The 141,544-nt window shown below is 38.0% G+C and overlaps 13 protein-coding genes and 1 pseudogene across 19 annotated transcripts in view; 10 read left to right on the forward strand and 4 right to left on the reverse strand.

The window, feature by feature from the left end:
• Positions 1-25,283: 25,283 nt before the first annotated feature.
• On the forward strand, positions 25,284-30,382 carry LOC131778750 (polycystin-1-like protein 2). Its single transcript, XM_066165391.1, has 5 exons — positions 25,284-25,880; positions 25,999-26,235; positions 26,363-27,736; positions 28,183-28,348; positions 28,827-30,382. Exons 1-5 carry the CDS (start codon positions 25,284-25,286, stop codon positions 30,380-30,382), a joined length of 3,930 nt encoding a protein of 1,309 aa, XP_066021488.1.
• Positions 30,383-32,082: 1,700 nt separating this feature from the next.
• LOC131778719 (uncharacterized) lies at positions 32,083-59,806 on the forward strand. Of its 2 annotated transcripts, XM_066166132.1 has the most exons (11): positions 32,084-32,262; positions 39,106-39,230; positions 39,744-39,782; positions 42,092-42,199; positions 42,958-42,978; positions 43,446-43,682; positions 44,621-44,764; positions 45,838-45,964; positions 46,382-46,517; positions 48,005-48,076; positions 48,638-48,708. In XM_066166132.1, the coding sequence occupies exons 2-10, from the start codon at positions 39,119-39,121 to the stop codon at positions 48,074-48,076; spliced, it is 996 nt and encodes a 331-aa protein (XP_066022229.1). In that variant the 5' UTR covers positions 32,084-32,262; positions 39,106-39,118; the 3' UTR covers positions 48,638-48,708. The 2 variants fall into 2 exon arrangements, with proteins under 2 accessions (XP_066022230.1, XP_066022229.1); XM_066166133.1 differs by lacking the exons at positions 48,005-48,076; positions 48,638-48,708 and adding an exon at positions 59,709-59,806 and having other exon boundaries at positions 32,083-32,262.
• On the forward strand, positions 53,095-57,498 carry LOC131778718 (collagen alpha-1(XXI) chain-like). Its single transcript, XM_059095155.2, has 6 exons — positions 53,095-53,159; positions 53,562-53,637; positions 54,534-55,112; positions 55,862-56,071; positions 56,300-56,419; positions 57,102-57,498. The coding sequence occupies exons 2-6, from the start codon at positions 53,571-53,573 to the stop codon at positions 57,317-57,319; spliced, it is 1,194 nt and encodes a 397-aa protein (XP_058951138.2). The 5' UTR covers positions 53,095-53,159; positions 53,562-53,570; the 3' UTR covers positions 57,320-57,498.
• A 6,678-nt stretch (positions 59,807-66,484) lies between the features above and the next one.
• LOC131778813 (collagen alpha-1(XXI) chain-like) lies at positions 66,485-71,018 on the forward strand. Its single transcript, XM_059095275.2, has 6 exons — positions 66,485-66,525; positions 66,929-67,004; positions 67,921-68,499; positions 69,249-69,458; positions 69,687-69,806; positions 70,471-71,018. The coding sequence occupies exons 2-6, from the start codon at positions 66,938-66,940 to the stop codon at positions 70,680-70,682; spliced, it is 1,188 nt and encodes a 395-aa protein (XP_058951258.2). The 5' UTR covers positions 66,485-66,525; positions 66,929-66,937; the 3' UTR covers positions 70,683-71,018.
• Positions 71,019-72,814: 1,796 nt separating this feature from the next.
• LOC131778715 (tolloid-like protein 1) lies at positions 72,815-86,226 on the forward strand. 5 transcript variants are annotated; one of them, XM_059095149.2, is made up of 10 exons: positions 72,815-72,989; positions 73,343-73,455; positions 79,152-79,221; positions 80,369-80,542; positions 81,101-81,292; positions 82,238-82,429; positions 82,542-82,739; positions 83,505-83,714; positions 84,542-84,652; positions 85,342-86,226. In XM_059095149.2, the coding sequence occupies exons 3-10, from the start codon at positions 79,164-79,166 to the stop codon at positions 85,554-85,556; spliced, it is 1,350 nt and encodes a 449-aa protein (XP_058951132.2). In that variant the 5' UTR covers positions 72,815-72,989; positions 73,343-73,455; positions 79,152-79,163; the 3' UTR covers positions 85,557-86,226. The 5 variants fall into 5 exon arrangements, with proteins under 5 accessions (XP_058951132.2, XP_058951131.2, XP_058951130.2 ...); XM_059095148.2 differs by lacking the exon at positions 72,815-72,989 and adding an exon at positions 73,237-73,274; XM_059095147.2 differs by lacking the exon at positions 72,815-72,989 and having other exon boundaries at positions 73,242-73,455.
• Positions 86,227-87,131: 905 nt separating this feature from the next.
• LOC131778720 (kelch domain-containing protein 10-like) lies at positions 87,132-91,577 on the reverse strand. Its single transcript, XM_059095157.2, has 2 exons — positions 90,690-91,577; positions 87,132-89,453 (listed from the first exon to the last, which is right to left on the reverse strand). The coding sequence occupies exons 1-2, from the start codon at positions 91,557-91,559 to the stop codon at positions 89,196-89,198; spliced, it is 1,128 nt and encodes a 375-aa protein (XP_058951140.1). The 5' UTR covers positions 91,560-91,577; the 3' UTR covers positions 87,132-89,195.
• A 187-nt stretch (positions 91,578-91,764) lies between these two features.
• LOC131778721 (dynein axonemal assembly factor 5) lies at positions 91,765-106,035 on the forward strand. Its single transcript, XM_059095158.2, has 20 exons — positions 91,765-91,876; positions 93,325-93,536; positions 94,036-94,270; positions 95,091-95,225; positions 95,903-96,051; positions 96,649-96,745; positions 96,903-96,990; positions 97,143-97,255; positions 97,960-98,082; positions 98,585-98,764; positions 99,580-99,771; positions 100,420-100,518; positions 100,990-101,150; positions 101,482-101,613; positions 101,888-101,999; positions 102,352-102,448; positions 102,744-102,846; positions 103,673-103,775; positions 104,781-104,878; positions 105,739-106,035. Exons 1-20 carry the CDS (start codon positions 91,811-91,813, stop codon positions 105,779-105,781), a joined length of 2,538 nt encoding a protein of 845 aa, XP_058951141.2. The 5' UTR covers positions 91,765-91,810; the 3' UTR covers positions 105,782-106,035.
• A 198-nt stretch (positions 106,036-106,233) lies between these two features.
• LOC131778751 (peptidyl-prolyl cis-trans isomerase-like 3) lies at positions 106,234-110,586 on the reverse strand. Its single transcript, XM_059095199.2, has 7 exons — positions 110,501-110,586; positions 109,196-109,270; positions 109,060-109,112; positions 108,852-108,892; positions 108,486-108,553; positions 107,483-107,601; positions 106,234-106,703 (listed from the first exon to the last, which is right to left on the reverse strand). Exons 1-7 carry the CDS (start codon positions 110,501-110,503, stop codon positions 106,568-106,570), a joined length of 495 nt encoding a protein of 164 aa, XP_058951182.2. The 5' UTR covers positions 110,504-110,586; the 3' UTR covers positions 106,234-106,567.
• On the forward strand, positions 110,577-120,262 carry LOC131778780 (guanine nucleotide-binding protein-like 1). The gene is given in 24 exon segments (XM_059095227.2): positions 110,577-110,798; positions 110,973-111,144; positions 111,761-111,807; positions 111,810-111,847; positions 112,214-112,259; positions 112,912-113,063; positions 113,314-113,334; positions 113,336-113,386; positions 114,023-114,074; positions 114,077-114,099; positions 115,072-115,204; positions 115,344-115,436; positions 115,868-115,906; positions 115,909-115,962; positions 116,461-116,526; positions 116,711-116,738; positions 116,740-116,761; positions 117,306-117,369; positions 117,372-117,430; positions 118,011-118,197; positions 118,319-118,381; positions 118,795-118,872; positions 119,610-119,791; positions 119,794-120,262. Coding segments are annotated over 24 exon segments (1,812 nt in total). The 5' UTR covers positions 110,577-110,713; the 3' UTR covers positions 119,851-120,262.
• A 2,005-nt stretch (positions 120,263-122,267) lies between these two features.
• Positions 122,268-124,447, forward strand: LOC136280382 (caspase-3-like; annotated as a pseudogene).
• Positions 124,448-125,388: 941 nt separating this feature from the next.
• On the reverse strand, positions 125,389-129,905 carry LOC136280457 (ciliary microtubule inner protein 2B-like). The gene is given in 5 exon segments (XM_066165648.1): positions 125,389-125,769; positions 126,199-126,496; positions 126,498-126,739; positions 129,396-129,625; positions 129,766-129,905. Coding segments are annotated over 5 exon segments (903 nt in total). The 5' UTR covers positions 129,822-129,905; the 3' UTR covers positions 125,389-125,692.
• Positions 129,906-130,554: 649 nt separating this feature from the next.
• The window catches only part of LOC131778800 (uncharacterized), a 41,345-nt gene continuing 30,355 nt past the window's right edge, over positions 130,555-141,544 (forward strand). The window contains exon 1 of the mRNA XM_066164768.1: positions 130,555-130,773. Coding sequence (XP_066020865.1) covers positions 130,683-130,773 — 91 coding nt within the window. The 5' untranslated portion in view covers positions 130,555-130,682. The remainder of the gene's footprint in view (positions 130,774-141,544) is intronic.
• LOC131778734 (ciliary microtubule inner protein 2B-like) lies at positions 132,803-137,342 on the forward strand. Its single transcript, XM_059095181.2, has 4 exons — positions 132,803-132,944; positions 133,085-133,314; positions 135,946-136,485; positions 136,917-137,342. Exons 1-4 carry the CDS (start codon positions 132,889-132,891, stop codon positions 136,991-136,993), a joined length of 903 nt encoding a protein of 300 aa, XP_058951164.1. The 5' UTR covers positions 132,803-132,888; the 3' UTR covers positions 136,994-137,342.
• Positions 138,177-140,413, reverse strand: LOC131778781 (caspase-3). Of its 2 annotated transcripts, none has more exons than XM_059095229.2 (4): positions 140,206-140,413; positions 139,828-139,872; positions 139,133-139,450; positions 138,177-138,814 (listed from the first exon to the last, which is right to left on the reverse strand). In XM_059095229.2, the coding sequence occupies exons 3-4, from the start codon at positions 139,398-139,400 to the stop codon at positions 138,237-138,239; spliced, it is 846 nt and encodes a 281-aa protein (XP_058951212.2). In that variant the 5' UTR covers positions 139,401-139,450; positions 139,828-139,872; positions 140,206-140,413; the 3' UTR covers positions 138,177-138,236. The 2 variants fall into 2 exon arrangements, with proteins under 2 accessions (XP_058951212.2, XP_058951211.2); XM_059095228.2 differs by having other exon boundaries at positions 139,828-140,046.

Below are 141,544 nucleotides of genomic sequence, written 5' to 3' on the forward strand. Positions count from 1 at the left end.
GTGAATTCCGAGGATATTTCTTCTTTTATTGTATTATTACTATTACAATTCCTTACTCGCTAACGTGGCAAGTCAGCAAATAAATTAATTTAGAATTTAACAAGATGTATAATTTCTTTTCGGTGGTAAAAGGAAATAAAAGTCTTTGGTAAATCATTTAAATATATGAATAAATGTTAACAAACAAGCTTGTAAATGTTGTTAATTTATTAAGAAAATAGTCGCGTGTAAATTCTTTGGCCAAACTAATGTTTTGACAATAAGAAATGCATTCATATTATAAATTTGTGGGCATTCGAAGGAACTAACAATAACAACGTAAAAAAGCAGAATAAACGATCAAGTGATTATAAAAATAGTCAATGAGAATGTTTATAGTAACTAATGTTTTGTCGTTAAGAAAGACAAAAGTGATGTCAAAAACTTTTTAAACAACAAAGTTCAAAAACAGGGCTATGGCTGAATTAGCTGCAATTAATTGGGAAAATATTTGTGATTCAAATCTTTGTAATTGAAAGTATTTTGTCAGAAAAATTATTTCTTTTCAGTAGAACGATATTAAACAATTCTGAAATCTCCTGGACAGAATTCTAATAACGACAGTTTAGTATAGGTAACAACATGATTTTGAGTGCAATTTGGTTTAAATAACCACGAGTAAAATTTCTAAGACAACAAAATTGCACGGGCCCGCAGGGCGAGCGCAATTTGTAGTCTGAAAATTTTGTAAATGCTTATTTACACCAAATTGCACGAGGAATCATGTTGTTACTTGTTAATAATTTGCATAAAAACGCATCACAGAAAGTCTAAATCAATCAGACGCGCGTATTTTTTTCATAAACACTATTAACAATATAATGGCTATTTTATTGATAAGGCTTCAGTTCTTTGAAATTTGCTGAACGTCAGTTATTTGCATGAGAGTTTGTTGCTTGCCTGTTCAGCTTCCAACAACGTTTTAGCAGGTAGATCAAAGGACTCTTTTAAGGTTTCAAGGTTTAATAGGGTCTCCTTTATTTGGGTTTCTTCTGCTTTGTCAAGGTTCAAAGTCATTCCACCTATAGTGGAAAGTTTTGCAACATGTTGTTGTTTATAATCACTAAGTGCTGCTCTTTAGGATTGTTTTCATCTGCGATTGAGGTTCACTGATTAGGGCAGTTGGTTAGTTTTTGCATCATGCTGCACTGCTGATTGAAGCATGTGGCTATTTTACCATTTGCTGAGATGAAAACTTTCCTCTTGCAGGACCAGCAGGCAATTTTTTTATTTGTGAGTGAACTCCCGCAACAGTAGCTTGCACACACCTCCCTAAGACTTTGACATACCATTTTCGACAACACTACTACTATATTGAAAAAAAATTGTAATTTAACCTACCAACAGCAGCTTTACACGAAGCTCGGGCCTGCACGGACCTTGTGGAGATCCAAACAGATTGGTATGGGCAATGCCGTATGCGGTAAGCGTACGTGTGGCGCAAATGTATTTAAAAAAAAGTGTATTTAAGCGATGGTGAATAAAGATTTAATTTCTAAAAGATTGGAAGAAAAACGGAAGAGCTAACGAGTTATCATTCATACGCTGGAGTTGCCTTATTTATAACAGATGTTACGATCCATTACAGACAAAGCAGGGCGTATGACCTCACCCACCCTGACTAGGGTTAATTTCAAATTTCAAAATGCTGCCATTGGGCAGGATCGTCATGCTGGTTCGAAACCTGAGGTATTAAAAATATCGCCCTGAATATAATGATCTAATGAGCTATTTTTGTTTCTGACTGATTAGCAAATGCTCCATTCATTTGAAAACACGATTGTGAATATTCATAATAGATGAATAGCAGTAATAGCAGTAGTGTTTGTGGAGCTCTGAAGAGAGTAAGGCGTCTTCGACCACTCGAAAAAGGTTGAATGTCGCATGGCAAATGACAGGGAAAGATGCTCTTAGCCTTATTAACTCTTGTTATTTCCTCAACATCGTCTGCAGTGCAACTGCGACTACAAGAGAGTTTGAATAGCGAGGCTAGTGATGGAGAAGGAGAAGGAAGCCGCTTTGAGTCCGAAGTTTTGTGCTCAGAAGCAGGGAATTGTACATGTCTTTTTGAAAAGTTTCATGTGACAGTGAAGTGCACCTCAGTAGGCGACAAACTTGATGAAATTGCATCAGATCTTCCACAAACGACAACGCACTTGTAAGTAGCGAAGACGTACAGAAATCTTTAATTTCCCTTTCCATGTACATATCCTGGACACGAAAATCTCTTGGAAATATATGTAAATACATACATTCATTAATCGTTACTTCATTTACCATATTAGGGCGATGAAACGTGTGAAACATTAGGCACAGAAACGATCCGCGCGATCTTTGACTTCTTTTTGATTTTAAGATATGAGTTTTTCAGCAACCAACTCAAAGTCCCACAAGAATTCTTTTGGTCGTTAAGAACACTTAAATGGTTTCTTTTGTGTTGTTTTCTTCTCTCACGCACGCCTTGTGTGATGATTACGATGCTCAGATAAGCCCGTCCGAAGTTTCTAGAAGCTAGAAGAAAAGAAATTAAATAATAGTGGAATAATGAATTCCTTATTTGATGGTTTAACGTGTTATACGAGCAGACATTTTGCTCATTGCTCGCAAAATATCCATGCGTTTATATATGTTAAACCATCGGATAAGGTTTCCAGTTCAAAAAAGAAACCAAATGAATTAGAGCATCATGATGAATTGTCCTTATGATCATGTGGATTGCGTAAGTGGTTGTCCATCAAAGTTGTTGTGAAAGCATCTGACAGGTTAATCATCCCATGTTTATACTGTTCGACAAAGCCATTTCGTGCTGACCCTCATCCTTTCCCGCTACTCATTACAATTCTTTTCCTTTGTGTCTTTGTTACTTTTGATTTAACAGAATTCTAAGGAACACTGGAATATCCAACCTGCTATCTCTGACAGTTCTCAGTAACTTTAAAGATCTGAGATTATTGTAAGTGAAATTTCTAATTTGATTAAAATTCACCACATGGTGAAATACTGTTAATGGTGACGCCATCTACGCGTCTGTTCTCCAATATAGGCAAAAGCCAATCAAAATGTGTGTACAATTCATGCTTATTATTCGGAGATTGTAATGGTTATGATTAATAGGGAACATAGCTTTGTGTCGTCCAATTCTATCTGTAATCGAATTGGACTTCACTCGGTCCTATTACCATTATTAAAACTACTGTCCTCAAAAGTAAACGGTCAAGTGCTCCTGTCTATACTGGTAAACCCTTAGCACAAGTTTCGAACAATATTAGCTTCATTTTAAACCGATAGGTTTAATGGCTTGTTTACGAGTAGGTGCCTGATCAATTGACTACAAATTATAATTTCATAGCGACTTTCCTAGCTAGAGTCTAGTGATACTATCCAATAAACAATTCGATTCTTCTCAAACCAGGGATCTTCGAAACAATCTCATCACTACCCCAGGCAGTGTTCATGTGGAACGTGTCCTCGGGCAGCTATCTAAAGTGTAAGTTTGACTTTGTGATGAAAACATTTGCTATAAAAAAAAGTTTCATATAAGTTAAGCTTATTTCTAAAAGAAGGATGTACCATCCAGACTCTGTTTGTCAAAGTTAACTCAGCTTCAAGTCATGCACAGAAGAATGGAAAAATACGGCACAAAGTTGAGTTCACCTAGCTTGTTTTCACACTATATACTCCCTTAGTCCTAGCATTTTTTCTTGTGCAAGAAATTTGCATATTTACTTAGGCAGCGAGGCCTGGGTTTAAATTTTGGCCTTCTTTTTTTTATCCCTCGGTCAGTCACAAATCGCCGTCTGGGCTCTAAAGCGCATGCGTCAAGTCCCAATCAGACATGCGCTTGCGTAGAGTGGGGTTGCCGAGCGCGTGGTAAGCTTTTACAGAAGTTGTTGTCGTGAAAAGTTGGCACGGATTCCATAATATCTAGGGTGATGAATTCACATACAAACATACGCACCGTTTGCGTTAGAGCCACATTAAAAGACGTTGAACATTTTCGGAACGAGTCGGTCTGCAAGCCTTAAAAACATCAATTAACGAGCGAACATTTATGAGTGAACCCATCGAGAATCATTTTATCACAAATGAGCCATCAAATCTTAATCTTGATTAAGAGCATCTTGAGAGGCGCCATCCTATATTTAGACGTGATCGATCGTGAACCAAGTATTATCCCATTAAGAACTCTAGAACGTCTGAACAACAAGAGCAGAAAGGTTAGGGAATTTGTTCACAATTGTATGTGTTCGAGTACACCCCAGTCTTCACAAATGCACTTTTATATTAAGGTTAGGAAACATAAGCTTAAGTTTAAATCCTCTGAGTCACTTCGTAAAAGTATATTAAAGTCAAAATCTCGAACTAAACGATATTGCTCATTGTTTTCTTGTAACAGAGTTCTGTATCTTTACAAGAATCAAACCCACATAACGAATTATTTTAAATTTAAACTGAGCACAGGTAGAGAAAAGAACCCTGGCCCTCGCCCAATGTTTGTTAATCCCAACAAAACAATAGCAACACCATATAGCCAAGGTAATAAATTGATAGTTGGACAAATTAAAATGCGGGACAACAATGTGTAATGAGTGCGTGCTCTTTGATTTATAATAACAAGCAAGGAATTAGGTCTGCGAAAGACATCATTTAAAAAATGAATATTGGAAGTCAATTGTATTCAACAGTGTTTCAATTAGCGAGACAGTCCTATTCCAAGCGGACAGAATTACCTAAAAAGTTAAATGTGCTTGATACTGACTATCAACTAGAATACAGTAAAAGCTACACCGTTACCGTACATTAAGAGACCTCAATAGAGGGACAGCTGTACTGCACCTCCTTACAAAGAGCCTTGAATCACTATTATCTCAAAACTACACCAATTTTATATCAAATGTGGGATGTATCGGTGTTTCTGTCTATCTTAATGTTGATATAGGGTTCAAAATATGTGATTTTGATGCAAAAGATACATACAGTAGAGGCCATTCTCAAGGTACATGTGTGCTTCTTTTCAGAGTTTATATAAAGATGACATACTTGAGATGAATGGAGTACACATTAATGCAGTTCAAATTAGCATAGTACTTCCTCAGAACTAGGCACATGAGATCGTAAATTTCAATCTAAGTTGAGTTGTAGCCATCTAATCTCTCTGCGACTCTATAATGAAATCGTGTAGTTATTGGAATTCAAACACTTTACCTACTATTGTAGTAAATAGCAAAAGACTGTGTGGCAATTTATGTTTAATTGGGTGTATATCATTATCTGATTTACACAAAACTTGATGTTGATGTTTGTGGAGCTGAAGTACGTTTTAATTTTTTCAGTGGCACCGAGGAAGGACTATTTTGTGATTCATTTCAGAGCAAATCAGTTCCCAAAAATGCTACAATAAATAACAATGAATGCACAAAGTTTTTGATGTGGCTTCCCTGTTATTGTATTAGTTGTATCAATAAACCCACAGAGAAGTCACAGTATATACTGACACTTAAAGTTGTTTTAGATATTAAATTATGAAATAATTCAAATAGTACGCGCGCTCTGATTGGCCATAAAACCATTTTACATGAGCGTATGTAAACACGGTTTTCGTTCCTCATTCATTAGTTATTTTATAAAAGAAATGTAAAATGGTTTCCGTGTTTACATGGCCTGATGTAAACACTTGGGAGGTTGGAAACCACTCCGCATATTTGAGATGAATGGAGTCGTGGTTTCCTATGCTTATCTCGTGTTCTCCCAACCTCCCGCGTGTTTACATCAGGCTATGTAAACACGGAAACCATTTTACATTTCTTCATAAGATTTTGGTAAGTCGTATTCACAAATTAGATGTTTACAGATGTAATATCTATTGATGATAAAACCTTGGCACAGAAATAACTCTTTCTTGAGAACTTTGCTGTAACATATAACACTGACACTTTTCTTGTTTTACATATTAACATATATAACTTTGATACGTTGTATTCACTAATGAGATGTTTGGAGATGTATAATATCTATTAACAATTTTAAATATGTTGTGTTTTCAATGATGATTGCAGGTGAAATACAGGAGTTTCAAATTATAAAGTGCAAACTTATAACTTGTTTTTAAAATTACTATCTGCTCGCATACCATAACTTTCATTCACAAGATCATTACCATAGGAAATGGAATAAGAGGCTATTGCGCATATGACGATCTGGTTGGCGGGCCATGGTGTTTTTATCAGGAGGGAATACATGCTCACGAAAAAATATTTGAAAAAATCTTTTGCAAAATTAACATAGAATGTCCATCTAAACATTAAAGGTCCTTGTGAGGATCAATGTCTTGTATAGCGAGATGGAGGCAGTAGCAATATCACAATTCAAGAGTTTGCTTCAACATTAAATTCAACAAAGTAGGAAACTTCCAACAAGCATTTTTTTGGGCCAATTTTCTGAGCGCGAGGAACGCAAGCGGCACAAGCCAAGCTCGTCCCCTCACGTGAATCCCTCACGCTCGCCTCACTCACTTGGGAAGAACGAAGATAGACTGGGACGTATATGTTGCTATGGAGACCTTGACTCATTTCACGTTCTTCAAGTAATAAGCTGTTAGCTCTTTTCCATCCATCGTAATAGGTAGTTTAAGAAACCACTGAGCAAAATGTTTAATGACAGAATGATGGTTGTGCGCAAACGTTATCAGTTAATCTTTACAAATTTATTTGCGTCCTCTGCAAAACAACAACGTGAAATGACCAAAATTTGCGTTTTCTGAACAAGGACGGCTAATTTTTTAAATTCCTTTTTCTAATTTAATGCTGTGTTCCCATATTCAGTTTCAAAATAGTTTTGACAGTGATAACCAAACTAAATGACTTTAGAGTATTACGGGATTCGTAGGTAAAATACAAGTTCACTTCTTTCTTTTATGAGAACAAAGCACATAGTATTTTGCTTTTTAGCTGAACGCTTTCTTCCTTCATATTGAAAATCATTTTTAGTTTGACATCAGCATTGCTGCTGCTGCTATGACCATAAATTGTAGTAGGCAAAGTTTGAAAGAATCCATTTTTCGAATTGAAATTCACTGGACCGCTTTTAGAGAGAAATATGATAAAAAATAGTGCACGCCTAGAGCCGAAATCGATGAGATTTATTATTTTCGGAGGCTATTCAAGAGAAAATTTTACTGATAGGCTTTGCTTTGAGAAGACCACTTTTCGGTTGCATGACGAGTCAGGGTAAAACGACCCAGGGTTATGGCTTTCGCGGTGGGTGGAAAGAGTGTTTTTTTAATTTAGTCAAAAGTAGTAAATAAAATGGACAGTTTTTGGCCTGGAATCTTTTTAACATGTAAGCAGGCTCTATGAATGATTCTGTTCATAGCATAGCTTATATCTTGCTTCCTTTCGATTTACTTGAGAACGCCATAATCTCTACAGTTTATTAGACAATAACCCTCTAGAGTGTGACTGTGGAATTACTCCATCCCTCTGGGCCGCATTGGTGACTGGCACTTGTTCACAACCACCTCATCTGAGAGGAGTTGAAGTAAGCACACTCTACGCTGAGGATTTTAAATGCGGTTAGTCAGATGTTTATTACCTATAGATTGATTTCTTACCATTGAGGATATTGCATAGGAACCATACCAAACTACCCACGCTTGTATTGTTGTTTGTTTCGTAGTGTATGGTCATATAGCCTCCAGTATTCGTATGGATTGCGATTTTTCGACTGCATAGCACTTTCTTCAGGCATTAGGTTCAACCGGTTACTTATCAACTTATGGAGAATTATGCTGGGCAAAGTTTGGCTGGCAATATGCAGTTGTCAAGTCGTGATCCACAAGAAGCCAAAAGATAATAGTTCATTACAATTGTATTCACCACGATGAGCAACCACAACTTATAACCATAAAGTGAAAAAGATTTTGTAAATCGCCTTCCCGAGCGGAATTTTCTTCATTTGTCTTCTAATTTTCCTTCTCAAAACCAGTTTAACTTATTTCATCATGTCTCAATTTTTACCCAGCTAAAAGCTGCGTGAGACTTTTCTCTCATGGAAGACGCTCGACAGGTTTTTACAATATCCACAAACCTGATGTCGCCCCACTTCCCAAAAGCCAGAGCTATATTCGGGTGTGGTGTGAGATGGATGGACCTGATGGCGGATGGATTTTGATTCAACATCGCAACAATGATGCCTTTAACTTTTATAGGAATTGGGTTTCTTACGAGACCGGCTTTGGGAATCCTAGCTTTGGGTATTGGCTTGGAAATATGAACATGCATTCAGTTACGTTGAAAAGAAAGTATATTCTGAGAATTGGACTCCCGGGCGTTCTTGATGTGTATGCCGAGTACGACAATTTTCGGGTGTTGAGTCCCTCTACTGGCTATATCCTCAGACTTGGAAAGTATCGGAAGGGCTTGGGAGACATACTCTCTGACGCTAACAACTCCGCGTTCTCCACGTGGGATCGCGATAATGACAAGGTCCCGAGGGCGTGCGCATGGTTAACTAGAGGAGCTTGGTGGTATGGAAAAACTTGCAATTTAGATGATTTGAACTCCATGCTGAATTTCGCGAGGACGAAGATAAAAGCTAAGGAAGTTCTGGAAGGTAAAGTTCTTTAATGTGCTACTGTTTCTACTTCCTTCTGCTTTACCAAAGCGTTTCAGTTACAGAAATGCTAATAGCGTTATTATGAATAACACTTGCTTACTTTCAGATAAAAGCTCGAAGGAAGGTCTCAAGGGGAACACCGTTAGCCGCAAAACGGCCAAAATATATCCCTCAGACATAAAAATCGACAAATTTTAACCTTAAGTAGTAAGAATGTTAGCCTTAAAATTTCATTGTCAAAACATAGACTGTTTCCTCTACATCATACTCCACTACATGAAGTAGTGTGCTACGTGAGTCCACTACGATTCTTATCGTTCCGCAATCTATTTGTTTATGTATTTATTTCATCCCGGAATTACCCTGATAATTAAACGACCTGCCATTAAGGCACGCGTTTTAGAATTATTAACTTTAACATTTGTTTTTATCGCAACGGAAGGGAAATGAACCATTAGCCGAAATATGGCCAAAAATTTAATCGTTAGCCGCAAAAGGGATCACCTCATTGAGACCTTGAAGATCCCGGTCGCTCGGGCTCAACTTCTGTTTTTGTGTCCAGGCGACCAGAACTTTACAGACGAGGCACATAAACATTATCTTCAATGAGTCAATTGATATTGTTTCAAACACATGCTCACTGTGACAAGAAATCCCTCAAAACAACAGAACGTTTGATTTATTATGGTCCCCAGTAAACATTAAATTCTTAGATTAACAGAACAGAAAAAACATCTTAATTTAATTTTAAAGCTCAGGGTTGTCCTTTCAGGTGCTTGAAAGTAATCTGTTATCAATAAGAGCCCTGAGCACAAGGTTGCGTAAAAATTAATGTTCAGTAGGAAAAATATCATCATTCCTTTCTTTCTAAACCCTTTATGTATAGACTCCGAATGTAGGCACATTAGGCCGTGAAGATTTCGACATGCCCTGCTCTAGATGTGATCGAAACAAGCATTTTTCTGACCCCCTTTAATTTTTCTACAGATTCATCTGTATTTCTTATATTTCCTATGAATCGTAACCGTTTATCTCACGATGTAGTCACTTCCGATGTAGATCGAAACATTTCGCCTTCGTACTGCTGGCCTCCTCTGGGCGATGAGGTCGACTGAATACGCGTCACCGTATGAACCGTTCTGCTCTGTTGGGAATTGGCTGTTACTCGACAGCTTTGAATCACCCATTTCAAAGATGCGTTCATTTAAACAGCACTAAGATCGTACTTTTTACGGCCGAAAGACGTTATCGGCCGGCTAAACAAGATGCCTTGGTTTATGGGATCCCCGAGAGTGTGACAAGTGTTGCCAGAGTGAAAACCTATGAAGGAGGGAATTAAGGAGCATGACAGAGATAGACGATTGCCAGAGGAACAGATCTTTACCTTTTCTGAGCACGCCCTCATTACCAGACCCCGCCTGCCTTAGAACTATGTTGAGTTTCTTTTTCGATCGTGATCCCCATTGTAACCAACAATGGGTAAAACAGGCGATCCATCTAAGAATTCTCTTTGACAACATCAGAAAGGACAAGGGAATAGAAATCCCGAAACCATGGACGGCGAGGACCAAAAAAACATAGCAGGAGGGCCATGCTAAAGGAACTCATCTTTGAAATGTGTTCGTCATAGCTGTTGAATATCTGATCAAGCTAAGCATGAAATAGAAAATGATAAGAATGAGAATGATACTGCTTTTATCGGCATCCTTTTCCAATGAAAATACTATAGAATAGTCTTTTCGATGCTACGGAATGAATGTGCCACCAGTAAAAATACAAACGACGGGTAAAAACATTCAGTGGTAACACACGCTTTTCTCCTTAGAAAAAACTTACCTAGGCGAAGTGAACCTGTCAAGCAGGTTTTTTCTCTAAGTGCAAAATAAACAACTGTCCGAACGGCCATATAATAAGTCTCGAAAAGTTTCTGAAACATTATAAAAAGTGTATTATTGCAGACCCTCTCGCTCCATGATGGGCCGAGGAGAACATGTATCAAACCATGATACCCTGTAAGTAAGTAGTTTAAAGAAAAATATTTTGTTTACACTTCACTGTAAAACGTTTTGTTCGTGACATTTTCAGCTTCCATCACGATTGTATAGCGTTTTCTTGATGCAAAATCCCGCCTGTTTTCTCTTTCTCTTTTCCCGCCGGATTTTCAATGACTGCTTGACTCCTTTAGTTTTCCTCCGATATAAACATGCAAATAGCAAATCGCTGAACATGAACAAAGTCGATATGAAAATTTGTTGGGGTTACCAGAAAATCGCGTGGCACCATGAGCTATTAATGAAGTGCAAAGAAAAATGACCTAAAAATATTTCTTTATTCAGAATAGTGCTAAAATTTACCATTCAGAAGCAGAAAAACGAACGAATTTCTCGCATTTACGGGACCCGGGTAATAGATCCACCATGTTGGAATCTTTGTTTACAAGACTTCACGGTCATTGAATCGCGTAGCGTTATGTTAAAAATTCTAGAATAATTTAAAGACAAAATCTGCGATCGAACGACACTTTTAGGACATATTAACACTTAAAATAATACGTATATACCGATCCAAATAATAGCCCAAATGTCGCAAAGCCTCGGTTGAAGCTTCATATTCCAGCCATAGACCTTTCGCTTTTGAGAATCGCATTTTTACTCCAAAGCTAATTCCGTCGCTTCTAAGTCTTAAAGTCTTGATGGAGCGGAATTATGGCGTAACAACTTATTATGGACTTCTGCGTCATGAACTCACGCAATGGAAGTAAAAGGTTAAAATTTTGCGCCTTGTATCGATGTACTCAGTCATTTTCACACTCCTACAAGATCGATGATCTCCTCAGCCCATCATGGAAAGAGAAAAGGTTTGCAAACATACAACTTTAAAAGAATTTACGACGCTTTTTTGACTCTGCATCTCACACAACAACAACAAACGGATCGAGGCCGCGCGAAACAACACGTCCCTTGGGGGACCTGGTACAGGGTTCGTCAATCCCAGCGTTCATTCAGACCTCAGTTTTAGCAAGTCGCGTATTGTCTCTATCCCCATGTTGATTGTGCTCTATCTACTACAGCTGAAAAATAGCAGAGCTACCCCACACCGACAGAAAAAATTAAAATAACAACCAGTCACGGTTACCTTAAAACAAGTAAGTGATAGCTTTTTTAAAATATCCATCCTAGATAGTTGTGATTCCAAAAACGTGCTGGACAGAATTGAATGTGGATGGCCAAACATCACAAAAGAGCAATGTTTAGCACGTGATTGTTGCTATGATGACGTTGGTAACAGAATCAAATGCTTTGTAAAGCCTCATCTTGGTGAGTACGCATTGTGCGATACCTGATAGTTACATTTAAAAACGCTTTGAGTTAAAATAGTTTGAATAAGCTCTTACTCAAATATTTCATCTGTTTTGTTGAGGTAGCCCCACGAAACAATGCAAAACTTAACGGAAAGTTTGCATGCCTCTATTTTAGAATCATTGCGGGCGCAGGTGTGAAAATGGTACCGCGGTTGCTGTTAATGAAACACAACATTTCCCCATTCCTTTCTTAAAGTCGAATGACTCTGCTGCATTACATTTTTTTGAGAGCTGGTCACAATAAAGAAATTTGTAAAAGTGGTCAGAATCAGTGACATTTACTTCTAAGCTGTGAGGATTATTTATAGATAGCCTTCCTTAAAACTTTTCAAATCCTTTCCCTCCTACAAGTATTTCATGAGAGAATTGGCTGCTTCTATGTTGAAAATGGACGGATGTTGAAACACCACGAGCCTTCGTTAGAAATTGTCAAGACCTGTAGCTCTGTAGCGTGGTCACATGGTCTTAAGTATTTCGCTGTGCGTAATGGCAGTGAATGCCTTGGTGATAAGTATCTGCACTCTCTGTTACCTCAACCTATTGCTGCGAGAGGATGTCTTGGAGGTCGTGGAGGACAAAACGTGTATGATGTTTATCGCTTTACCAGTAAGGAAGCCTTTCTACTTTAAACTATGCTATTAAACCTTTGCCCATTTTCATCATTGTAATAAATAGAAGTTCTTTCCACAAAATATTTTACCTATACAATTGACGACTCACCCATCTATCCATTCAATCATCCGTTCGCTCGCCCATCAACCAACCTTTCAATCGCTGTTAGTTTTTCAATCTCTTTTATTCACGTTTTCTCGTGTACTTGTTTTAAAGTGACAACACACAAATTGTCGTTGGGATCAAGCAAATCATTGGCTTCATTAGTTGCACGTAATAGTCATCTTAAACAAATTGTGTTTATTATATTTATCTCCTTAGTGTTTCGATTGATAGAAATGTCGTTCAAGACACCAAAACATAAATAACGTTTTGAAAAAAAAGAATGGCGAGAACAAAAAAGCATTCAGTTTATGAAATTTAACATGTTTTCCTGTCTGCTTCAGTATTTGTTTCCAGACCAACTGGACTCAGAGCAAGTAACGTAACGCAAAGAGGTGTCCGCGTGGATTGGAATCCAGTCCCCGAAAAATTTATCGTCGGTTACAGAGTTCTTGTACAACATACCCCTCTCAATGAGACCCTTCCTTGGAACAAGAACTCTGCAATCGTCGAAGGTCTTTCTAGCAGCACCAGATATATCATAAGTGTAAAACCAGTTCATGGCTTATCAGATGAAGAGCATCCTGCAGAAAATTCAGCAAGTATCATCGTAACCACCAAGCGAGAGCCAGGTACAAAATAATATTTACAGTCAGTCTCACATTGAGCTCCAAAAATCTATATAAAGTAAAAATGAACAAAAGAAACATCATATTTCATGACATGAAATAAATTTTTTAAATTCCCTAGTGCTAATTTTGGAATTTTATATGGAGGCTAAGAAAACTACTTCGCCCACGAGATTTCCCGAGGATCGTATTTTTACCGCTGAAAAACGATATCCCTCCGTCGCTAAGGCCATCAACTGTGATTCTGAGTAATGGTTTTGAAGATTTGAATGTCTCAAGAAGTCTCATTACGTTCATTGTATTTTAATACGCACCTCATAACGTAATGCAAACGTAACTAAACGTTACCAAAACAAAACTTATTCCCCTTTGCTCTGAGATTTCTCTTACTTACTTGTAACCTTGCCCAGCGTTGAGTCTTTATTCCTTTAAGCCTGTTTGGGGTCATTAAGGGTAAGTCAGGCCTCGTTTGAAACTCTAATTATGAAACGTACCAGGCTTTATCTCTACTTAAAAATCAAAACGCTGGAAAGGATTCTTAAAATACTTAGAACAAAGTCATCTTGAAGAAGAAAGTTTCTCTAAACCTATTGTTTTTCCTTTCAGCTCCATCTCGAGCTCCTGACATCGTAATCGCACAGAAGGCAAACTCAACAAGTCTGGTAGTAAAATGGAGTCACCTGCCAGAGGAATATTTTCGAGGGCTACCCACTGGTTATTCTATAACGTATTTCGCAGCTAATTCAGAGAATGATGTTAATTTTGTTGATGTAACTTTCGCGTCGAATAGTACCATACTTTCAAACTTAACTGCTTACACCATGTATGTAATTAATGTATCAGCGGTGAGCCCTGGAGGAAAAGGACCTGCAAACACGGTTAAGGTCCGTACACAAGCAGAAGGTAACATATACGTAGAAATAGTAGGATTACATTTATCTTCCGATGCTTCTTCTAATACTTCCTATTACGAGAAAAGAACCTCTTCCCTACAATAAATAACTTGGTTGTTCTGGTCATGCTCTCCCATGCTATGATTTAAAAAAAGAGCAGAAAAACACACACCTCTACCTTCACGAATTTGGTCTCACTGGTTTGTAGCTACCTCTCAAATTTTTGTGGCAGCGGGGAATTTTGAAACGTTGAGGAGGGGGGAGGGTTTAAGGGTATACCCCTACTTAGATTTGTCAAAATGCTCGAATAATCGACTAGCGGTTCGGGTTTTCACCGACTCAAACTGGGTACGAAACAACTAAATTTGAGTAAGAAATCGATAACTGTTTGCCGGGACTTCTAATGATAGCCACTAAATGTTTGGGCGGGTGCACATCTACCAGCGGGTTGGGAACGAAACGACTGAATACCAAACGAACAGCATTTCACTCAATTAGAAACGAACAATGCTAGCTTTTAGTGTCGTTACTCAACCAAATTTAAAATCTGACTATCTGATCGTTTCCTGTGCAGTCAAAGTCTCCCTGGTGTTGTCGGAAACTTTGTTGCCTATTTAAATTCTGTAAGTCTGTTCTTATAAGTAGTTGTTCCTTTAGGCGATATAACTCGGGATTTCGGGCGACTTGACTCAAAATTTTGGGTGAATTTCTCTGATTTCGGGCGACATAACTTTCGGGCGACTAGAGCAATTACCATATAAGCCTTGTGGCCAGCTGCCAGAGTAATTTTTTCAAGGACAACCTCCTTAGTTTCAACATCGTTTATTATCCTATTATTCAATTCTGGTGTTATGAATGTAAACTACTCAACAAATACCACAACACTGACCAACCTGACTGCTTATACTATGTATGTCATTGACATGTCAGCGATAATCTTTGGAGGAATAGGACCAGAGAACACAGCGAAGGCTCGAACGAGCAGCAGATTTCTATCAAGTGCGATCTATCTTTACCAAACTTTGCGATAAAAAGTTTTTACAGATCTTTCCGTAAAGTGGGTGTTGGTGAGAGTGTGTAGATTTGTTATTTGCGACCAAACTTATTATTTTATCTTCGTTTAGCTCCATCAAAAGCCCCTGAGTTGGTGGTCGTACACAACACTAGTTCTACGAGTCTGGTAGTAAAATGGAGGAACTTGAAAGAGAAACATTTTCAAGGACAACGCATTGGTTACCAAATCGTTTACTATCCAGCTGATGCAGAGAGTGAACGTAATTTTCTAAATGTAAACTACACGACCGATACCATAACACTGATCAACCTGACCGTTTATACCATGTATGCCATTAATGTGTCAGCGGTGAGCTCTGGAGGAATAGGACCTGTAAACACAGCAAAGGCACGTACAGATGCAACAGGTACGGTGGTGTTTTTCAAACGTCATTCACTCAGCTCACATTGTTAAGATTTTTTGCCGAAGGTTTGAATACGAGGAGAAAAGAAAGCAAAAACACCCCACATTTAGGATAAAAAAGCAAGACAGTGTCTCGACTATGGACGATCCATTATATTGACTGTAAAGCCTGCATTTTTTTAACATTATATCTGACAGTTTTTCTAAGTCAGATTATTTTCGCTCCACTAGTTCCATCTCTAGCTCCTGACTTTATAGCTGCTCACAACAAAAACTCTACGAGTCTGATTGTAAAATGGAGTCAGCTACCAGGAGAATGTTTCCAGGGAGAACCTATTGGTTACAATATAACTTATTACGCAGTTGATTTCAAGAGTGATAAACTTTTTGTTACTGCGAACTACATTCTAAATAGTACAGTGCTCCCCAACCTGACATTATTTACCATGTATATCATAAGTGTGTCAGCGGTAAGCTCTGGTGGAATAGGACCTGCAAACACAATAAAGGCGGGTGGTAAGCGAGTCCCGGAATCACTTTAACCGTATGATATGTCTCCTGTAACCAACAAACTATTATTATAGAAAGAAGAAACGGATAAGCTCCCCTGATTACTTTGGAAAGCCCCAGACATCAAGGCAAACTGATTATTCTCTAAAAACCCTGATGCGGATTCAGTGCTCTTCATTTTTTAAACATTATATTTTTTATTTTTTTTTAATTATATTAGTCAGTGGTGATCTTAATGATATCACATGGTTAAGATCTTAGGTTGTGGGTTTCCCCTTATTCTGTGTTGTTAGTTTTCATGACCAAAGTGATCGCCATGTGATGTTTGTTTGATCCTTTTTTTGACGATACACTTATATTCTCTCGTTTTGAGTACTTAATAAATACTTAACAACATTCATCAGTCCAAATTCTCATATTTTCAGCTCCATCCCGAGCACCTGACTCGGTAATCACTGACAAATACAATTCCTCGAGTCTGATAGTAAAATGGAGTCACGTGCTGAAAGAGGATTTTCATGGACCGCCCATTGGATACATTATCACTTATTGTCCGGTTGATTTAGAGAGTGATATCAAGTTTGTGAGAGTGAACTACACGACCATTACCATAACACTGACCAACCTGACTGTTTATACCATGTATGTCATTAATGTGACAGCGGTAAGCTCTGAAGGAATAGGGCCTGCAAACACAATACAGGCCCGAACTGGCGCAGAAGGTACGGGAGGTTTATCATTTCTACGATACTCCTTTGGTGGAAAAGGCCAATCATAGTGTAGACTCTATGATAAGCATAAAAAACGCGAAAGTATTTCGTCAGAGCATGGGAAAGCATTAGCAAACAATGCCTATTCGTTATATAAGCTTTTTTGCGATCAGTGGTCGAACCCGTGAATTCGCTGAAGGCGCCATGCTTTCTCCTTAATTACAGTGGATGTCGACGAACATTAGCTGCACGTGGTGACTAATAGAAATTGGAGGGAAAATTCCTCATGAAAAAAAGAAAAGAATCGAGGGGGAAATTTTTCAGTCTTGAGGCATTTGTTTGCTGACATCGTTAACGTGTACAATAGGACTATAAAGCACGCTCGCACTCGAAATATCATGCAAATGAAATTTCAAATCTTCATATGCATACCTATCATGCCTCGACTCTTATCGTTCTTCATGAACGCCTCCCAGATGACAAGGATTTGGCCATCAAATGTATAATTAAAATTAAGATTTCAAATGCTATCATTTTTAGGAAGTTCTTCCTGCGACCTACTGACCCTTGGTGAGCATATGATGGTCGTATTGGGTGATTCATTTTCTCTAATGTAAGATATTATATATAATATGCCTTTGATATTACTATTTCACCAGCTCCGTTTCTCGCTCCTGACTTGATAACAGCTTGCGCCACAAGTCCCACAAGTCTGGCGGTGAAATGGAGTCACTTGGCAGAGGAACAATTTCATGGAAAGGAAATCGGTTATAATATCTCATACCACTCAGTTAAATTGGGGAGTGATAAAAATTTTGTGACTGTAAACTACACGAAAAATACCACAACACTGGTCAACCTGACAGTTTACACGATGTATGTCATTTATGTGTCAGCGATAAGCTCTGGAGGAATAGGACCTGCAAACTCAGTTAAAGCTCAAACAGGAGCAGAAGGTATGGATGGGCTATCTGGTGATTCATCCATTTATTTCTAACGATAGAATTAAATTTGCCGTTTCATATCGTTTACCAGATCCCACGTTGGCTCCTGACCGAATAACCGCTTACAACACGAGCTCCACAAGTCTAAGAGTAAAATGGAGTCACTTAGCAGAAGAACATTTTCAAGGAGAACCAATTGGTTACAATATAATTTACTACCCAGAAGACTTAGATGGCAATATTGGTGTTGTGAGAGTAAACTTCACGACAAATAAAACAACACTGACTAACCTGACTGTTTATACCATGTATGTCATTAACGTGTCAGCGGTGAGCTCTGGAGGAATAGGACCAGCAAACGCAATAAAAGCCCAAACAGACGCAGAAGGTACCGTAGTGTCGATGATACTTCAATGAGCCAAAAAATGTTGGTTTCTTTTTTTTTTTAGTAGACAGTGGAAGGGAAATGTCTCATATCTAAATTTCCAGGGTTTAAGGTTTACCGATATTTAAGATAACAACGTTTATAATGTATAATGGTGAGGGTAGCTATCACTTCAGACTGTTCTAAGTTTTGAGACAAATTTGACTATCGTCGTAGTTTTATTTTTAATCATTGTCAATCTCCCTCAGCTCCTTTTAAGGTCCCTGACTCGGTCATCGCTTGCAACTACAGTTCAACGAGTCTGGTAGTAAAATGGCGTCACCTACTAATGGAAGAATTTCAAGGAAAACCCATTGGTTACAAAATCAATTATTACCCAGTTAACTCAGCGAATGACGTTATTTCTTTGAGTGTAAACTATACGGCAAATACCACAACACTGACTAACCTGACAGTTTATAACATGTATGTCATTAATGTATCAGCGGTAAGCTCTGGAGGAATAGGACCTGTAAACACAGCAAAGGCTCGAACAGGCGCAGAAGGTAGGAAGGTTTCTTTAAAACAATCATCCAAATATGATTCAGCGATCAGTAATCCATTGGTGATCGAGAGAATTTCGATCGGTGCTTTCTTCTAACATTTTCAGTTGCGTAAGTTCTTAATTTGCCTAGTTTGTTAGAAGACTCGCACGTAAGACATAACGCGTTTGGGAAAGGAAAAACTTGTATGCAACTGATTCCTAAATAGAGCCTCATAGTAATTTTTTCATTTTGTGCTGCATTCTCAAGTTTTGGTTAAAAGTTCTCAACTGATGTTGGTGTTGTCGTTTCTGCAAGTGAACTTAGAAAGATTTTCAATTTTTCAGTTCCCTCTATCGCACCTAGTTCAGTCTTGGTTACTGCAAAGAGTTCCAAAAGTTTGCATATTTCCTGGACCACTGTTACTCAAGAATACCGCCGTGGAAAGATCCACATGCACAAGATTTATGTTAGTCTGGCTACTCAGCCGAGTAACTACATCAATACATATTTCGCGTTCAATCCAGTCGAATACAACATTAGTGACCTTCGTGGTTACACATTGTACGTCATTCGTGTTTCGGCGGTGAATGAGGCTGGAGAGGGACCGAAAAGTAGAGCTGTTACAGCAAGAACTCTAGAAGACGGTGAGCTTATTCATATAGGTCGGAAATAGGTATATTTTTGCAGATCTATTAGTTACTTAGTAATACCCATGTGCATTGTTTCCCTTTCTGTAGTGCCCAGTGTACCCCCGATGAATTTAAGTTTGGTTCATAGCGACTCTTGGTCCATTGTCGTAGAATGGAAACCAGTCCCTGTGGGATATGAGAATGGTGTAATCAAAGGATACAGGCTCGTATACAGTGTAAAGGATTCCGGGAATTCTGTGTCTATGGCTGATGAATCAATTTATTCCGAGAATACTGCTGTTCTCTCTGGATTGGACTTTGACACTTGGTACTCAATCAGAGTGGCTGCTTTCACAAGGGTTGGTTCTGGAAATTTCTCTGAGTCAATCGAAGTGAGAACAAAAACGTGTAAGTAAAGCTCCATCATGTCCTTTAGCGAGACCAAAAATTAACTGTCGATCACATGGTCTAAAAGGATGGTTTTTCTCCTGTCAACTCAAGTAGATATGCTGAAAGGGGACAGGTGATAAAATCCAGAAGGGTTGGGTGGCTTGCCACAGAAAAGACACAGCTAGCTCACCTCTGTTTATGCATTCATTAATTGACTTCTTTATCTTATCCTATATATCTATCGTTTTTTTTTATCCGCCAACCTCATCTTTAATGTTCTTTAATTTTTAAGTTGACCCATGTGAAGGTGTAATTTGCTCAAATGGAGGGACATGTATACTGACGTCTGAATCCTACAGAAATACGAGTAAGCCTTGTGTCTGCAAAAAACAGTTTGTCGGAAGATTCTGTGATACCTATCTTGCTGGTAAGGATATAAAAACAACTTTCCGATTCTGAACTTAGCATCGTCAAGATCATTGTTTCTTCAAAGCGCCAGAATCTAAGACTTTTCAATATTTGTTCCCCAGAGCGTTCATGTCGAAGTCCGACTGTTAAGCTGCTAAGTTTGTCACCAAATGTAACGTCCTCATTAACTGTGCGTCGAGCCAATCCCCTTGTAATCTCTTCAGAGGTCATTCTTGATTGCGAGCTTTCCTCCGAAACAGTATTTAACTGGAATGTGTACGATCTGCATTCGCAATCACGTGAACACCCAGTTCTCTCAAAATATGGTGGATCTTCAGAATTTCTCATAAGACGTGGCAAGTTACTAATGGGTATCTATCTAGTGCGGTTGACCGTAAAAATGGCGGGAACGCAAGTGTTTGGTTTCAGTGAGGGTTACATTCGAGTAATTGAAAGTCCATTAGTTGCGCATATAGCCGGAGGAACGAAAGTGGAGAGAGGGTTTAATAAAACTCTGGTGTTCAATGCCTCCTTGTCACGTGACCCCGATTCCTTCCATCCTCCTCACGGTAAGTTGACTACTTTGCTTTTCTTAATTTTACCGGGACAGCGGCAATCTTACCCATTCTAAAATTTACGCTTATCATAAACAGAGCCCCCACAGATTATGGAAAAATATCTTGCCAACAGACGATTTGTAGTCTACGATCGGGTTACGTTCCTTCTTTTCCTTTGTTGAGTCTTTTTCTTTCTCTCAGTTCCATTTCGTAGGGTTTCTTTTCCCCTGCTAGTAAATTTTCTAGTTTGATGCTGTTTATTCTTTATTTTCAAACGGAAGTAAGTGAAAAATTTGGGTGAGTAGCCTCTAGAAAGAGTTGTCTCAAGACCATAGACGTCTTCACACACTGCGACCTTTCTCATCTCATCGAACATGAGATTTGGTTGATGATTAATGCTAAATAGTTTGGCTCTCCTACACTGCATTTTATTTTAGGTCTTCGATTTGCATGGATATGCAGAGGTTCTTCACAAAAATTTTCCGACGATTTACTTGAAATTCCTGTGGCCCTGCCAAGTCCTTTAGCTGCCAATCTCGACCGTGGAGGATGTTACGGAACTGGAGCGGGCAACATAGGCGGCAATGATTCTATCGTTAGTATCGACAGTGGGTATATGACAGAGAATAATTCGTATTTCATAACAGTTGTGGTCGAGAAGCATCCGAGAAAAGCGTATTTCACACAGGAAGTGGTTATTTCTCCTGGTGATCCTCCAGAAGTCGAAATAAGGTACCATGATAGAACACATAAAAAAAACAGGATTAACAAAGTTTCTTTTTTCGATGATTTAAGGGGGCTCTTAGCCTACGGGATAGATTTTGTATACTTTAAAGAAAAATGAACAGTACCAAAGTCGGTTTTGAGCTACAGGTGCATAAACCTCAAGGTACATCTAATATTATCTATTGGTCCTGTAGTAAACTCATTTGTCAAAAACTGATCACAACCTTTAGAGAAATGATTTGACATTTTTTTGGACAGCAAATGCTTACTAGCATTTGCAACACTTAAAATGCAAAATTTGTAACTGATGGCTTTTCTTGCGGGCCGAGTATTGTATTTTGCCCCGCGCAAATGAAGACTTATAAATTACTACAAACACAGAAAAACATGCCGGCCCGAAATCATGGACAGAACGTGAAAGAGCTATACATTTTCTTAAGTAGATTAACTCAAAACATGCCCGTAGCAAAATATTTAAAAATTGGTAAATTTTACAAGATATATCTTTGTTCTGTGTCCTTTTAAATGAATTCATTTTTTTGTATCCAAGATGTGTAGATAACTGTGACTCAAAAGCGAATCCTTCTCGTCGTTTAGCGCTTGAGCGACTGTGTGAAAAGGTCGACTGCGAAAGAGGCCTCTCCTACCAATGGACTCTCTTTGAGGCAGTAGTAGCGAATGAGTCTAAATGGATTCAGGTCAGTGATTTACAAGAAAAAATTCGTACACGATTGAACTCGCCGAGAATCGTCATAAAGCCTGGGGTGCTGAGATTTAATAAGATTTACAAATTCGTACTGACTGCTAAACGCCGCGAAGGGCATCCGGGTTACTCAGAGTACCAGTTCGCAACTTATGGCTCCCCCACGCAGGGAAAATGTGACGTCACCCCTTTGTCTGGAAGAACGCTGGAGACCACCTTCATTTTCGAGTGCAGTGGTTGGAAAGATCCAGATCGTCCCTTGCAGTATTCCTTCATTTATTTCACTGATGACGATTTTCCCAATGTTGTACACAAAGGGATGGAAAGCAGAAAGAAGACAAAGCTTCCCGCTGGAAAAAAGATAAATAACTTTACAATCGACTTTCGTGTACGAGTGGCTGACATGTTCGGAGCCTTCACTGAAGTGAGGACTCCTGTTCAGGTATGAAAGGGGAGCATTTAGACAAAGTTATATAGGGCCGCTTTATTCGGAAGGAAGGAAAGTTTGAAGGTTACTTTTCTATATCAATGAATGGTGAGAATAGCGTATGATATCTTGCAGTAGTGGTAAATTGAGACGTGTAAATTCTGACCAATGCTCAGTACCCCTTTACGAAATGTGTGGCCGCCTTCTTAGCTAGAATTTTCGGAAAGACACGCTTGTAGAAAGCACTCATGACGGCTCCTGCCCCTGTCCATCTCGGAATCAACTGTAGTGCGGGTTTCCTCGGTGATCCCGTAAGGTATGAACAAAAATTCATCAAAAACGTGCCACTTCTGCCAATTTCTTTTGACGATTCTTCATTGAAATTATTCTCTTTTGCTTTGCCTCTTATCTAATATCAGGTACTACAGCATCAGATAAACGCGGTCAAGCTGTTAGAACGCGCTGTTCAGTTGACAACTGGAAACCAGAGTCAGTTGAATAAATTACTTCAGTCAGGTGACGTGTCACAGGCTGTTCAGCTGGCCAAAGCGGCCATTATGGCTGTCGATGATGATAAGAGAATTCCTAAGGATAAGCTCAAAGAATCGAGAAAAGCGGTGAGTGCACAACAAATAAAATCAAATTGCTCACTCTCAGCATTCTCCACTGCTCGGGAGGGGGAAAGGTTCTCCGTCTTATATGAACAGCGTTGGTCCTTAATACGTTGATTAGGATGGTATTATCTCTTTATCACATATTTAATTTTTCACTGAGAAAAAACTTGCAAAATTGCACTATTAAAATAATTAGGAGAGAATAATAGTTTTTCATTAGCAGTTTATAGTTTATAGTTAAAGAGGATATTTACATGGAATTATAATTCTGAGTTGTAGATGCTGACCATGACTAGCCTTTCTTGAAAACAGGTTGTATTTATGGACGTCATTTTTTTACAGGTGAAATCAAGCATTGTGAAGCAGTTGTCTGCTGTACAAGTGGAGACTGTGGAAAGAATACAGCAGACATCAAATGTTATAGCCGAGGCCGTCTCGATTGTCAACGAAGTTACCGTAGAGACACAGGTATATGTAGCTTACTGAATTTTTGTAAATAAACATTTGCAGTTATAAACCTCCTTAGTTTGAAGGGAAAGGCCAACGAGCTTTGTAGTCAATCTTTTCCGATCCATCACCTTTGAAGAAAAAAGGGTAAAGTCTAATTTGTATTTTCTCCTCGAATGACACTTTGTGACGCCTGAATGCACGCTGATAAGTTGATAAACTTTCAGATAGCAGCAGCAGATGCCCTTCAGTCGATGACTAAAGTTTTGAAAGAGGAGTCTTCCGCAGATAAAAGCTACGAAGAGCTTCTGGACGGTGCCAAGAGTCTTGCCGCTGGGCTCGGTAGCATGCTCAAGGTGTTTTCTTACAGGGCTAGAGAGTACGAGGCACGCAACACTCACCAGTCAGATTCTGAAAATGTACACCGTCAACGAAGAAGCATTCGTTCTCTAGACCCTGCTGTCCAACCAAGTTCAAAGCGAGATTCTGCAGCTGAGCTGCAACAAGCGAAGAACGAGGTACAACAACGTGACGTTTCTTATGGTTTCCTCCATATCTTGAGGAGCAATGAGGTCCCGCTTGCTGAAAAAAAGCGGGAAGTCGTGACATCGTGAATTTTTGTTAGGGTTTGAGGAGGTTGATGCTAAACCGAATTAATGCTCTCGTTCCTTGCAATCAGCTTAGAACCGATTTAGCGGAACTTTATCCACCAATCGGTCTATTCATAAAGTGAGAGCTATCTCTTAGGTTAAATCACTTCCTAAATTGTATCACCATTTCTTATTTAATGTCCATGATAATTAGTCTTGTTAATCCAACTTGGTTTCAGCCATAGGCTTAGCCTCGTCTGGTTTCCATTAAGACTTATAACTTTAACTTGCAGTCAAAAGCTCGAGCTCTGGACCTTTTAAAGTCGCTGGACGATGTCGGAAGTACGATCTTGTCCCGAACCCTTGTCGGAGAGAAACCAAGAAAGCTTTCATCCCGTTGGGTGTTTCTGCTTGTATTTCGAGAGGAACCTTACTTTTTTTCAGGGTCAATTTTGTCTAACCAAGGCTACAGCTTCGCGCTTCCTTCAGATTTAAACCTGTTTGGCAATAGTACACGGTTTTTGGATAGCCAGGTATGGAATTGACGTCAACTGTTCCGCTTCTGATCAGTTTTCTGAATGTCGCAATCAGTCAGTTTCTTGACCTGCTTCACGCTCAACATACTATGAATTAATGCCAAACACAAACTGAATTAATGCATAATTGTGTTTAGGAAAGAATCAACAAAAGCCGGCTCCTTATTATGTTCATTAATTAACGTTATAATAAACACAATGTTTACCTTACGTTGTTGTACCATTGGAAGATCATAGTGAACTTAATGCCTATTAATACCTCATTAGCCTTACATTTCACATGCAATTTCCATTAATTTTAAGATGTCTTGAGTGGGCTCGTCTGCCTAAAGAAGAGCTCGGGAAGTCTACTGTAGGTGGAGAAGATAAATAAGCAGGGCGTCATTTCCTAATTGCGTTTGTATTTCAGATGATTACAACGAATTTTGTATCTTACTCTTGGCACCCTTCAGCGGCGAGATTGACAACTGGAATTTCCAGTCTTGAGCTAAAGAACAGCTCTGGGCATCTTCTGAATATGTCAGAACTGACAACGCCGATGATTATCAAACTGCGCAATAATCAACACTTAATTAACACTTCTCGATCACACTCCATTGGTGCCCGTAAGACTGTGTTCCACAAGATAAATGTCACCCATCTGGGGATAGCTCTGATACTGAAGATTCGTCCTGATGAAAACAAAACAGAATTGTTTGTGACTCTTAGGTTTGGAAAGCGACCCTCTGCTAATAACAGCGATATAAACGCAACCGTCCCTAACTTCTCATCCTGCGCTCAGACGCCATCTGGTTCCTATGTCAACTGCTCAAGTGATCCATTCGAGGTGTTTGTAAACAGTAAGGTCATCAAAAAGACAGGTGTTTACTTCATTGGAATACAATTTAACTCAAAGAGTTTCTCTAGGAAGAGGCGGTGCTCGGGGCAAGGACGGTCCAAACGCACATGTGTGCAATATAAGGAAGTCCCTGCAGCAGATGATACTAAAACAGGGCAATCCCCCAATGACCCTCAATTCAGTAAAGGTAATGAAAATTACACCATACAAGTGATGCCAGCTGCTTGTCTCTATTGGAATAATGCAATTTCTGAGTGGACATATGATGGATGTGAGGTATGTGAACCTTTTTGATCAGCGTCAATATAATCTAACCATTCACTTAAGAAAATCAAGTGCAGACCTAACTTCATATATAAAATCTCTCATTGACGATAGCGTGCATGATTAACAGGTGGCTGAAACTACAACCATGGACATGATTCACTGCCACTGCAACCATTTGACTGCATTTGGAGGTGAATTGTTTGTGGCACCAAACCCCATCGATTTTGACAAAGTATTCATTGAATTACAACACATCCCAGAGACTGGAAACGTAGCTGTTATAATAACAGTGAGCTGTGTGTTCGGACTTTACTTAATGCTTATACTGTGGGTTCGAAAGGCTGACCAGAAGGATGCTTTGAAGGTCAGTTAAATTCTAAGGAGAAGATGATGGCGTTATTCTACAAATGTTTTCTGTTGATTTTGATCCTATTAAAATGAAAACATGTCTATTATTATCATATTTGCGTTTACTTTTTCGTCTATTGCAGATCGGTGATAAACCATTTTTGGGATCTTTATCACCCTGGTGTTGTCGATACGAGATTGAAATATCCACAGGCATTTGGTCTAACTCTGGAACCAGTGCTAAGGTGTACCTAGTGCTTGAGGGCGAGCTGGGATCCAGTCGGCCTTATCATTTAAAGAGGGGTTCCTTCATTCCATTTGCAAGGGGAAGCTTAACGTGTTTCACTCTCTCCATTCCGAATAATGTTGGCCCCTTACGGAGAGTGCGCGTGTGGCATGACAACTCTGGTGAAAGCCCCTCTTGGTACCTAAACACAATCAAGATTTATGACGCGTTCAGTCAGGAGCTTAAGAATTTTACTTGCCACAAGTGGTTGGCTGTTGAGAAGGCCGATGGACTAATAGATCGCACTCTTGCTGCTGATTCAACTGCCGGGAAGCGAAAGAATTTCTGGGAATCCTGCCGGAATACGGTGGCCGAAAAACTCGGTGATGGGCATCTGTGGTTTTCTATCGCAACCAGACCACCAAGTAGACTCTTCACTCGCGTGCAGCGCTTGTCGTGCTGCCTGTCACTTCTGTTGACTACAATGTTGGCCAGTGCCATGTTTTATCAGTTTGTTCCTGGGCACGCTCAGCAACAGCGCACATTTAGGTTGGGCCCTCTGGTCCTAAATTTGCGACAACTAATTATTGCAATGGAGAGCATTGTTGTAGTTTTTCCTGCAAATTTGATAATAGTAGGAATCTTCAGTCACGTGGCGACCAATGTCGACACACCAGGGCAACGTCAACAAAGATACAAGGTCAGAGAAAGGTTTAGCATCCACAAGGTCACCGAGAAACATCGATACCAAAGAGGTCATCGGATGACCTTACCGTATTGCTTTGTTTACTTGGCCTGGTTCCTTTGTTTCATCTCTTCAGCTGCATCAGCAACTTTTATTATTCTATATAGTTTACAATGGGGTAAAGAAACAAGCGAGGAATGGCTCATCTCCATTGTTATGTCCTTGTTTGTGGAGATATTTGTTACTGAACCTGTAAAGATTGTCGTCGTGGCTTCATTTTTGTCGTACTTTTGTCAGTCGGATGCTAATGAACTTGCTCAAACACCCAAGAAAGTCGTTCATTTTGATGAAGTTACCTTTGCTGACGGCCAAAAGGACGATGAAAACGACGAAAAAATTGCCTTACCAAAGCCCTTGAGCAAGAAAGAATTGCACCGTGCGAGGATCTATCGAATGCGAGAGCTGCGTATGTACAAGGCTGCACAGAAGATAGTCTGCTATTTTCTATACCTTTTGATACTGATGATCATTTGTTATGGAGGCCGGAGTCAGTACAGTTATTCTTTGAAATTATCACTAATGCAAACATTTGGAGAGGTAATTGAGGTATGTTCAACCCTTAACCCCCAAGAGTAACGAGCCATCTTCTTTCTCCTTACAAAATTACCTCTGATTTCCATAATCAGGTCACGGGAATAAAGGAAATGATCATCAAGTAAAGGGGCTCATGATAGTTAAACAAAGTCTCCTTGTCAGTACCTTAGGAAATGTATAGGGAACAGTATGGAGAATATGGCAACTGGTGTTATGATGTAAAGAGCTAAGGCTCCAATCATTCACCTATCCTACTACTGGCAACTTGCTTACTTGGCAACTTGCTTGCTATGGTAAAAATTGAGTCCCTGTCAACTCACATCGTCTTTGCCTGACCACTGGGGAGGGTAAGAGTTTCTGATAACTGATATAAACGTGCTCTTAATATATTGATTTCCTCGCATTTCCAGTAATCTCAGTAAATTCTGATTTTCTTTTACCTTGCATTTCTCCGTTAGATCTCTTCTCAAGGGAACTTATGGCAGTGGCTTCAAGACGTTCTATTTCCAGGAATTTACCAGGATGGAAAGGACTTGTCGTTTTCAAATTCAACTACTTTCACTGGAGACGGTGATGCAGTCCTTGTTGGGATGCCCCGCCTCAGACAGCTAAGAGTGAAAAAAGGTGCGAACATTTATATTTAACAGATATAAGTGGTAGTAAACATGAACAAAATGCTTTTACGAAATAGCCAACTCTGTCGAGCATAAATGAATAAGAGGCGTACGTTTCTAAAGAAACTGTGGTGCTGGTCGTTAAGGGGTATGACAAGATGATTTAGTTCATCGACTGAGTTGATAGTGTAAATTGGCCACCCAAGAGAACATCAAATTAATATAAATTGAGTTTAAATTTTCTTTTTACCGAAAAGAGTTTGTTAAGCTGATGTTTGGAGCGTCAGCCTTTTTGGCCAGAGCGAAAGGGTCTGACAAAGGGCTCAGTAACACTCGAAACGTACGCTTTAGAAACTCTTTGCGATGAGTGTTTCCTTTTGATTGAGTTTTTCCTTTTTCAACATTTGGCTGAGCAAACCAAAGTTTTTTTAAGGTTTATAAAATACTGTGCACCGTTTAAGATTTAATTTTTAATTTTCACCTTTTAGATTCATGTCAAGTCGTTAAGGAAGCGAAATCTATTTTCAACTCTTGCATCGGGTCATACTCACCAGAGGCTGAAGATAAAACGGAGTTATATCGGCCAAGATGGCTTCCACTTTCATCGTCACAGAATACCTCAGCTGAAACATTGAACAAGGTCTGCCCCAGGCCCTGGCGTTACTCTACAGCAGAGCAAACCGAAAGCCTTCCTTTCTGGGGAAGACTTTATCCTCTCTACAGTCAGGGTGGTTACCTAGCAGAACTGGGTTACGACAAAAAGTCTGCCACGAGAGTCATTTCTGAGCTGAACATCTTTAACTGGTTTGACAAGTACACTAGTATTGTATTGATTGAATTTGCAATTTTCAACCCTCATGTCAGTCTGTTCAGTGCAGTTTGGATCCCGGTAGAGTTCTCACCATCTGGCTATGTGGCTTCTGGTCATATGATTCACCCCCTTCTCGTGTACAACGTTGGAGCTGGCTATAGTGTCGCTCATCTTGTTTTTCAGATATTGTTCATGTTGTTTATTGTTTACTTTTTCTTCAAAGAAACCAAAGAGATGATTCAACAACCAAAACACTACTTCTGCCGATTTCTGAATTGGATTGAACTGGCTCAGATCTTTGCAGCAATTTCCTTTGCAGTCGTTCATATATTTAAAGAGGTAGAACTCTCTGTTAACACGACTAAACTTCATGAAAATGTCTTCCAGTTTATAAGCTTTGACAGAGCAGTTTTACTCGATGATATGGAGACAGCATTCTTGGCTTTATTAATGTTTTTCAACACTTTGAAGTTGCTGTATTTGCTCAGATTTAATAGTCATGTTAAACGTTTGTCTGATGTCACGAAGGCGTCTTTCCTGGAACTCGTAAACTGCTCAATAGGATTCTACGTCTTCATGTTCGCCTTTACTCATTTTGGATTCATTCAATTTGGAAGGGAGGTGGAGGAGTATTCCTCGCTCTCTAGTGCTTTCCAGTCCCTTCTCATCCAGGGAGTTTTAAGCGTCAGGACTGAATATCTTCAAGACTGTCATGATGTCATAGGTCCTCTTTTCTTCATAAGTTTCAACATGTGTCTGCAAGTAATATGGGTTAACATCTTTATCGCCATTCTTATTTATGATTACCGAACCGCTACGCAGTTCTCCAAAGGACGATTTAGCCTCGGGAGGTTTATGATAAGGAAAACCAAGGAGACTCTGCTTTGCATAGGAGATGGGAAATCGTCTCATAAGGGACTGGACAGCAACAGGAAGAAAAGGGTGCACTGGAAAAACGAAAACAACAACAAGGACATCTGTAACAGCAAAAGAACCCACGGCAAGTCCCAGAATGCTTTTTCAAAAGAGTTAGACCGGTGTATCACCCTGATGAGTGTTAAGTTCAATGACCTCTACATTGACGAGTTTATTGAAGACATTGAGGATATCGAATTATTGAACCTGTGGGCGGACGCTTGTGCGCGTAGAAGGAATATACCTGAGAAAAGGAGGGCTGGTACCCAATCAGACGAAGTTGTGCAAGCAAAGAAAATAAAGAGTCGAGCACCTTAATTGGAGATCCTCTGAATGAATAGATACATGATGAGAATGTACTGTGGTTTGATAACTGAAAAGCGTGACGCAGCAAGTTATCTAATGAATTTAAATGTAATTGACTTTAAAAGAACGAGTTCTTCGGAACCAGGGTTGTGAAGCAAGCACCAAATAAATTAGATTGTGTGAAACATGACTGGGTGTTTTTTAATCTCTTGACGTACTATTAGTTCGCAGGTTCAAGCGAGGAGGAAGTTTTATGAGTTCTTAACAGCAGCGAAATAATTCTAAGGATTATCATTTAAAGTTATGAATGAGCGCAAATCGAACTTTCACAATCAAAAATCATCCATCACGGGGGAGAGGAGACACTCCTGTGCTTTTGCGAAACAGAAAGCTACACTTTTGGGGCTTCAATTCTCACGGGTAAAAGCCGGACAGATCATCACCCCATCACCGTTCTTAAAGGCCTTCACTAAAAGGAAAGAAAAATTCCCAATTCAATTTCTATTCAAGTTCTATTTTAACCTGATCAAGGAACGATCTAAGTTTTGTGAAAGTTTTGTGTGATAAGGTTGGACGTATTGCCGCTCATTTTTGTTGCTCCGCCGCCTTAATTTATTTCAACCACGTTTCGAAGGCTGGACCATTAACTTTTTATAGATAGACTATGCTCAGGCTGACATTTATTATCCTCACGTCTTTGCATGGCATGAAAAGAGACGAAGGATTGTGTGGCCGTTTAAAGTTAATTTAAAGTTAATTTAACATGTAATAATTCCATACATTTAAAAGCAAGTCTGTTGTGGTTTTCTGAAGTATAATTATTACCACTAAAGTGCCGTATCTTTGCTTTACAACCGCCCGACTTTTTTAGCTCCTTATAAATAATTCCTTTGAGTCATGATGGTTTGATCAAGTATGATTTTCTTTACCCTACTCCTCATATATTTTCAGTCGCTCAAAACTCCATAACGCTCACTCCATAAAATCGGATTTAGTAATTCAGCCATTTTTTTCTTCACTTTGGTTCATATGTGACTCTGATCTGCCTTTAAGTCCCATTTTTGTTCGTTAGCCTTTATAAAGAGATTAAAAACTATTGTATTGCACTTGAAATCGCTATTGCCACTTAACCGATAATCTGTTAGGTTATTTACCTGAATCAACTATTGTAAGATATTCAGTTCGTCCGTTCGAGTTCTCTGACGAAACTCAGGCTTCTAAGGTACGCTTTTCCAGCTTATGTTTTTATCGTCTTGACCAAAAAATGTCATCATAATGAACACAAACTGCTCGCCGCCAAACATCTCACATTATAACTTCATCAAAGAACCAATAACCAATCAAATGTTGTTCTCAAAATAGTCGCACCGCAGGAACGCACATTAAAAATTAGAATTTAAAAAATGATCATTGGAATAGGGCTATGTAAGTGGGATACAGTCTCTGAGTTTATAATCGCTTGCCATGACTTAATTCCATCTCTTTATCCCATTTAGGGCTTTTGTGGGTTTTATTGAGACATGCGCCAAAACACAATAATTCACGAGACCTTTAAGAGTTGTAAAGGCGATTCACAATGTGGGCTAATTTTCATATTTTCGTTGTTGGTATGTTGACATAAGTTTTAATTCAATTCTTGTTAAAAAGTGAATCGATGAAAGAACTGTCAAGAACATCCGCCTTCCCAGAGTAACCCCCATGTAACTGGATCATGTCCAAGTCGTTTCATTTTCACAGTTCCTGCCTAAACGTTCACGACATTTTTCAGCCGTCTTGAAAGGCGCTCCAATCATCCCGGGATAAAACAAAAATCAAACAAGAACAGGAAAAACCTCAGCACTTATTTGCAACTTCATGCTCTGGCTCTTTATAGACTAGAAAAAGATCAGTAGGTAAGTTCACTGATTAGGTAAGTTCACTGATTAGGTTGACATGTTTTTCATCCTTTTTGCTGACTGATTGATAGCCAAATTTGAAATAGTAAATACTGTTGTGGAAATCAGAATACTATGTGTGAAGGTTGGAAGTATACAGTTTCGCAAACTCCCCTCTAAACTCACCTTCATTCGATCGTGAATTGTAAATATCAGTAATTCTTAGCCTTTAAGAATGTAGAGTGAATCATGTTGTCTCAAAACATACGCATTTCCGTTCGTTAATCGAAGGATCAAGTGCCGAAGCACGGGCGTCTTGCACTCTAGTTCACATAAAGGGAGTTTTTCTTCTGTAACTTGGTCACAAATCATTACATCTGGACTAAACGACCATAATAATTTCACTTAAGACTTGATCGGCGTAACAGTCGAATGTGTAGGTTATGTATATTCTTAAGAATTAAAGACACGTGCACTCTGAAGATGAAAAGTGTGGCGACATTATCAGGCCACCAAATACTGTTGTGTGACAGTCACACATCTTTCTTAAGAGTGACAAGTTTCAGGAGGATGCGTCTGTCTTTACTCACTACTCTTGGTTCTTTTCTCATTCTCCGCGAATACGAGGCAAATTTAAGTTTTTGTTAAAACTACCCCGAAATAAGTTATAAAATATACCAATATACCTCTCTCCTTTCGTGAGGTCTAATATGAAATCGTCACCGCTTAATGGTCACGAAATATTACAAAATTAGCTTTAAATCGCTAGGAAATAACTAATTTAAGATTTTTCTGTTATACAGATATATAGATATATTTATGTACTTGTATCTATTTCCCGTTTTCATACTTGTTAACGAAATAAATAGACAAATTACGACGTCTGAGATATACCTCCTTAAAAGAGATACGCCGTTATGAATTGCGGTGATTTCGCCAACGAGTGATTTCGCCAACGTCACGTTCGCCAACGTCTTTGTTCGCTTCGCCAACGCGATGAGTCGCTTGGCCAACCTCCTACTGGTCAATTCGCCAACGCCAAATATCTAGTAATAACTTAGTAATAGCTTAGTAAAAAGGGTGCTTACTGATGCTTTGGATGTAATGCTGATACTTGGGTCAGAACAATTTTAAGTTAATGCTAGTTTCACTTGGCTGACTTCCAAACAATTTGCATATTTTTGACAGATCCAGAAAAAGCCAAAAAAAAAGTGTGAGCACTAACATCGCGGTAATTTAAAACTGTTGAATAACAAACTCCGATGGCCTCCAAATGTGTTCCAAAAATGTATAACTCAAAATTTTACTTGAAAAATGCGTTACGATGTGAATTAACGAGTTAACATTTTTCAGAAACAATCAGAGTTTGTTTTCCAGCCTTCAAAACGAGTCAGAAATAAAATATAACAAGTATAATATCAACAACATTTTAATTACAATACGTACTTTTATAAATATTTACAAGTGCAAAATATTTTAGTGGAAAACCTATTTACAAAACCTTCTGATTCACAAAATATTTTCAATGCAAAACTTATTTACAAAACCTTCTGATTCAAAAAAAATTTTTAGTCAAAACCTATTTACAAAACCTTCTGATTCACAAAATATTTTCAATGCAAAACTTATTTACAAAACCTTCTGATTCAAAAAAAATTTCTAGTCAAAACCTATTTACAAAACCTTCTGATTCACAAAATATTTTCAATGCAAAACTTATTTACAAAACCTTCTGATTCAAAAAAATGCTTTAGTCAAAACCTATTTACAAAACCTTCTGATTCTCAGCTTACTTCACGCTAGTTCAGTTCGTTCATGATCAGTTAGAGCGCGCTGGTCCATTCAAACGCGAGCACGTCCTGAGTAGTTGAGCAGCGGTTTTCTCGTTGTTCTCATACTTCTCCCAACTTGCGAATAGTTTGCCTGAATGTTTCTTGTTGTACGTCGTTGAATTCGTTTCAGTTTGTTGTCAGAGACCAGCCTAATTATAATAGCTGTGAGTTTTGCCTCCCGATCAAGTAACTCAATTAAAAGGTATAAGGGCAAGCCGCATTGTCCTCCAGCTCTGCGATTGAGGGCGTTATGCCAGCCTTCCAGGTCGTTATTTGTGCGGACGGGCTCCTTGTACACGCACCGGTTTCTTGGGGTGAATACTTCACTCTCAATCCACTGTCGTCGGATTTACTGGACAAGTCTCCCCAGCTGGTCAGTTTGGGCCTGCTCCTCGAGTAGGTCGAACATCGGTTGGATTTCCGGATACGGGAGGAACGGGAGGGCCATTAGCTTCCTGATGTACTTGTAAACGGAATCGTCGTCCATGTACGCCCTTTGGAGGCCAAGCTCTTTTACCTTAAAGTAAAAAATGGTAAAAAAGGTGTAAATAAAGTACAGTAAAAACCCGCGACCCGCATTTTAGACGATAATGGATTTAAAGTAAGTTCATTTTAAGTAAGTTCACTGTCAGATGATATAAGAAACTAAATAACATTGGTCACGGTTCAGCTTTGGTCAGTGTAATGAGTTTTTTTTTACTTTTAGGGGATGTCTTCTGTTAGGTGTAAGATAAGCAACAACAGTTGTATAAAAGAGAAATTAGATCCTCCATCAACTTATAATCCTGGCCCAGGTCTCTACTTTTTAGAGTATCAGAGTATATATAAGTAAATATAACTTACCGGTGTTACACATTCGATGGTTCCAGCGAAAACATCCATCGCACTGAACCGCTTGCTGCCGAGGCTGTACCAGTTCGTGACAAACAATACAGTTTAAAATCTGCGCAGTAGCCATCCTGATATTAATAGTATTCCGAGATAAAGATATCCGAGATAATTCGTTATGAGTCGTAGAGTGTCGTAATCGTATGATTGAAATGAACATTCTTCGCATGCCAGTGTGTTTTATACACTTCGAAGGATCGAAATATCATACCAATTAGTTTCAAGCAATTGGATTGGTTTATTTAGAACAATAGGGTAAAATTAACAAGTTTTAACACAATGAGTTTACGCGTCTATTCATATGCGCTGGAGTTATAGAATTAGTAGTAGTAGTAGTAGTCTACAATGTATTTATATAAATCTCTGTTCTAGAAGTCTCAAAGGTAATTATATAAATCTCTGTTATCGACAAATAAACCTTATAGAAGAACTTAAGGAAAAGGTTGCACACACGCGACTTTATTGCTCTAAGTTAAGTTCAGCAACATACAGCGCCGGTGACGCGTGGCGTGCATTTATGTGGGCCCACTGTGTTTTAAGTTGCGTGTACAAGAGAAGGAAACTAAGTCCGAACAAAATAACGGAAGGAAACTAAGTTCGAACGGGGAAATCAAGTCAGCTCAGTCAAGTAAACAACACACAGAAGCAAGAAGAAGTAATGGTAAATTTTTATTTAGAGTAAACTAATACATTGGCGAAGTGACCAGTAGGACGTTGGCCAAGCGACACATCGCGTTGGCCAAGCGACCAAAGACGTTGGCGAACGTGACGTTGGCGAAATCACTCGTTGGCGAAATCACCAGATACCGCCGTTATCGTGGGAGATGGAAATTGTTTTTACCGAGCTGTTGCTCTTTTGAAGGATGAAGACAGCGATGAAAAATATGTGGAAATTTCTAGATCAAGTGAAAGTTTGTTGGAAAAAAATTTAAAGGTTTTAAGCTGACACTTTCCTCCACGAACTTCTTAGAGGATCTTGTCAGGAAAAGCAATTTCACGGGACTCCGGCAGAAACTATGGACATATATTCAGATATGCATCGCTCCTTTTGCAACACGTTTGTACCTCATGACTTATCGTCGCAGAAGAAAGGGCTCAGTTTGAGCCGATTATCAGCGCTGGTTCGTTCTCATTGATCACAACAAAAAAAGCAATGTAGGTGTTTGATCCCTTTAATGTATCACGATAATAATTAATGCTCAAGCACACCGTTTGAATCTCCAGCTGCCTCGAGGTAGCTGTTGTAGCGCTCTTTTGTGTTAGCAAGCCAAGAAGAAAGCTAGAAGTTGACTAAACTCACGTCAAAGCTGGAAAGGCTTTGTTGAGTTATTTCTTGGCGATTTATAGCTCACATTTGTAAATTTTAAGACCATTATGGAGAAATGTTAATCGGTAGATTTGTAATAATACTAGGAATAGGATGGAGTCCAATTCGCTCTGTAATCATACGAGTGACTAACAAAATTGGACGACCGCGAAGCAGGAGTCCAATTTGTTAATCACGAGTATGATTACAGACAGAATTGGACGACAAAAAGTCCTGTTACCAATTAATCATAACTGTTTCGATTTCCGAAAACAACAAATACATTTAGGTCTAATATCTCCGGTAGCGACAATGTCTAAAGTAAAAAAATTTCTCCATCTTGGAAATTCCTCAATTTTTTTTAGGATAAGTAGTTGTTACTATGGTTATTTTGTTTGATTCTGTGATTGGTGGATTTGGCTTAGTGGACTTGGTATGATTGACTACTTCAACTGTTCGATTACAGGTGTCCGATTACGGCCAACTGTCCGATTACAGCTGTATAGAACGATTAGTAAAAAATAAAGCAGTTAATGCACCAATCACATTTAAGGAAATTATAATGAATATGATTATGCTACATGTTTCATGATTGTTTAGTAAAAACTTACGCTTCCCTTGTTTCAACATCACCCAAATCCATTTCTAACAAAACAGTGGTGAAAAAGTGCTAATTTCTATCCAAAATCGTCTTTTTGAGACGTCGAAACAACCTTTCGCCATACGTTCCTTTCTAGCGAGTTGCAATGTTTGCCCCGTGGCGATCCCAGAAATCTTTGCGCAAACACAAGGATTCAATCCCTGGAAACTTATTCATTAGCTAATCTGATCCGACGATGTTAACGACCATTTAGGTGCCGGCCCGCGGAGGTGCTTCAGTAAAATAATTTTTCTCATTTTTGAAAGAGAAGAAGAGAGGAAATTTTAAAGGAAAGCTGCTTTAACCCTTTACACCCTCACATCAGTAAAGATATTCTCTATACTGTTCCCCATACATTCCTTAAGGTGCTGACAAGGAGAATTCGTGTAACAATCAAGAGCTTCTTTTGCTGCTGATAATTTTCTTTATTCTCCTGACCTTACTGAATGATTCATCAGTGATATTGTAAGGAGAAATTAGATGATAGTCACTCTTGGGGGCTCAGGGGTTAATTCCTGGATGTGAATCCTCCTGGTTATAGGTGCTCCTGCTAGTGAAGATATCCATCTGTTCTAAGCAGAGGAAAAAATACCTTCCAGGGAAAGACTCACTTGTAGGTAAACACCCGGGCTGAAAACGGTTTTCTTTTATAAATACGTCCCGTTATCCCCATCTCTTCTTGTTATTGTACAATCCCATTTTAGAACCTGAGTCTGAGCATGTGGTCAGGTACCATGGAAAGTAAAATACTTCATCAGCGAGAATGTGGTAGTATTGTATCGCAATGAAATAAATTACGTTTAGCCAGCAGCTTGTTTGAAAACGTTTGCTCTTTTCTCAACTTACTAATCTCTCTAATACAAGGCTTCCCTTAGGATATAGACCCATGTACAGACCTCTTTACGACTTCATACAAGCCCCAGTTAAAAACTGGTATTTTACGGTGCTCCAACGAAACTCGTTGTATTCAGCCGTTGCTTAAACGGATATTTTTTTTTTTCAAAAGAAAAACTCCAAAAGATTCTATTTGGATTTCTTTGCCTTAAGTAATTTTTATACACTGGCGCGACTACTATGTCAGAATATTGATTAAGTTTGTTGGTATAATCATAAGTATTGTATCGCAATGAAATAAATTACGTTTAGCCAGCAGCTTGTTTGAAAACGTTTGCCCTTTTCTCAACTTACGAACCTCTCTAATACAAGGCTTCCCTTAGGTTATAGACCCATGTACAGACCTCTTTACGACTTCATACAAGCCCCAGTTAAAAACTGGTATTTTACGGTGCTCCAACGAAACTCGTTGTATTCAGCCGTTGCTTAAACGGATATTTTTTTTTTCAAAAGAAAAACTCCAAAAGATTCTATTTGGATTTCTTTGCCTTAAGTTATTTTTATACACTGGCGCGACTACTATGTCAGAATATTGATTAAGTTTGTTGGTATAATCATTAGCTGCCAAGTTGCATACATACAAAGCCAAACTCTATTTTTTCAGTTGCCCCAGAGAAATGACCACTAATGTTATGCAAGTGTCTATCTTAAATTGCTTAAAAAAGAGAATTCGGAAAATTCAATAAAGGTGAAAGAAATTATGAAAACAACTTCCAATCATCAGTTTTACGTATCTCACTTTTTAAGAACAATGGTTTTTGTGGATAATATTGTTTGTTTTGCTTTAGATCATCATAGGTGTAAAGTACGTTTTTCTTTAATTTTCTTGAAACACATAAATTGTATTTAAAATCACAATGTTCAACTTTTGCTAAAACGGGCTCAATTGATAAGAGGCGAATTTTTTTTTTCGGAAACCATCGGATAAGACAATCTGCTTGTAAAGCAAACATCTTCAATACACCAAAATCGATTTGCGCAAATTGGTTCTTCACAACCCATTGTTATTTCTCTCAGGTGAACAATTACCCTATCGCATACTGTCATTTTTGCACAAAAAGACTTTTAGAGGCTTGTTGGAGTACATGTAAACAAACCTAACGCTGAAAAAACCTTCTTGTCTTCAACAAACATGAAAATCCATTAAGATTCGTTTCATTTTCTTTTGGAATCTGCAGTGAATGGCTCGATCTCTTGCGTCACGCAGGTGATGCAAACACACTTGCGCCTGGCGTTTCTCGGTCTTTTGAAAAAATAATTCGTTCTGAGGCTGACATCAAACATTCATTTTCTTTTTTCAGTCTGGCTGGCAGAATGGCAATTCGCTGGCTTGCTGTTCTGTGCGCTTGGGCGCTTATAGCGCAATTTACTCTTTCATTGCCCGAGGAAGAATACCCTGAAGAATTTGAACTCGATGAACCCGAGGGTAAGAAGTAGATTTTTTACCTTAAAATGATGCCTTCGAATCTCTTCAAACGATTTGCAAATAAACTGAATGAACGAAGGAACTCTGCAATTGTACACCTATATCAGTCACAAACTGACTAGAGGGCAATTAATGTTTTGTAACATAAGTACCTCTCTTGCAACTCCATACTGTGCTTCAGAAAAGTTGTTGAGTCAACTGAGTTTGGTAGGAGGTTGAGTAGATGAAACCAACTGGTTTGTGAGATGAAAAATATTGGTTTTTTTTTTCTGGGATATCCCAGAAGATACGCTGGCTTTTACTTTTACGTTAGTGTTTTACTCAGATGATCTACATTAAGAGCCTGAAAATCAAGGAAACTCAACCTTGATCTGATACAAGATCAACCCACCTCCAGGCACTTAAAATTGAAGGTTTCGAATTATTCAATGACAAAAGGCAAAAAATGTGTTATACTGTTACTCTGTCTTAATCTAACAACTATATTTTTCTATACTTTTCTTCGTGAAACAGCTCCAGAAGAAGAAGTTAAGACCAGGCAAAGGAGACAAAGTAAGAAAATTAACCAGCTTCCCTCCTTTCATAGAGCTATCTATCTGACCTATTTACCCGAAAGTCAGCCTCTTATACCTAAGCTACAACACTATGGGTTTCACTAATTGGTATTTTCTCATAAATTTCGCTTTTAACTTTGAACAAAGTGGAATGAAAGGATCTCTAATCTTACAATTCTCGAATTCATCACGAAATATTGTCCAATTTTGGGCGCATTCAGAGTCATTGCAGCTGAGTACATAGAAACGCGAGGATCTTGATCGACGAATAAAATCCCTAAAAGGGTTTATTCTAACTTCGTACACCCTATTTTGCGAAAGTAATCATAGAGTGCATAACTTCTTTAGGTGGTAAGCTTGTAATGGGTTGGTTTTTTTCTCAGAGGGCACGGTAACGAATCCTGCTGTCTGATTGGTTCTTAGTGAGGTCCGGATTTTCTATTGCTATCCGCGGTCGGGTGCGGGAACGCTGTCGTGAGTTGCCTAGTAGATCCCTAGCTTCGTTGCCATTTTTCATAAATTTATTTCGTTTTAGCGTCTAGGTAATTTTTCGAGCAAAGCATGTTTTTAGCAAATCAAGTCAATTTTTAATTTATTAGTCCTCTCTTTTCTCTCTCTCTCTCTTTCAAATTATCTTAGTTGCCAGCCAAAAATTGGTTTCGAAATAAATCTTTGTAGAAAATGTGTTTTTAAATGGGTTGACACGCGACCTAAAAACCGTTAGTAATTAACTTTTAATCCTTCACAAAAAGTAACTCAGTCAAAACGTGAGGAATTTGTTTACAATTGAATTGATCGATGGAACTTTCATTTGTTTAATGCCTGAATTCACGCAGACGGTTTTTTCGTTGTAAAACGGTGAGCGAAGTTTTCAGTTCTGCTATAAATACGCTTTAGGTCGGTCTTTGTAAGTCGGTTCAATTTGGACATTTTTATAGTAAATTTCACAACAGAAACCGAAGGAATTCGACGAGAAAAAGCCGCATTCAATCCCCTTGGGTCTAGTTAAAGTGTCTCATTTGACTTAAATTTTTCGGTGGAAGAAAGACCAGATTTGCACACGCCATTGTAGCAAACGAACGGTCAAACTCCCATAACTTAAAAACATAGAATCAAATTTAAGAGGTATTCTTTGTTGAAAGTGAATAATACTTTCCGTATGATCATTGACTTTTGTTGAAGAAAAAAATTGTCGTTTGTGGAGTTTGTTTTCCAAACCAGTACCGTTGTTTTTTCAAAAGTGTACATGCGCTCTTTTTTTCTTACGCGCTCTATAATTGACAGGTGTCAGATCAAGACAGCTACTCGTAAATTACATTCATTTTATGGAAGATCTTGCCGTAATTACAGCCCTAAATCATTAAGTTTTAGAAAAAAAAAGTAAAAAGTGTTATTCTCCAGCCTAGATCGGTTCGTATTGGGAAACACTGTGCCCGAGGTCTTGAGTACTGGTACCGACGGTACTCAAGACCTCGGGCACAGTTGTTCCCAAAATGGACCTCTAGGATGGTGAATAACATAATATTACATATATCCCTCCCTTAAATCTCCTGCTGCAGCCCTATTTCACGGTAGTGGACTTATTTTACTCAGTGTTACTCTCCACGGCCACATTTTACATTTTGATTTTATAAAATTTGTTTCCTTTTAGTGCTAGCTTTTTTTTTGGGTGTGATTGCACAATTGTCTCGCAAGGACGTAGTTTACTTCTTTCAGAGTCGACCATTTCGATCTGAATTAAACGAGGAGCCCATAAAAACATTCTTAAACGCTTTAACCCCCAGAAGTGAGGTGAAGTTCTCCCAAAACTTTTCAGTTTGAGGCCTTTATCTTGATACAACACCAACTTATCGTTATTGATTTACAGGGAAAATTATAAAGGGGAGAGTTGCAAACACGTTCCTGGCAATTAATGGTGGAGGGTTAACGGGATTTGAACCGTTGTATGTTCTATATAATAAACTGCGTCGCCATACTTTTATGTTGCGAATATAAACTACCATATGACGGAAAAGACCTTGAAAACATTTCATTACCTCCATCTTTCGGTTTAAATGAAGAATTTTTGGGAAAGGTCTTACTCGACGTTTTTTTGAAATTTGTCTGGACAGCTAGTATGTCGCCAACTGCGTATCATCCCTTTTTGTGACTGACTACAATGTTCTTCGACTCCTCTGACATTCACATACGCATTCTATTTTCAGCTTAAAAGTACAGTAAAATACATATATTTCTACGCTCTTTCCAGCTTGCTTCTGTGTAATGGTTAAAAAAATGGGTAGAATAAAGTTGCTTTCCATTTATTAGGTGCCTGCGAGGACCAACTTAATTACTGCTCTCAATGGCCAGACAAATACTGTCAAGACTACAGAGATTACATGAAAAAGAACTGTCCAAAAAAATGCGGATATTGTAGTGAGTATATTCATTTATCGTGAATAAATGTTTCCAAAGTGTTGCTAAACTTCGAGCATTCCCCACCTTCCTTGCGTAATCCTTGGATGAATCAATTTGAATTGGTGGAAAAAAATAAATTTGCGTTTCCCGACTCGTTTCGCAGAAGGTAGTTCATAACGCATGAAGTCACCTCGCTCCCTTGCTGAGTAACCTCGCCCAAAGGGAAGTCGTGTCGACCACAAGTGTGATCATGTACATCACATAACATTTTATCAAGATACCAAACGACAACACAGCACCACGTGAAAGCCTGTGATTTTTGTCATACTATTACCAACGCGTATAGACTGACTGTATGAGTGGAGAGAGACTCCAAGAAAAAGTCACTTCTCTCACCTCGCCCCTCTTAAGTAGTAGTTATAATGAAAAAAGGATTGTTTGCAATTTAATAGCTTTTGGATATGATTGGGCATCATTAAGCTTTTCAGCTGTTTTACTAAAGTCATTTCTAAACTAAACTGTGTATCTACGAAAAATTTTTTCAGTTTTTTTTCTCCTTTTACCTAATGTGTGTAATGCTAAACTTTAGAATCAAGAAAAATATAAATAAAAGGGGTCTTCTCAGACTTTTTAATTGCAAATGTCATTTAATGTTGATTCAAGCTTTCAAATTACCTAACTATAGTTTTTTTTTTGATGGCAATCCCTTACAACCCATTAGTTGAAGGCTGTTAATTAACTAATTTAGGTTTACTCTCATTATTTCACTTGAACAGGTGGCCCAACTAAACCTCCAGGTAACTGAATCTCACTTTACAGAATTTTCTTTGTTTGTTACTTGTCTTAAATCAGAGGCGAGTTCGTAGTAACTGAATCCAAAGTTCTCAGAAAAAAATATTCCAAGACAAAGCCATGCAGCAATGAAATAGCGCTATATTTCATAAGCATATTGACCAGTCAGAGAGCTGGACAGTGCAGCTTTCCGGTACAAACAGACTTTTTTTTTTAAAGAAACAAACAGCGCAAATGAAAACTTTTATACATCCGTTGATTCTCCTTGATCTCATATTCATCCCTAAACGTATCTTTAAAACTCAGAATTAAAATTTTGGTTTTCACCAACGCAACTAATTTTAACGAGAGGAAAACTAGAGTGTTATGGAAGAGCTCGTTAACTTTTGTCATTTTTTGGGCTATTACTGCATGCTTCAAGTTGTGCTTTAAGTTAGACAGATATTTGATATTTAGCATTTCTTTTTCACAGTTTGTGAAGACAAAAGTCAATATTGTTCAGGCTGGAAAAGTAGCGGGTTTTGTGATCAATCAAGCCAGTGGCATAACTACATGAAGAACAACTGCGGAAAGACGTGTGGCTTTTGCGGAGGAGGAGGAGGAGGAGGAGGAGGAGGCGGCGGTGGTGGCGGCGGCGGCGGTGGCGGCGGCGGCGGTGGCGGCGGCGGTGGTGGCGGCGGTGGAGGAGGAGGCGGTTCGGTTTGTAGTGGTTTGTATAAAAGTCGTCATTACCAGTCTCCTAAACACAGTTCCTTCATTAGAATTTATTTCCGTTTTTCCTGTTTATTTTAAGTTATGGTGAACTGCCAAAAGGCTTTATTTGGTGAGGTGTAGCTCGTGGCAGCTACGGTATTACCACAGAGATTAACCTTTGACTTTCCGTGCGTAACATTTGTCCAACAGGTTCGATTGTATGGCGTATTCAATTAGAAACACCACACCTTGTTTAGTTTCAAGTTTTCTTTAAAACCGTTTCCATTTCCTGGACGTTAAATTCATATGTAGTTCACGGCCTATAACTCTTTAAGATTTTATATTCTGTAGAACATGTTATTTTTCTTACATTGGGTTATGCGAGGAACTCATGGTAAAGTTTACCTATGCATAAGAAAATCAAATTCTATAATTTTCTTTTGAATCCGAGAAGGATACGATCAGTCCCATTCTCATTATCTGCCAACTGCTTATTGTAAATCCATCAACCTGCGCAGCTCACTAAGAATAAACCTTCACTCAACAGTTACTAAGCTTTAGTGGCCAAATTTTCCTCACTCGATGGTGCAGGAGGCTACAACTTTCCTCTGAATTTGCCTGGAAAATCCTATTACAACATAGAAACGAACAAAACAAAACGAACCAAAACTGAGCAGTTGCTTTCAAGCTTTGCTATTAGCATTTTTAAATTGCAGCTTGGACGAGGGTCCTTTGCTATTGTATTCAGAATACTTAACTGAAACGATTGGATGAGAAAAGAACTCGAACCATTCTTAATTACTCTGGTGTGCCTGCTCAGCCACTTGCGTTCCTTTCCCATCCCTCCTATCACCAGTAAAAAAGTCATCCTGTAAGCTTTTTGCACTCGCAGCTGATACTGTGCAGCTGTTTGCTTCAGTATCAAGTGACCAAATTCCCTGTCTTCTTTCGCAGTGAGCAATGCCAGTGATAAAGTGAAAAAATGTACTTTTGATGATAGTATGTGTGACTGGCATAATGTTCCGTTTGACGACGACATGGATTTTGTCATCAAAAGCAGCATCTCTGGTGGACCGAGCTCTGGAGCTGGGGGGAGTGGTAAGTGGTTACCAGAAAGATGATCTCAGTACGAATTTGTCTTGTCAGGCGTTTCCATCAAAATTATAAAAAAAAATAACTATCAACGGTTTAGTTTTAAGTTTTTACGTATAAGTTATTTTCCTTCGACGTTTTGTTGTCACTGAATTAGTAATCTCTTCAGAAAATACAACTTTTCAATAAAACCTGGCTCTAGAAGCAGCAAAACCCCACAAGGTCCCCCTATGTTATTTGTTTTTCCCGCAAAAAGTGATTGCGACTTCTCTTAAACATTGCATAAGACATTTTTGTCACTGGTTTTGCTGCTGTATTATTGGAACTTTTAACTATACGTCCCATAACCTTTTCATCTTGTTTTAAATTTTTTCGCGCTTTTTAATGAAATGGTAACAGGTCCTCGTATTATCCAATACTATGAACGTCCTCTGTATCATTTTATCCCTCGGTTAGTATACGTGCGCTGTGATTGGTCGATCTAGCGGGCCGTATATCACTGTACGGCTCGCTAAATTCGAAAGTTTGTTTGAATTGAACTCTTCCCCTTCCCCCATTTAAACTCAGAGATATAATAAATATCTTGCTAACTTCCTTTTCTTGTTCCGCCCTGTAAGTTACGGAACCCCGTTTTTTCCCGCTCGGAAAGGCTTCGCGCTCAGGCAATAAATCCGTGCGGAAAAACTCGGTCTGTAACTTACAGTACGGACCTTGAACTCAAACAGTAAGTGGTTTTTATAAAATCGAATTTTCGCCTCACCGTCCCGTCCCTCCATTGTGTTGTGTTATCAAACCATAATTTACATTACTAATTTACACCAACGGCGAAAACTAGTAACAGCGAGAGTCAAGCATTGGTAGTAGCTCAAACGATAACGAAATCCTTGAAAAGAATAACCCCATTGGAACATTGGAATTTTCTACGGTTTGTCGTTTTAAATCTGATCCGTCAAAATAAGATTTGAATAGAATTAAAATGAAAAAGAGAAGGCGGATTTCAAAGAGATGACTAGTTATTATCATTTTATTATCCAAGGTGAGAAACTTGTAGCAACGCTGTAAAATAATTCGCCTTTCAGGGAAATTTCTCGTGACTGAGACAAGTAATGGCAAGGCGCAACTTCTGATCCCGTTTGAGTTGGTCCTCGGCAGTCACAACGCAGATCACGGCACGATGTGTATCAGGTTTAACTATTACATCACTAGGTTAGTCGCGACTAATGAGTCAATTCAATTTCCTTTTCACAATAAGAATTTCTCAAAAGCTTGAAAAAAAAACAAACAAACAAACAACAACGTTCAAGATGGTAGCTGTCAGGTTTACCCACTATCTGAAGTCATACGCATACGCCCCACCGGAAGAATGCCTTCCCAATAGTTTCTTCTTCCGCTGACTACACCTTCCCATCATCCTCTCCTCTTGCTGTCTGCCACCTACTCCGTTATTAACCCATCCTATCTCTTGTATTATTTACTAGGCCAAGAACTTTCGATTAAGGGCAACTTTTTCTAAACCGCACTTTCCCCTTAAATATGCTGTTTATCATAGATGCCCCATTTTGGACACATTGGCAATTACATAATGATCTTTTAAGGCTGTGTATCTTATCTATTCCACCACAGGGGGTCACTGACGTTGTATAAGATCGAGAATAGAAAGGGTTCAAGAAAGACAGCTCTAGCAACTATTAGTAATCAAGGAAATCAAGGCGTGTGGAAATGCGAGAAAGTCAGAGTAGAAGTCAGTGTGCATCGACAGGTGAGTCCCACGAGAACCAGTACCAGTTGAATCTTCTACCTCTCTATTGTCAACATTTTGAACAACGCTCACACATTATTGGTAGCTCCGTTATTCTGACCCATTTCCCTTTTTACTTGAATACGCTAGCTGATAGGCAGTGAACAGAAACCGCTATTTTGTGCTTGTCTAACTAAGCTTACTGGTCTGTCTACCGTCTTACCCACCCATCTACATACCCTACCCTTTCTTGCGGACGCTATCTAACAAACCACCTTCAGAGCGCCCCCCTTTACTTACCCACCTACAATTAGCCTTGGAAAGCTCTACTACTTTTTGAATTTTTTATTTCCTTTCTCCCCCAATTTAGTGTTTCCTCAAAATGGTCATTAATTGGCTAATTCTTGCAACATTGTTTGGGGAGGGGACTTTTTCATAATATCGAGATGAATTATAAGACTTATGCTTATTATGTTGATTGAAGGGGAGAGGAGGGGTGTTAACTTCTTTTGCCAATCATTGGACCTACTTACCTATCCACCAATCTTACATCGTCCATATATACTTACATACCGACCCACTAATTTCATTCCTTCCTACGAAACTGCACAACTTATCAAACTTGAAGAGGCCTGCCAATGAAGTTCATTTGCTCATGTTTGATGTGAATTTTTTAAACTGCAGTTTGTGTGATACAGCAATTTTCAGTTGAGTGTCGAAAATAGTCCGACATTGCCTACGTTTTGCTTTACTTCGCTCTGTGCCTGGTCCAGAAAACTCGCGACACCCTACCAACTGATCAGATGCAAAACTAATATCAATAACTACTCGTTTTCATGCGCAGGCAGTTTTCTTGCTTCTATTTTGGCTGTTGCGATCACTTTGGTTTTGGTTTTACGAAATTATTACTACAACTGTACTATAAATAATGGTAGTAGGAACGAGTGGAGTCCAATTCGGTCTGTGATCATACGAGTAATTTACAAAATCGGACGACTGCGAAGCGGGGGTCCGATTTGTTAATCACGAGTGTGATTACAGACAGAATTGGACGACACGAAGTCCTGTTACCAATTAATCAAAACTGTGACAAAATTTGAGAAAGAAACTAGACATCGGTTGTACATTTTCATTAAAAAAATCAACAGTTGGTCGGCGAAATTTGAGACAACAGCGCGTGCAAATGACGCGTTCTGTCCACTTGAACAGGCACGACGCGTTAACTTTCCCTTTAACTGTCCATTTGACACTGTCTAATGATATGCATGAAGCGTACACTGTCCTATTAGTGCTCAAATCGGGCTGGTGATAACCAATCACGTTCGAGAATTTTGCTATGGTTTTGATTAATATTATGAATAAAATATTGTGGTCATACAAAAAACACAATTTACCACGATTCCCATCACTACCTTAGTTACCTAATAATTTAGCGAGTTCTCACTTATTTATCAGCTAATCTACCTGTAAGAAACTCACTTACTAACCCTTTTTCTATTATTTATCAGCTGTTGTTTGAGGCAAATGCCTCTGGCCAAGTGATTGCCATTGATGATATCAGTTTCGCCGATAGCTGCTAGGTAAGAGCTCACTTCGGTAAAATATTAAGATATTTACGTGGACTTTTGATTTGTAAGTCTTAACAAGGGTCACATAAAGGAGCCTGGTTGGAATCATAGCTTCCCTCTTTTGTTGTGCGCTGTCTTGTCGCATCTAATGTGAAGTGCTTTTGAACCGACTGCTAAAAGAGTGGATCTTCACCATCAAGTTCCGCCTAACAGGCTAACGTTTAAATCGGAGGCGTCATCCCACCGGAGGCAGTTATGTGAGGGTCTCAATGGGCTTATCCGATCGCCGTAAAACGGCCAAAAAAATTAGCCGTTAAGCGTAAAAAATCGGCAAATTTTAACCGGTAGTTGTAAAAAAGATAACAGTCAAAAATCTTGCGGTGGCAACGATGGAATTGAATTAAACGTTCAAGCCGTAAATTCGACAAGATTTTAACCGTTAGTCGTAAAAGCCATCACCCCATTGAGACCTCTTGTGAATCATGGGGCACCACAAACAATTTTCTCATGGAATGAAATTATATTGGTGCACTCCCTCACTCTGGGCTAACCCTTTTCTTGTTCTTCCCACAGAAACAAATACGAGACAACTACAAGCAAGAAGTACTTTAGATTGGTGAATGAAAATAAAGTACTGTAAAAATGAGTGACTGTGAATTTCTTATGCAGCCGGACACAATGTGCTGCTTATATTCCCACGTACTTAACATCCTAAAGCTGACGTTTCAAGCTTAGGCCTTCGGGAGAGCGAATTCCCCCAATTCTTCTATTCACTGTGACGAAGGGCTAGAGCCCAAAACGTCAGCTTTAGGTGGCCAATTTACATTATCAACGCAGTTTATGAAATCAAATTCTCTCGTAATACCTCCAACCGATATAGCAACACAGTTTCTTTAGAAACTTACCCCCTTAATTCATGTGTCGTATAGTTTACCAAATTGGTAACTCGTATATGTACGGCAAAACATCTTTCTCTTTCAATGAAATTATAATTGATGCCATGGACATAAAAATTTCTTATTCTTACAAAAACGTTTGACTGTGCGAGGTTGCTAAGTCTCTTTGAAACTCTGGCCTCTATGTCCACGAGCGCGTGTATAAAACTAACTACTTGATTAATTTTGATGCACTTTAAATGACAGAAAAAAAAAATGAATTCGATTATTCACCTGCCATGATTCACTCTAGCTACTTTTGAATGTTGCTGTAGGAAACTGCGATTCACGATTTTCCATGGTTGCGGTAGATATCGTTTTTCGATTGTGATCGTCGATAGAGATTGACCTACTAACGTCGTCAATGCCGCGCTGCTTTTATTCACCAAAGGGAATCAAAAGTGAGTGAGTCAAAAGAAAGAGATTCGTTAGCTGGAAACCAGCTAACAAGTTCTCACAATTTCTTAAACCTTAAATTCCCAAGAGTGACCAAGAAAGAATTTCTCCTTACAATATCAATACAAGTTCAAGCAGACAAGTGATGAGAATACAGAAAATACAAGTATTTAATAGGGAATTATTTGCTGGTCCAATACCAAACTCCCCAAAGTAACATCATAAGGATTGTATGGCAGACAGTAAGGAGAATTACAGAGAGATCGTGGAAGTGAAAGGGTCAAAGAAAGGACGCTGCTCTTTACTTCACCAAAATACAAATCCGATACCTTTGACGCTGCTCACAAGGTTTTTAAAGGAGTGTTAATTTTAGGCGTATACAGGGCCCCTCTGGACAACAACCTCGTAACTAAGTGGGTCACCCTGTTTTGAATAACGTTCACTTTCACTTTTTAATTTGTTTCTAAATCTATTGCATCAAAATCAACGATGAGCTTCGCTTGTATATGGTCGAACCACAACTGAGACTTACAACAACGTTTCATCTTTGTACCATAATGTAATTGTCAGCACTGACATAGTCCTTGTGAGGGCAAGCTGTCAAATGAAGGCGCCTTTGAAGTTCTGGCTATGTCATTAGAGCCAAACACCAATCTGTAACAAACCCAATGGATAGAAAATGTAATAATACTAGAAAATGAAATGATAGTGGAATGATAATCTCTTATTCGATTGTTTACCGTACGATACGAGGGAACATTTAACTTATTGCTCAGTCCCATATTTCCGCGCCCCTACGGAGCTCGGAAAAATGCAATAAAAATATCGGCGCGCTAAATAAGCTGTATTTATTTCGTTATCCAAGTTCTGAAATATAATTCATATAGAAAATAAGAGAATTATTAGTATCAATTTGAATTCATGTAAATTCATCAAAATTATCCGGTCATCCGTGTGGTGAAAGGAATGTTACCGAACACCAGATGTCAGTTTTCACCATCAGCCGTTTTTAAATTAAAGAAGCATTACCCGTCTGAACGAACTTCGGCAAACATTTGAGGTTCGTCTAGTTATGTGTGTCTAGTATAAAGACAGGCACAAAACGCGTAATATATCGAATCGAACTGAATTATACTAGGTGGTGTGTGCGCTGAACGACGCAGCACCAAAGATAGTTCGTCCTGGGCGCATAATACGTCTCTGAGTGTAATGACGGACAACAGACAAAGAACGTTTGAACATGAGTTAGGGTGACGGTTTCATGCAATTTGGTTCTATGTGGATAAGGTCTTTCATTTCACTCTGTATAAATTCAAACGTATTTCGAGACACCCTAAACCTTTCTTAACCGCCGCCTGGTTAGCTCAGGTAATAGAGAGCCGGACTGTCGTGCAAATGATCTTAGGCTCAGGCTAAGGCTAGAGAAGAAAAAAAAGTTTCTTTCACACAGGGTACCCGATACTGCTCTTAGTTGAGTGTTATTTATCCTAGTGAGTCCTCGCCAACCATCCTTAAAAAGCCAAGTTAATCGTTTTTAATCAACAGATGCTGAGCTTGGGAAATAAAAGTGTTTAAATGAAAAAATGTCAATGTTTTTCTATGCGAATGATCCTTTCATGTTCCCCTTAATGTTGGTACAACCTTTGGACCAAAGAAGATTATAATTCATCACGTTCTATAAATAAATAAGTTTTGGAGGTGCAATTAATATTTTCAAGCAAATGTTGGGGTTTTATCCCGGGATTTGATGTGAGAGCTTTCATACCCCAGAGATTAAGCAGAAGCCCAGAATACTTTGAATTCGTGAATAAAGTTTTGAACCTAATAATCTGTGAAAGTTTGAAAGAAACAGGTGGGATGACATCCTACACGGCTTATACAATTATGAACTCATTGAATTTGAAAGTAGTTTGAGTCAGAGAGAAGAAAAAAAAATCCTCCGGTTATATTCGGTCAAAAACAGAATACTACTTTCTTTCCATTATTTTAATAGCTTGTGATGAAATCTCTTTACTTGCATGGTCATTGGCCGGGTTAAATTAGATCTTAATAGCAGGTGCCGTCCTTAATTGTGTAAAATTTCGGCGTTTTCATGACGGACAGAAGACGATCTTTCAAGCGATAATACTTTTCATGAGTCTGTCGATGTTATTTGATGACAATTTTGCGCTTTTAATATGCATTATATTGAAAGTATCAACGATGCAGCTGTCGACGGTAATTTTTCGAGTAATGAGAACTCTCACGAATGTGGGAAAGAAATAGGGATTGAAGTTTTGCACATTTTGTGTTAAATATTCTTTCCAGAAATTTTTTTCGGACTTAATGCTTTGATTGAACTAGTATGGCCCGAGCAAGTTGGCGACTTTCGGGGATAAACGTTTTGCTACAAAGATGGACGGAATTTCAGTTTTATCGCCCAGATATCTGTTAGGCGAAAACTAACGCGATTATCAAGAAATAATTTTCTCTTTAAAGCTTTCAAATCCTTCAGTCTTCCTCCATTTTTAGCAAAGTTATCTTTTACATCGGAGTGTACATTACCATAATTTCCAAGAATTCAAGACTCTGTGCCAACTTTGTAGGAAAAAAAAAGTCATCAACGCTAAAGCAAATTAACGCAAATTACCACTTTAGCGATGCTACCTGTGTCCCTTCGTTGACATATCTAAATGCCTTCTTTTATTGACATAGTTTTAAATGAAACGACAAGACATTTGATTCAAACGGAACAGCCTTAAAAGCCACACCGTTCAAATTATATCATCAATTTACGTACTATCAATTTATCCAAATCTGCTCCAACTGTTATTTTTTTTCCTTGTTATAAATTTCGATTTTTTTCTTTTCTTCCGGAACTTCTTCAGAATTAGCCCTTTTGCCACAGTCTTGTCAGAATTGATATGTTATTGAATTTTAATCGAATTGCACAAGTCGGTTATTTAAGTTTGTACCTCTCTCTTTTTCAGTAGTCGTGCTCGTGAAGCTTGTTCCATTTAAACTGATTCACTTGTCAATCTGGACTCCTGCAAAATGGCTCACTTACATAATTATAGGGCGACATTTGCATTCTTTTCAGTTGTATCTTTGATATCTATAAGTGGATTCAAACAACAGGAACAGCAACACGCAGCCATCTAATTCTTGTTCCAGTCTAGAAGAAATTTCGACATTCCAACAACAATTCAGCCAGGAATGTCGAAAAAACTTTTACATATAGTTTCGTTTCGAAAGCACAGTTTTGTAACCATGGCCAAGCAAATATTTTCATACCCAGATAGAAAGAGCATACATTAGCCTAACATCAGTCGAAAGCATAAAATGAAACCAAGCTTGCGAAATAGCCTTGGTGTGCCGACTGTGGAAGAAATTTGATATCAATGGTATCTTAGCAACAGGTGTTCTGCATGTGAATTTAGGATAGATGGATATTTTTCCATCAAAGAATATCAATGTAGATGAGATGACAGTGTCTTAACAACCAGCCCGATGGCCTCAAAAACTTCCCTTTACCACTGATTAGTAGAAGTAACTGTAAGACAACGCGGTAGCCTTTTTCCTGATTTCATCTAATTTATCTCTATGATCAGGATGATTATCCTGGAGCCTACACGCCCCGTGACCTGCTGAGTGCAAAGAGTGCAAGAAGTTGAATTAAACCATTAGCGTGTTATTGCTTTAAGTCCCAAGTGTTTAAAAGAAATGCATCTTACGGTCAAAATTCAAAGGCTGAGGTAACAATCAGACCAGAGAGGAAGACAAGGGTGAGAAAATACTTTCGTCCGATTATTTATTTCAATGTTATCTGCTGTAGGTTGCCTTCCATTCTGTGAAAAATAATAACATTTAAGAATTTTTTCATGCTAACAGGCTGACAGTTTCGTGGAATATCGAGATTTAAATGCACGCAGTAAGTTTTTAGAACACGAGAGAGTTAGATTTTCCCGAGGCAAATCGTTTTCCGTCGAAAGAGCTAGCGTAAGTGACAGCGCCAGAAATTTCAACTCGATGAAATCCCAAAGCTAATTTTGTAGAGGATGAAAATAGATTTTTGGGTAACCTTCTGTATTATTGTAGGACTCACAAATCGATCTGCTGAAGCTCAACCTTCGTCGACTGATATATATTTTATTGTTTTTCTTTTTTCTTTCAAATCTTATTTCCAGAACTTGAATATGGCTATGACGACCTGGATTGTTCTGTTTCTTTCGCTGTCAGCTTTGGTGCAGAAAAGCTTCGAAGGTAACAAATAATGCCGGAAAATTGGCTAATGTGAATGTTTATGGTTGTTTTCAGATAAAATTATAAGGTGGCCTAACTCCGATAAACTTATGAAAAATATCATTTGGAAAGGAAAACCGTTACTCCTTAGTATTTTTGAGCCCCTCAAGTGTGGCTCTGAGTGGAAATAATTTTGATAAGCCCGCTCGCTTGATCAGAAATGATAAAATGCCTTCGTATATCCTGATAACTGAGGAACGGGGGGAGGTAGTGAGATCATGTTCATAATGGAAAGTTCAGTTTTTATGCCTCACCGTAAAGTGAAAACCCTCAGAAGGTATCACCGGTAAGACCATTGCTCTGACTATCTCTGCCAATAAGAAAATTCCGTATTGTGACCGGCGAGCCCATCAGCAAATTCCTCTAATATGTCAGTTCCTGGTTGTAGTACGCTGTAGTACGAGCAGTGGTAATAGTATTCTGTAATAGATTTCTTTTTTTAAGTTCTTTATTCACAAAGAAGAGCTTCAAATCTCTCCATTTGATCTTGAATTAAAGTGTGCAGTCACATGTAGTTTAAAATAGAGAACGTTGTTCATTTTTACTTGTGATAACTCGTCGAAGTGTAACCTCGAAATGTAACCGCGTTAATGTTTGAGTGTTTTCCCTAGGCAAGATAATCGCACGAACAAGTTTTTTGCAGCTATTCTCGGCTAGAAGATGTAACTGTGTTTTTGGAATGGAAATTACCATCCCGAAATCAGTAAACCTACCTGTAAAGTCCTGGAAGAATATTCATGCATTTTATTCTTTTGAATAGCGAAACCGACAGCGATCTGGAATTATGTTGAAACAGTCAAAATAATAACAAGCATGACCAAGCAATGGTACTTACTATGACTAGCATCCTTTTTCAGAACAAAGCATATGCACTAGTGAAACAGATGTAGTGTTCATCGTGGATTCCTCGGCAAGCATTCATATTGACAATTTCAATAATCAAATAAAGGACTTTGTGAAGAGGTCAGCAGCGGAATTCGGCGTTGCACCGGGCAAGAGTCGCGCAGCAGTTATACTATTCAGTGCGAATGCTGAAGCCAAGATAAAATTTGGTGACGCCCCAACCCTGAAAAGCTTTCAGGCAAAAGTGGACGACTTGGTGCACCAGGAAGGTGATGCTACACGAATCGACAAAGCCCTGAAATTGGCAAAGGATCTATTTATTCCCGAGTCGAAAGAAAGAAAGGGCGTAAAGAAGGTTGCACTCCTTCTTACTGATGGGAAACAAACAAACGATCCGGGGACAGACCTAGAAGAAGCATCTAAGCCTTTACACGACGCAAAGGTTGTTACGATAGCCGTTGGTATTGGTGACAGCGTGGAAGAAACTGAACTGAAGAAGATAGCTAAGAGCGAGAACGATGTGGTAATAACTAAGAACTATACAGACCTGCAAAATAAACTTCTGAGCATAATCAGCATCGCCTGTGATGAGGGTAAGTCCTTCATATATTAACTCTTTAAATTCACAAGTGATCAATCAGGAAATTTTCTCATAAAATCAGAACACTGTTTGACAAACATGTAGTAAGAATAAAGACAATGTTCAAAAGGGGAATATGAATTCTCAACGGTTATTGCTTGAGGGAAATTTTATACATATTGAAATGGAATTTATGAGAGTGTCACAAACACAATTTCTATAGTCAAAACACTTTCCAAAAATTTAAACAAAACGATGTGAGCTATTTCATATTTTCCTACAATTTCGATGATCCTTTAGCCCGAAGAAGGTGAAATTCGAGACGCCCTAACAACTTACCATTCTGGGCATGCCAAAGCATTTATTTGTTAAATGCCTGATCGATCTAAAATTTGAAACGCGGGAAAGATGATCATAATGATATTCCAAACCCTGACTATTTCATGCATTCGCTTTATATTGAAAGATATGTGATAAGGCAGTATCGAATGTTTCTTGTTCTTGGAATCTATTTTTATGCAGTTCAAGAAAAAATTTTAGATAAACGGACAGAGCTCTATATATAGACTACAAAATTATACGGGAAAATACTTATGTTTTACCACGATTTTTCCCTGACGTGCCTCTGAAATTCATAATAAATTCTCAATCTTAAAACAACAATCTATGAAAGAAAAGAGATTAAGGAAAATCCAGAGAGGATGGCAGATCATTGATGCAAAAATGTTGGAGATGTTGCATCATTGTTTGACCTCTTCGTAGGTAACTGTGCTTGCTTCAGCGGCTCATCATATATTACCGTTGAAAACTACGAGGATGAAAAGGCCCGAGAACAAGACGACATCCACTTTGAATTTAAGAGCTCCAAGCCGTTTGGAACAATCATGTTCGTTCAGGGTACCTATAGCGACCATATTTACGTGGGATATAATCATAACGACGAGCTGACGTACCGTGTGGACCTCGGAAAAGGTAAGGAGATTTTGTAACCGAGATGTAATTGACCGAACTTGTAATGTATGAGATTAAATAAACATTAAAGATATATTTGCATGCGATCCACTCTCAGCACATCGTTCTTAGAGCAACTCAGAAAAAGAAATAAGAAGAAAATGTATCGATTTTAAGGAGCTTGAAAATAGATGCTTCAGCATTAAATTTTAAAAACTGGTTGACGTAGTCACTGTGATTTGTTTCCAGGGGAGAGAGAAATAATGGCAAAGGGCGTGAAGCTGAACGACAACAAATGGCACACATTTCGACTTGTGCGAGTTGGACGTTCGTTCGCCATAACCATCGACAATGCAAGTAAACCACAAGGTATAAGAGATACAGTTCGTGTTGTGAGGTCTACAATCAAGACTAAGATGTTAACTAGTCTACAAGTTCTAAAAAATAACATCAAGCGTAAGCCCGTTTGACGCTTCGTTTTCATTTCTCAATGATGCATAGATTCGAAAGGTCTCCACGCATCAAGATTATTTATCCTATTGTCTGGACAGAAATCAGTTACTGTGATTTATTCAAACTTTTTGAATAAACTTCTTCGTTGGAGAAGCGATTAAGAATAAACAACTGTCTCGAAAAGATCGTGTTAGTCTATATTTCTACCTTTGGTCAGCAAACTGATCAGCGTCCATTGTATTCGTGTCGTATATGTAAATTGTTCATAAATACATTGGAACATTAACGACACGTATCTCAAGAGCTGATCGTCGTAACCCAGCATTTGGCGCAGGTGTTAATTATGTAATGATACATTTCACTTTCAAATTTGATCTATTTGAATTAATTGTGTTTGTAATCTTTCAATTTTTGTAATGCGTTTTATATATGAGTCTCGGGATCAGATATATAAGATAAATGACTGAATAATCAATCAAGGGATTTCCACGTAGTAAGAGATTGTATAGTACTCAACCCATTTTAAATAGATCGGTAAAAACAAACTTCCGCCTCATTTGACTCTTTTCCTTATTATTATTAATATATTTTTTTTCAGCTATTGGAGAAGTTCCCGGAGACTTCGACCGTCTCGATATAACAAAATCAAAGGGTTATTTCCTAGGCGCGCCGAATTTTCCAAATTTTATTGGCTGCATTCGGGATCTCAAGGTTGATGGAGAAGCAATAATCGCAAATGCTGTGGGGGGAGCAAGCGGCTACTCAGTTACAAACAGGGATGAAATGAAATTATGCACCGAAAGTGACCAAGAGTAAGACTAAGCACTGCCACAAGGCAATTGATTTTAAAGTAAACTGAGAATATGTAATTGTAATTGTAAATGTAGCCGAAAGACAAGTGATCCAGCAGGAAATTTGTGGCAATTGTGCATGATTCTTTGCAACGAAAGCAATGTAATAAAAGCTACTGATCTATGCTATGATTTGATTATTGTAAATAATTCATTTAACATGATCAAGACTACAAGTATACGCCAAATTGGCTTATGATATTGGCTCAGCGGTTTTTTTTTTCTTGAGTCGTGAGCAAGGTATCAACGTGGCGGTACTTGGTATGCATGAGTGGCACTAAACTATTTCTAAATCTTAGGTAGTTGTAACTTACTTGATAACGTAAAATTGGCCTCCGTAAAGCATATGAGTTTCCAAGCTTTGAAACTATGCACTAAATTACCTTGTTATACTCTCCCACCGACGCAGCACCACAGTTTCTTTAGAAAATTGCCCTCTTTATTTATTTTTAAATCTTGTTATGAAAACTCTTCACTTGCAACCATTTACACGACTTATTTCTTAAAAGAGAAGCGAGAATTTTCTCACTGGGACAAGGTTAAGAGGCCTCGGAGAGCCTCCCCTCCCCCCTTTCTCCCCTCCCCCTCCCCTCCCTCTGTCCCAAGCACGGCCCAGAATATCTCATACTCTTCTATCAGTTCAGCTGTTTTGGTTCCCATATCCTCTTCAATTAACCTTTAATAGTTTTTTTTTTCAGTGAATTGCGTGATGTATGAAAACTGTCCGGATGTTTTATGTTTTCCTTTTGACAATTTTTTTTCTAATCCTAAAGTAGAAGCTACAAATCAGCGTTCTATAGAACTCATGAAAAATAGAACAAGACTTACATTTTTCTAAAGGGATCGACTGATATAAAAGATTAAAATTTGCTGTACAGAAGAATGATTGATTTTTTTCCATAAGTGTCAAGGGATATTTAAAAAATTGGACAAATAAACTAGTTTAGCAAACAAAGATAAAACATTCAACACATTTCGATTTCCTTGCTGTTCATGTTCAGGATTTTTTTTTCATTATTATCATATTTCTTCTTTTTTGTTAAGTTTTATTGTGCTTTGTTTCGGATCATTTTTTAATTTAATTTCAATTTAATTTTTCACCGGATATTTGTATATAGCAGCCAAGGGATAAGCATAGACGTCAAATCTGTAGAACATCTCAGAGAAAAACACCGATAACTTTTGTTGTTTTGAAACGCTACAAAAATCACTTACACACTTTATTTATTTTTTGTTCTCTACGGATTCCTAACTACCTCCTGCTGAGGAGTCAAATTGGAATCCATTACATTAGGTCAAATGCATTTAGCTCGGTGATTAAAAATGTAAGAAAAACATAAGCGGAGCGGAGCTCAGAGGAGCAGAATTACAAGAGATATGGGAACTGAAATTCATCGAGTAGCTATCACAAGAGGTATCCAATAAAATTAAAATTGTTGGTATCTTTCGTTAATTATCAGTTAGATCCCAGTTATTGCTGTTCAGCAATTTTGATTTTGTAATTCCGTTTACAGAGGATGAATATTTATCAGCTTATATTTCACTGACATTCCAACCCGAAATCAATATTCCTCTATTGACAGCCTAGGGCTCATGTCACATAAGTTTTCAGTTGAGTGTCGAAAATAGTCCGACATTGCCTACGTTTTGCTTTACTTCGCTCTGTGCTTCGTCCAGAAAACTCGATCAGATGCAAAACTAATATCAATAACTACTTTTTTTCATGCGCTGGCAGTTTTGGCCGTTGCGATCACTTTGGTTTTGGTTTTACGAAATTATTACTACAACTGTACTATTAACAATGGTAGTAGGAACGAGTGGAGTCCAATTCGGTCTGTGATCATACGAGTGATTCACAAAATCGGACGACTGCGAAGCGGGGGTCCGATTTGTTAATCACGAGTGTGATTACAGGCAGAATTGGACGACACGAATTCCTGTTACCAATTAATCAAAACTATGACAAAATTTGAGAAAGAAACTAGGCATCGGTTGTACATTTTCATAAAAAACTTGATCAACAGTTAATCGGCGAAATGTGAGACAACAGCGCGTGCAAATGACGTGTTCTGTCCACTTGAACAGGCATGACGCGTTAAGTTTCCCTTTAACTGTCCATTTGACACTGTCTAATGATATGCATGACGCGTACACTGTCCTATTAGTGCTCAAATCGAGCTGGTGATAACCAATCATGTTCGAGAATTTTGTTATGGTTTTGATTAATATTATGAATAAAATATTGTGGTCATACAAAAAACACAATTTACTACGACTTTCATCACTACCTTAGTTACCTAATGATTTAGCGAGTTCTCACTTATTTTATTTAGCCTTTTTCTATTATTTATCAGCTGTTGTTTGAGGCAAATGCCTCTGGCCAAGTGATTGCCATTGATGATATCAGTTTCACCAATAGCTGCTAGGTAAGAGCTCACTTCGGTATAATATTGAGATATTTACGTGGACTTTTGATTCGTAAGTCTTAACAAGGGTCACATAAAGGAGCCTGGTTGGAATCATAGCTTTTCTCTTCTGTTGTGCACTGTCTTGTTGCATCAAATGTGAAGACGTTTTAGTCTTCTCGGATGAGGAGGAGAAACTGGATCTACTCATTACTGGTAAGCTGAAGACGTTAAAGAATCCGCACACTTTTCATAAAGAGTAGGGAACGTAGCTCCCTGGCCTGGCAGGCGTTTTGGTCTGGCCCTGACTTTGAAATTGGGGGTAACTGCAATATAATCCTTCAGAAATTGTTAACTGCTCTATGCAGTCTGGCAAAAGAGTTGTAAAGTGCCATAAGCTAATGGATATGGCGCTATAGAAATCCGCAATTAATTAACTACTTAATTCCTTTTAACAGTTTCAGTTCACAACTCATTGGGACCTCGCTTGTGTCCGTTGCTTTATTTTCGCGATTGCTCACATAAGAGCAGGTTCTGAATCTTAAATTTGGAACTCTATCTATCTAAGAAATGAACTATATTGAAAAATGTATATATAAAAACTCTTCTTCTTCTTTACTTTTACGAGAGAACAATTTTATAATAGTGGATCATTACAAACAACAATGACCACTCGTGATTGGCCTTTTCCACCAAGTTTTGCTTGATTAAAACACTATCAACGTTGGAATGATTAGATGCTGGACTTTTCTTGTTTCAGGTAATTTAGTGTTAACAACTGGGTTGAAAACGTAAATTAGCCACCGTAAAGGGTAAAAAAGCTGACGTTTCGAGCGTTAGCCCTTCGTCAGAGCGATTAGAGGAATTGTGGGTTGTGTGTGGATTTATATGTAGGAAGTGGAGCTACGCCATTGGTGGGAATGTGGTGACGAGAAAACAGGAATAAATTAGTTGAATGAAAAGCGCTCGTTGATTCCGTGGGGATTAAGGGTGCCGATTTGGAATACAAATTTTTGTTCTAGTGTTTTACGGCTTTCCGAACTGCCTAGATGTAAGGAAAGGCCGCAAACTGCCATATGCTGTTTAGAATGATAAGGAAGATTAAAGTGTCTAGCGACTGGTTTGGATGCGTCCTTGTCATTTCTTTCCACATCGCGAAGGTGTTCTCGGAATCGGTCACCCAGTCGTCTTCCTGTTTCGCCGATGTATAACTTATTGCAATAAGTGCAAGTTATGCAGTAAATAACATTGGCGGAGGTACACGTAAAGTGATCAATGATCTTAATGGATCTTTTGGGTCCCGATATTTTCTCTACGTTATGAATGAAAGGACAAGTTTTGCATCGTGAGCGAGCGCATTTAAAAGTTCCAGATTGGTCACAGGTTTGAAATGAACTCCTGACTAAAAAGTTGCCTATGTTTTTGTCGCGTTTGAATGAAATAAGTGGGGGTTGCGAAAAGATAGTGCCAGTCTCTGAATCGTTTTGGAGTAATTAAAAATTTTTAAGAATGATAGATTTAACTGCGTGGTTGTGAGGGTGAAATGTAAGAGTAAATGGAATGCGGTCAGTGTTCTCCTTCTCGGCCGTTTGTAGTGCTGCCTGTCGATCGATTAGTTAGGCACGGTGGTAGCCCGCTTGAACGACAGAAACAGGATAGCCGCGTTTATCGAAAAACTGGCACATTGCCTCTGATTTTTCGGAAAAATCAGAGTCGTCACTACATAAACGACGAAGTCTGAGAAACTGTGAAAAAGGTATGGAGTTCTTGACGTGTGATGGATGTGAGGATGAATACAACAAGTAACTATGTGAATCTGTAGGTTTGTAGTAAACACTAGTACATAAGCCGTTGCCTTCAATTGAAATTTTGATGTCTAGAAAAGCCAAAGAAGTGTCGGAAATTTGCCAGGTATATTTAAGAGCCGGATGAAAGGAATTGACGGCGGTTATAAATTGAGTGAGCTCCTCCTTGGTAGAGGAGGTAGCGCCGATGCAATCGTCAATGTAGCGGCCGTAGAGTTGAGGTTTTGGGCCGTGGTATTGGCTAAAAAATTGGTGTTCGATAAAACTTACAAAAAGATTGGCGTAGCCGAGTCCCATTTTAGTACCCATGGCCACGCCATTAGTTTGTTACCACCGAATGAAAAACAATTGAGTGTGAGTACTAGTTCGGCCAGACGGAGCAGTGTTTCAGAGCTAGGTTCTTTAACAGTGCGTAGATCAAAAAAATGTTTGAGGGCCCGGAGACCTTCGTCATTGGGAATGACAGTGTAAAGAGATGTTATATCCATGGTGAAAATAAGTTTGTTTTGGTCGAGGAAATTAAAGTCACGAAAAATTTCAAGTGCGTGTTGGCTGTCCTTAATGTAAGACGGTAGAGTTTTGACGATAGGTGCCATAATTTTGTCTAAATAGCTGGAAATAAGTTCAGTGGGACAACTGCAGGCAGAAACGATGGGTCGACCTGGGTTGTTAGGTTTGTGGATTTTAGGTAAAAAGTAAATACATGAAGTTCTAGGAGTAGTAATGATGAGATTTTTAGCAGTGGCCGGCAATTCTTGTTTAGCTATAAGATCGTTAATCGTATTTTTGACAATGTTTTGGTTAATTACAGTGAGGTCTTTGTCGACTTTGGCATAAAAGGAGGTGTCAGAAAGTTGCCGCAAAGCTTCTTTTTGATAGAGGTCGGCCCGTCAAACAACAACTGCGCCGCCTTTGTCGGCCACCTTAATGACAATGTCTTAGCGTTTTTTTAGACTTTTTAGTGCCGACCACTCTTCCGAAGAAAGATTGGAAAATTTGGTGTTACGATTGAATTTAAGTTTGTTGATATCGTGGCGACATTTTTTGAGGAAAAAATCTAAAGATGAGAACTGGCCCTCTGGGGGAGATTGCTTGTTTCATCTTTAGGATGAGAACTTTAATGATTATAATTTTATAATGATTATAGATTTAAAAAAGATTACTTTGAAGCAAGAGGGATGAGTTTCTAAGTTTCTTTCACACAGGGTACCGGATACTAGTCTTAGTTGAGTGTTATTTATCCTAGTGAGTCCTCGCCAACCATCCTTAAAAAGCCAAGTTAATCGTTTTTAATCAACAGATGCTGAGCTTGGGAAATAAAAGTGTTTAAATGAAAAAATTTCAATGTTTTTCTTTGCGAATGATCCTTTCATGTTCCCCTTAAGGTTGGTACAACCTTTGGACCAAAGAAGATTATAATCCATCACGTTCTATGAATAAATAATTTTCGGAGGTGCAATTAATATTTTCAAGCAAATGTTGGGGTTTTATCCCGTGATTTGATGTGAGAGCTTTCATACCCCAGAGATTAAGCAGAAGCCCAGAATACTTTGAATTCGTGAATAAAGTTTTGAACCTAATAATCTGTGAAAGTTTGAAAGAAACAGGTGGGATGACATCCTACACGGCTTATACAATTTGTACACAATGGTCGCGGCCTACGGCACAGGCGGGCCGAAGTTGGGATTACTTACTTATAATGTTTCAAGACGAGTACCCTGGCGACTTTGCTAGTTTAATCAATCTTATTCCAGAAAGAAAACCACGAATTGCAGAGGATCAGAAGAAAAAGCATCGTGTTATCGTGAGATTTGTTTCATACATTAACCAAAATGCAACCGTGGGATACTTTTTCCGTTTGAATATGAAATATGAATATGAAAGTAGTTTGAGTCAGAAAGAAGAAAAAAAATCCTCCGATTATATTCGGTCAAAAACAGAATACTACTTTCTTTCCATTATTTTAATAGCTAGTGATGAAATCTCTTTACTTGCATGGCCATTGGCCGGGTTAAATTAGATCTTAATAGCAGGTGCCGTCCTTAATTGTGTAAAATTTCGGCGTTTTCATGACGGACAGAAGACGATCTTTCAAGCGATAATACTTTTCATGAGTCCGTCGATGTTATTTGTAACTATTTTGCGCTTTTAATATGCATTATATTGAAAGTATCAACGATGCAGCTGTCGACGGTAATTTTTCGAGTAATGAGAACTCTCACGAATGTGGGAAAGAAATAGGGATTGGAGTTTTGCACATTTTGTGTTAAATATTCTTTCCAGAAATTTTTTTCGGACTTAATGCTTTGATTGAACTAGTATGGCCCGAGCAAGTTGGCGACTTTCGGGGATAAACGTTTTGCTACAACGATGGACGGAATTTCAGTTTTATTGCCCAGATATCTGTTAGACGAAAACTAACGCGATTATCAAGAAATAATTTTCTCTTTAAAGCTTTCAAATTCTTCAGTCTTCCTCCCTTTTTAACTCGTGAATTGCGCGCATGCGCAAGAGCGAGTTATAGATACGATGTGGGGAATGGCATTCGCTCGCTCGCTCGCTCGATTGGTCGATTCCTGTAAACTTTTTTTTAGATTTAAGGCTTTTGAGTGCATTTGATAGTTTTTGGCGAGCAATAAACAGACGAAATGGCGACCTTTGTTGCTAAGAATAGTGGTGGGGTGAAAAAAAAAGCCAATAATAAACTTAAAAGAGTTTTTTTTTTGGTTTTAGTTTCAACAAGCGGCGCCAGCGACTGGCAGGCATGCAAGGATTCACACTGAAATAACAGAACAATCTTCGTTTTTTCATAAAATTGTAATTTACAATCCTTGGACTTGAAAACAATCTGAAGATTCATTGAAAATATCACTTACTGCGAAGTGCTCGGAGTTTACAGATGTTCAAAAGCTTTTTCTGTCACAGCGTGAGATTGAGGACAAAATTGATCATTACGTTTCGTCGCGTGTGTTTTTCCTGTGTGAAGCAACAGAAGATGCCGGCGACTGACGAAATAACAAGTTGACACGAAAATCAAATAACACCTAAACAAACAATTTTAGCTACCGATTTTCAGTGAATTTTTAAAGAACAATTTTCTTTTTTAGTTTCAAGACAATTTGAAGATTCAACATACATACAACGTACTAAAATGCGAAAGTTACACACCACAAAATTGATAAATAGGCCTGAAATGAAATTTGATCTTGTTATTGATTATACGTTGCCTAGCACGTGACTTAAATCTACCCAGGCTGAGATCCAAAATGACGGTGGCAGGCTTGGCTTAGTTATATCACTCAAAACTCGTTCCCGTTTGTCTCATTTGATAAAGGGGGAATCGTTAATGTTTTCATTAAGACAGTATTGCCTTGATTTTCTAATATTTACAACGAAAGACAGTAAATTTCACTTTTCACCCACATTTACTTCCAACCTTTTCTTTTGAACCAGAAACAAAAATGATAGACGTTTAAAACACATGACATCAACCACCCTTGTCAAATGCAATAGCATGATCATTTCAATTGTAATGCCTTCTTATCCCAACGTTACTTTGTTTCTTTGCTACATTAGCGAACACTGAACTACTGCTCGTACTCTAGATATGACAATCAACCACAAAATTCCGTAAACCAGATAACATTAAACATAATCTAAAAAATCATGTGTCAATTCACGAGTTTGCTCACAGAGCACTTTGATTAGCAAAGTTATCTTTTACATTGGAGTGCACATTTCCATAATTTCCAAGAATTCAAGACTTTGTGCCAACTTTGTAGGAAAAAAAGGTCATCAACGCTAAAGCAAATTAACGCAAATTACCATTTTAGCGATGCTACCTGTGTCCCTTCGTTGACATATCTAAATGCCTCCTTTTATTGACATAGTTTTAAATGAAACGACAAGACATTTGATTCAAACGGAACAGCCTTAAAAGCCACACCGTTCAAATTATATCATCAATTTACGTACTATCAATTTATCCAAATCTGCTCCAACTGTTATTTTTTTTCCTTGTTATAAATTTCGATTTTTTTCTTTTCTTCCGGAACTTCTTCAGAATTAGCCCTTTTGCCACAGTCTTGTCAGAGTTGATATGTTGTTGAATTTTGATCGAATTGCACAAGTCGGTTATTTAAGTTTGTACCTCTCTCTTTTTCAGTAGTCGTGCTCGTGAAGCTTGTTCCATTTGAACTGATTCACTTGTCAATCTGGACTCCTGCAAAATGGCTCACTTACATAATTACAGGGCGACATTTTGATTCTTTTCAGTTTTATCTTTGATGTCTATCAGTGGATTCACGCAACGGGAGCAAACGACACGCAGCCATCTAATTCTTGTTCCAGTCTAAAAGAAATTTCGACATTCCAACAACAAGTAAGCCGGGAATGTCGAAAAAACTTTTACATATAGTTTCGTTTCGAAAGCACAGTTTTGTAGCCATGGCCAAGCCAATGTTTTCATAGCCTGACAGAAAGAGCATACATTAGCCTAACATCAGTCGACAGCATGAAATGAAACTAAGCTTGCGAAATAGCCTTGATGTGTCGACTGTGGAAGAAATTTGATATCAGTGGTATCTTAGCAACAGGTGTTCTGCATGTGGATTTAGGATAGATGGATATTTTTTCATCAAAGAATATTAATATAGATGAGATGAGAGTGTCTTAACAACCAGCCCGATGGCCTCAAAAACTTCCTTTTACCACTGATTAGTAGAAATAACTGTAAGACAACGCGGTAGCCTTCTTCGTGATTTCATCTAATTTATCTTTATGATTAGGATGATTATCCTGAAGCCTACGCGCCCTGAGACCTGCTGAGTGCAAAGAGTGCAAGAAGTTGAATTAAACCATTAGCGTGTTATTGCTTTAAGTCCCAAGTGTTTAAAAGAAATGCATCTTACGGTCAAAATTCAAAGGTTGAGGTAACAATCAGACCAGAGAGGAAGACAAGGGTGAGGAAATACTTTCGTCTGGTTATTTATTTCAATGCTATCTGCTGTAGGTTGCCTTCCATTCTGTGAAAAATGATAGCATTTAAGAAGTTTTTCATGTTAACAGGCTGACAGTTTCGTGGAATATCGAGATTTAAATGCACGCAGTAAGTTTTTAGAACACGAGAGATTTAGATTGTCCTGAGGCAAAATCGCTTTCCGACGAAAGAGCTAGCGTAAGTGACAGCGCCAGAAATTTCAACTCGATGAAATCCCAAAGCTAATTTTCTAGAGGATGAAAATAGGTTTTTGGGTAACCTTCTGTATTATTGAACGACTCACAGATCGATCTACTGAAGCTCAACCTTCGTCGACTGATACATATTTTATTGTTTTTCTTTTTTCTTTCAAATCTTATTTCCAGAACTTGAATATGGCTATGACGACCTGGATTGTTCTGTTTCTTTCGCTGTCAGCTTTGGTGCAGAAAAGCTTCGAAGGTAACAAGATAACGCACAGAGAATTAGTTAATGTGAATGTTTATTAGCGGGTGTTTTCAGATAAAATCATAAGGTGGCCTAACTCCGATAAACTTATGAAAAATATCATTTGGAAAGTAAAACCGTTACTCCTTAGTATTTTTGAGCCCCTCAAGTGTGGCTCTGTGTGGAAATAATTTTGATAAGCCCGCTCGCTTGATCAGAAATGATAAAATGCCTTCGTATATCCTGATAACTGAGGAACGGGGGGAGGTAGTGAGATCATGTTCATAATGGAAAGTTCAGTTTTTATGCCTCACCGTAAAGTGAAAACCCTCAGAAGGTATCACCGGTAATACCATTGCTCTGACTATCTCTGCCAATAAGAAAATTCCGTATTGTGACCGGCGAGCCCATCAGCAAATTCCTCTAATATGTCAGTTCCTGGTTGTAGTACGCTGTAGTACGAGCAGTGGTAATAGTATTCTGTAATAGATTTCTTCTTTTAAGTTCTTTAGTCACAAAGAAGAGCTTCAAATCTCTCCATTTGATCTTGAATTAAAGCGTGCAGTCACATGTAGTTTAAAATAGAGAACGTTGTTCATTTTTACTTGTGATAACTCGTCGAAGTGTAACTTCGAAGTGTAACCGCGTTAATGTGGAAGTGTTTTCCCTAGGCAAGATAATCGCACGAACAAGTTTTTTGCAGTTATTCTCGGCTAGAAATGTAACTGTGTTTTTGGAATGGAAATTACCATCCCGAAATCAGTAAACCTACCTGTAAAGTCCTATGACAAGACACTCTGGAAGAATATTCATGCATTTTATTCTTTTGAATAGCGAAACCGACAGCGATCTAGAATTATGTTGAAACAGTCAAAATAATAACAAGCATGACCAAGCAATGGTACTTACTATGACTAGCATCCTTTTTCAGAACAAAGCATATGTACTAGTGAAACAGATGTAGTGTTCATCGTGGATTCCTCGGCAAGCATTCATATTGACAATTTCAATAATCAAATAAAGGACTTTGTGAAGAGGTCAGCAGCGGAATTCGGCGTTGCACCGGGCAAGAGTCGCGCAGCAGTTATACTATTCAGTGCGGATGCTGAAGTCAAGATAAAATTTGGTGACGCCCCAACCCTGAAAAGCTTTCAGGCAAAAGTGGACGACTTGGTGCACCAGGAAGGTGGTGCTACACGAATCGACAAAGCCCTGAAATTGGCAAAGGATCTGTTTATTCCCGAGCCGAAAGAGAGAAAGGGCGTAAAGAAGGTTGCACTCCTTCTTACTGATGGGAAACAAACAAAGGATTCGAGGAAAGACCTAGAAGAAGCATCTAAGCCTTTACACGACGCAAAGGTTGTTACGTTAGCCGTTGGTATTGGCGACAGCGTGGACGAAACTGAACTGAAGAAGATAGCTAAGAGCGAGAACGATGTGGTAATAACTAAGAACTATACAGACCTGCAAAATAAACTTCTGAGCATAATTAGCATTGCCTGTGATGAGGGTAAGTCCTTCATATATTAACTCTTTGAATTCACAAGTGATCAATCAGGAAATTTTCTCATAAAATCAGAACACTGTTTGACAAACATGTAGTAAGAATAAAGACAATGTTCAAAAGGGGAATATGAATTCTCAACGGTTATTGCTTGAGGGAAATTTTATACATATTGAAATGGAATTTATGAGAGTGTCACAAACACAATTTCTATAGTCAGAACACTCCCCAAAAATTTAAACAAATGTTGTGAACTATTTCGTATTTTCCTGCAATTTCGATAATCCTTTAGCCCGAGGAGGGTGAAATTCGAGACGCCCTAACAACTTACCATTCTGGGCATGCCAAAGCAACTCTTTGTTAAATGCCTGATCGATCTAAAGTTTGAAACGCGGGAAAGATGATCATCATGATATGCCAAACCCTGACTATTTCATGCATTCGCTTTATATTGAAAGATATGTGATAAGTCAGTATCGAATGTTTCTTGTTCTTGGAATCTATTTTTATGCAGTTCAAGAAAAAATTTTAGATAAACGGACAGAGCTCTATATATAGACTGCAAAATTATACGGGAAAGTACATATGTTTGTACCACGATTTTTTCTTGGCGTGCCTCTGAAATTCATAATAAATTCTCAATCTTAAAACAACAATCTATGTAAGAAAAGAGATTAAGGAAAATCCAGAGAGGATGGCAGATCATTGATGCAAAAATGTTGGAGATGTTGCATCATTGTTTGACCTCTTCGCAGGTAACTGTGCTTGCTTCAGCGGCTCATCATATATTACCGTTGAAAACTACGAGGATGAAAAGGCCCGAGAACAAGACGACATCCACTTTGAATTTAAGAGCTCCAAGCCGTTTGGAACAATCATGTTCGTTCAGGGTACCTATAGCGACCATATTTACGTGGGATATAATCATAACGACGAGCTGACGTACCGTGTGGACCTCGGAAAAGGTAAGGAGATTTTGTAACCGAGATGTAATTGACCGAACTTGTAATGTATGAGATTAAATAAACATTAAAGATATATTTGCATGCGATCCACTCTCAGCACATCGTTCTTAGAGCAACTCAGAAAAAGAAATAAGAAGAAAAAGTACTGATTTTAAAGAGCTTGAAACAAGATGCTTCAACATTCAATTTTAAAAACTGGTTGACGTAGTCACTGTGATTTGTTTCCAGGGGAGAGAGAAATAATGGCAAAGGGCGTGAAGCTGGACGACAACAAATGGCACACATTTCGACTTGAGCGAGTTGGACGTTCGTTCAAAATAACCATCGACAATGCAAGTAAACCACAAGGTATAAGAGATATAATTCATGTTATGAGGTCTAGTCAACAAGTTTTAAAAAAATAACATCAAGCGTAAGCCCTTTTGACGTTTCGTTTTCGTTTTTCACTGATGCATAGATTCGAAAGGTCTCCACGAATCACTATTGTTTATCCTATCATCCAGACAGAAATCAGTTGCTATGATTTATTCAGACTTTTTAAATAAATTTCTTCATTGGAGAAGCGATTAAGAATAAAGAACTGTTTCGAAAAGATCGTGTTAGTCTGTATTTCTACTTTCGATCAGCAAACTGATCAGCGTCCATCGTGTTCGTGCCGTAATGTAAATTGTGAATGAATGCATTTGAACATTAACAACACGTGTCTCAAGAACTGATCGTTGTAACTCAGCACTTGGTGCAGATGTTAATTATGTAATAATACATTTCACTTTCAAATTTGATCTATTTGAAATAGTTGTATTTGTAATCTTTCAATTTTTGCATTGTCATGCATTTTATACTTGAGTCTTAGGATCAGATAGAGAAGATAAATGATTGAATAATCAATCAAGGGATTTCCACGAAGTAAGAGATTGTATAGTACTCAACCCATTTAAAATAGATCGGTAAGAAACAAACTTCCGCCTCATTTGACTCTTTTCAGTATTATTATTACTATTATTTTTTTCAGCTATCGGAGAAGTTCCCGGAGACTTCGACCGTCTCGATATAACAAAGGGTTATTTCTTGGGCGCGCCGAATTTTCCAAATTTTATTGGCTGCATTCGGGATCTCAAGGTTGATGGAGAAGCAATAATTGCAAATGCTGTGGGGGGAGCAAGCGGCTACTCAGTTACAAACAAGGATGAAATGAAATTATGCACCGAAAATGACCAAGAGTAAGACTAAGCATTGCCACAAGGCAATTGATTTTAAAGTAAACTGAGAATATGTAATTGTAATTGTAAATGTAGCCGAAAGACAAGTGATCCAGCAGGAAATTTGTGGCAATTGTGCATGATTCTTTGCAACGAAAGCAATGTAATAAAAGCTACTAATCTATGCTATGATTTGATTGTTGTAAATAATTCATTTAACATGATCAAGACTACAGGTATATGCCAAATTGGCTTATGATATTGGCTCAGCGGTTTTTTTTCTTGAGTCGCGAACAAGGTATCAACGTGGCGGTACTTGGTATGCATGAGTGGCACTAAACTATTTCTAAATCTTTGCAATTTGGTAACTTAGTTGATAACGTACATTGGCCTCCGTAAAGAGTTTCCAAGCTTTGAAACTATGCACTAAATTACCTTGTTATACTCTCCCACCGACGCAGCACCACAGTTTCTTTAGAAAATTGCCCTCTTTATTTATTTTTATATCTTTTTATGAAAATTCTTCACTTGCAACCATTTACACGACTTATTTCTTAAGAGAGAAGCGAGAATTTTCTCACTGGGACAAGGTTAAGAGGCCTCGGAGCCTCCCCTCCCCCCTTTCTCCCCTCCCCCTCCCCTCCCTCTGTCCCAAACACGGCCCAGAATATCTCATACTCTTCTATCAGTTCAGCTGTTTTGGTTCCCATATCCTCTTCAATTAACCTTTAATAGTTTTTTTTTCAGTGAATTGCGTGATGTATGGAAACTGTCCGGATGTTTGATGTTTTCCTTTTGACAATTTTTTTTCTAATCCTAAAGCAGAAGCTACAAATCAGCGTTCTATAAAACTCGTGAAAAATAGAACAAGACTTACATTTTTCTAAAGGGATCGACTGATATAAAAGATTAAAATTTGCTGTAAAGAAGAATGATTGATTTTTTCCCATAAGTGTCAAGGGATATTTAAAAAATTGGACAAATAAACTAGTTTAGCAAACAAAGATAAAACATTCAACACATTTCGATTTCCTTGCTGTTCATGTTCAGGATTTTTTTTTTCATTATTATGATATTTCTTCTTTTTTGTTAAGTTTTATTGTGCTTTGTTTCGGATCATTCTTTAATTTAATTTCAATTTAATTTTTCACCGGATATTTGTATATAGCAGCCAAATCTGTGGAACATCTCAGAGAAAAAAACCGATAACTTTTGTTGTTTTGAAACGCTGCAAAAATCACTTGCACACTTTATTATTATTTTTTTTTTGTTCTCTACGGATTCCTAACTACCTCCTGCTGAGGAGTCAAATTGGAATCCATTACACTGGGCGTGATAGCTAATTAGGTCAAATGCATTTAGCTCGGTGATTAAAAATGTAAGAAAAACATAAATATTGAAAGAGGACCGGAACTCAGAGGAGCAGAATTACAAGAGATATGGGAAACTGAAATTCATCGAGTAGCTATCACAAGAGGCATCCAATAGAAAGAAAATTGTTGGTATCTTTCGTTAATTATCAGTTAGATCCCAGTTATTGCTATTCAGCAATTTTGATTTTGTAATTCCGTTTACAGAGGATGAATATTTATCAGCTTATATTTCACTGATATTCCAACCCGAAATCAATATTCCTCCATTGACAGCCTAGGGCTCATGTCACATAAGTTTTGGAGGATGATAAATAAAATTTTGTCTTCGGAGTATTCTTTTTTTGTTTATTTTTTTCCTAATTTAAGAAATAGTTCGGTCCTCAGTTGCTACTGGTGCTTAGTGCAATTTAATGCAAGAACCGAAGGAGAGCTGTTGGACTTCTCTAAGAAAATGATCAGAGATAGACATATGCAGAATGTGTGCGACAAAATTACTTCATTCGCAGAATACAGCAAAATAACAGGGAGGAATGGAATGTTCTCCAATTTTTATCTTCTTCCTTCTCTAGATGGCGAAAGTTTGTACTTTGGCCTCTTGACTCAGATTCTTGTGATTGAAAGAAGAAGGCGTGGATTGTGGGAAGAGGTTGATGACGCTTGCGTGTAAAAGGGGCGAAGTTCATGATCAGTTTTTGTGTTCTTTCGGAGTCACGGGCTACTGATTAAGTTTATTCAGCTTGTAGATCAAGAATACAACTCCCGATCATCATAGTTATCCTACATCAAGACGTCGTTAGTGATTGTTAGTGATTATGATCAAGTATTCCGACCGTCTGTTTGATTGCATGGAAGTCCTGTTCAGCATGGCAGTCCTGTAAAATCAGCTAGTGCGCTTGTTAGCTTGAGTTAATCTTTTCTGGTTTAACAGCATTTTCTCTTCCCTTTAAAGTTCCAGAAAGGTATACTTTTTTGAACACCAAGTAATACAGGTTATAATTAGATTTGAGTGTTTCCTGTAAAGAAGAAAAAAAAAACAATCTGAAGACTGGCTGAACCTGACCAAATTTGGAAACAAATTGCTTTTCTAAACCTATAAGTACACTTCTATGTTATTCAAAGTCTGTGATAAGCTTCAAAAGATTCAAAACAAAAAGACAAGACCATAAAAATTTGTGATTTACATAACAAAACATTTAGTCTGCCGTGAGCCTTGCCCGTTGCTCGAGTTTTGACCCCGCTTTCCGGTAAGTTTCATAACGCCCTCTTCACTCCAGAAAGTTCAATTTGGACTAAAAGTTATATTTGGTGTTAGTTGTTTAAAAGTACCCGAAAGGAGCCGTGAAGAAAGAGTTCATTCAGAGGCTGACACGACAAGACAATTTAGCCTTCAGACGTTTGGAGAATCTGTGGTGAAGCCGATAAAAGGTTAGTACGTAGTCTTACTAATGTTTAGTGAAATCGCTATTGTTTTGCCCTTCATGCCTTCAGTTGAGTAATATTGGTTGTCAGTAATGATCGCGTCTCTAAGTTTCCTGCGTATCCTGTAGTATCCGACTGTGGTAGATCTAGTTAGAGCATTGTTCCTCTCTCATATGTCGAGCTGAATAAACAAACTTGTGTCGATAACAGAAATCCTAGATTACTCTAAAGATGTTTCTGGATGCCAAACTAGTTTGTCGTTGTCTTTCCGCGGGACAAATAAATTTTAAAGGGAAGCATGTGAGCAAGGGCGTTCCTACACCATCCTTCAACCAGTTAGAATTTATTCATAGTGCAGTTGTTTGGTAGAATGCTTTTAAAATTTTCATCTCCAAGAACTCACCACACTGTAAAGTTGACATTTAGTGTTTAGGAAGTTTTATGGCTGGATTTTTTGCTTACGAAAACATCACCGGGTTTAATAATTGTAACTTGTTATTCATCGCGTTGCTTTTAACTTAACTGCGTGGCGTCTGGTGTAATGATAGTACCAATAACAGAAATTTGAATATAAATGACACTAAATGAACCCTGAAGTAAAGATCTATTTACGTCAATAGAAAATAATGTTTAACTGCATTTGATGTTGTTTAATTGCGTAACGACTCCATAAATCTCTGTACTGCACTCGTACTGTGCGAGTTTCATTAAGTTTTTCACATTTGTATACGAATCCCCAAGCTGGGTTCGATTTTGTTTAATACTGTAATCTCGTAATAACTATGCTGTAAAGGTTAGTATTATGGCATTCAAAGAGATCATTTGTTCATATCTTCTCTAAACAATACGCTAAAGTTGCATTGTTTTGGCCTAAGGGTGAATTTCAAATTATATAACCTTCTCGCATCCCACTGTCACCGTCGTGAAATACTCAAAGTTAAATCAGTATAAAAATATTTTTTGGTGTCATTGACTGGGCAATATTTTGATCAGACAGGGACACGCGAACAGTTTCGGACTTCAATGCTTTTCCTAACAGATCCAAAGTATAGATTTTTGCGCCAGGACATTTAGTGTACAAAGTTAGGTTTAATTTTGGATTTTAATGCCAAACTTTCATTTCATGGCCTTGCTACTATATTCTTGTTATAAAGTTCGTACTGAGTTGTCGAGCTTTTACAGAAAAACTGAGGTTAGATGGCGTGACAATGATAATTTGTCATCTCTTTCACTGCGTTATTTCCGGCTTACCGTGTGCCGCTGTCTAACTAGTATGAATTTCCTGTCAGCTCATGAGCATTACGCAATTGTAATCAAACCTGGAGTTTGTTTTGGGTGCATCCGTTCGAAGGAAAGTTCTGCTAACTAGCGGGACACGTTTCGCCCTTCAGTCTCACTGGTCAGTCATTTAATTCATATTTGTTAATTATTTTAAGTATATAACGACATATCTATGCTTCTGCTCGAGTCTCATTTTTTCTTTGCTTTTGTTTTTTTGAGAAAACATTCCTGCACGGAAACGAGTGATATTAAAATGAGGTGATCATGAAACTGAAAACTTTCTATCAAACATCTCCTTATAACGTCCATTTTAGGACTAGATAATTTGGCTTTATCAACTGAGTTGATGATGTATCTATAGGCCATCTTGCAGAGTTTCAGAGTTGACATTTCGAGGGTTAGCCCTTCGTCAGAGCGAAATTTTACGACTCGTTTGATATTCAACCTAAAGTCGCAAGACCAAAGCAAAAATGGCTGAAAATCTGAAGGAAAAACTACATGTCTGTGTTTGTGTTCACTTAGAGCGCCATGGTCAAAAATGAATTCTTTTAGAGTCATAGATGGGAGGAACGTTTTAACGCTAGAAACAAATGTACTTCCTCTTTACTTTACTTAAAGTAGCAATTACAGGGGTGCCAAAAAATTAAACTTATCTGTAGGGAGTGTGTGAGAAATCCACCTGACTGAAAGTAATATCGGGGGTCATTTCTTTCTATAATGCCGATGTGGTTGTACAACAAACTCGATCGTGTGGGTGAAAGTGCAATTGTAACTTGATACCTTGTTCGGCCTTTGTACGAAGATCAAAAACAAATGGAGCTTGGAATATAAATAGAAATTACAACGCCTTTCTGTTTTTATAATTCATTTTGTGGAACGAGATGATTTTCGCCTATTTCAATTGGTATTCCTCAGTAGCGAAGTCTCAAATAGTTTTTCGTAAGTTTTCATTTAACTTTTTCAGCATCACTTTCACTCAAAAAAACTTTAGTTAAGTTGAAACCGACTATCAAAAGATGATCCATGTCCTCCTAAACTATCTTATTTATTTCTATTGCACCCCATGAAAACATTACTAGTTCGGTATCCCTTACAGAAATAAGCTTATTTACTCTTCCGCCGAAAGTTCAAACAACGCTATTTTTCTCCGCGCCCGCTGTGTCTGAATGGAAGAACAGGAAATTCTTGCTTTTTTAGGAGACTTTAAGGAGCCAGTCGCATAGTTGACGCTTGTACCATGGGAGAGGATGGGTGGGCCAGTCGCATAGTTGACGCTTGTGCCATGGGAGAGGATGGCTCCTATGGTCCACGACTCAATGTTTTTCGAAATTGATCCGGATTTAATGCGCTTACTGGTGTGCATGGCAGCGACAAATTTCATCAGTTTTTGTCTTTTCTGGGTTATCTTATGTATCGTAAAATAGGTGTGCTTTGGGGTTTTTATGTTATTGACAATTTTGTAATGCAGCCGCAAGAATTAAATTCCAGCGTTTCGCTTCGGGGGAGGGGAGGGGTGCCAACACCCGAACAACATGGCAGTAATTAAACAATGACATGTTTCAAGACTTGTATAGACTATCGCTATTTCACAAAATGTTGATTTACAAAATTTTTACAAAAAATTCCTACCATATTTAGTAATTGGCACTGTCAATTACTTTTTTTTTTAGCCAGCTCGGTTTTAGAGTTTCTTTAAGAGCCGAAAAGTAGGTTTCATTAATTAAACAATGAAAGCGAAAAAAAGGTTATGCCATATAATTCCTACAAATGTAATGTAAAACTATTTTACATGTGGTACAGTTAGCGAATCCACGCCAAGATTAAGAGCTTGTTGCCATCACTGCGATTTTGTTACAGGTGCTCCTTGATAAAATCTGCTCAGCACGAGAAGAAAAGTGAGGTGCAGTTACTGAAAGATTATGAGATAAACTGCTCTTTCTTTCACTTTGTGTATTCCCTCTTCAGAAATATCAACAACTCGCGTGGTGGTCGTTTGAAGAGTGGTGCTTTCCTGTTCACGTTATAATTGTTTCACCGCAAAATATGTCTTAATCCTCGACCAATCAGAGCGCGTATATCCTCATAACCACCTTACCTGAGAAATCAATAAACATTAATTTTTCGCATGAAGTAACTCCACAGCGAATTTGTTCTTTCCAAAGAAGATTCACAGATTTTCGGTTATTTCTTGAGAGAAGCGTTTTTCTTTCTTTCTTCATCTCTTTCATTCTTCCTCTTTTTTTCAAAACTGGACAACGAAAGGCTATTTCATGCTGGAAAATACTTCGGAAAAGCCATATGCTCGCCGGGCTAGCGGACGAATGATAGATATCATTGCGGCTTTGGTGATTTTTCTTGATGAAAGTTAGTGAAGGAAGAGTGAGAAGACTATTTTCATTTAGGTCAGGTCGTCTGTGGTTTCTTGGTATTTATGCTTTTAAAATCATCTCACTGATATTGTATATCGTCGAAAAATTCTCTTCATTTAATTGGCAATAACTCCAACTCTTCACCTCTATGGTTTTTAATGATTATTGTAAAATCATACCACGGAGCAGCAAAATTGCCTCCTGAAATCAACTACAGTGTGTTTGGTTTCAATTAGTGCTCGTTTCATGATCGGCCTCTAGTCTTTGAATGAGATGTCTTTGTTAAGAAACCATGTAAACATGGGTAAACTTTTTCCATCAGTTTGTTCTAACCTACGATACTGTGCAATCAATCTCGAATAAGGATTACACTGATTACACGAATAAAAATGTCTTTGAAGCCTGAATTCTACTGTTAGTCTGATGCATTCTCATTGAAAGTAGACAAATTTAACAGTGCCACTTAGATTCATTGACAGATGCAAAAAAACTAACAGCGTTTGTCGCGTTCATATTGAAAATAAGGAAAATAGCTTTCTTTACTTGCTCCTTTATTCCTTTAACTCCCAAGATCTCATTAGTAATTCTTCTTACTGTCTACCATATAGTTCTTGTGATGTCAGTTTAGAGAATTTGGTATTGGATCAACTAATAATCCCCTAATTCATATCTTTCTTTATTCTCATCTCTTGTCTGCTTGATATTGTAATGATGCTGGAAGGAGAAATTCTGTCTTGGTCACACATGGTAATTTCAGGGTTAAGTTGTTTTGTCCTAGTTTAAGGTGATTTGTTATATCCTGGCAAAAATCAAACTAATGACAGCCCAACACGAAAGCTTTTAATTTGACGGTCCCCGTGTGAGGTATTTTCACTCATGATCATTTCTCTGTGAGAGGCCCGCAGAAAAACATAAATGGTTCATATCATAATCATTTGTACTTCCTTTGGCCCCTTAACCGATGGTTAAGTAAACAATTAACAATATATTTGAATACGTTCGGTCAGGAGATTTGTGTGATGCCTCAGGGTTGATGAGTAAACAGTCGGTGCCTAACACAAGATCGACACATCACACTTTAATGCGGTTGGTGGCTGGCAGAGGAAGCAATCTGAACATGGATTTCTCTTTAACCTAAAACTGTCATCATCGTTGCTAACATTAGGGAGAGGTACTAGATATTGAGCTTAGCTCGTGTCAAGTTTTCCTGTGAGATACAAGACTGCAGCAAATTATCAAGTAGTTTCTAAAGAAATGGTTGTACTCAGTCTGGAGGGATCATTTTGATCGAGCTGGCTGAAGTAACAATTTTCTTTGAAATATTATCTTAATGTGGGGCTCAGAAAATTTAATTAACTTAGTTAAACAGGAAATCATACGGTCAATATCCCGGGTGAAAACACCGCATCACGTAATACTTACAAAGATTTCTAGTACAGTATCTCTAAATTGCCAAAAAAAAAATACTGTTCGATATTGTGAGTGTGCGAAAACAGCTCCGAGAGAAGTGGATTTCAATCGGGTGACAGCTTTTACGGTTAAAGGTTAAAATTTTGGCCAATTTTTGGCTAACAGTCAACATCTTTCCATTGTTGTCACCAGAAATATGTTTTTGTGTGAACTTTTTTAACGCCTAACGGTTAAACTTTATGGCTGTTTTACGGCTAGCGGTTAATCCCATTGAGACCCTCTTAGAAAATCACCTTATGACTAAAACAAGTTTGTCTTCTGGTGTCGAGAATAGTTGATGGAAGCAATCTTATTTTTGCAAAGGTGATCAAATGTTGCTTCAGACTGCATGTTTTTAATTTCGCCGTCTTTGAATACCAACCACAACATCAGTCACGGCAATTTAACACCGTCTGCTTTGTAAGCCAATATTGCCTCTTAAATGAAGTTTTGGCAGATATTGATGTTAACGCCTCTTGTGAATGAAATGAAATTAACCTGGTTGAGTTTAGACCACTTGTCTTTGGGAGTTTTGAGGAGAGCATAATCGTGGGCGTCCAACACACTCGAAAGTTAAATACACTGCTTTCATTCTGATTTCAGGCGACAAAAACCATGACGAAGAGGATATTTCTGTGTCTTTCACTTGTTGCGTTGGTGGACCAAATCATGGGTGAGTAGAAAATTAGTCAGCATAAAAAGCGAACTCGGAAAACTTAACGCCACTGGAATGAGCTCAGAAAAGAAGCCTCTAACTTGTACGTACAAAAACCTTTTCTTTGTTCCACTTCGGTTATACGAGCTAATATTTCTCTGGTAGAGCTCTTCCACGCTATTAATTTTCAATTTCACGCCTTTCTCCAGGGTTTCTTATTAAATTGATCAAGAACTCTGCAATAGGTTTTCCTTATAACTTGTAAGTTCGTCATTCGTTCACATTCATCTCCCCCTCCCCCCCCCCACCCAATTTATAAAAAATATCAAATCTGTTTTTCATTTAAGAAATATGTAATTAATGAAAAATTGAATTAAGAAAAGATATTTTAGTCGAGCGCCATATGTCATTTCCGGAAACACTTAAAATTAACTGTTAATTGCGAAATGTAAACCATAGAGGGATTCTAGAATTTACGAATGGTGGTTAACACTAGTTATTGACATATTAATGAAATAAACAGTCGAACTGATTTCTTCCCTGATCCAAACTTAGGTATTGTAAATTGCTGACCCCTGATGGTCGGTTATTTTTTCCTTTCATAGTCACGCAAAGTATCCGATTTAATTACGGATAAATGTTTTCTATAGTGGATTCCAGTTGTACAATGTCTATAATCTATAGTCTACCATCCATATTAATGGACTTGATGGTCAAGTTATGTTGACTTTTGTTTAAAATATTACTCTGTAACGAACAAAGTCTTGCATTCCTTCTCTCGTTGATGATTCTGCTATCGTCACGGACTAAATTGATAGCTTGAAATGTATTTTTGAAGTTCAGAACTGAATGGTACATCGGTGGCGTATTTTTTTAGAAAAGTTCTTAAATGATGAAACGTTCTTAAATGATGTGTTATCAAAACCTATCGAATGCATGAAAAAGTATCCATATGAGTTTAAAAGTAGATCACCCGTATCTCTTAGTTAGTAAGCGCACTTAGATTGGTCAATTCAACCTGCCGTATTTCACTGTCCGGCCCGCTAAATTGAATACATATAATAAATATCTTACTAACCTTGTTTTTCTCGGTCCATACTGTAAGTTACGGAACCTCTTACTCGGTGAGTAAGAACTACTTACAACTTGTGATAATTGCTCTTAGGGATCTCTGTATGTCCTTCTCGTGAGATTCAGGCCCCTCGAGGGGAAGTCACTTCACCGAATTTTCCAAATGCCTACCCTCCTGATGTAAACTGTGTTCTGACCATTGATGGTGGAAACAGTGTTAAAATCAAGCTGAAGTTTGAACATTTTGAAGTTGAAGAAGACGATAATGGTAAGTGCATTATAAACTAAACTTTTTCATTTGCATTATTTGTTAAAAGTCTTAAATATCAAGTTGTGCTAAATTTCTAATGTTCGCATAACTTTCTAAAGGTATTATTAACCCTTAAATTCCCAAGATCTGGTTGTGAAATCTCCCCTCTAGCTGCTGTGCATTTCCTTGTAAATTAGTAACAAGAAATTGGTGTTAGATCAACAAAGCAATTTCTACATTATAAGTTTAAGCATTCTCATTACCTGTTAGCTGAATAATGTATGGACACTACAGGGAGAAGTTACATGTTAATCAAATCTGGTAGTTAGGGGGCTAATCAAGAACGTATCGCTAATAGCATGGCTCAATTTCTTCGTAGAAATTTCCAATTTAGATGTAATATTCCTCGCATACATAGAATTAATACCGTGGCCGACAGCACAGCAAACAATTGGCTTTTGCGTCGCTTTAAGGCGCGCTGCGCACTCCTCTAATAACTTATGTGTGAGCTTCTGAGAGTAAACATTTTTTACGCGAGCGAAGATTTAAACTGTAAACATATAACTTATTTCGTAGATCCAAACGAGTGTAACTATGACGCTGTGACCATCATCGATGGCCCAAGAACCTCTCGATACTGTGGCAGAAGAACTCCCCCGGAGTATACATCGACAGGAAATAAGATTTCCATCGGCTTTAAGTCGGACGAATCTTTTGAGATTAAAGGTTTCAACATCTCGTTCACCTCCTTCGCTGTTGAGACAGATCGTAAGTAAAATTGATTTGTGAGGGTAACTGGTCACTTCAACGACAACCAACTCGCGAACACCTTTGGTCGACTCGCCCACGCCTTTAATCAACTCGCCCTCAGTTGGCAAGTTGAGTACCCGGCCACTTCGAGTTGACCAAAGGTGTCGGCGAGTCGACCAATGGTGTCGCCGAGTTGGTTATCGGCGGGTTGACATGTCGGCGAGGTGACAAATGCTCAAAATGAACTCAATGAATCTGCCGAACGCTTCATTTCCTTAACATTCAAGATTAAATGTTTTAACTGAGAAGCTCGGGCATGAGGGAACACTCTCTTGTGGGTATGGAGAAGCTGATATTGTAGTGTATGGTATAATATAGTGTGGTACGGTTCAGTACGTTATGGGTTCGTTTTGGTGCGATACAGGTATCTTTCGATATGATATGGTACGATTTGGTACGATATGGATATGTTTCGGTCCGATATGGTACGATTCGGTACGATGTGGATATGTTTCGGTACAATATGGTAGGGTTCGGTACGATACGGGTATGTTTTGGTCCGATAAGGTACGATTCGGTACGATATGGGTATGTATCGGTACGATACGGTACGGTTCTGAATGACACGGGTATGTTTCGGTACGATGTGGTACGGTTCGGTACGATACGGATACGGTTCGGTACGATACGGGTATATTTCGGTGCGATGTGGTATGGCTCGGTACGATACGGGTATATTTCAGTGCGATGTGGTGTAGTAGGTTATGGTTCGGCTCGTTTCGGCGCAATACGCCCAGGTATGGAATAATAAGACGCGCTCAGCGAACTATGTGTTATGGCATGCTACGATATCAAACAAAAACAAAAAAAGCCAACCAGGATCATCTTCAATACTCAATTGAATACTACTCTATTCCGAAGTTTCTGATTTGGATAATGTTTTTCCTTCATTGTATTTTTCAGCACCAAAAGGCTCTGACATTTGTCCCACAAGAGAAATTAAGATCAAGCCTGACTCGCCAGAAACAATGAAAGGAGCGCTTTATTCACCAAATTTTCCCAACTTTTATCCAAACGACCAGAGCTGCACATTAACTTTGGACGTACCTGATAACTACAAGGCTGTTGTCACGTTCCAGAAGTTTGCTTTGCAATGTAAGAACAATTCCTGCTTTGTTATCAGTATGTAAAAAACTTTGCAACGAGTATTTTTCCTGATAAAAACTTAGCAAGTTTCTCATATATATGTTATCGTTTTGCTCCGTAGATTCTGAGACGTGCGATTTTGACAAGTTAGTGGTTAGTGACGAGAGCGACAGTGATACACAGTGCGGGGGGGGCGCAGACCGGCTCCCTCCTTTAATAGAGAAAAAAGGAAGGGAAGTCAAGTTTTCTTTCACCACTGATAGTTCAACAACATCAACAGGATTCCAGTTGGAGTATAACATCACTCGTCTCGAAGAAGGTGAAATACCGGTATTTAAACGTGTATTACTGGAAAGGTTCGTCTGCGATCTAAGCTGCGTAGCAAGGGCTTGCATGGCAAAGCACACCAGTAGCACACTCGTGGGCCGGCTTCTGCGCGCGTGACTTGACACTTTTCATTGTCTGCGGTCAAGTACATTTTCTTTTGCCTGAGCGGGGGGGGGGGGGGGGGGGGATAACGAGGATTTTGTTTGTGACTAAAAGAATTTACCTGATCCCCTATTAAACTCTGAAGTATTCTAACGATCTCCCTTCATTGGCAGTTGGGTTGTTCATGATCAGTTGCGCATGGTGGTTATGCGCAAATACCAATATCAAAAATCTATGTAGGTGGTATAATTATATTTTATAGCATAGTATTTACCGCCTCATGAAAAAAAACTTTTAAATAGACGTGAACAACTACTGTAGATCAAGTTCATTTTATAACAGTACAACTACTGATCTTATTCAAGTGCAACTTTCGCTTTGAATACATGTTTTCTATATTCTGCAATATTAACAATTGACTCTATCAGAGAAGCGCAGCCTGTATAGCCAGGCTCCTTAAGGGAGTAAGAAAAGAGAGGCTGGAGTGTGATAGGGATGAAAAAAGCTCTCATGTATCTACAGTTCCACCTTCATACTCTGACTGACTTCTCTTCCGCCCTCCCCCCCGGAAATCATGTGATCTCAAAGAAAATCCCCCGACCCCCTCCCCTGCGATAAATAATGACAGATTCCTAAATTTTTGTTGGCTGAACAGGTCGGTGTGTGTGTACCACTGGATTGGGTTATACAACCATTGCAAACTTCAAACCAAGAAATGACAGAAAGCACGATGATATCCGCTTTGAGTTTAAAAGTACTCAATCGAGTGGAATGATCATGTATGCCAAAGGATACTACAAGGATTATATTTACATTGGTTACAAGGATAGCAATGTTTTTATGTACCACATTGAGCTGGGCACAGGTACCTAAGCCTTAATCCTTTACACCCTAACATCAGTATGCATAATCTCCATTCTGTTCTCTAAACATTCCCTAAGGAGCTGATAAGGAGAATTTGTTTGATAATCAAGAGCTTCTTTAGTCGGTAATTAGTTCCGTTACTCTCGTGACCCTAACATGTGTTTCATGGGTGATACTGTAAGGAGATTTTTAGATGCTGGTCACTTTTTTAGCATTTTTCAGCATTGTCCAGTTTGAAAGTGTGGATGGCTGTTTATGAAGAAGTACTGAGTTAAAGAAACTTTCATGCTACTTCGGTGGGAGGGGGGGGGGAATTACAAGATCGTTTGTTTCTAATGTAAACTAGCCACCGTGAAGTGTTTATAAAGCTGACGTCTCGAGCGATAGCACAGTGCTAGGTTGAAGAGTAAGAGGCTAACGCTCGAGACGTCAGCTTCACAAAACTTTTTACGGTGGTCAATTTTTACATAATAACTCATGCGTCATGATCAGTTGACAAACCAGATTATAGCTGTGTTAAGATACACACAACTTATACAGATAAATGTAAGATGACCCTCAAGACCTTTTGCAAGCAAGTGAAGGGATAAATTTTAAAATACGTTTCTTGATTATTTTAATTATACAGAATGACTCTTGGTTCTTTGTTCATTGAGAAAGCAGAATATTTAAAAAAATTTTTACAGAAGAGTTAATTTGTTTACCCACGACGAGAATCAATTTTTTTCAGCTCGTATACCTTTTCTCCCAAATTTTCTTTTTATCTGTTAGTACAACAAACGTTTCGTATTTAATAGAAGCTGATTCGTTGGGCAAATTGTTTCATAGGAACAAAAAGGATGGAGACAAAGAACTTGAAACTAAACGACGATAACTGGCACAAGGTCCAACTGACCCGCGCCGACCGATTGCTTACCATCAGCATTGACGACGTAACTCGTGAGTAGATTGCTTTTCTCATTGCTTCTAATTGTAAAGAACAGTGAGCCAACTTGTAAGCCAAGAGTATACCGAATATTTCAGGTTGCGAGATTAGTAGAAGAGCATTTTTCAATTGAGTGTTGAAAGTTATCCAAGATTGGATTGGATATGCTTTACTTCGCTCCTTGGTCTAGAAAACTGGTGCTACCCTTTCAACCAATCAGATTCAAAACTTAAACCAATCACGACTTGGTCGCCTACGTTTTCCCGCGCTTTAGAAAATTTGGTTATTTTTACCTTGAGTTCTCATTGGCCATTTGCGATACTTTCCTTTCTTCTGCCTGGCCGTCGTGATTTAAAGACATTCAATCGAAAAGCGCCCCAAAAGTATGTCATCAGAAAACACCTTCAAGGAAATTCAAGGAAACTGCAGTTTTCATAGATATTTAAAAGCGCAGAACCCAAGGTTATCGTCTAGCACAAACAATATTCTTGGACAGATAAGTTTTTCTTTCTTAAGGCCGCAGGTACAAATCACTTGTTGCTCTTCAGGAGTGAAGAAAGCCGCACACGTCGCTTCTCGGTTGAAACAAATGAGAATAGTTTTCCCTTGGTTGAAGCCATAGAGAACGAACGATAGGATGTTTTACTTTCACACGCATTCTGCGTTGATTGACAACAAAATCTTTTATATTTTGTCTCTTCAGTCTCTGGACAAGCTCCAGGAGGTTACAATCGTCTTGATATACCAACCGCAACAGCATATTTCCTGGGAGCTCCAACGAGGTTGAACCTGGAACCTAATTTCATTGGCTGCATCCGGGATTTTACGGTCGATGGATATGAGCCACTAACAAACGCCTGGGTAGGAAAGCCAGACTATTCGATAGTGGGCAAAAGTTCTATGAGACAATGCAGCTAATTATGAGAAATAAGACGGAACATCCTGGCTTGAGGGATTTGTTAACATCATTTTCTTTAATCGATTGTAGTCACGCATTTGTTAGATTTTTTGATAACGCCAAAGAGGCTCACATTATATTATAATCAGGGAAAAAAACATTTACCATGTTTGAATCTTATTCGGAGAATAGGATTACGATGACTGTTTAAACGCCTTTAGGGACTGTTCATTAATTATTGCTTGGGAGAGAGGGAGAAGGGTACAGGATTTTGATTGTATCACAATATAAAAACTTACCTGTTCCCCCCCCATAGGGCTGTGTGGTTTTCTAATAACATCCTCCCCCCTCCCCCCCCCCCCAAAAAAAAATGTGGAGTCAATTTTCTATGGCCACCCTCAAAATTCTGTCAGAGACAACTGATTCCTTCTCTATCCCCCTGAAAACCAAGTGATCCTCCCAAAATCCTCTGATGCCCCCCAAGCTATAAATAGCGATTGGTCTGTTAACAGGTCTCCCTTAGAGAATCATTGAGTTCTTTAAGTATAACTCTTTAGCTCATTTTTAATGTAATATTGCATTGTTAATATGCTGCTAATGCTTTAGAATTGTACAAAGAAAGTTGTAGTAAGGCTGTTGCTTTTGTTAAAAAGAGAGACCATCAGTTATTAAACTATTGGTTGAGTTGAATATTGTAAATCTCTTGGAGGAGGGGAGGAGGGTAGAACCTCATACAAAGAAGGCAAGCCTCTGCAAGCCAAATTCCTCTTAACAGTGGACTCCCCTGAGCCTTACAAAGGTTCTTTATCCATCAGATGAGTTTTCTGCATGTATGTCTGCATTGCTCTAAACATACATGTAAGGTTTGTGACAAGTGAAACTTCCTCGAGTTGATTTCCAATATGCCAGCCTGTCAACAAGTAGGTTCGTTTCGTTTGAGGATAATATTCAAAACTGCAGTGAAAAGCAATAAAAACTGGAAGATGGAAGAAGTTAGCGATCAAATCTAACAATGATATTCAACCACAGCTGCATTAAATATCATTCAGCAAATACCGAACAACCATGGCATTACCTCCACTAGCTTTACTGGGTACGGGTATAATGTGATAGCAGAAAATACTTTTTCTCGATTTCAGCAAAAAATAATGGAGAATTTCGCTCAAAACCACATGATTACAGAATGGTAATAACTACTTTGTGCACCCTGATTCCAATAGGCTAGGTGAAATCTAATGCACAGTGTCACACCTTTTGCATAGGGCACAAAAAAGTTTACAAGGGTGAGAAAAGGATCATTTGAGCACAAAATCTAATTTATAATTTGAAAGGGGGGGGGGCAAGGTTTTTTCTTTGTTGCAAAACAAAAAATTTGTTTTAGATGGACACCCTTCTGTCCATAAGCATTTCCCCATTTTGGCCAAAATGTTAATGAAGAGGTGCTTATTCCATGAAAAACAGTATCCTCTGTTTTACAATAGACAATATTTCCCAAACTTAGTTTCACAAAAAAATTCTTCAAGGCTTTGGAATCTTGTAGTTCATAGTAAATGTGTATGATTACATCGACATCCAGTATAAGTAACTTACATGTTTATTTCCCTTCATTCAACCTTTCTATACCACATGTTTGTTTTAGCTAATGGTTAGATAAGGACTTGGCTTATGCAAAAATTATAGTAATATTTTTTTTAATGTACTGTTGCCACAACATATGCAGTAGTACCTCAGTAGAGGAGAGGTATGCAATTGGTGTATGCAACACCATTATACAAAAGTATACCTCTAACTTGAGCTGTGGCCCTCTTGAAAGTAAGCAAACCCTGACTCATCCAAATTACAAGATTAAATACCTCTAAAATCCTGCCTATACCATTGTGGTTTTAAAAAAATGTTGTTACCTGTTTTTGGCTGACTCAAATCTTTGAGAACAGAATAAAATGTTTTTTTTACTAATAGATGAGCTTGAAACTAGCAAGCTTATAAGTAAGGAAGCTTAGAACTATGATTTATTTAACAAATAGAGAAGCCTTGACTGTGCTCTGTTCTGTTATAGAACATGCAGGAAGCAGCTAGAGTATGAAAGAAGTGTAGGGAGAAACACGAGACATAGTTGAGTGTTTCCCCCACTTCTTGAGTGCTCTAGCCGCTTCCTAAGTGCTTTACAACAGAACAGAGCACAGTCAAGGCTTCTCTATTTGTTTTATAATAAAGAATTCATTAAATTCCCCAAGAATTACTTTCAATTTTCAAAACAAACTTTATTTTCAAAGCGAACAACAATGTCATCAGCATGCTCTATACTCTCATAAAGCATGCTACAATAAGCCAATCAGAATCCCTGTTAGAATGGTTCAAGTAATCTGATTGGCTGTACAAGACAAAAGCTGTCAAAAGTGTCAAACCATCAAAGTTAAAAAACCATCAAAGTTCACAATCTGCGATAGTTTACAAACTAAATAGTTTGGCAAGTTGAATTTAACACTTTTGCCTGAAGTTTCTATGTCTCTAGTATAGAATCTTGAAGTGAAATGTTCAGTGAACTTCAGCTGAATAAAAAACAAAAAAATAAAAAAAACAGCTCATAAAAACATGCAAGTTTTTTCATACGACAAGGTAGAAAACAAACTGTGCAAGGCGAGTGTTTTTTGAATGAACGACAGCCGAATTCACCAGAATATGAAGATCGCTCAGGATGACAGGGATTACTGAAGTTATGACCAGAGATTGTCATGATGAGCAAGCCGCAATGGACTTCAGCATGATCATATTCGCTTTGACACCGTTATGATTAGTATGAATTTTAACAGTTATGCCAGTTTGGTTATATTTTTCATCATTTCTGTTTTGTTCTGTTTTGTTTTTGAACACTGAACTTTATATACTATATGTGTTAGCTGTTTGATTTTTATTACCGTATGTAAGCTTGCAATCTAACTGAACATGAAAATGTTTAAAACTTGGAATGTCTATTTTGTTTTTCCTTTGAGGATTTTCCTATCTGCTCATGTTTTAATAACATAAATTACAGCACCTGGTATTTTTACAAACGTTTGTTTGGTTCTTCTGTTGCTACTTGCCAGCTCGCTGGTTTTGAAATTTCACTTTCAATTATTGAAAAAAGCTAAAAAAAAGTCCCGCAAAAGGTCAAACATTACAATTTGGGAGATGGCATGACAGCTTTAGCTCAGTTCTATGCTCTATACTCTCATAGAGCATGCTCTTTCAACAAATGACAGCATGCGTTATATCCGAACTTTATTATAAATTATGCATGTTGGTCACTTTCCATTTTGGTGAATTAACATAGTGGATTATATACATGTACTGTATCGTGTCAATTATTACATCTCTCTATTACTAAATGCACTACAATTTGTCTTACAATTAGTAAGCTGTATTTAACTCTACAGCCTACTAAATTCAAAAGCTTGTTTTACTGGTAATTGAGATCTACCCTCTCTATTTGAACCTAGAGATATAATAGAGATACTACTAACCTTATTTTCTCAGTCTCTATTGTCAGCTAAGGAATCTTGTTTTTTTTCCCACTCAGACATATGGTTTGCTTTGCTCCAGGGTCATAAAATTGAGCAGAAAAAATTTGGTCTCTAACTTTCAGTACAGATCTCTTACAAAGTTAGTAAGAAGTATGTATATTATTTCAGCCTCTCTAAGAAATGGTGCGGAACACCAAGATTCTTAAGATCTGTATGGAAATTTCTTTTGCCTTGAAGACAACTTGTGACAACTTCCCAGCATCTTTCCACAAGAGGCTGCCAAGCTATACAAAGTCTAAAAACATCATTTGACCTGGTGGCTTCATTAGAATTGATGGTCTTCACACCTCCAAACACATACATGCAGCCTGACGGAGTAACTGCAGCCGAGTGAAAGTAAACAGGGTAAGGCAGAACCTGCATTTGGATCAAAGAAACTAAACTTCAATACAGAGACAATCGGCATACTTGAGGGTCTGCATCATTCCTCTCAGTATTGAGCAAGAGCCAGAAGTAGAACAAAACATAATAGGTGTCAAACTTTTGTAAATTACACCATATGCATATTGTTCAATATGGAGCACAGTATATTTTAAACCTTTCACTCCCAAGATCTCATTGGTAATTCTCCTTACTGTCTGCCATACAATCCTTATTATGTTTTAGTTTTGAATATATTTTTATGGATCAACTAATAATTACTTAACCCTTTAACTCCCAAGATCTGATTGTTAATTCTTCCCTCTAGCTGCTACACATTTCCTTATAAATAAGTTGTGAGAATTTGGTTTTAGATTGAGATAACAAATTCTACCTAATGGATTTGAGAATTCTCATTACTTATTTGCTGGATATTGTAGGGAGAAGTTACTTGTTAGTCACTTCTGAGAGTTAAAGGGTTAATTGGTATTTCTCTCTATTCTCATCACTTGTCTGCTTCATATTATGTTGGTACTGTTGGGAGAAATTCTGTTTTGGCCAATTACAAGAGTTTCAAGAAGGGTTAAAGGTAAAGAACCTCAATCTGTTTTTCTAGATAGTGTCTATTTGAATGGTTGACAAAGCATGAACAAAAGAAGCCTTTTGTTTCTTCCTACAGTGAAGCATTTATAAGATCATATTTTTCCTTATCTGACTGTTTTCAAAATTCAGCACAATAAGCTAAAAATAAGTTTTGATGATGTTCGTCATGGTGCCAAATATTGCCTGATTCTTTTTTATCATATTTTGGCCACAGGATCAACATACAGTAATCTTACACAAAAATCTAAAATGTCAACACCCTGTGAGAATATTATTCATGCAAACACTTGGCCATTGTATATCATTTGTTATTCTCCTTGCTGCCTTGTTCCAATTTTGGGTTAATTACACTGTAGGGATCTACTAGTGGTCACTGGTCTATAGAAATAGGTTATTCACCCGGCTTTTTCTTCTTAAGCACCAAATCTAGGGGGTAGGCCCAGCTTAAAAAAAAAAAAACTTTAATGAGAAAAGCATGTGAACACCTTAGCCCTAGGTGCCTAGTAGTACTCTAAAACTTGGGAAAGGGCGGGACCTGCCCCCAAGTTCGCTGAAAACACTCCAAAGCTCCCTGGTGCGGTACACAGGCTACATGCGGTTGCAAATTAATCATTCTTTCGTATTAAATACCTTGTGGTGTTTTTTCCATTGAAAAGTCGCTAGATCAAGGCTCCATATATCATCAAAAATGTTCGACCCGTCATAACCTCCGCAAATGTACACAACTGAATTAAAAATTACACAACCATGACATCTTCTACGCTTAGGAAAACCATGAGTTCGGGAAGGATAGCAAACATGCTCCTCCCATTGTTTAGAACCAAAGTTAAAGGACTGAATTTTCTCCAACTGGAAGAAAATTGCGGGGTCTCGATTGCTCATTCCACCACCGATTACATAAAACCTTTCGCCGTCGGAAACAGATTCATGTCTGTATCGGGGCACAGGAGGATTATGGCTTTTCACATACTCCCAAGTGTGATTGGAGAAGCTGTAACGATATAAATACGAGTTGAATTCTAGTCCCGTTGTACCACCAAAAACATACAATTCCTTGTCCCTGGACAAAACCATACTCTGTCCATAACCAGCAATCGGTGAAACACCTTCCCCATCACTTTCTTCCTTATCAGAATAAGTTTTCGTGAGATCAAACCACTGATGTCTCCTCAAAGAGCACACGTGAAGCTTTTTGCTATTACTCTCGCCAAAAGGAACTCCAGATCCACCAAAGACGATGAGGTTTCCTTTGTCATAGACAAGACAACTTGAGGCTACCTCATTCGGAAAGGGACCGGTAGTATTTACGCAGTGCCATGTTTTGGTAGCGATATTGAAGCGCCATAACTCACGGTAAAGGAAATTTTCGTTATGTGGAGAATAACCTCCAAAAACATACATATTTCCATCATCAGCTGCACATCTATGCCCGCTTCTTGGCTCTGGAACCTGGGAGTTTGCTGCAGGACGAACTGTTTCAAGTAACGTTTCGGATGCCATGTTGTCAATATGAACGCAAAGTACGCTGGGAAATAACACTGGGAAATAACATGACACTTCTTAATAGCTTTCATCGAAAGAGAAACGTTGCCTGCGTCATAATTTAGTTTAAGTGTTACGAAAAAATATTTATTATCATTAGAGATGAGAACGAAAAGTTTTGAATAAGCGGCATCATTAAAAATAAAATCTTAAGAAATTATATTCAAAATCTTCCCCACCCCCTCCCTGAAGGTAGAGGTAATGACACGATGGCGGAAAAGATGGCGGCAGATTTGAGTCCAACTGACAACGATACTTTGGAAGCGCTGTTACAGGTTAGTTCTTTGAGAACAGATACGTTTTGATTCTATATTCACATTCTTAACTTAGCAGTAGTTTCAGATCTTGCAGAAAATTGTGTTAATTCTCGTGTCTGCACAAAGACAAGAGAAGAAACTAAATAAACTTACATGGCAACGTGCTTAGCAACAAACATGGGTTACAGTGCTATCATATCTCATACATTGAATATAAGGAACTCTTGAGAGTCAATTTTTACACGTTTGAAATAAGACCAAACATTATCATCAATTTCAAACGCAAATCAAATTGATTTTTCCCAATCCTGCTTGCAGTAGACAAAGCTATTGAGTTTGAACATAGTTAATGTCCTAACAGACTTAAGCCTACCAGTAAAGCATAATACAAGGCCGTTAGTTAAGTGTCTGTTAATATGACAGACATTCACTTGAACAATGACGGCAGAATCATCCATGTTAAGCTTGTAATACGTCTGTAAATCCAGTTTGCATAATTGGTGCCTCAATATCTACTCATACACTTCTGTGGGAGATGTGATACAGCTAAAACCATGCCCAACGCCATTCAATAGCTATAATTTCAGCTGATGCTGTCATGGAAAACTAGGGGAAAACGATTGCCAGTTTGCTGTAGAAATTAATGTATATTTAGTTGTTGAAATACCTTCAGTGAAAGCTCTGCCTACAAGATGGACCCTGCACCTACATGCATGTTACCATAGCTTTGGCCAGTTTCTGTAATATGATGCCACCAGGCCTGGTTATTTAAAGAGTGGATAACTGGATAAAGGGATATCATATTTTCCTTAGTGCCCACACTTTAATAAGCACCCTCCTCCAAATAATGCCCATCCCCAAGGCCATAATGTCAAACAAATGCCCCCTCTCCCCTCACTCTCTTAAATAGCAGTGATACAAGAAAAGCCTGTTTCTATTGCCACTTAATTTATAACTTTTTAAGCTTCAGTTAAAGTGTGATCAGTAAAGGAGAATAACAAGGATCCCCCTCGATTAAGCACCCCCTTCAATAAGCACCCCCCCTCCCTTGAATTTTGAATAAGTATCCAGGCACATATGTGTGGAAATATAGTAAATCACTATCACTATAATTGCTTTTTATGCTGTGTAATAAATGTTATATACTTATGAAAGGACATTATAACTGTCTGTTGTATAATTATATTAATGTGCTAGAAAGAAAAGCTGCATTTTATTGTGTAATTGTTTCCATAAGTGGTTCTGTTTAAATTAATAAAGGGGGTAAGTTCTAAATAAACTGTGGTGCTGCATCAGTAGGAAAGCATAACAGGGTAATTTATTGTTACCAACTGAGTTGAAAATGTAAATTGACCAGTCTGCAAAAAGTTTAAAGGCTGGTGTTTCAAGTGTTAGCCCTTTAGTAGAGCAATTGAAATTTTTCTGTTTAAATTACACTGCCTTCTTATTACATATACTTATTGCAGGGCCTTCAAAGAGATATTAACTGCCTTAGTGACGATAATAGAGGAACAAGAAAGAGAGCCCTGGAAAAGATAACAAAAGAAGTGTTTTCAAAAGCCAAGTTTTCAGCTGCAGTACTTCAAGTTACTTTTGAAGAAATACTTAAACCCATTTTGAAGCTGTTCTCAGATCCAACTGAAAAGTGTCGGGAGCTTTCTGTCCAGATGGTTTCTGAGTAAGTCGTAGAAGTGTTCTATGAAGATGAAAATAAATTTGAGTTTAAAAATTTTAAACTCAAATTTGATTTAGTGAACATGGAATACCCTTTCATTATTCTTAAATTCCAACAGCTGCAAGTACATTTCTGATTATTTCTTTTGACTATATAAAACTACAGAACAGAGTAAAGTGCTTTTTGATTAAGTTGATTGTTTAATCCCCTCTTAAATGAATCCCTCACACTGTGCTCCTCCCACTTTAAATTTAGGACTATCATGCTATTGTTTCTACACCAACTCATCATATGATATAGGTGGACAAATATTTGTGTCTTCTACTAATAGGAAACTTCATATTACAGAGACAATGAAACCCTTACTCTTCCAATTTATTAACTTCAAATATACCTGCTCCTCTCTGTCAACCCTCTCATCCACTAAAATGGGGGAAGGGAGGATGGGGGTTAAAAGGTCAAGCAGTATTTTAGTTTGATGCAAGTCTTTTTCTCTGTGTAGATTTGCAAAGCAAGTTACAGACTTATGGTCATTTCTACCATACATCATCCCAACTGTGGTGCAAAGACTTGGCCAACCAGAGATAGCGGAATCTTGCGAGGAACTGAGGTTGTATTTAGTTGAACTACTGCGTTCTGTGACAGAGATCTGTGGTGAAAAAATTGGTGTATATATCGATGACATGGTAAAGATTCTTCAGAGAACTCTGGTTGATCCATTTCATGATGTGAGGAAGGTTAGTTTTGTCTGAAGTTTATTTATAAATGCCCTTGGAATGTAGCCCAAAGATACTTTTGGTTACATAATAGATTTTCCTTCCTGTTTGACTTGTGAATGGAGGAGGGTATCTTGAAATTAGATCAAGAGTAGCTTTGGGCATTTCTTAAAAAAACAATGATGCTGCTTCTTGAAAAGTGAAAATAAGCATTGATCCACAAGACTAAAATATACAATAATACAAATATACACAAAACCTGACAAATTACTCCACATAAATTACATAACGACAATGATGTAAACATCAACCACAAGTACACAATACAGCCAATGAAATTCACAACCACTTCCAAGTAATTAACACGCAATTGCAATACACAAGAATGAGTATAACAATAAGTTTCATGATAACAGATGCTAAGGGGAGGTCTGCAGTGGTGTAATTGACTTGACTCCTGGTAAAGTTACTCTTTTGTGTTTGTGAGTCAGCCATATTGCTCTCACACTTTTGTTCAGAAGCACGGTTATTAAATGCATATTCATTTAGTGAACTGCCTGGGAGACCTGAAAAAATTCTCAGGGTTACATGTACAGACATATCTTTCTATAATGGACTATCAACCTATTTCCTCTCAGACCAACAGTTTTTTGATGTTACAGAAACTAGAATGAACTCTGGCAAAATGAAAAATATGGCTTAAGTTCAGACTCTGTTCATGTAATTTTGCATGTTGCTAATTGTTTTGGTCATTAACTTGTAGAAAGCTATCTTAATACTCAAATGGTTCAATGAAATCTGTGAAATAATTAAACACCAGGTTTTGCCTTCTTGTTCATAGGAAAGTTGCCGTTGTGTCAATGTCTTGGCTGTGGCTGTTCCTGACCAGTTTTACTTTCAAGCTAACTCTTTAGTGAATCCTCTTCTTAAGTCTCTCTCTCATCAGCACTCCAAAGTTAGAGTATCTTGTATACAGGTGAGAAATATTATTTTACAGTTTCTGCAAAAAATTGTACAGCATTGTTGTAGGTTTTTTTCCTTCCCATACTGTAAACTTATTTAGCTTAGTTGGTACAGTAACTGTAACATCCAACTTATTACTTAAGGTGTGCTGGTTTTACTAGGCATCATTTTTCAGGACTTTCCTTCCAACATTCTTTGAATGATATCTTAGTTAAACTGTAAGAATTGATTTGTAGATCATCATTTGCTGATCAGGTGTTTTTTAATTGATAATGATGGTCTTATTACATACATTTATTTATCATTATCATATAACAGGTCATTCAACCCTGTAACTCAGAAATGATTAACATGTACCATCTTATGGTACATTATCTTGCCAACAGATTATGAGAACATAAAAGCTTCACCTTGTCATTAATTTCTCTTGAAATAAAACATAAATTAGGGCTTATGTTTTGAGGGGTTTCACCTCAGCGTAAGACGAAACTGAAGGAAAAACATAGTCAATGAAAACTGTCTGAAAAGCCACAAAACTCAGTGAACAATTGTTGACTGACCCCCTGTTAGCTTACTCTTGACTTGAACAACTCAGCCCTGGTTTGTGGCTCAGATCTTGGGGGTCACAGAGTTAAAAGATGTCTGAAATAAATTGGTGGCTAATAAACATTCAATTTGATATTATTTTAGACCTTAGGCATTGTAATTAAAGGTGGGGATGGTAAAAATGTGGATGATGTGGTGTCGCATCTTGCACAAAGAACATTTGACAGTGCACCAACTGTAAGAACAGCAGTGACAGGTGTTGTTGGTGATTGGCTCTTAAACCTCAGAGATAGGTCAGTCAAATGGTGTGTAGGAGTAAAAATTTTGACAGGAAAAAATGTAATACATGTAATTAATATGTGAACCACACTGAACCCCATATTTGTGTACCCTGAACATCTTGTGCTTATATCTTTTCTCAAACTTTAGGCAAAGTCATCTGAATTTGTATCAGACTAATTTAGTAGTAATAGTACTATGATTTTACTGTGGACATCTTTAACAGCCCAGTCACATACATCCTAAGTCTTTCATTTGAACCAGTATCACTGTCACTCTCACTATCACTGTCTTTGTCATAATCATAATTAGTCTAATTATTATTGGTGTTATAATTTTAACTTGCTATTACCATTTTTAATGGATAAATAAATTATAATTATTGTTATTATGAAATCACAAGCCAATATATCAAATCATAAGATGCTACTCTAAGAACTTTTGTTTCAGTTGAGAGTTGCATCATTGGACAAGAAAAAAATATATACTTTTAATAAATATGATTAAAAAGATTTTTACAACTTTATTAGTACAGAACAAGTTTAAACTTAGTTCTAATAAGATGGGTTATTATAATTCAGTTTGATAAAATATATTATATTTTCTTGTAGATATTCATATTTTCATAAACTACTGCCATTGCTGATGACAGGACTATCTGATGAGTTACCTGACATTCAGAGGCAGTCAAAACTGCTCATGAACAAGGTATCTATATATGTCGCATAATTTCTCACAATTTCTTGGTAGATAATACAACATGGTTCTACTACTAATCAGTCATGTGAAAAAGTGTTTTTTTCCATTATTGAAATTGTTTAGTGGCAATTTAAAACCATTAAATTATGAATTCATTTCTTCACAGGTTGGTGATCAATATGCTTTAGAAAATGAGGAAGAATTAAAGGACAGAATGAATTTTGAGGAGCAATCTAGTTACAGACTTCAAACAGGTGGTTAATGGGTATTACATATATTTATTTATTATTGAATTAATGAAAACCAAAATATAACATTTGATCTTACAGGGAGTGTTATGCTTGTGAACTTTACAAGTTGGCTTTTACAGTAGATAGAGCTCTTTATCATCATTTTGTTTCGAAAGGTATGGATCGTCCTAGTCTAGGATGCAGAATATTAGTACAAAGAAATCTTTCCAAAATTTTACCAGCTGCATTACGTGATATGGCAGATTGGACAACTGACACAAGAATCAAGGTTTGTGCCAGAACTGCCTTTTTCTTATTATGTCTTGAAAATCTTCTTCACATGGCTTAAAACAGAAAAAAAAGATGTTGTTGCAAGTTTGCTAGTGGATGCAGAAATTGTTTGTTAGTAGAATGTTTTATATTTGATGATCCATTACTTTCCTGAGAGTGATTTTGGGTCATCCTAACTAGAGTAATGTAGTTTTTGATCCATGGAAATACAGATACATATGTCAGTGTGCTTAGAATTGAAATTTTTTACCCACATGTTTTGAATGATTTGGAAATTAAGCATTTATTTGATAAATTAAAAAAATCTTCGCTAAAAATTTCCAATTGATTAAGTACAAGGTGGTAAAAGAGAGCCTTATAAACATAAATTCAGTTTTCACTGAGGCCTCAGGTATGAATTCCACTGGAGTCAGAGATTTTAATAGAAAAATGTGTAACATTTTCATGAAATTTATTAAACATAACCTTGTAGGGTCTCTCAGGATGTTGGGGTATCTTCTTGGAAATGTCAGAAAAAAATATTGAAAGATCTTTAATCTCCATTATTTTTGGGGGGATATTTGTATAGTTTTACAGTTTAAATCAATTTCCCTTAAGTTTCAAATTCAGATTAACATGCACCTGCTGCTGCTGGTATTAAAAAAAACCAAATGTGCTTAATATGGTTTAAAATACCAGTAATTTATTTTTGTCTTCTACCAGGCTTCATCTCTGGTTTATTTTTTACTATTTTATGCTGAGGATAACACAACTCAACACATGGAGATCTTGTTACAAGGCTTATATAAGGCTAGCCAAGATGAAAATGAACAAGTTGTGAAAGAGGTAACTGGAAAGAGGATGGTTGAACTTTCTCCCTTTACTATATGCAAGATTCTATACCTGCAAATGTATTTTAATGGTTTGGTTCAGATATGAGCAAATTTGGGAAGGGGTGTGGTCCCCTATGCTTTACATTTGGGTATGAATTGTTTGTGAGTTTCTTTGGAAAAGCAGAATAAAAAACCTTGAAAATTAAAGAAAGTGTGAGAAATTTAAAATCCCCTAGACCATGTGAAACTAATATGTCATTTAGTACCTGGTTTTGAGTACAATTTTGTATATATTGTATTTGACATATGAAAGAGAAGTCATAATCTATAACATGTGGTGAGGCTCCTCTCCCTGAGAAGGGAGGAGACTTGGATCTCTTTCCTGGATCTCTTTCCTGTTGCATAGAAAATGTTTCTCTGAATAAAGAACTCCAGCTTACCGTCACTTTCAAACTGCTTTGTTGTCTTTCATGTTGGGCTTTTTTTTTACCTAAACATTTTTCTTCTCTTAATAGGTTGTGTCAAGTGCTGAGCTTGCAGGCTGTTTTGTAGATCCTGCACTTTTTTGTAAGCTAGTGCTACCCCATTTGAAGTCCTCTGCAGGAAGTTCAACAACTGCTGGTAGCAGTTGTTTAATGATTCTAGCAGCCTTGCTAAGAGGCTGCAACCCAGAGCTTATTAAACCCCATCTTAAGGTATGGTCACTGTGGAAGTTATACTTGTCTGCTAACCACTCAGACAAATTTTTGTTTGAGTTGTGAATCCATTGACCATTAATACTGTTCATGGTCTTATCATGGATCTGTGTAGAACTGACAATAATTTTTATGGGGACTTGGCATGTAAATGTGTCAATCATCAAAGTGTGGACATTGATGTCAGAATGAAGTTTAATTTATAATTATATGAAAGGGAGTTTTCGGTTTTCTACTTGCTATTAGCAGCTTGCTATTCTTAAAATGCTGCTTGTAAGTTGCCAAAAGTCACCTGAAAGAAAACTTTCCTAGAAGAATAAAGCTTTCAACAGCCTTCTTCTTAAAAATAATTTTTACCTTACTCAATGAAATTGGTTTTAAACCACACTGTGTTAACACTCTTTTAAATCTTGTGCTCTTTTAAATCTGCTTTTACCTTACTAGAACCACATTGCTTTGTGTTCATGGGTATGAAAAGCTATTCAGTTCTCAAAACATTTCTGGCAGAGTATGCACCCAGACCCCCTTCTTGTGGAGCTTAATATGCCTTTGTTACTTGAATAATCACCTTGGTTTGAAGTTTAATTGTCTCGTGATTTGATGCATAGTTTACTGAGATCCCTGTTTTGATGTTCACTTACTGTTTTCTTTCATAGTGACACTGAAATGGAATCTACCTAATTCATTAATTGAATGATAAAGACAAACAATATTCAAACAAATGATAACCTTTGCGAGACTGTTGAATTAGTACACCTAATTCAGTAAATAGTATGCTAAACCTAACTGCATTGACTTTTTGTTTATTATGCCAGGATGTTTGTGGCACAATATCCCTTGCTGATGTCTGCTGTACAGAACATTTATCATCTCAGCGACATCTCTTGGCAACTGTTTCAGCAGTTGTTGATAAGGCTGGAGAAGAGAGCAGTGTTCACAGCTTTAAGTTGTTTTATGTCTTGTTACACGTCAAGGCACTACAGCGAGAGGGAAGCCTTGAACTTGAGGTACATTTCACATGCTTCATTAATATTCTAAAAACGTTGACTAAGAGTTATTTCAGCCATCTTAACTTCATTGTGCACAAAAAGTAATTAAAGCTTGCTTCTGGCCCATGCAGCCAACAGTTCACATAGAATGAAGTAGTTTTGGTTGCTTGTCACCCCTTCTTCCACAACTGAGCATCTCAGTAATTTGCCTGACTCCAACTTTTTTACCAAGGCAGAACCAGTGCAAACACAAATTCTTGACGCCATTATTAATAACAATGGTGGAGACACAATTGGCAATTGTCAATATATTAAAATTCAAACTTGGCTCATAGACTTGGGGGAGTAAAACAAAAGAAACCAGTGGCATCAAGGTTGAGGGATGAATAATTAATTTATTTTGTTTTATTACCCCTAGCCTTAGAGCCATGTTAGAATTTTAATATATTGAAGATGGCCTATTAGGTTAGTTGAGAGTGGTATTGAACATTACATTCACAAGAAAACATTTTGAGCTAAAACTAAATACATTTGAAGAGAGAGAGTCAGAAATAAATTTGACTGAGGTACTTTTAAAGTCAAGCAAAGCAAGACTTGAGGTGTCTTGGCATTTTTCTTTTCAAAGGGTTAATATCGTGTTTATTTGATTATTCTTTATTTAACCAGGTCAATTCTGTTTTAACCAAACTTGCAACAGCACAGAGTTTAGCAAGTTCAAGTAAGCTGTATGAGAATCACATCCAAGACTTCTTGAAAAAATTAAAAGTAAGTCGTGTGATGGAGAACAAGCTGTTAGTTAATTAGGTGTGTTTCAATATTTCTTGCCCAAATTTAGAGAATAATGATTACTGTAATTCTCACTTGAGGAAGTTGTTTAACATTGACATAAAGAACAATTTAACAGCACTGAATACTATAGAGGAAGCAAAGGCTGTTGATTTTTGGTTACAATATTATAGGTTATTACAACTTTCAGTATCTCAATGAAAAAGGACTTTAGACAATACTCTTTTGATTTGTCCTTTGGTGTGTTTGATGGATTTTTTGATGTGATCTTCCTGAACCAAGGAAATATTTTTTATAATTATACTGCAGTCAGTATAAATGACGGCACTAAATGGCTTATTCAAGACAGTAGTGAGTTGAAGAGGGGGACCATGGACAGGGATTTGTGATACTGCACTGTTTAAAGAAAAAATAGGAATGATTCAACACATATTTTTTTTCTTGTTTTAGGAAAATCACACCTCTTGGACCCATCATTCTCCAGAGTGCCGTCTGTTTGATGTGTTATTGATTGACTCTGGACCAACCATTGGTCTGCACCTTCAGGATGTCATGGAGATTTTTACTGAATGCTTAGACAGTCAGAAAAAAGATCCTGAATTGAGGCTGAAGTAAGAAAGCGATTCTCACAATAGTGAACACTACTGAGCTAGTAGTTGAAATAAGGCCTGAAAAAAATTCAGGTCCATACGGGCCTGAATTTTTTTTCAGACAGGCCTTATTTCATCCACAAGCTCAGTGGTGTTCATAATTGCAAGGATTGCTTCAATATTCATTTCTTTAACTGCAGTGCCCATATATGATTTCATATGTCATTACTCTGAAAATTGGAAGGTAAATCTTTAGGTTACGGTGGAGCACCCCATCAGTCATGTTGGATAACAGATATTCACAATAACAGTATCCATTTTTGTTTCAATTTTTACCCTTCATGATTTGCAGAATGTTTTCACTGTTGTCGCGGCTCTTCATGAGTGCATCTGAATCAGTGGATTTACAGCAAGCTTTCAATCCTTACTCAGTACAAGCTGTTCAAAAACTGATCATTCCTAACTGTGTATGGCAAGCAGGAAGGTAGGTGCTGTAGTAACCAATGAATCTTTTTTGACTTTACATGTTCTCTTGTTGTTTCCAGGATACAAAGTTGGTAGTGAAAGCAGTGTCATGTCCATGCTCTCTCACATAGGTCAAAGTATATGTCTTTAATGCTTGGGAAGGTTCCAAACCTGCAAACATTTCAAAAGGAGCTGCATGATGCATGTCCCTTTTGTGTTGATAGGAATTCATGCTTAATTAGTGATTTAATGACTCATGTTATGAAAGCCTGAAGCCTAATTTTTTTTTTAAGAACTGCTGCTGCTGTTCGCTCTGCAGCAATCTCTTGCCTTTGGGCTTTGCTGCAATCTAACTTGTTGTCTTTGCAAGATGCTGGACAAATAATGAAGGATCTTCTCACTCAGGTACACAAGCTATGGATTTACTATTATATTTCATTTTAACACCTGAAAAAAAGAGATTTGTTGTCCAGTAATGGGTTAATTGTGAGTAAGTAAATCAGCTATTTTGCTAGGCTTCGATTCTCAATTTGTGGAACTCAAATTAAGAAATTCTTTGTTTATTATGCATGTACATCTGGGTGATACCAAGTATCTCCTCAGTGGACATACAACATTATGGAAACCATTTGTTTTACTTGTTTTGTATGATAAAAATATTGAAAAGTTCAAACGGGACATATTTGTGTAATTTTTATCATTTTGTTCTTTTCTTTTTTTAACTTCTAATCTCATCTGAGTCTCTTCTTCTTTGCAGCTCACCTCTTGCCTTGATGACCACAACCAAACCACAAGACTTGTATCTTGTAAAGCCCTCCAGAGACTCCTTATGTCTTGTAATGAAAATCTTAATGGTGGGTTGCATCATCTTTGTGTTGTTTCAGTTTCAGTATTATGGAATGAACTGAAGAAAAATGATTTTTAGGCAAGCCTATGTTAAAGAAAGGTGTGATATGGTTTCACCAAAGGTGCTTTGGTTTCATTTGTGAGTGTGCTGCAGTTTCCTTTTACTCTGCATTGGTATAACATCTGCCTGTGACTTTTCAAAAGATAGTACAATTCATGACAAGTAATTTTAATTATAATTATCCTTTTTTCATTGTCTGAGGCATTGTTATAATGTAATTGCTTCATTCCACCCTTGTTTAGCTGATATGCTTCATCAGGTTTACCCTGAGTTACTGAAGAGAATGGATGATAGCAGTGATGAGATAAGAATTGTTGTCACTAAAACATTTCTTGCTTACTTTAGGTTAGTGCAGTTGAGTTTATACTGAAGAAATGTAAAATGGTTTCCGTGTTTACATAGCCTGATGTAAACACGTGGGAGGTTGGGAGAACACGAGATAAGCGTAGGAAACCACGACGTGAAGCAGAGTGGTTTCGAGCTTATCGAGTGTTCTCCCAACCTCCCAAGTGTTTACATCAGGCTATGTAAACACAGAAACCATTTTACATTTCTTTTATAAAATAACTAATGAAAGAGGAATGAAAACCGTGTTTACATATGCTCATTTAAAATGGTTTTATGGCCAATCAGAGCGTGCATACTATTTGAATTATTTTATAAAACTATATTTATCATTTGTGTGAAATACAGTGCAAAATTAAATGAGGTCAAATGTAAAAGTGCATGTCTGCATGTAACAAATGGAATGTATTTTATGTATTTTCATGAACAGATCTTTAAAGTGTAGCAGTTTATAATGAGAAAAGAAATTAACAATCTTGAGTTTCACTCAAGTTCATTTTACTGACACAACATTCTGCAGCAACTCCGTCTCCTAGACTACCCTCAACAATATATCACAAATTAAACTAAAAGCACTTCTCAATACCATTTGTGGTATTGTAAGCCTTTACTTTATCCTCATTGTCATTCTTTCAGCCAAAACTGATAAAATTCAGCAATTTTAATGGTTTGGTAGGAAATCTGTTTCCAGTCCTGTACAAGACCACTGTCAGTAGTATTATCATTGATGCTTTACTAAATACTCCTGGACTTGGACAAACATTGTTAAACAATTTTTGACCTTGTCTTTATCATATTATTCTTTTTGTTTATCAATTTCCCTTAGAGCATTTCCATCTGACTACGATTGTGACTTATACAAGTTACACCTTCAAGCCATGTTCAAAGGTCTCTTAGTACATTTAGATGACCCTTCAGCTTCAATACAGGTGAGTAAATTTATGAACACCTCTAGGTGCTAGTTTTAAATTGTAGAGATTCAATAAATACTGATAAATTAAAAGCTCCTTCAGTCACCAAAATCATCATTACATCTGTCTTCTGTCAGGACACTTCACATATTCCATTACCTATTTCTAGTCATTGTGATCTCACACATTCCTTAACAGAACTCAATACTTCTCAAAATGGAGAAAAAAAGCCATCAAAGTAGAACAGGCATCATCATCTATGTTAACTTTTAAGGGCATTTCACTACATGTACAGAGAAAAAACAATGAAGATGCATCAAAGGGTACTTTATACACCGAGGTGTTGAATGCAATCAGTCATCCCTATGAAAGATCAGAGCCAGAATAACGACCTTAGATGGTGAAACTAACTGCTCCTTAAAGCAATTAACAATTTTGTCAAAAGAAATCCATGGATTGCTTTGCAGGTAATTTAGTGTTAACTGAGTTGAAAATGTAAATTAGCCACCGTAAAGGGTAAAAAAGCTGATGTTTGAGCATTAGCCCTTCATCAGAGAAATTGATCAATTGATCACTCTGATGAAGGGCTAATGCTTGAAACGTCAGCTTTTTTACCCTTAACGATGGCTAATTTACGTTTTCAACTCAGTTGTTAACACTAAATTACCTGCTATACTCTCCCACCGACGCAGCACCACAGTTTCTTTAGAAACTTACCCCTTTATTCATGGTAGCTTTGGTTTTGCTTTACCTCGTTCTGTGATTGATGTAGAAAACTTGCACCATTCTCTCAACCAATCAGATGCAAATCAAACTAAAACTAATTATGACCTGGTTGCTATCATTTTCCCACACTTTAGGCATTTTAGTTGGTTTTACAGTGACTTCTCGTTGGCTGTTAAAGTACTTCCTTTCTTCTAATTGGCCATTTTGATTACTTTGGTTTTAGTGTTTCAACATTCAATTCAAAAGTGCTTCAGTTGAAAAAGGAGTTTTGTATACTGTACTCTTCTTATTTTGCAGGAAGCAACGCTTAATGTGCTAAAAGATGCAGCAAAGGTGCAACCTTTGCTACTTAAAGAACAGGTGGAGGCTGTAAGGCATAAACACAGAGTGGCCAGGTAGACCTTTCATGGGTTTTCCTTATTAAGCTTGTTAAAGAGGACCTTAATTGCTCAACTTATGATGAAATGTATGTTTCATACTTCCCTCAAACAATTTCACAATGAAGATCTCAGGGCAAAAGTAAACATAACAGATCAAATTTACCAATTAAAAATCTAGAATGTGACCATGTAAACATTTCCAAAAATAAAAATATCACACCATACTTGTCACCTTGGAATTTTGTGACAGACATGGTTGTCTCGTATCAAGAAAAATATTTTTTTTTTCTGTGAATACGCAACATGCATGTAATTGGGGAGTGTATCACAAACTACATAAAATCATGAACAAACTCAAAGAATATATATCTTATTACAAGTTTTGGTGGGTATTATTACTGAGTATTTTTACAAGTTGTGCTGTATTTTGACAAGCCTGTAGGGCAAGTCAAAATACAAACAAAGAGTAAAAATACTAAGCAATACTGCACACCAAAACATCTAAAATGTGTTATTTGTTATCCAACTGCTTTTTCTATGCTAAGTGTTTCTAATCATTTTTTATATGGCAAGAAAAGCAAAGTGAATAGAGAAGCATAGTGCACACTGCCAACTGGTTAATCAGGTTTTCTTACAGTATAATATAACCAACTGTACAATATCACAGGCTACTTGTACTCTAATCATGCTTTATTTTTTCTCTACTTTGTGAAGTTGGATAACAAGGGGATGTTATGATCTAGCATGCAGAAAGACAGTTGATTCACAAAAGGGGAAACCAGAAGATGTTGTGTATAAGCCCAGTCATTCATAAACTTGTAAAGCCACTCATTTTTTTCGTCAAAAAGCTAAACAAATGCTTTTCAACTCTTTAGGTACTGTGAGGAATTAATAAACCACTGTCAGGCTGCAGTGTGAAGGAGATTTGAACATCAGACCAGTTCTAAGAATATGTTGTAAGGTTCATGATCATGTGCTTGGGAAACTGTTCAAGAATGTACAAAGACGTCCACCTGAATCAATGTTTCAACAACAAGGACAGATTTGAGGGTGTGTGAATCCAATGCATAAGCACAAGATGGAAAGCTGTCAGCAAAGGAAAGTGCAGGGTTGATTCTTTACACATTTCCATCAACAGCATGGTATTTTTCTTTGAGGTTTCAACTTTCTTAACTGCCTTGGGGCTTAAGTGGCACAACAGGATGATTTATGAAAGGGAATATTGTTGTCTGTTATTTCATGAACATGTATACAGTGAATAGTGAGAGTATTTTAAATACCCTTACCGTTCAATGCATAAATGTTCATGCGTAAAAGCTTAAAAGCGGGTATTTTCAGTGGCAGCAAGATCAAGACTCACTGGGAACACAAACATACTATTTTAATTGGATTTAATGCACATGAATATGACAAGATTTACTCTGTACTCTGCATAATTCATGGTTTTTTTGAGAACGGAAGGTATGAGAACTATACTGTAAAGACAAAGACAAAAACAAAAACATTTTATACAAAATTTGTCCCAAAATAAAATGTTTTCTTAACACAGTCTGTTAGGATTGTTTGCTGTTGCATCTTGAGTTGTTTGATTGTGAAGTTGTTCCCTCCAGTGTTGCTGGTCTGATAGCACTCACCACTGTCCTTGTTTGGCAGTAAGCAGTAAGTAGTGGTAGGCTTACACCGTAACTTTCCTGTTGGATTGATTCATCCACTCTTATCTGCAATAGGGTTTGCATGGATGGTCACATTCTTTATTCGCACCTCAGTGAGTGGGCGGTATGTCTTCTCATTTACAGGGAGTTTCTCTAAATCATCAAGGGTCTCTAACCCATCAATCACTCTGCAAATAATATAATTAACAATTGGTTCATACGTAAGCGTGCATTCATCGAGATATGAAGCATGCGGGAAGTTTGGAGAGCACAAAAGATGCGTAAGAGTTGCTCGAGGCGTAGCCAAGAGCAACTCTAGCTTCTTGAGTGCTCTCCAAACTTCCCAAGTGCTTCATATCTTATAACATTTTCAAACCGAAGGAAAATTTTTTTTTCGTGAGGGATTTGTTTGCTGACATCATAAGCGTGCACAATAGGAATATGAAGCACGCTCACACAATGGAATTTGATTAGACAAATTTACTAGCTATGTTATAAATTAAAATAGTGAAACTCTAAGGATTGTGTCCCTGAAACTCTTAACTCTTTCACCTCAAGGCGATTTTCAGTTCCTAACAATTCAAATTGTTAGAGAAAATTTTTGTCCTGTTCAATACTACAGTAAATGTATAAAGAAAAAAGATACAGAGTGCAGATAATATGAAAAATGATGTTGGGGACTAAAGGGCTAAATTCCATTTGACAAGTTGTAAAAATTAGGATTTGTTATAACTAGAGAAATTTGGGGATTGTCATCAACACAAGCAAATGTTTCAAGTTTGCTGTATTAAGAAATAGTACATGTAATTGATTGCAAACACAGAGGAAGGAAAAATTAGGGGAAAAAGGACAATAAGTATAGGATCCACGGCTTTCATTTCAGATGTTACATTTCTCCTAAAATGATCACCTTAAGTTTTTTTTTCAGAAACGACTTACTGTATCTTCAACATACACAGTTACTTACTTTCCAAATACTGTGTATTTCATGTCAAGATGAGGTTGTTTGCCATAACAGATAAAAAACTGTGATCCATTTGTATCTTGTCCACTATTTGCCATTGATACTGTTCCTCTTGCATTATGCTAACATAAAGATGTTACATAATTACAATAAGAACCATGATAAATTTTGAGCTCAGTGAAGAAATAGAAAGAGATGTTTTTTCTCTTGTCACAAGCGCGGGACAAATAAAAAATCCTGAGTCCCCATGAGGAATCAAACCTCAGACCTTCAAACTGTGGGCCTCAATTCTACAGATACTTTGGTGTCCAAGGACTTTACAAAGTTCAGATATGACATGCATCCTGCATACTTCTAGGATTAGAAATGTCAATAGCATCATGTATGTAAATGGAATAAGAAAGAATAATGGTAAATTTGATACAATACATGATTGTATCTTTAATTAATCAGAAGACATGAGCATTATTCAATCATGTATTTGAAATGTCCATGAGTTATTGCTATCACAGACTAGAAACAAAATCAGGCCAAGGTCATCAGTTTGCTTACAAAAAAAGAATCTGTAGATGCATGGGTCATTTGTGAACAATAAAAGTAAACAGCATCCTTTGTTGTGATAATGAATGACATACTTTAATTGGCTACAACAGATCATTTGACAAGACTTGCCAAACCAGCCTATACTTGAAAAAATTCAACCCTTTAATTTCAGAGATCTGATAGTTAATTCTCCTCTCTTTTTGCTACACACCTCCTTGTAAATTAGTAATGAGAATTTGGTGTTATATCAAGATAAAAATTCTTCCTGATAAGTTCAAGTATACTCATTACCTGTTTGCTGGATAATGTATGGATATTATAGGGAGAAGTTGCATGTCAATCACTTGTGGGAGGTAAAGGGTTAGGGTACCAGATCACCACTGCTACATTGTAGGCTACAACAGTTTACTCCTAAATAGTATTCTGTCCTCTAAGGTTCATTGTGATATCCACTAACACTAACCCTCAGTGACGGACTCAGCTCATCAACAAACTTTTTTCCCCAGATGCTTTTACCTCCTTTTCCTGTCCCTAAAATGAAAATTGGATGACACTTAAATAAGGAAACTTATTGGTTACTTATTAACTGAATAATATCTGTTATCCTTCTTAAACCTTTAACCCCTAAGAGTGAGTAGGAGGTTGTCCTTACAATATCCTCCCTGAATCAAATATTAAGGTCACAAGAATAAAGGAAATGATCACCAACTAAAGAAGCTTGTGACTGTTATATAAACAAATTCTCCTTGTCAGCACCTTGGGAAATGTATAGAGAACAGTATGGAGAATATGCATACTGATGTTAGAGTGTAAAGGGTTAACTACACACCTGTAGGATCACCTGTTTGTACCATAAAACCTTTGATGTTTCTGTTGAAAAGAAGAAGATTCTAATTTCTTTTTCATTATACTCACTAGTATGTATACTTCATAACCAAAAGACAAATGAAATAATTTTGAACAACAGAGTATGGTTCATACATACAGAGTACACAGAAGTTGACTGAATACAAAAATTGCTTGTAAGGTTCACTTACCGATGAAAAACACAATTATCATAGTAACTGCTTGCACACAGAGCAAGAAAATTCTGTGAATGTAAGAGTAAAAGTTAGTACTTTACAATGATTGACAAAAACTTCATACCATTGAATAATACTACCTCACTCCTACCTCACATGCTTTTGGAGTGTCCTCACAATTAAGCTCAATTTTTAAGTCTCCTACATCAGTGTGCAAAGTCACAGCCTGCAAGTTACAATCACAGATGACAACTTTGTGAACAAACTTTGCTCTGATAAATGGTGAATCAACATGCGAGCAATATTGCCCAATAAAAGAATGCTGGGAAATGTCACATCTCTTCATCCTTTGACCCTCTTAGGAAGACTAGCATCTAACCTCTCCATATAATATCACCAGTGAATCTTATAACTCTCCTAAATCACAAATTGAGGTCACAAGAAAGAAGAAAATGATCACCAACTAAGGAAGCTCTTGATTTTGAGCAATGATGATGTAAATAAAAATGGTAAATTAACTGGTAAAAGTGCTTAACTGTTAAATAAATTTTCCTCATTAGCACCTTGGGAAATAAATGAAGAACAGTATGGAGAATATCTATACTGATGTACAGCCTATAGTGATATCTATAGTGATATACTGCCTAAGGAGCTTACATTGGCTGCCAGTTCATTATAGGATAGTTTTTAAATATTGTTGCTGAATTACAAAGTTCTGAATGGACTGGCCCCAGATTACATTAAAGACCTATTGAAGTATAATGACTCTCGTCACACACTATGATCTTCAAACAACAGGTTGCTTGATGAGTCTAGAGTGAATCTTAAAACGTTTAGTGAAAGGGCTTTTTCCATGGTGGCACCAAGGCTCTGGAATAAACTACCACTCCAGATCAGGCTTTCATCATCAGAGGCAGTTTTTAAGGCTAATCTTAAGACTTTTTAAGCATGCATTTGATTAGTAGTTTTTACTTGTAGTTATAGTGTACTTAATTCTTAGGATTTTAATTTTTACCGTTTTTAGAGTATTGTAAAGTGCAATGGACAATTATTGGAAGATGGCGCTATATAAATGTAATTAATTTAATTAACTAATTGATGTTAGGGTGTAAAGGGTCAATTCTCAAGGCTTCCTAATCGCACGAGTTGGCTCGCCTGGCGACAAAGCCAGTTTTTCTCCCATGTCTCCCTCGAAATTCTTGGAAATTATTTGCTTCATTCGAGTATCCTAGTTACTGATCAAATCATTGAGCTAATTCACCTGAGGTTTTTAAAACTGAGACTGTTGTATTATAAATCATGAAGAGATAAATATTTTCCTTATAACCCCATAGAAGAAGTCTTGGTCCTAAAGGCAAGCTTTCGTTTTCGGTATCATTTTCTTGCATCAAAGATCTGTAAAAATAATTATTTATGGGGCTATAAGGACATCTTGACTAAATCACTGCCCACTCACCATGTTTCTGGCATTCAAAGTTCAACGGTGAACATTTGCACACTAATCCGCCATGTTTGTCTTCGAAGCCTCGAAGTGGACTGGCAGGCTACCAAGCTTCGATGGTTCTTATATGACAGTGTTAGTGCTAATGTTTTCATTATTTTCAGTGTTGTGATTCTAAATATAATTTAAATCTCCACACCATTGCTATGATAGACGAACGAGCTGGAAATGCCGCGCAAAAAACCCTTTAGCAACAAGCAGAAAAAGAAACAACTGCAGGAAAAAAGAGAAAAAAATCGTTTGAAAAATCTAGGTATATTGAATTTACTCTAACTTACTCTTATATGCCGGATATCTTCAAAACGGTCATATCATTATAAGCAGCATGGATGTCTGTTTTTAAATAGTGCTACATCGTTGGTGCTACATCGTTGGTGTGTAAGGTGTTTTGCATTTATCGGTCAAAATATGTATATTTTTTTTTCAGATGAAGGGAGCAAATCTTCAAACGGGAATTCAGCTGACACAGAAGGCGATGAAGAGTCCGAGATTGGAGGGCTCGAAAAATCTTTGGTCGAAAGGAGAGCAGCTGTCGATAAATTACATCATCAGCCCCTCACCCATCGGCAGGAGAAAAACCGAAAACACGATCCAAACAGGTACAGGTTATCATGGGAATATTTTAAGCTCATCTATGCTTTTAGTTGTGCACAGAAAATGAAATTGAAATACGTGACCCAAAATATTTTTACGTAAGATAATCAATCGCTATTCAATTCTTCCCTAAACAGAGAACGAAACCCTTACACGTATATTCTTGAAAGAAAAGAGGCATCATTTCCTTTAATTTTGTTCTGTATAAATGTTCTTTGCTTGAGTTATTGTAAAACCATACAAGTTCCTAATTCTTCTAACGGACAATGAAGTAAATCGTACAATGACTTGCTGTTCTCCCATCCCATGCAGGTTTTTGTTTCACTTAAGTACATCTGAAGAAATTGTGACCTACTGCTTGAATACATTCAGACAGGCCATAGCCACTAAGTTTTCAGATTATCAGCTTGAGGAACTTTTGTTACACTTAGATGTGAATAAAAGCTATTTTTAAAGTTTTGCAATATGCCATTGGAATGAGAAACAACCACCCTTGCTGACATTTCGTTGTTGAATTTTATATTTCTATTTTAATTTTTAAGATCAAAAACACAAACCCTTACCTTGAATTGACTGCACTTAAATTCAATAATTTATAATTACCTTTATGATTTTCTTCAGATATCGCTTGCAGTTTGATCGTGAATCAAAGGCTGAAATTGAAGCTAGGAAAAGGCTGCCCAAGAACCACTAGAGTATGTCACTGAGGTATGCTAAGTTCTCATTTTTATCTTGTCGCATAAGATATTTATTATAAAGGCACTGATAAGGAAAATTTGTTAACATTATCAAGAGCTGCTTCAGTTGATGATCATTTCCTCTATTCTCCTGACCTTCATGTTTGATTCAGGGGTGATATTGTAAGGAGAAATTAGACGCTTGTTTCTCTAAGGAGTTAAGGGTTAATAATCTTACCATTTCAGTCTATGAGGTTATGGAATTGGTTCTAAATGATGGCATTTATCCTCTGTTGGTCCAATAGATTGAATAATAAATTGCACCAAATTAGTCAACTATTGAATTTGTTTTGGTGGTTCATTTAAATGAATATGATATTTATTTTCTAAACCCTAGGAAAGTCTTGAGGTGAGCCTTGAAAGTACCTACAATCCTGGATCAGGTATAAATAGACGAATAGTATGTAGGTACTTTAGGAATAAATGGCTTATTAATTAAACCTTTTCACTCCCATGATCTTGAGAGTAATTCTCCATACTGTCTGCCAAACAATTTTCTGATGTTAGTTTGAAGAATTTTTTTTGGATCAACTGAGAATCCTCTTAATGACAAGTTTTCCCTTTATTCTCATCACTTGCGTGCAGAAGATTATATTGATATGTAAGGAGAAATTTTGCCTTAGTCACTCATGGGAGTCAGAGCATCTGTTAACTTGTTATATGGAATCAAAAGTGAATGTGTTATCAGAATATGGGAACTACCCAAAGCTTGATAATTGAATGTGCAATATTTTAGATGTTGTTTAAAATATGGTTGAAATATTTGAGAAATTCAAGGGAGATCATACCATGTACTTGAAGTTTAAATGGTACCAGCAAATTGTCAGGGAAGCCTGATAAAATGCTAGGGGGAACCTTGCAATGGAGTAGCTTCTCATCCAGGGAGGAGTAGTAGCAAGTTCTAATCTCTTCATCAGCCACTTGGAAACAGGGATAAGCTGAGGCTGAGAGGGCCAATAGGCTCTAGTACAAACTTTACCATAACTAGCTGGAAAAATAAAGAAAAATAAGTTTGTGTTGTTTATGATTCTGTAGTGCTGGACATGCCTAAAAGGCCCCCTTGGAAATATAGCATGAGCAAGGAACAAGTAGAACAAGCAGAGCAAGAAAAGTTTGAAAATTTCTTGGACAATATTTATGATGAATACAAGCACTCATAACTCAGTTACTTTGAGCGAAACTTGGAGGTAATATAATTTGTTCACTGTATAATTCCTCAAATCAGAGTTGATGATTGGATAGCACTAACATAGGGCAGTCCTCCACCACGTATGGTGGATCCATTTGGTGAAAATTGAAAATCCAAACAGTTGAATATTTGCTAAATTGAAATAATGTTTTTTTTTTTTATTGTTATTGGAAGGAGTTTTTAATGTAAAAATAATGTGATGTAAATTTGTGTACCTGGAATAGCCATTTTATATTTTTATATTGTAGACGTGGAGACAGCTGTGGCGGAGTTTTAGAAGTCTCTGATATTGTTGTTCTTATATCAGACATTCGACATCCAGTAAGTTGATGGTTTAGACAAAGCTACATTCCATACTACTGTAAAGCTGTATCATTATCTGGCTTGTAATGTTAAAGATCCTAAATTAAAGGTGATACATGTATTGAGTACATTTCCCTGAAGGTTTCAGATGGTCTTCACTATTTATTCAATGGGGAAGAAGCTATATCATCCTTTAAAGGGGCTAATTAGAAGCAGCTATTGACTCTATTTCTAGAGCCAACTGTTTACCCAATTGGACCTTATCTTGTTTTCCCAAGCATGATTTGACCAGAAGTATTACTAATCCTCCCTGATGACGATGCCATTTCATTGCAGCATTTCATCAGACTTTCCTGACAATTTAAGGTACCCTTTATACTCCTGGGTGGAGAGATGTACCATAAAAAAGTGTTTTGCCTAGGAACACAACACAGTGACCTGGCCAGATCAGACATACTACCCATCAGGCTAACACAATGACCATAGGTGAACCAGGTCAACCAATGAAAACAACAGGGTAAATGTCCCCTCCTCCCCAAGAATTTTTGGGCCTCATTAATTTCCATAACTGGATCTGATATGTTACTAGTAATACCCAATCCCAAAAATATCCACATCCCGATCATTTACATCTCTATTATAATATCCTTCAAGGGACTTCATTTCCCTCCAACTGTCGACAATCATGTTGTGCAAGACTTAAAGAAGATTTAGTGTTGGTTTTAAATAAGGTATGTACCACCTTATACATATCACTATTCTTTTTTTCAATATTATGCAACAACCAGGCTTCATCAGAGATTCTATAGAATTAAGTCCACTGAATTTGTGTTCCTGGACTTTCAATTAGCCTTTTGCAGAGCTTGTAAATGCTGGCTAGACTTTCCTCAATTCAGAAGAAAGGTAGCATTATTCTGATTTGCTCCATGCTTGTCAACCCAGGATGAATGCAAAAGTGGCCCTGATAACCTGGTCCTGGCCAAGAAAAATAAGTAATTAACGCCTCTGGCTGCAACCCCATACCATCAATAATGTATATTCTCCCTATTGTTCTCTGTTACAGTTTGTCTAAAGTAACTGATAAGGAGAATTTGGTAACAATCAACATGCCTCCTTACTTAATGATTCATAAACGGCTTAACATGTGATTTCCAGGGTGAAAACTGTAAGTAAGAAAGTATAAAGATGCTGTCGGTAGAAATAGGGGTGGTCTACAGGCTTAACTTTCTCATGCTAGATTTCTCATAATGTATTGTAAACATAATTAAGAAATAGATTTTTTTTTCCGTCTTGTCACAAGCGTGGGATACAGAAAATTTCTGAGTCCCCATGAGGAATCGAACCTCATACCATTCGGATTTGTGCTCTGATGCTCTAAGCCACTGTGGGCCACAAAGACTCTTTTTTACATAGAAATATTAGAGATGGTAAGGTTTTGAGCTCAGTGAAGACTGAAGAAAGATCTTTCTTAATTCTTCACTGAGCTCAAAACTTACCATCTCTACTATTTCTATGTAAAATAATTGTAGCTACTAAAACTGCATGGTAATTAACTCAAAGCTGTATGTTCATTTTGATTATTAGTTTTGCAAATTATTTTGTACATCTCTTTTTGTTTTGTTTTGTTTGATTGGTTTTTATATTTTGTTTTTTTTTTTTTTTTTTTTTTGTGTGTGATGTACTGTTTTGTCTTGTTGCTGCAGATAGATCTTGTTCCTCCAGAAGTAGTAACAGCCTGGAAGCATTACTTCGCATCCAAGTTTGAAAAGCTCAGGGTTGTATGCTTTACATCCTTCCCTAAAGATGAAAATGAACGCAATAAAGACCCAAGTAAAGGTACAATTATTAACTTTGTGAGAGCGTTAAATTATAGAATTAAAATCATCAAAGATGAGCTCCTGAAGAAAATTTCACCTTGATTTTAACTTGTATTGATTGATTTTTGATGATATGCTGAATTGTTTTCAACGCCAGTTTTTATCCAAGCGCCGTCGCCGCAAGAGATGTTTCTTTCCTGTTGGACCAAGGGCTCTTCTTGAAGCTTGTGAGAACTTACGTGGAGACAAAGGTATGATGATTAAGTTAATTTAGTTTTCCCACAATTTTGTTAACTCTTAGACTCCTAAGAGTGAGTAGCATCTAATTTTTCCTTACAATATCATCCCTGAATCGTTACAGTGAGGTCACAAGGGTAAAGGAAATGATCGCCAAAAATAGAAACTCAAATTATCCTTATCAGCTCTGAACGGTATGGAGAATATGCATACTGATGTTAGAGTATAGTGTGTTAACGCTATTTGATGCTGTTTAATTGTTAGCTGGAATTCTGAGTCAAAATCTGCATATTTTGAAGGAAACCAAATTGACATAATCTAAATAAAACTAAAAGTCAAACTGCCAAGGTCGTTCGAACGATATTTCGTAATAAGCAAGTGGAAAATGGAAACAATTTCCATTGTCTTTTTGTTAAATATTTTTAATCTATCACCTTCATTTTAGTTGACTTTAGCAACTGGGCCAGAAAACTCAGTCAGCAAAAAAGGAGAAGAAGGGCATCATTTATGATGACTACGGTAGCTCTGAGGAGTCTGAAGGTACAATACTATGCTCAATGCTACTCAGTGAAATGCAAAAGTCAATAAATTCACAATGGTGTGTATTCAACTAAGTACTGTTGAATGATCATAGACAATCGATTACATACCGGGTGAGCTTATCCTAATTTCCTCAGCGTTTGGCGACTGGCAGAGAGTATTTCATTTTACCGTTACATGCTTGTAGTCTGCGCGGTTCACCCCTTTCTTTTTCAGGTTCCCATTGGGTGTAACAGCTCGCTAATCTCCAGCTATACTTGAGCTGGCCCAGTTTTTCAAAGGACAGATGACGCTAGCCAACTAGTAATTCGCATCGCTATGTAGCGGATATGTGTTATTAAAACGAACTGCGCTATCCATCGCATGGCGATTTATCCAGTGGGTAGTGTTATCCACCCTTTAGAAAACATGGGCTTACTACCTCTATACTTGCGAGAAATCATTAACACGTCCCGTTTTTATTCTAAGTAGATATATTCCATTTTTTCGTTTCGACAGAAGAGGAAGGTAGTAGTTTTGAAGACGTCGAGCATAACGAAGATATACTAACGTTGGGTCTCGTAGGTAAGTGGAGCCGTGTTCTAGAAGAAAAGTTGATACTAAGGGGCTGCTAGTACATTGTACTTGCAGCGCGCCCGACGCGTGCGTTGCCTAATTAAAGTTGCTTAAAACAAATACAAAGCCATCTTGTACGAGTTAAATTGTTCTGACAACGCGTTCATTAAAGTCTGCTCGGCTCTTATTTTAGGTCACCCAAATGTTGGAAAGTCCTCCCTTTAATGGTCTCATCGGACACAAGGTTTGTAGCAGGGTTCTACAAGTTGTACTTTTCTTACTTTGAAGTTTACTTTGAGCCCTTTTTAGCGGGTGTGCGAATATATCATAAGGGTAGGGATTTCGCCATTGGCTTTGACGAAGTAGTAACGCTCGAAACGTCAGCTTTAGAAACTCTATAGGGTGGCCAATTTACATGATCAATACAGTCGATGAAACCAGATTACCTGATTTCAATAAAAGCCAGTTACCGTTGGTCTGCAGCCGACTGTACGACCACTCACCGCCGTCTTTTTAGCCAGCGGGCTCTCGTTTTTGGGTTTCGCCTTACGCTATTGAAACTGACCCCTGTAAGAGTCTTGGCTCTTAAAATAGTAGAACCCACCTCTTTCATATACGTTTTGGATGTTCTTTTTCGTATATTTCTTCCCAACAGGTTAAGAGCACCTTTTGTTTCGCCTTACGTTATTTAAACTGACCTCTGTTAGAGTCTTGGCCCTTAAAATAGTAGAACCCACCTCTTCCGTACACGTGTCGAATGCTCTTTTTCGCATATTTGCTCCTAACAGGTTGTGAGCACCTCTCGTACGCCTGGCCACACCAAACATTTTCAGACTATATTTCTTACGCCCAACGTAGACTCTGTGACTGCCCCGGATTGGTGTTTCCTTCTGTCGTTGGTAAACAGCTTCAGGTAAGCTGTGGTTTTTCTATGTTGCGATAACTTTGGTTGTGCGTTTCTTTCCCAAAGTGGGACTAAAAAATACTCTTAGTGGTAGCTCAGAGTAAATTTTCTTTAATTAAGTCGCGAATATTACGTCTACTGGTGTGGTTTAAAAGGGTGTGGACACAATTCTGTACACTTTTATGTCAGCCGAATTTAAAACTCATGAATACGTAGACAAGTTGTTACTGGGTTTCCGATTTCGTTTCATGGGGATTTCGAGTCGATCGTACTTCACGCTCGTATCGTCACCAGAAGGAGTACTTATTCTGGAAGGTAATGATGCAACCCTTCAGTAATATAAAAGAAAAACTCTCCCTAGTTCCTGTGCGGCAATTTTTTTTGTTCTCTTATCGAGAATAAAAGAGCGGATAAAGACACCCTATCCGAAAGATATATCTGATCATCCGTATGATTACCTACCTGTACCTAAACTTTGCCCTCTTACCTCTTTGTTTCACTGGTACCCAGCTGTCACAATTCAGCCACAGATGTCAAGACATCCTCAGCAGATGTACTCAACGTTGTTGCCGTGTTTTCCTGCCCTTAGATCTTATCAGGAATGTATCCTATTTCACAAGTTCAGGAACCATACACCTCTGTGGGGTATTTAGCTGCCAGAGTACCCCTGGTTGATCTACTACAGCTGGTCCACCCCGAAAATAGAGCTGATTCTGATGGAGAGGGAGGGGTGGGAGAGGAAAACCATCCTTGGTCAGCATGGGATGTTTGTGACGGTGAGATGAATACTCTCCAGATCTAACCTGCTTCTTACAACATTTCGCTGTTAAATAACTTTTCTGAACATGACTGCAGTCTAAGTCTCTAACGGTGCTCTTGTTTTGATGATTCTTTCAGCCTGGGCTCATAAGAGAAGTTTTCTAACAGCAAAAGCAGGCCGCCCCGATGTATATCGAGCAGGTATTTGGCGTTGCTAACATCATCTCGGAAAGATTTGGGTTGAACTACCTGTACCTAGATGCAGACACCTAATCTTAGAAAGGAGATCAGACAAACAGAGCTTGCTAAGAATTTATGATGCGTGTCAGTGGCAAGGTGCAGTTGCTATGTCATAAAACTGATGCACAGACGTTTTGAGACGCCGGTAAGAGAATGCAGCATCTTCTCGCGCGCTTCTCCGTCAACCATTCAACTAAACGCTCGATTAAAATTTGTGAAGAGCATCAGGGTAGAGAATTTTTAACTTTTAGCTTGAAAATTCTGCAATTGACATGATCCTGAAACGATACTCTCTCTCTATATATATATATATATATATATATGTATATATATATTTTTAATGTTTGGTTTATTTTCTGTACTTTACATCTTAGCCAACAGTCTTTTGAGACTGACTGTGGATGGCAAGATTGTTATGTGTGTATATCCACCAGGCTTCATAAACAAAAGAGGTAAGTCAATCGGAATCTTTTCCCCAATGATTTTTTGTGTGATGACATGGAATTGATAAGCAATTGCCTATTACAGTTTACCAGTGAAGGTGGGTGGCTCTATATAACTTTTTTGTGAGATGAAACACAATTAAACGACTCTTATGACAAGTGTGGGAAGGAAACGACGGACGAATTTCGCCTGAGTGAGGTAAAGCTAATAACAAAGACGTCACAAGGGCCAATCATAAAATAGTCTACTTGCTGTGAGATCAATATCAGTATCTGGGCAACTGCCCACCTACCCCTGGCCCCTGGCCCACATTAACCTTAACTGTTGTCAATTGACTGTTGTTGAGTTAGGAAAGGTACGGACGAATTTCGCAGTTGCCTAGATACTGATATTGATCCCACTGCTTAGTAGTGCTCATTACTGTGAAGAATGCTGTCATATTCATTTCTTAACCCGCAGTTCACATATGTGATTTTCATATTAACACAGTCAATTATTCATCACTTCACGGGTTTATTACGAGCTAACATAGTGACCAGCTTCCAGTTGACTTGTTAACTTGGTTGGGTAGAGCACTGCACCGGTATCGCAGAGGTCACGGGTTCAAATCCGTGCAGGCCTGAATTTTTTTTCAGGCCTTATTTTCACTACTGCCCAAGATCTCTTCCATGTTCAGAATAGCTTATGTTGTCACCATCGCTTTTGGTGTTACGCCTGAATCTTGAATCTTGCTATGGCTCAACAGATGAATGGCAGCAACATCCTGAAACGGAAGAGATTGCCCTTCTACAAGACAGACACTCAGAAAGCAAACGACTGCGACTTCAGGAAAACGAGGTGGACGAGCTGTCATTGCATCTGCTTGCCCCTCCGGGCTGGAGCAAGAGAGATGAGAGACCGAGTAGTGATGGCGATGACGAACAGGAGGGGGGGAGGAAAGCGAAGTCATGTCCTCAAACCCGTTTGCACTTCTGTCAGACGAGTGAAGTATATAACGAAGGAATTCGTGCCACCGCTGTTACGAAGTGTCAATTGATTGCGCCCTCGAGAAGTGACGCGAGATGATGTGCAGTGGAGCACATTACACTCAATTCATAAATCCGCTTTTAGCTTGTTCGTCGCTTGACGCCGCTGATGATGAAAGAAACATCTCAGAATATGGGAAAGAGACAAAAGGGATGTCTAATTCTCTAAACTGAAAAAATTACCAAAAAATGTAACATGAATCACTCATCATTTGTGAACAGCGGTTTGTGGGATAACTTTCGGAATCACTTAACGCATTTTATTGGTTATCTTTACCGGGGAAAAATTCTCGCCAGGTTGTTGCATTTGCGTAAAAAAATACCAAAGCTCTCGCACAGTATTTTTTCTTTTACCTCAATGGGGCTGAAATAAAGAGTGAAAATGAATAATGTTAGTTTAATGATAATGATGGTGATGCATTCATGCAGCGCAACCTTCATATAACTACCCTCTAATACGCTTTACAACACCCTGCGGGGGACTATGGCCAGACTGCATTAAGCAGTTTACAATTTTGAAAGGAAATTTTGCAGGTGCCCCTAATTTTAGAACTTTTGGAAACTTAGCCAGACCTACGTTCCCTACTCTTTTCAAACAGAGCGTGGATTCTTTAACGTCCCCTCTCAACCAATGCAGTGAAGATGCAGGAGAGGGGCCTGCGGTTTATCGTCCTTATCCGAGAAGACTGGAACGTCTAACCTTAAGCGAATGCAATAGCAGAGGCTGTAGCACCTTCTCCCTCGTCATCATTTACAATAATCAGAATGAGGTTCCCCCCCCCCCCCTGAGGGAATAAGTTCAAAAGACATCATTGCAGTGGCCGCCAACCTAACGTAAAACAAACATAAAAGCGCAAGGCCACAGGTTTCGAGAGAGGGAATGCGTGTGTGACGGAGAAGGGACTGGGTTCGGTTCTGCACCTGATTAGCTCGCTAAAGAAGCACACTGTTTTGGTGCTAGTTAATCAACAGTAGGCGAGGGATTTCAAACTGATTGTAATTGAAAATTGCCCGTTTTGATTCATTTGAATGCAAACAAGGAAAAAGAGCTTTTCCTTTGAAAAATGAACCATGTACACTGCAGCACGTTCTTGAGATTCAGATGGATGAAATATGCAGGTAAAAAATTTCAAAACTCAGTCGACAGCGATGACATGATCGTGCTAATTTGAAAGAGGATGATGATGACTCTTTGCGAGGACACCAAAGAGTCTGAAATGGAATAAAATTTCACTTTGTATATCATGAATCAAATCGCGAATATCCAATAAGCAATTTTCACGACTTCGAAAGAATGCGTTATGATTTAGTACAGACTCCTAAATTGGGGACTAAATTGGAATGCTGTCCGGTCGTCAGATTTGTTTATCACGAATATTACTGAGTATTACTCATTGCTATTACCATTACATAACATACAGGGGAAATTTTAGATGCTGATCGGCTGAGACAGCTCCATTAATTTGGTAATTTCCCAGGACACAATTACTTGAAATTGAGAACATTGACGAGGGCAATACAATTTATGCAACTTCTAAAAACACTCGTGATATTAATCCTTAATTTTACTCGGCCCCGTACGATTACCTCTTTCGTAATGCTAATGAGAATACAGGCGACACACCAGTCACGTAAGGAGTAGGAAAAACGACCGACTGCAAAGGTGAGATACGTGTTAAGATAGGTAAAGAAAGTGGTCCCGGAAGTAAGGGGTCTCACATTTTCTTCGAGTATCACAGCGGTTTGCTGGTCTCGCACTCTTGGTCTCGAAAATTTAAAGATCAGGGCCTAGTTTTGTTTTCGAAAAATACCTCGGTGTTATGTGTTTTGAAGCCAACCCGTCTTGAGAAACATCCTGTGTGTTTCTAACACATTTTTGGAACTGTTTACACCTGTACCATGTACGTGCTTCAGTGGATAAATGTTTTACAATTTGCAGTAAATAAATATACGTAAAAATCCATACAAATCAAGGACCTAAATACTTTTTGACTCTTTGATTCGGATTTTTATAAATAGCATTCTATTCTCGTCGAGCAACGAGTTACAGAAGCTATTTTAAAATAGTTATTCATAGATGAAATATTTAGCAGCGCCTTAAAGTGTATTCTTGGACTCAAATATTACGTATCAGTGTTGTTACGGTTTTGGTACTACCAGAAATGGCTTTGAACAAATTTTTTGTCGTTGCGTGACAGTGACCTTCGTACTTCCTGATACAAAATGAACAGTATTCTAATTTTGCATCTTTGTTAATAATTATCCATTTTTTTTTTTTTTTGGGACTCGAATGGTGTTTTATTTGATCGTTTTCTCGTAGGCGACTACCGCCTTCAACAGTTGATCTAGTTGTTTTAAAACCGTGGGTGGATATTCCAGAGATATTTAAAGGAATTTCGAACCAAATGAAAGGATTACAAAGACATTGCACTGACGTGGTACTCGTTTAAGTTGAAACCGAAATTCTGTCTATCCATGTGAGCCACGTGTATTTGTTAGGAATAACACACAATAATGTGTGGGAGAATCAAACAAATGGACTCGCCAAATGACCGTCAAGAACGCCCGAGATTATCATTATTCAGGGTAACATAAAGCATTTTAATAAAAAAAAAACCATTCAATGTTGTGAAGAAAAAGGATTTCAAATGAAACTTACGATGGTTTTAAACTATAATACGTAGTTATATTCAGATGCTTCGGCAACACTGACGTAATTATTCAATAACACAATTTTTATCAATAGTAGCTAACCCAAAAAGGAAGAATGCGCTTTGGATTTCCGGTCTGCAAACCTTTCATCTTTGGATTTGCGTAAGAAGGCTTGGCTTTTTAAGGACAAGAGTTCACGCTGGATAGTCAGAATTTGTAGGTGAATCAAACTACAGAACAATGGGCAACGTTTTGTTTAACTATTTAGGTAACGGTGTGAGCGAAGATCTCCGGGAGGAAATCGCCCGTCACGGTAAGTTTCAGACTGGATTCCAATCAAGATGCATTATGAAGCGGTCCTTAATTTTTTTTAGTCATAAGATCCAATGCCTCTTTCAACTAACCGTGCAAAATACGTACTGACATCTCAATCCGTGATGTTGAACCAACTGACCGAAGTAAACATTAATTGATGTGTTCAGTCTCAATGTGAGAAAACGCACAAAAAGATTGCTCTTTGTCAGGATGTTCTCGCCCTAACTTTGAGCAGCGTTGTTCTCACCTTCAACTGTTACTGGCCTTCCATTTTCAAGTCCTTTTGAAAAGGCTTTGTGAAATAAAACTGAGTAAACTTTGAATTATTCATAGAAAATTAAACAAATTATAACGCGTTCGTTTTCGTGTTTACAGGCAAGGCGTATGATGCCGATGATTCGATTCAGTTGACACCCACTCTTCAAATGGCAGATACGAGTCGAAACGTCAATCGTGTAAAAGACCTGCCAAAGGATCAAGTCTACGAAGGGGTGCAGAATCCGTATGTGTTAGTGATAAACAACGTGAACTTTAAAGAAGACCCAGTACCAAGGAATGGAGCCGAACACGATCTTAAAAACGTGGAAACGTTTTTACGAGAAGCTGGTTTCGAGTCTGTGGAGAAGCGTTACGATCTGGAAAAAAAAAGAGATGATGGCAGCTTTTGACGAAACTCGAAAAAGTATTGAATCAGGTAAGTGGCTTTACACCGAATTTCTACCTTTTTGCTCTCAGCGATGGAAGCTGATCTGATGAGCGTCTACTCCATTGCCTTTGTTTGGTCTTGTCACGCAACATGCTCTCCTTAAAATGGAAGGAGATCATTGTACGAGGTTCAGTCACTTATCGCCGTCGAAGCCCTACAGCACATGCTCTCTCCGCCCTCAAAGGACGAGAGCAAATGACAAAGTTATTTTTTAACTCGGGCTCCTGTTTTGTAAGGTCTGGTATGTAAATAATAAGAAGAGCTGTTACAAATTCAATTCTAATCGAATAATTTCATTGCACAGGTAAACATGACGGCCTCATATGCATCATCATGAGTCACGGCGATGACAGAGGAATCAAGTGCAAGAACGGTGAAACCATTCCAGTTGACGAAATAACCTCTAAATTCCGTGGTAGCGATGAATCGTGTCCACAGCTAGCGGGAAAACCTAAACTATTCTTCCTTCAAGCATGCAGAGGAATAGTCGACGATAGAGGGTATCGGCATGCAGCCAGTTCGCAAGACGACGATGTTGTTGCTGATAGCTTTTCTTCTGAGAGAACGTCTCTGACGCTTCCTTCTGATGCAGATTTTTTGATTAGTTACTCTACCACCACGGGTTACAAGTCATTCAGGAGGTTCACCATGCCCACAGCAAGTGCACCACCCAGTGAAACGCTCGGCTCCTGGTTCATCTTCACATTAATGAGAGTTCTACGGGAAAATTCACACAAGGACGACTTGATGACAATGCTGACTAAGGTGAATCAAGAAATGATTAAATATGCGACAGGCAAAGGCTGCAAGCAGATTCCAAGCCATGTCTCCATGCTCACACGAAAGGTCTTCTTCACAAATTTTTTTAATAATAAGACATTTTAATTTAACCATAAAAAACAAACATCTCTTTATCATTCCTTGCTTTTGGCTGTAATAAATTTACTTGTTGTGAAATAAAGATCATTTTCAAGCTGTAAGTGTTGTCTATTCGATGAATGCGGGTAAGAAAGTTGTTTCTGCGAATTCTTACTAACATCACATTAAATTTTCTATTTCTTCTGCGATATTTTTTCAATTTCATCCGAACAGGGAACTCGAATGCCTGTTTCATGATACACCATCGCGCGCAACATCGAACGTTGGAAAAACTGTAGGTACACGAGGCCAAAAACTACCATGGTTTACATTAATGGTGCAAATAGTGCTTTTCTATTGTGGTCCGTTAAACCAAAACAGTTTTTCTGTCAGCGAATCAGAACAAATTGGGAACTTCAAGTGAAACAATTCAAGTGCCAGAAGTGCGAGAAAACGCTGGTAGCCAAGTCGCGGTTGATCTCAGTAAAGAATTTGATAGGGTGGGAGAGAGACGTTTCTCAGGTGGTGAAGTGAAGTACTGGAAACCAACGAAATCTAGTATTATTTTTGACACGTAAACGAAAATTTATAGAGCTCGAGATCAGGACTAATTTGAGACTATTTCTCAAAAAGGGCTCATAAACTTACGGCACTCCCATCGAGAGTCTCTCAAATGCCGACTCACAAAGGCCTCGTAAGGTGTTTAGATCATATAATGAGTTACCCTTGATTGGTGTCAAATGCCAAAATGGAACTGGACGTTGATAAACCTCCGCTCTATTTGAACATTTGGTTCTCATTCATTTTAGGTTTTCTTTAAATTGGTAATATAAATCAGATTCACTTTAGCATGAGTTTGAGTCTAATTCCATCTGTCGAAAGGGAGTCGGCTTCCTGTAATCAGAGTGTTTTATTTAATACTTTATAAGGAAACTGGCCTGAACATACGTGACACGAAGTTCTTTGGGCACTCGACGACGCTCGAGGCCAAAAGGACTCTTTTCTCTTCCTCTTCCAGCATCGGAAGAAGGGAAACAATTTCTTTCAAGACCAATATCCCAGAATCTTACTGCCAGCCTTTCCTTATTAAAATTTTTATTGACATTAACAGATTATCCAAATGATAGCGATCTTTGCGTGAATACAAAATAAATGTTTTGAATTAAACTTGCACGGCTGTCGATAAGATATTTGGTACTATCTTCATTACTTCTTCAGTTTAAACCAAAATTCTTTCATACACATATTGCATAAACACAGAAAGTTAAGTCTTTAGGCGGTCAGGGCTTTCATAGGCGCTGCGTTCTGGGTGCTGTACCCAAATGTCATCCCATAACGGAATTTCTCACCTGAAAACCAAATAAAAGTGACACGTTCAGTAAACTCTTCCAGCGAGCTACGAGAAAAGGGAAATCTGTCATTAATCTCGCACCCAGATCTCTCACTGATGAAAGAGCTTTGTTAGGAAAGAGTTCAAAGTTTTTTCAGAGTTTTTTCAAACTTTTGGACATTTATGAAGTTTCGGCCGGCGCCAATTTGCTTTTTGTTTTGCTGCTTCATTTCATATGCGCGATCTTCTTTGATGTGCAGATCTAACGAGCTTTAGCGATTCCAATGTAATTTTGCTTCTAGTAATGGGTTTTAGATATCAACATACTTGTTCGTTAAGCAGCAGGATATAATAGAGTGTTGTTCTGTACGACTTAAAGTTGTCGGGCGTTACAAACGCCTTAAGAAATCCTATTTTCAGGGAAACTGGTAGAGAATGGATACTGTACCTGGCACATGTCCAGTGTAATGAGGGACCTGTCCCGAACCTCGGATGTAAATCGGCTTGGTGTCGACGATTTTGATCTCGGGTCGATCGACAGTTATCGGCAGCTCCTTGACACGCTTCAGCCTGTCACTTTCAACCGTGAAATCACACAGCGCTTTATTCGTCAACAGGGGATAGCCCATTCCCATTTCGCCCCTAGCTCGCGGGACGAATCCCGTGTATCCCGACATGAGGAACTTCTTCGGGTCGTCGTTACTCATTATGAATGGGGAAAGTGAATGTTGTAAAGCGAATGGGGATATAATACGCCTTAGGTCGAATAGTTATTGACTTGAGCGGAGTCTTGTACTTGGTTGTAATCAAGGTATCACTGGATAGCATTTCTTTGGGAACGTCTTTGCCTTTTTGCAACTCTGCGATTGTTCTTAGGTCGCGGATCTTACGATTATTTTTCACTTGGTCTTCCTGGAAACTTGCAATGGCGCTTAAACACGTGTCTGCGTAAGGTTTTCCAAAGTAATGCTCTCCTTTTGGTATATAACCTGATGATCAAAAAAAGGGGGAAAGGTCAATGCTGTGATGGCTTTGAGCATGTCCAAATGGGTGGGTTTTTGTTTCGCGCATCGGGGGATTGTGGCGAGGGGACGACGAAAACATTTCCCTGTGTCCCTTGTGGGGTGGGTACGGGGCCCAAACGTACCTCCATCTGCAACTTACTTTTTTGTCATATGAAAAAACTCTCGGTGGCATATCAAGTCAGGTCATCCGCGTGCGTTGCTAGAAATTTGCGGCACCGCTTTATTTACTCATTTAGTACACAATTAGGAGTAAATATTGCTGAAGGGCGCGCTGATTGGCGATTTAAGATCCGAATATTCTTTGCTATTCACCTTCAAGCAGCGCACACGGGATTTATGCTCGAAAATAATTTAATTGTCGCAGGACTAAACGAATTAAAATCAACTTTTTTTTGCTACGTTATCACACTATTCTAGTATATACTAAAACAACTATTCACCTCAGAGTCGTCTGGCAATGAGTATTTACCTCGCCGCTTTGCAGCTTGGTAACTGTCCACCACTAGCCACCTTCACTTCGGTGAATTGTTGTTAAATATACTCGAATCATTTACCGCGGTAGTCTCGTGTCTCTGGCTGGAGTCCTTAACTCCTTCTCGATAAAAGAGAGGATTGAGGAAACTGGAAGTTCTTAAGGTACCTTGCACCGACACACTTCATTACAAGCCTATTTTACCAAGTTCTGATACACACGGGAAGGTTAAAACCTTCGGTCAAATTCAGTTATTTGTTTGACTAAGAGCAATACTAAAGCCGGAATATCTGCCCTTTTTAGTGGGCAAATATCATTACAGATACACCTGATTTTTTTGCTGAAGTAACTTTTTAACAGCTAAAAAAAATCTTCTTAAGCGCTTTAAGAAATTGTTTAAGCTGCTAAACAATAAAAATAGAACTATATTTAATCTGAAATATTGTAAGGGTTTCCTTATATTGGTGATGGAAAAAAGAATGGAAATATTATACTTCTTTAAGCCATTCGATACAAAAAAATTATAATAGCCAGGTTGATCATTTCTTATTCCTTTTGGCGGTCTTATATAGGTACCATTTCTTTAACCTTTTTCTTATTGTGGTTGTGAATTTGACATGGAGACAGATGTTTCTGCGTAAGCTGCGGTTTGCAGCTAGTTAACGGTATATTTTCATTATGTTGCTAAGAAAAATAATTAAGTACCAAGAAAATGACTCTACCCTATAAAAATTGATCCCGTACAGGACTTTCCTGGAAATAACCCTCCTTTATTCTTTTTATCCATTTAATACTCTCGTTTTTACGCTGAATCCTTGTCGAATTCCCGATCAGGAAAATAGTTTTTAGTTTTTAATTTAACACGTTCGACACCCTTTTTCTTAGAGGTGATTTAAGGTTCTTAGAGGTGATTTGCAAGGGGTAAACGTAATAGGGGCGGTAATCTTCGAATTTTGTGTATACTCTGCTGTTATGTAACAACCTTCAAGTAAGTGTTGACTTTCCCGCTATCCTGGCTTTTCTGTTGTTTCCTTCAGTGGCCTTGAATGTCACTAGTCCTTAATGTTCTTTGATTTTGCTGTTTTGCTTGGTTTTCCTGGCTTTTCTTTTGGTAGCCTGGTTTCTCCTGGTTTTTCTTCCACAACCACAATAAGAAAAAGGTCAAAGAAATGGTACCAAGATGAGACCGCCAAAAGGAATAAGAAATGATCAACCTGGCTATTATAATTTTTTTTTATCGAATGGCTTAAAGTAGTGTAATATTTCCATTCATTTTTCCATCACCATATAAGGCAACCCGTATCTTCATGCCGACACAGAAACGAAGCGTTGCTACGCAACAGCTGAACTTTAAAGTTTTTAAGTTTACCGCGTATTATGTAAATTTCCCTAGTATATGTTTATATATATTTTTTTTTTTTTTTTTTTTTTTTTTTTGTTCCTTTCACGAGTACTTTGATTACCAAAAAAGCAATTTTATCCGATGTTGAGTCTGTTATGCCTAAACTGGTGTATGTTCCAGCGGCATATCATAATATGACAAACAAAGGTAACGCAATATTCAGTTATCTGATGGGCAACGCATACATTACATAAATTTTAAAGCTCATGAAATCGAGACTCGTCTGCTCCCTTGGTTACAGCTGTAAACTATTCACCACACGAGTCACAAGACAGAAAAAACTGGGACGTCTGATTCTTCCATATCTCTCGAAAACGAATTAAATGATTTCAAACCACTTTTTCTAGGCTCAGACACGGTTCAAGTTTTTTAATTGAACATTGTCGGTCTTTCTGGTGTTTCTGCTCCTTCTCTAAACGAGAATAAAACCCTCGCTACTCTTGTGTTTGTGCCTGTCACCTTTAAATTCTTTCAATTTATTTTCTATCGTTTATAGCGGAAGGGATAAAAGTTGTTCTAGATTTTGTCATGAAATATCACTATATTTCAACATCTTTTCACGAATCCCTCCACAAGCAGCGATTTGTTTTCATTTCTTTAGCAAAGCAAACCGCAATAAACTTCTTTGACACTCGTTTGTGTACCAAGGATTATAATATACGATTAGATAATCGCTTCAAAACATAGCTCTAGGATATGTGTTAGAGCTTAAAGTAAGTAAAAAAAACATCGCTTCTACTTCCTACCTGTGTAGTTTGGCACCATTTCATCGCACAATTTCTGATCGCCGAGATTTTTGCAACGCGCCGCTATCAAAGATCTCCTGTTGTCCTTCGGCGGTCGGGGATGTGGAGTTATGTCGGACAGTACAGGCCTGCCGGAGCTAGCCACACTAGATGTTGTCAAAAGCTGAGAGGTTGTTCTTCCGAAAGTTTCGCCAATTTGGTACTTGAATTGTGGGCAATAACCGCAATAACTGCGTAAGCAAAGCAATCATAAAGACATAAATTCTCGCTGGCAAAAATGAAGTTCGTGTTCTATTTAAAAGTATTTGCGAGGAGTAAGCGATTTGCACAGGGCGCGACAGATTATAAAATCCTGCCAGATATTACCTACCCCGGTATGTGGTATGGATCCGGAGTCATAAGTGTAGATTTCCTAGTTCCTCTCATTTTAGTGCGCTGTCGAGATTCACCGCCGTTTAAAGCGTGATCTTACAAAGGCATAATCTACTAAAGCACTCAGATTCAACTGGATCGACAATTGACTAATAAATACATTATACTCAATTATCCGTATGACTTAATTAACAATAGACCCAGAAGACCGCGCGAGCTTATCGGAACAATGACATAAATACTACCTATTTGAATGCAAATTTTTAAGCCTAAAAGGTGGTCTCTTCTATTTTCGATTATAGGTTTTTATGGTGAGCCATTGTTCGGTTTAAACAATTGTTTTGTTCTGCGTCACCCAAGTGGCAACACGCGAGATACAAATATGCAAATATACTAAAGAAACTCAATAGTGACAACCAGTAATCAAGCAGAAAAAAAATTGTCATCGTCTCGCTTCTGTGTAGTCTTCACTTGCTGAGAATATTGAGAAGAATTTGTCGAGGTATCGACGGCATAATTAAGCTTTCTTTTTTTATAAACGATGATTGTGCACTATTGACCATTATTGGTCGATATCAACACTGACGAGCACTCGTTCCTCTCGACCAGCGGACATGGTAGCAACTGAACCACCATAGCAACGAGTACTCGTCGCGTCGGGAATCTTTAACGTTGGCGAAGACTTTTCCGAAGATTTAGGCGAAGAATCGTCATCTTCGGGCAGAAAAACGCGCGAGACTTCGAAGCATGCGTAACAAGAGAAAGTAATCACCAGTCGGTTCTCATTGGGTTGTCAGTGAGACTAGCGCGAATTCTCGTATGCAAGTTATTTTCGTGACAGCAGTTGAGTTTTATTTCTTGAGAAAACGCTAAAGAAGGTCACATAAACTAGCTTCTTGAGAGAAGTTGGCGGCCATGGCCGCTGCGAGCTTGTCGCTTATTGCGCCTGTGTGCTATAATCATCCCGAGAAGCGAGCGGATTTCAAGTGTTTTGATTGCAAATATGGTGAGTTCATCTCCTAAAATTCCTTTCTGTAAGCACATTTGGAAAGATTTGTTTTCCACTAGAGTTCTATGTACCTGTATCAATGCAAACAAAGCGTGTAAACATGTTATGGTGTAGAAAACACATGGCACGTGATTTGCGCCCGGTAAAGATTATAATGACAGTAGTAATAACGAGTACAATGTTAAAGAGGGATAAAAAAACAAAAACAAATAAACAAAGAAAAACAAATTGACAATAAAATTTTAGACTTATTACTTAACATCTTCGCGCTTAGAAATTAAGCTTCAACATTAGTAAAGAATTTAGACTTGAACCAATATGCATGAAAGATGTAAGCCTTCTGGGTAACTTACCATGACACTGTACCTGAATGCGAGTGAATAAGGTCAACAGACTAACTCTTTGTTACATGTCGCTCAACGTTTTGCATCATCTTTTAACTGACAAGGTTTCAGCTTCAAATGTAGATGTATGATCTTGTTTTACAGCCAAATTACTCTCTGGATTTTGTAATTCTTTAGAGACACATGCTCAGGTCAACACTTATCTCATGGTTTTTAAATCTGAATGGCTGTTGACAGAAAAAAATTTAGAAAAGTAATATCCAGAATCTGTCTGGTTGCTGTTCTGGGATATGAGTTTTGCCATCTAAGCATATATTAAATCCAGTTAAACCTGGTCCTTTAGGTTGTAAACAATTGAAAGGCTGATTGAAGCAGGATTAGCTAGTGCCAACATGGATTTAGTAGATGATAAATGTGAAATCAGGACTTATTCACTCGCATTCAGGTACAGTGTCATGGTAAGTTACCCAGAAGGCTTACATCTTTCATGCATATTGGTTCAAGTCTAAATTCTTTACTAATGTTGAAGCTTAATTTCTAAGCGCGAAGATGTTAAGTAATAAGTCTAAAATTTTATTGTCAATTTGTTTTTCTTTGTTTATTTGTTTTTGTTTTTTTATCCCTCTTTAACATTGTACTCGTTATTACTACTGTCATTATAATCTTTACCGGGCGCAAATCACGTGCCATGTGTTTTTCTACACCATAACATGTTTACACGCTTTGTTTGCATTGATACAGGTACATAGAACTCTAGTGGAAAACAAATCTTTCCAAATGTGCTTACAGAAAGGAATTTTAGGAGATGAACTCACCATATTTGCAATCAAAACACTTGAAATCCGCTCGCTTCTCGGGATGATTATAGCACACAGGCGCAATAAGCGACAAGCTCGCAGCGGCCATGGCCGCCAACTTCTCTCAAGAAGCTAGTTTATGTGACCTTCTTTAGCGTTTTCTCAAGAAATAAAACTCAACTGCTGTCACGAAAATAACTTGCATACGAGAATTCGCGCTAGTCTCACTGACAACCCAATGAGAACCGACTGGTGATTACTTTCTCTTGTTACGCATGCTTCGAAGTCTCGCGCCGTTTTTCTGCCCGAAGATGACGATTCTTCGCCTAAATCTTCGGAAAAGTCTTCGCCAACGTTAAAGATTCCCGACGCGACGAGTACTCGTTGCTATGGTGGTTCAGTTGCTACCATGTCCGCTGGTCGAGAGGAACGAGTGCTCGTCAGTGTTGATATCGACCAATAATGGTCAATAGTGCACAATCATCGTTTATAAAAAAAGAAAGCTTAATTATGCCGTCGATACCTCGACAAATTCTTCTCAATATTCTCAGCAAGTGAAGACTACACAGAAGCGAGACGATGACAATTTTTTTTCTGCTTGATTACTGGTTGTCACTATTGAGTTTCTTTAGTATATTTGCATATTTGTATCTCGCGTGTTGCCACTTGGGTGACGCAGAACAAAACAATTGTTTAAACCGAACAATGGCTCACCATAAAAACCTATAATCGAAAATAGAAGAGACCACCTTTTAGGCTTAAAAATTTGCATTCAAATAGGTAGTATTTATGTCATTGTTCCGATAAGCTCGCGCGGTCTTCTGGGTCTATTGTTAATTAAGTCATACGGATAATTGAGTATAATGTATTTATTAGTCAATTGTCGATCCAGTTGAATCTGAGTGCTTTAGTAGATTATGCCTTTGTAAGATCACGCTTTAAACGGCGGTGAATCTCGACAGCGCACTAAAATGAGAGGAACTAGGAAATCTACACTTATGACTCCGGATCCATACCACATACCGGGGTAGGTAATATCTGGCAGGATTTTATAATCTGTCGCGCCCTGTGCAAATCGCTTACTCCTCGCAAATACTTTTAAATAGAACACGAACTTCATTTTTGCCAGCGAGAATTTATGTCTTTATGATTGCTTTGCTTACGCAGTTATTGCGGTTATTGCCCACAATTCAAGTACCAAATTGGCGAAACTTTCGGAAGAACAACCTCTCAGCTTTTGACAACATCTAGTGTGGCTAGCTCCGGCAGGCCTGTACTGTCCGACATAACTCCACATCCCCGACCGCCGAAGGACAACAGGAGATCTTTGATAGCGGCGCGTTGCAAAAATCTCGGCGATCAGAAATTGTGCGATGAAATGGTGCCAAACTACACAGGTAGGAAGTAGAAGCGATGTTTTTTCTTACTTTAAGCTCTAACACATATCCTAGAGCTATGTTTTGAAGCGATTATCTAATCGTATATTATAATCCTTGGTACACAAACGAGTGTCAAAGAAGTTTATTGCGGTTTGCTTTGCTAAAGAAATGAAAACAAATCGCTGCTTGTGGAGGGATTCGTGAAAAGATGTTGAAATATAGTGATATTTCATGACAAAATCTAGAACAACTTTTATCCCTTCCGCTATAAACGATAGAAAATAAATTGAAAGAATTTAAAGGTGACAGGCACGAACACAAGAGTAGCGAGGGTTTTATTCTCGTTTAGAGAAGGAGCAGAAACACCAGAAAGACCGACAATGTTCAATTAAAAAACTTGAACCGTGTCTGAGCCTAGAAAAAGTGGTTTGAAATCATTTAATTCGTTTTCGAGAGATATGGAAGAATCAGACGTCCCAGTGTTTTCCTGTCTTGTGACTCGTGTGGTGAATAGTTTACAGCTGTAACCAAGGGAGCAGACGAGTCTCGATTTCATGAGCTTTAAAATTTATGTAATGTATGCGTTGCCCATCAGATAACTGAATATTGCGTTACCTTTGTTTGTCATATTATGATATGCCGCTGGAACATACACCAGTTTAGGCATAACAGACTCAACATCGGATAAAATTGCTTTTTTGGTAATCAAAGTACTCGTGAAAGGAACAAAAAAAAAAAAACAAAAAAAAAAACATATATATAAACATATACTAGGGAAATTTACATAATACGCGGTAAACTTAAAAACTTTAAAGTTCAGCTGTTGCGTAGCAACGCTTCGTTTCTGTGTCGGCATGAAGATACGGGTTGCCTTATATTGGTGATGGAAAAATGAATGGAAATATTACACTACTTTAAGCCATTCGATAAAAAAAAATTATAATAGCCAGGTTGATCATTTCTTATTCCTTTTGGCGGTCTCATCTTGGTACCATTTCTTTGACCTTTTTCTTATTGTGGTTGTGGAAGAAAAACCAGGAGAAACCAGGCTACCAAAAGAAAAGCCAGGAAAACCAAGCAAAACAGCAAAATCAAAGAACATTAAGGACTAGTGACATTCAAGGCCACTGAAGGAAACAACAGAAAAGCCAGGATAGCGGGAAAGTCAACACTTACTTGAAGGTTGTTACATAACAGCAGAGTATACACAAAATTCGAAGATTACACATTCGTTTACCCCTTAAATCACCTCTAAGAAAAAGAGGTGTCGAACGTGTTAAATTAAAAACTAAAAACTATTTTCCTGATCGGGAATTCGACAAGGATTCAGCGTAAAAACGAGAGTATTAAATGGATAAAAGTATAAAGGAGGGTTATTTCCAGGAAAGTCCTGTACGGGATCAATTTTTATAGGGTAGAGTCATTTTCTTGGTACTTAATTATTTTTCTTAGCAACATAATGAAAATATACCGGTAACTAGCTGCAAACCGCAGCTTACGCAGAAACATCTGTCTCCATGTCAAATTCACAACCACAATAAGAAAAAGGTTAAAGAAATGGTACCTATATAAGACCGCCAAAAGGAATAAGAAATGATCAACCTGGCTATTATAATTTTTTTGTATCGAATGGCTTAAAGAAGTATAATATTTCCATTCTTTTTTCCATCACCAATATAAGGAAACCCTTACAATATTTCAGATTAAATATAGTTCTATTTTTATTGTTTAGCAGGCTTAAACAATTTCTTAAAGCGCTTAAGAAGATTTTTTTTAGCTGTTAAAAAGTTACTTCAGCAAAAAAATTCAGGTGTATCTGTAATGATATTTGCCCACTAAAAAGGGCAGATATTCCGGCTTTAGTATTGCTCTTAGTCAAACAAATAACTGAATTTGACCGAAGGTTTTAACCTTCCCGTGTGTATCAGAACTTGGTAAAATAGGCTTGTAATGAAGTGTGTCGGTGCAAGGTACCTTAAGAACTTCCAGTTTCCTCAATCCTCTCTTTTATCGAGAAGGAGTTAAGGACTCCAGCCAGAGACACGAGACTACCGCGGTAAATGATTCGAGTATATTTAACAACAATTCACCGAAGTGAAGGTGGCTAGTGGTGGACAGTTACCAAGCTGCAAAGCGGCGAGGTAAATACTCATTGCCAGACGACTCTGAGGTGGATAGTTGTTTTAGTATATACTAGAATAGTGTGATAACGTAGCAAAAAAAAGTTGATTTTAATTCGTTTAGTCCTGCGACAATTAAATTATTTTCGAGCATAAATCCCGTGTGCGCTGCTTGAAGGTGAATAGCAAAGAATATTCGGATCTTAAATCGCCAATCAGAGCGCGCCTTCCGCAATATTTACTCCTAATTGTGTACTAAATGAGTAAATAAAGCGGTGCCGCAAATTTCTAGCAAACGCACGCGGATGACGTGACTTGATATGCCACCGAGAGTTTTTTCATATGACAAAAAAGTAAGTTGCAGATGGAGGTACGTTTGGGCCCCGTACCCACCCCACAAGGGACACAGGGAAATGTTTTCGTCGTCCCCTCGCCACAATCCCCCGATGCGCGAAACAAAAACCCCACCCATTTGGACATGCTCAAAGCCATCACAGCATTGACCTTTCCCCCTTTTTTTGATCATCAGGTTATATACCAAAAGGAGAGCATTACTTTGGAAAACCTTACGCAGACACGTGTTTAAGCGCCATTGCAAGTTTCCAGGAAGACCAAGTGAAAAATAATCGTAAGATCCGCGACCTAAGAACAATCGCAGAGTTGCAAAAAGGCAAAGACGTTCCCAAAGAAATGCTATCCAGTGATACCTTGATTACAACCAAGTACAAGACTCCGCTCAAGTCAATAACTATTCGACCTAAGGCGTATTATTCCCCATTCGCTTTACAACATTCACTTTCCCCATTCATAATGAGTAACGACGACCCGAAGAAGTTCCTCATGTCGGGATACACGGGATTCGTCCCGCGAGCTAGGGGCGAAATGGGAATGGGCTATCCCCTGTTGACGAATAAAGCGCTGTGTGATTTCACGGTTGAAAGTGACAGGCTGAAGCGTGTCAAGGAGCTGCCGATAACTGTCGATCGACCCGAGATCAAAATCGTCGACACCAAGCCGATTTACATCCGAGGTTCGGGACAGGTCCCTCATTACACTGGACATGTGCCAGGTACAGTATCCATTCTCTACCAGTTTCCCTGAAAATAGGATTTCTTAAGGCGTTTGTAACGCCCGACAACTTTAAGTCGTACAGAACAACACTCTATTATATCCTGCTGCTTAACGAACAAGTATGTTGATATCTAAAACCCATTACTAGAAGCAAAATTACATTGGAATCGCTAAAGCTCGTTAGATCTGCACATCAAAGAAGATCGCGCATATGAAAATGAAGCAGCAAAACAAAAAGCAAATTGGCGCCGGCCGAAACTTCATAAATGTCCAAAAGTTTGAAAAAACTCTGAAAAAACTTTGAACTCTTTCCTAACAAAGCTCTCTTCATCAGTGAGAGATCTGGGTGCGAGATTAATGACAGATTTCCCTTTTCTCGTAGCTCGCTGGAAGAGTTTACTGAACGTGTCACTTTTATTTGGTTTTCAGGTGAGAAATTCCGTTATGGGATGACATTTGGGTACAGCACCCAGAACGCAGCGCCTATGAAAGCCCTGACCGCCTAAAGACTTAACTTTCTGTGTTTATGCAATATGTGTATGAAAGAATTTTGGTTAAAACTGAAGAAGTAATGAAGATAGTACCAAATATCTTATCGACAGCCGTGCAAGTTTAATTCAAAACATTTATTTTGTATTCACGCAAAGATCGCTATCATTTGGATAATCTGTTAATGTCAATAAAAATTTTAATAAGGAAAGGCTGGCAGTAAGATTCTGGGATATTGGTCTTGAAAGAAATTGTTTCCCTTCTTCCGATGCTGGAAGAGGAAGAGAAAAGAGTCCTTTTGGCCTCGAGCGCCGTCGAGTGCCCAAAGAACTTCGTGTCACGTATGTTCAGGCCAGTTTCCTTATAAAGTATTAAATAAAACAATCTGATTACAGGAAGCCGACTCCCTTTCGACAGATGGAATTAGACTCAAACTCATGCTAAAGTGAATCTGATTTATATTACCAATTTAAAGAAAACCTAAAATGAATGAGAACCAAATGTTCAAATAGAGCGGAGGCTTATCAACGTCCAGTTCCATTTTGGCATTTGACACCAATCAAGGGTAACTCATTATATGATCTAAACACCTTATGAGGCCTTTGTGAGTCGGCATTTGAGAGACTCTCGATGGGAGTGCCGTAAGTTTATGAGCCCTTTTTGAGAAATAGTCTCAAATTAGTCCTGATCTCGAGCTCTATAAATTTTCGTTTACGTGTCAAAAATAATACTAGATTTCGTTGGTTTCCAGTACTTCACTTCACCACCTGAGAAACGTCTCTCTCCCACCCTATCAAATTCTTTACTGAGATCAACCGCGACTTGGCTACCAGCGTTTTCTCGCACTTCTGGCACTTGAATTGTTTCACTTGAAGTTCCCAATTTGTTCTGATTCGCTGACAGAAAAACTGTTTTGGTTTAACGGACCACAATAGAAAAGCACTATTTGCACCATTAATGTAAACCATGGTAGTTTTTGGCCTCGTGTACCTACAGTTTTTCCAACGTTCGATGTTGCGCGCGATGGTGTATCATGAAACAGGCATTCGAGTTCCCTGTTCGGATGAAATTGAAAAATATCGCAGAAGAAATAGAAAATTTAATGTGATGTTAGTAAGAATTCGCAGAAACAACTTTCTTACCCGCATTCATCGAATAGACAACACTTACAGCTTGAAAATGATCTTTATTTCACAACAAGTAAATTTATTACAGCCAAAAGCAAGGAATGATAAAGAGATGTTTGTTTTTATGGTTAAATTAAAATGTCTTATTAAAAAAATTTGTGAAGAAGACCTTTCGTGTGAGCATGGAGACATGGCTTGGAATCTGCTTGCAGCCTTTACCTGTCGCATATTTAATCATTTCTTGATTCACCTTAGTCAGCATTGTCATCAAGTCGTCCTTGTGTGAATTTTCCCGTAGAACTCTCATTAATGTGAAGATGAACCAGGAGCCGAGCGTTTCACTGGGTGGTGCACTTGCTGTGGGCATGGTGAACCTCCTGTATGACTTGTAACCCGTGGTGGTAGAGTAACTAATCAAAAAATCTGCATCAGAAGGAAGCGTCAGAGACGTTCTCTCAGAAGAAAAGCTATCAGCAACAACATCGTCGTCTTGCGAACTGGCTGCATGCCGATACCCTCTATCGTCGACTATTCCTCTGCATGCTTGAAGGAAGAATAGTTTAGGTTTTCCCGCTAGCTGTGGACACGATTCATCGCTACCACGGAATTTAGAGGTTATTTCGTCAACTGGAATGGTTTCACCGTTCTTGCACTTGATTCCTCTGTCATCGCCGTGACTCATGATGATGCATATGAGGCCGTCATGTTTACCTGTGCAATGAAATTATTCGATTAGAATTGAATTTGTAACAGCTCTTCTTATTATTTACATACCAGACCTTACAAAACAGGAGCCCGAGTTAAAAAATAACTTTGTCATTTGCTCTCGTCCTTTGAGGGCGGAGAGAGCATGTGCTGTAGGGCTTCGACGGCGATAAGTGACTGAACCTCGTACAATGATCTCCTTTCCATTTTAAGGAGAGCATGTTGCGTGACAAGACCAAACAAAGGCAATGGAGTAGACGCTCATCGGATCAGCTTCCATCGCTGAGAGCAAAACAGGTAGAAATTCGGTGTAAAGCCACTTACCTGATTCAATACTTTTTCGAGTTTCGTCAAAAGCTGCCATCATCTCTTTTTTTTCCAGATCGTAACGCTTCTCCACAGACTCGAAACCAGCTTCTCGTAAAAACGTTTCCACGTTTTTAAGATCGTGTTCGGCTCCATTCCTTGGTACTGGGTCTTCTTTAAAGTTCACGTTGTTTATCACTAACACATACGGATTCTGCACCCCTTCGTAGACTTGATCCTTTGGCAGGTCTTTTACACGATTGACGTTTCGACTCGTATCTGCCATTTGAAGAGTGGGTGTCAACTGAATCGAATCATCGGCATCATACGCCTTGCCTGTAAACACGAAAACGAACGCGTTATAATTTGTTTAATTTTCTGTGAACAATTCAAAGTTTACTCAGTTTTATTTCACAAAGCCTTTTCAAAAGGACTTGAAAATGGAAGGCCAGTAACAGTTGAAGGTGAGAACAACGCTGCTCAAAGTTAGGGCGAGAACATCCTGACAAAGAGCAATCTTTTTGTGCGTTTTCTCACATTGAGACTGAACACATCAATTAATGTTTACTTCGGTCAGTTGGTTCAACATCACGGATTGAGATGTCAGTACGTATTTTGCACGGTTAGTTGAAAGAGGCATTGGATCTTATGACTAAAAAAAATTAAGGACCGCTTCATAATGCATCTTGATTGGAATCCAGTCTGAAACTTACCGTGACGGGCGATTTCCTCCCGGAGATCTTCGCTCACACCGTTACCTAAATAGTTAAACAAAACGTTGCCCATTGTTCTGTAGTTTGATTCACCTACAAATTCTGACTATCCAGCGTGAACTCTTGTCCTTAAAAAGCCAAGCCTTCTTACGCAAATCCAAAGATGAAAGGTTTGCAGACCGGAAATCCAAAGCGCATTCTTCCTTTTTGGGTTAGCTACTATTGATAAAAATTGTGTTATTGAATAATTTACGTCAGTGTTGCCGAAGCATCTGAATATAACTACGTATTATAGTTTAAAACCATCGTAAGTTTCATTTGAAATCCTTTTTCTTCACAACATTGAATGGTTTTTTTTATTAAAATGCTTTATGTTACCCTGAATAATGATAATCTCGGGCGTTCTTGACGGTCATTTGGCGAGTCCATTTGTTTGATTCTCCCACACATTATTGTGTGTTATTCCTAACAAATACACGTGGCTCACATGGATAGACAGAATTTCGGTTTCAACTTAAACGAGTACCACGTCAGTGCAATGTCTTTGTAATCCTTTCATTTGGTTCGAAATTCCTTTAAATATCTCTGGAATATCCACCCACGGTTTTAAAACAACTAGATCAACTGTTGAAGGCGGTAGTCGCCTACGAGAAAACGATCAAATAAAACACCATTCGAGTCCCAAAAAAAAAAAATAAATGGATAATTATTAACAAAGATGCAAAATTAGAATACTGTTCATTTTGTATCAGGAAGTACGAAGGTCACTGTCACGCAACGACAAAAAATTTGTTCAAAGCCATTTCTGGTAGTACCAAAACCGTAACAATACTGATACGTAATATTTGAGTCCAAGAATACACTTTAAGGCGCTGCTAAATATTTCATCTATGAATAACTATTTTAAAATAGCTTCTGTAACTCGTTGCTCGACGAGAATAGAATGCTATTTATAAAAATCCGAATCAAAGAGTCAAAAAGTATTTTAGGTCCTTGATTTGTATGGATTTTTACGTATATTTATTTACTGCAAATTGTAAAACATTTATCCACTGAAGCACGTACATGGTACAGGTGTAAACAGTTCCAAAAATGTGTTAGAAACACACAGGATGTTTCTCAAGACGGGTTGGCTTCAAAACACATAACACCGAGGTATTTTTCGAAAACAAAAACTAGGCCCTGATCTTTAAATTTTCGAGACCAAGAGTGCGAGACCAGCAAACCGCTGTGATACTCGAAGAAAATGTGAGACCCCTTACTTCCGGGACCACTTTCTTTACCTATCTTAACACGTATCTCACCTTTGCAGTCGGTCGTTTTTCCTACTCCTTACGTGACTGGTGTGTCGCCTGTATTCTCATTAGCATTACGAAAGAGGTAATCGTACGGGGCCGAGTAAAATTAAGGATTAATATCACGAGTGTTTTTAGAAGTTGCATAAATTGTATTGCCCTCGTCAATGTTCTCAATTTCAAGTAATTGTGTCTTGGGAAATTACCAAAATTAATGGAGCTGTCTCAGCCGATCAGCATCTAAAATTTCCCCTGTATGTTATGTAATGGTAATAGCAATGAGTAATACTCAGTAATATTCGTGATAAACAAATCTGACGACCGGACAGCATTCCAATTTAGTCCCCAATTTAGGAGTCTGTACTAAATCATAACGCATTCTTTCGAAGTCGTGAAAATTGCTTATTGGATATTCGCGATTT

Source organism: Pocillopora verrucosa, chromosome 4, assembly GCF_036669915.1.
Source record: "Pocillopora verrucosa isolate sample1 chromosome 4, ASM3666991v2, whole genome shotgun sequence".
NCBI lineage: Eukaryota > Metazoa > Cnidaria > Anthozoa > Scleractinia > Pocilloporidae > Pocillopora > Pocillopora verrucosa.

Excerpts from the sequence above, each read along its gene's own strand:
- LOC131778720 (XM_059095157.2), bottom strand. The coding sequence starts at position 91,559 with ATGGCATCCGAAACGTTACTTGAAACAGTTCGTCCTGCAGCAAACTCC. Across the intron at positions 89,454-90,689 it reads AATGGAAAAAACACCACAAG|GTTCTGCCTTACCCTGTTTA; the intron begins GTATTTAATACG and ends ATCCAAATGCAG.
- LOC131778813 (XM_059095275.2), top strand. The coding sequence starts at position 66,938 with ATGGCTATGACGACCTGGATTGTTCTGTTTCTTTCGCTGTCAGCTTTG. Across the intron at positions 67,005-67,920 it reads GGTGCAGAAAAGCTTCGAAG|AACAAAGCATATGTACTAGT; the intron begins GTAACAAGATAA and ends ATCCTTTTTCAG. Across the intron at positions 69,459-69,686 it reads CCGTGTGGACCTCGGAAAAG|GGGAGAGAGAAATAATGGCA; the intron begins GTAAGGAGATTT and ends ATTTGTTTCCAG.
- LOC131778721 (XM_059095158.2), top strand. The coding sequence starts at position 91,811 with ATGGCGGAAAAGATGGCGGCAGATTTGAGTCCAACTGACAACGATACT. Across the intron at positions 97,256-97,959 it reads CAACTGACACAAGAATCAAG|GCTTCATCTCTGGTTTATTT; the intron begins GTTTGTGCCAGA and ends GTCTTCTACCAG. Across the intron at positions 98,083-98,584 it reads ATGAACAAGTTGTGAAAGAG|GTTGTGTCAAGTGCTGAGCT; the intron begins GTAACTGGAAAG and ends TTCTCTTAATAG.
- LOC131778715 (XM_059095149.2), top strand. The coding sequence starts at position 79,164 with ATGACGAAGAGGATATTTCTGTGTCTTTCACTTGTTGCGTTGGTGGAC. Across the intron at positions 81,293-82,237 it reads CTTCGCTGTTGAGACAGATC|CACCAAAAGGCTCTGACATT; the intron begins GTAAGTAAAATT and ends TGTATTTTTCAG. Across the intron at positions 84,653-85,341 it reads CAGCATTGACGACGTAACTC|TCTCTGGACAAGCTCCAGGA; the intron begins GTGAGTAGATTG and ends TTGTCTCTTCAG.
- LOC131778719 (XM_066166133.1), top strand. The coding sequence starts at position 39,119 with ATGGCAATTCGCTGGCTTGCTGTTCTGTGCGCTTGGGCGCTTATAGCG. Across the intron at positions 42,200-42,957 it reads AAAAAAATGCGGATATTGTA|GTGGCCCAACTAAACCTCCA; the intron begins GTGAGTATATTC and ends TCACTTGAACAG. Across the intron at positions 43,683-44,620 it reads AGGCGGTTCGGTTTGTAGTG|TGAGCAATGCCAGTGATAAA; the intron begins GTTTGTATAAAA and ends CTTCTTTCGCAG.
- LOC131778750 (XM_066165391.1), top strand. The coding sequence starts at position 25,284 with ATGTCAGAACTGACAACGCCGATGATTATCAAACTGCGCAATAATCAA. Across the intron at positions 25,881-25,998 it reads GGACATATGATGGATGTGAG|GTGGCTGAAACTACAACCAT; the intron begins GTATGTGAACCT and ends CATGATTAACAG. Across the intron at positions 26,236-26,362 it reads ACCAGAAGGATGCTTTGAAG|ATCGGTGATAAACCATTTTT; the intron begins GTCAGTTAAATT and ends CGTCTATTGCAG.
- LOC131778751 (XM_059095199.2), bottom strand. Across the intron at positions 108,893-109,059 it reads GATAATTGTGTTTTTCATCG|AAACATCAAAGGTTTTATGG; the intron begins GTAAGTGAACCT and ends TCTTTTCAACAG. Across the intron at positions 107,602-108,485 it reads AGCTGAGTCCGTCACTGAGG|CATAATGCAAGAGGAACAGT; the intron begins GTTAGTGTTAGT and ends TCTTTATGTTAG.
- LOC131778718 (XM_059095155.2), top strand. The coding sequence starts at position 53,571 with ATGGCTATGACGACCTGGATTGTTCTGTTTCTTTCGCTGTCAGCTTTG. Across the intron at positions 56,072-56,299 it reads CCGTGTGGACCTCGGAAAAG|GGGAGAGAGAAATAATGGCA; the intron begins GTAAGGAGATTT and ends ATTTGTTTCCAG. Across the intron at positions 56,420-57,101 it reads CAATGCAAGTAAACCACAAG|CTATTGGAGAAGTTCCCGGA; the intron begins GTATAAGAGATA and ends ATTTTTTTTCAG.
- LOC131778734 (XM_059095181.2), top strand. The coding sequence starts at position 132,889 with ATGAGAGGAACTAGGAAATCTACACTTATGACTCCGGATCCATACCAC. Across the intron at positions 132,945-133,084 it reads GATCCATACCACATACCGGG|TTATTGCGGTTATTGCCCAC; the intron begins GTAGGTAATATC and ends TTGCTTACGCAG. Across the intron at positions 133,315-135,945 it reads AATGGTGCCAAACTACACAG|GTTATATACCAAAAGGAGAG; the intron begins GTAGGAAGTAGA and ends TTTGATCATCAG.
- LOC131778781 (XM_059095228.2), bottom strand. The coding sequence starts at position 139,900 with ATGGGCAACGTTTTGTTTAACTATTTAGGTAACGGTGTGAGCGAAGAT. Across the intron at positions 139,451-139,827 it reads GGAGGAAATCGCCCGTCACG|GCAAGGCGTATGATGCCGAT; the intron begins GTAAGTTTCAGA and ends TCGTGTTTACAG. Across the intron at positions 138,815-139,132 it reads TCGAAAAAGTATTGAATCAG|GTAAACATGACGGCCTCATA; the intron begins GTAAGTGGCTTT and ends TTCATTGCACAG.